Source organism: Gorilla gorilla, chromosome 2 (assembly GCF_029281585.2).
Source record: "Gorilla gorilla gorilla isolate KB3781 chromosome 2, NHGRI_mGorGor1-v2.1_pri, whole genome shotgun sequence".
Classification (NCBI taxonomy): Eukaryota; Metazoa; Chordata; class Mammalia; order Primates; family Hominidae; genus Gorilla; species Gorilla gorilla.
In genome coordinates, this window is record NC_086017.1 from 169,904,265 (window position 1) to 170,048,443 (window position 144,179).

Here is a 144,179-nt window from a genome sequence, read left to right on the forward strand (position 1 = left end):
TGGGGTCTCACTGTGTCGTCCTCCAGGCTGGAGTGCAGTGGTGTGATCTCAGCTCACCGCAAGCTCTGCCTCCCAGGTTCACGCCATTCTCCTACCTCAGCCTCCCAAGTAGCTGGTACTACAGGCACCCGCCACCACGCCTGGCTAATATTTTGTATTTTTAGTAGAGACGGGGCTTCACCATATTAGTCAGGTTGGTCTCGATCTCCTGATCTCATGATCCATCCGCCTCTGCCTCCCAAAGTGCTGGGATTACAGGCGTGAGCCACCACGCCCGGCCTACTCATTTCTTTCTTTTTTTTAAATTTTTCTCAACAGGTTTAATTTCATCAGGTCATTTAAAAAACGGATGCATATAAACACAAAAAGAGTTCAGATTTTGACTTCCTGCTGGCAGAAACATAAAAAGAAAAAAAAGAGTTCAAATTTGTATGTTTAAAAAATGGATCCATAATAGTTGAACATATTTATAGAGTACAAGTGATATTTTGATACATGCATACAATATGTATAGAGCTCAATTTTTCTTTTTAATTAAAAATTTTATTTTATTATTTACTCATTTATTTGTTGATGTATTAGCTAGGATATTTTCAGCTACATGTGACAAGAAATCCAACTACTAATGTAGCTTAAATAATGAGGACATTAGTAATCTCACATGACAAGAGTTCAGAGATAGGGCTGTTTGAAAACTGGTGAAGTGTTCAGTGATGATATTCAAGACCCAAGCTCTTTTCATCTTTTAACACAGCCATTCTTGGTATATTGGTTTTCATCCACAGCCTTATCTTCTCATGGTTGCAAGATGGCTGTCATAACTCCAGGCATCACACTTCACACAACTATGTTCAAGATGGAAAAAAAAAAAGTAGTTTTCTTCTCACATAGTTCTTTTCATTGGTAAGGAAAGCATTTCAAAACCTCCTTATCAAACTTCTATGAGGCCATTTCTCAGAATCAGGTCACATGTCCTGGCTGCAAGGACTGAGAAAATGAGTAGATGGTATTTTAATCCTCTATAGTAAGAGATGGTTTTGGTAGCAAGAAAGTGATATTTTGGAATGTTATACTTTGTGGTAAGAAACCAGTGATGTTTACCACAATTAACTCTTTAAATTTACCTTCTGGTCTTGAGCTCCAGACTCATATAACCAGTTGCTACTGGAAATTTCCACTAGGAAGACCCACTGATACCTTAAATTTAATGTATCTGCCCTTTCTCCCTGCCCCTGGCTCTTCTCCATACTCCATTTCAGGGAACAGCACCACCATCTATGCAGTGGTCAAGCCAAGAACGTCGGTGTCATCTTTGCCTCCTCTCTTTCTTATCCTTTTTCATCACCTTATATGATTGCCTCCATCACCTAAAGGCCCCTCACATCCGCCCATTTCTCTCCATCTTTATGTCCTCGTTGTCTCTATCCTGTGTTGTCCATTTCTGAACCACAAAACAGTGCTTAACTCAGAGCAGTAAGTCAATTTGTGGGATGAATGTTTCCAAATGGGAAACAAACATTTTAAGATAAACAATGACTACCATCTTGCCTTATCAATTAGCCTCTTTTCACCCATTTTTTGTTGGGTGGGTGGAAGGCCAGATGCAGCAGGATGGGTTATTGACGGAAGAGAATTATAAAGGATATAAAGTATTTTAACTCTCTGTCTGTCCTATACTAGCCTATGCCTCTCTCCCTGTGCTCTCCTCATATTAAGAAACAGAGGATGTTGTCCGGGAGGTCATAATAACCCAAGTGAGTAAAATTCTGAAAGCCAATTTTCGATTCCCAAGGGTATTGGCTATCTAGAATTTCCAAGGAACTTGATGGATCAGAGTAATGCAAAAAAGCAGGACCTCAAGCCCCAGGGTTTTATAGCACCTATAAAACATGTTTTACAGTTTCTGTTCAATTTTATGCTGTTAAGCTAAATATTTGACATCATATGGCACTTTAAGCACATTGATTTATGGTAAGTCAGCAACTGCATCTGTAATAAAAAGTCCAAAGTATGGGTTTTAAAAGTAATCTACTGTATTTATTATTGACATAAACAGTTACCTGCAGTCCATTTGAACATCATCTTAGATTTAACTCATGTATTAAAGATATTATGTTTTCCACTCAGCAGGGTCACCTTCAGGGTGAAAACTGTATGTGGTTGAAAATGAAAAAGATCAAGTGTATAAAGATAAATATTTTAAAAATAAATGATATATAGGATTTCATTTTTGTACACTCCCGATTAATAATCATATTCTGTTTATTTTTTACACCCACCTTCTTCTCCCAGTCTCCAACTCCAGAAACCACTAATCTGTTTTCCATCTCTATAATTTTGTTATTTCAAGAATGCTATGTAAATGGAATCACATAGTCTGTAACCTTTTGAGATTGACTCTTTTTTTTTTCACTCAGCATAATTCCCTTGAAGTCTGTTTACTTTTATGTGGATTGTCTGTCTCATGCTTGTTTCACCAGGGTAGTTACAACTAGGGTGGCATAATTTGACTAATTCAAGAACTACTTCAATATAAATCAAAATAAGAGAGTCTAAATTCTAAGTAATTTTTTAACAGGACAAGATTATTTATAATTATGAGTCCATGGTAATGAGTGAGGAATATTTATTTTTAGACAGTGTTAGAGCAAATATGGACAAAAATGCACCTAGTTCAACTATGACATAGTTGGCAGCATGATTAAAAGAACCACCAAATTTCCCTAATGCCAATTTGAGTGTTTTAGTAAACATTTGAGAAGAAAATGCGAAAAATGTTGGAAAATACATAATATTTATTTTGCACGTGCCAAATGTGTATTAATTTATGAGCATTTATTGTGTTTACCTTGTGTGTGCATGGTAAGCCCAGAAGTCATGGAAAAACAAAATCTGCATGGGCCAAAGGTATAAATTTGTATTGCCTTTCTTTGACTAGCTAATGTGTTTCTTGCTACTGTTCTTAAGATATTGTATGTGGGTTTATATTTGTTTTCAAAAATAAATGGAAAGTTTGACAAGAGCAATTTCTTTTTAAATACCTCTACAGAAGGAGGTCTGCTGTTTGGGGTTGGTTTATTTTAGGGAGCGTGTTACCAGGCTGTGACACAAGGTCTCCAAGGCCACTCCCAGGTTCAGTGATTCTCTAGGAGGACTCACAGGACTCCGCATAAGTCATACTCATGATTACGATTTATTACTGAGAAAGGATACACAGCCAAATCAGCAAAGGGAAAAGGCACATGGACTGAAGTCTGGAGGAAACAAGGTATAAGCTTCTAAGGGTCTTTTCCCAGTTGAGTCACACAGGACACCCTTAACTCCCCAAGCAACAAGCTGCGACAACATGTATGAAATGCTACCAACCAGTGAAGCTCATTAGAGACTCGTGCCCAGGGTTTTCATTGGGGGTGATGACATAGTACTTTCTATCTAGCACATACCCAAATTCCTGGCTCCCAGAAGGAAAGCAGGTGGTCAGCATAAACCATACTATTTGTACAAATGGTTCAGGCACAATGAGCCACTCTTATCTACCAATGGAGGGAATCCTCCCAAAATCTAAGTTCCCAGATGCCAGACAAGAGCCAGCCTTGGAAGCTGGTCTTTTCAAGAATAGCAGCTTAGGCCTGCTGTGTAAGTCTTTTCTGTACATAAGCATATTTAGTGTAATGCCTTAGCCTATCAATTTGATCTCCATCTCTCTGACTCCTTTGTCTTTGAACTCAAGTGAATAAGGGAAAAGTGTTATTTATTTATTTATTTTGTTGCCTAGGCTGGAGTGCAATGGTGTGATCTCAGCTCACTGTAATCTCCATTCCCCCGGGTTCAAAAGATTTTCCTGCCTCTACTTGCCAAGAAGCTGGGATTCCAGGCATGCACCACGATGCCTGGCTAATTTTTGTACTTTTAGTAGAAATGGGTTCTTGCCATGTTGACCAGGCTGGTCTTGAACTCCTGACCTCCAGTGATCTGCTTGCCTTGGCCTCCCAAAGTTCTGGGATTACAGGTATGAGCCACTGCACCCAACCACATGTTACTTATTGATCCTCAGCTAAATATTATGGCAGGGACAAATGAACAAGAGAGTGGTTAGGCAAGTAGGCCTCTTTCTCCAAGCATGAGAATAAAAGAAAACAGCAACAACCCAACAACAAACACCAACAAATTAAAACTTTATTATTAAGGATAGTGTCTGAAAAATGGATTTGCTTCACTATCCTTATTGACAAAGTCTATGTTGTGGCTTGAGATATTGATATTGCTGTATGGAATATCTCAATTAAGAAATGTATAATATTGTTTATTTCATTTAAGACTGCCATCTTTTATAATTTTCACATGTGTGTGAATAGGTGTGTATGTCTGCATGCCTGATCATTACTATAAGATACTGGTACTGTGGTAGATGTATACCTTTTGAAACTAAGTAAATATACATGTTTTAGAGTTGTGTGCTCAAAACTGCTTTACTAATAGGGGTTTAGCAACCATTGTCTTTGCATCATGTAATTTCAAAACTGGAAGGAATCTAGAGACCTAGTTAAACTCCTTCATTTTACAAATAAAGAAATTGATACCTAGGAAGGTGAAGCTGGTTTGTACAAGATGACACAGAAGTTAGTGATAGGGCCAGGCTAGAACTTGGATAATCCTTGAGCCAGGCAGGAATGTTTTAACAAAATCTGGTAGGCCTTGGGAGCCACAGTTCTTTTGGGAGAAGAAATGAATGAGTCACCTTTCTCCTTGCCTCTGTTCCTCCTGTGTCATCTTGCTTCTGACGTCTTCCTCCTCCTTTTCTTCTCTAGGAGGACTGGGCTCCCACAGTTTGCCTCACCTGGAGAGGGATGAGGGAGATTTATGCCCCATTCTGTCTCTGTGGGAGAATTTCACCTTGGAGTGTGCCTGAGACATTGCTAATTAAATATTGGCTGGGACAATGATTGCTCAAAACTGTGCCATGAGTGCATTGTTATACATTTTACTCTTTTTCAAGTATGTAGGCTGAAATTGGAGAGAGCTTAAATTAGTTTGGAGTCTCAGTGTTATAATAATCCCTCATGTTTTCACAGGGCTCACCCAGTTGTACAGTGCTTTTCCTTTACATAGTTTCAATTGGTATTATTTAAAAGCACTCAGTTTTGGGATCATTTGTAACCAGAAAACAATGAATAAAATAATGAATTATATTTTACAGCGGCAGAAATCAAGACTCAGGGACATTAAATGATGGTATGTCAGAACCAAGTGCCAAGCAAGGGCTTCAGATTTTTTCCCTCCACTATACCACAATACTATGATTCTGCATTGTTACTCAGTCCACATACCGTACAGAACCTTATGTAAATTATGGAGGCTTGATTCCAAGTTAATTATTTCAACTACCCCATCTGTAATTTTAGTTTGAATTTACATATGATATTAATATACTATAAACCTCCTCTGTAGAATTTAAAGAGCGTATTCTAAAAAAATTATATGACATGTCAAAGGACATAGAATAGTCAAAACAGTTTTTGAAGAAGGAGAACCAAGTGGGAGAATTTATATACCTAATTTTAAGATGGACAAAAAAGCTACATTAATCAAAACATGCGGAATTGGCATAAGGATAGACACAAAGACCAATGGAATACAATAGAGAGTCTAGAAGTAGAACCATAAATATATTTTCAATTAATTTTTTACATAAGGTAAATCAGAGGGGGAAAAGATTGTATCTCTAACAAATGATATAGGAGCAACTGGATGTCTAAAAAAGAAATTAAAGGACCTTGACCTTTAGTCACACCATATACAGAAGTTAACTGGATCACATAATTAAATATAGAAGCTAAAATCGTAAAACTTACAAAGCACAAGGGAAAAGTTTTGTGACCTTAAGTTAGGGAAGACTGTCTTAGATAAGACACAAGAACACAGAAATAATAAGAAAAAGGTTAATTGGAATTCATTGAAATTATGAACATCAAATCTTCAAGAATAGAAGATGAGGTTTCTGGAATGGTAGTATGAATCACTGACAGAAACGAAAGGAGAGATAAATAATTCAGCGATGTAATTGGACACTTCAATACCCTATTTGCAATAATGGATAGAAGAGCTAGGCATAAAATCAAGAAGGATAGGAAGACATGAAAACCTCGGAAAACTATAAATCAAAGACACCTAACAGATATCTATTCAATACTTTACCCAAAAACAGCAGAATACCCATTCTCAAGCACACACGGAACATTCTGTAGGACAGACCATATGGTAGGCCACAAGGAAAGCTTCAATGAATTGAAAAGGATTTAAATAATATAAAGTACGTCTTCTGATCAGAAATAACAGAAGAAAATTTAGGAAATTCATAAATATATGGAAATTAAAGAACACATTTCTAAATAACTAATGGGTCAAATAATAAATCACAAGGGAAATTAGGAAATGTTTTGAAATGAATAAACACAAAATACAGAATACTAACATTTATATGATACAACTAAAGCAATGTTTACAGGAAAATTTATAACTAAATGCCTATGTTTAAAAAGAAAAAAATACTATATCAATAACCTAATGTTATACCTCAGGAAATTAGAAAAAAGAAAAAGAAACTAGACACAAAGCAAGCAAGAAGGAGAGAAGTAATAAAAGTTAGCATGAAAATAAATGGAATAGGGAACAGAAAAACCATAGAGAAAATCTACAAAACCAAAAGTTGGTTCTTGAATCAACAAAATTGACAAAGTTTTATCCAGATTGACCACCACCACCAACAACAAAGAGAAGACTCAAATGACCAAAACTCAAGAATAAAAGAGGGGTTATAACTACCAATATTATTAGTCACTGGAGAAATACAAAGTAAAACTACCATGAGATACTACTATACGTCTATCAGAATGGCTAAAATCAAAATGTAAAAAACCTGACAATACAATGTTGATGAGGCTATAGAGCAACTGGTGGGAATGCAAAAAGCCAAAGCCAGTTTTCATGGCAGTTGGCAGTTTCTTAAGAAGTTAAACATGCACTTAACAGAAATTGACAAGTTGATCCTGAAGTTCATATGGAAATGTAAGGGACCTCAAATAGCTAAAACAATCCTGAGAAATAATCACACAACTCAGTAATCCTACTCACAGGTATTCACTCAAGAAAAATAAAAACATAAGTTCTCAAGAAGACTGTACATGAATGTCCTAGCAGCTGCAATAGTCTGAATGTTTGTATCCCTCCTCAGATTCATATGCTGAAACCTATTCCCCAATGCAATAGTACTAAGAAGTGTAGCTTTTAGGAGGTCATTAGGTCATGAGGGTGGAGCACTCATGAATGGGATTAGTGCCTTTATAAAAGAGGATGGAAGGAGCCTGTTCACCCGTTTTTCATGTGAGGACACAAGAAGGTGCCATCTATGAGGCAGACAAGGAGCCCCCACTAGATGTTGAATCTGCTGGTGCTTTGATTTTGAACTTCACAGTCCCCAGAACTCTGAGCAATAAGTTGCTGTTTATAAATTACAGAGTCTAAGGTATTTTATTATAGTAGCCTGAAAGGACTAAGACAGCAGTTTTATTCATAGTAGCCCAAACTGGAAGGGGACTCAAGTGTTCATCAACAGGTGAATGGACAAATTGCTCTGTACCCATTGAGTGGAATCCTACTCAACAATAAAAACAAACTACGGATGTACACAAGATTCATTATGAAATTCATTGATAAATTTCAAATGATTTATGCTAAGCGAAAGAAGACAAACACAAAAGACTACATACTCTGTGAATCCACTTATATGAAAATCTAGAGAGAGCAAAACTATAATGAAGAAAACCAGATCAGTAGATGACAATAGTGTTCACTACTACTACCTATGTGCAATTAGTATACAATTATATATATGAAATATATAAAAATATATGAAATATATATAATAATTGCAATGTGGCAGCAGACTATAATGGCAATGGGTCCTTTAGGAAATCTTAACTGATTTTCCATTTCAGCTTTTGAAAAATTATCAAAATTCTACGCAAAATACTATTCCTCTCAAATAACTATGAGTGATTTATCTGGGCAACTCCTACATTCAAGGTTGCTAGGAAGACTCAGTGAAATGGAAGGAAATGATGTGGTGACTCTTCCAAGCCTCTACTATCCATACAATTTATTCTTTCCTTTAAAAAAATAGTCTAATATTCACAGAGAAAACTTCAAAATCCCTCTCTCTATAACAGAAAAGACAAGGCCAGAAAATTTAAGATGCTCAAGTTAGAAACACACAATAGCTACAGGGCCTCACAAACTCAATGCCAAAGGCCAGTCCTATGGTTATAAGTGATTAGAAACAAACATTTAGCAATCACAGTGGAAGGAAGAGGGCACTTCCAGGAACTCCCTTGTGAGGACTGCCCTTCAGGTGACCTTGGAAGAAGAGCATAACCAAGAACTCAGGACCATCTTGCAACTGGAATAAGTGCTGTACAACCCAAGCAGGCCTGTGCCAATGGGTGATAACATGTGGCAGAACTTCCACAGCGCAGAGAGAAAAATATAGAATGGATATAATTTCTTAGCCACCCCTGGCTAAGGGTAACATAAGGATAAATTTAACTCTTGATATAATGACTCTATGTGTATCTTTTGTCATCAGTTTTATTAGTCATACTCATGTTTAATAAATATTGAACTTATTCCAGAATGGGGAGTTTGGTTATTTGCAATTAAACTTTTGTGGTTTTTGTTAAGGCTCTTAAAACTTTTTTTTGATGTATCCTAATGTTTTTCTGCTGAGACTCTACTGTTAAAACATCTATTTAAAAATATTATCTATATGATATTTAATTAATTTTAATAACAAATGAGTGATATTGATGACAAATAACACAGCTGTAATCTGTGAACTTAACCTTTTCTTTCTTTTTTATTTGAAAATTACCTGCTTTTTGAAACAAACTAATGAAAATTAAAGATGTACAGTTTAATACCTTAGATTTTCTGTCCTTTAATCCATGAAGTAATTAATTAAAGGATTCTCTGGCCCTCACATTTTTTCTCTTAATACATCAGTGCTTTCAGAATTCTTTTAAAGATCATTTTTTGGAAGGTAGTATTAGGAGAAGGACTGCAAGACCTTAGCTAAGACATTTGCATTTTGTGATTGGAGACTGTTCTAAGTGAAAAAGTCATTGCCCTCAGCTAGAGAGGGGTCTGTAGGAGCATAGGTAGAGCCTCTCTCTTGTTCTCTGGACCTGTGTAGGGCATTTCATCAAAACGTAAAAATGACAAGCTGTTAATATTTACATATATCAAAGAGCCACATGGTTATGGCTAGTTCTTATTGCCATGAATTTTGTTCCTAACTTAGATAATTTTAGTTATCAGATCAAAACCACCATACACTTTGTTTAAATCAGAACATGCTGAATTGGTTTTCTTTACCCCTTCAAAAAGCTCCCTCCTGTTAAGCATATTATTGATGGGCTTTCAAAAAATGACTTTTAGCTTTACAAAGTCATTTTTAGTGAAAAAATAAAAAAGACTCAACCCCAGGAATCTCCTGCCTCATTTATCTAATGAGCACATGGAGTGGATTTTAAAAGAGAGTTATTGTCCTAAAATATAGGAACAGAGATGTACTAGAATTTATCTCTTAAAGTAGCACTTGAGTGACATCCACTGGCCAGACAGCTTTATTGGCTGTGTGAGAGAGATGTTACCTCTGGTAAGTGTCAAATAACAGAACATTTGAAGACAGATACTCTTAATAGTTGTATATATCTGTCCAAAAAGCAAATGATTTCTACCTTTAAAAATTTATATCCACTACTGTAGACAGATCTTCATGCTATTTCTGGAAATCTATGCCACATGTCTCAGTTTAAATGGCAAAAAAATTCAAAAGCTTAACAATACAATTTCTTGGTCAGACTGGGGAAAATAGTTTTTTTTTTTTTTTTTTTTTTTTTTTTTTTGGCAGGGTGTCACTTTGTCATCCAGGCTAGAGTGAAGTGGTGTGATCATGGTTCACTGTAGCTCCAACCTCCCAGGCTCAAGTGATCCTCCTGCCTCAGCCTCCCAAGTAGTTGGGACTACAGGCTCGTACCACTATGCCTGGCGAATTTTAAAATTTTATGTAGAGAAGGGGTCTCACTATGTTGCTCAGGCTGGTCTGCAACTCCTGGACTCAAGTGATCCTTCAGCCTTGGCCTCCCAAAGTGCTGGGACTACAGGCATGCGCCACTGTGCCTGGCCAAAAATAGGTATTTTCATAATGTGAAATGCTACAACCCTTTAAAAGGAAATTTGGCAATACTTAACAAAACCATATATGCATTTATCCTTTGGTTCAGCAATTCCACTTTAGCCTGAAGACACACTTCCACCAACATAAAAATATATATTTACAAGATTGCTTATTGCAACATGAATTGGCAATCACAAAATATTGGTAACCTACTAAGTACGCAAATATAGAAGGGTGGTTGAAGAAACTATAGTATTAATACATACACACAATGCAGTACCATGCAGGTGTAAGAAAAAGAACAAGGAAAACCTGTATGAACTGATATGGTGAAATTCTCAGGACATATTGTTGGGCAGACAGAGAAATAACTTTTAACAGCTGACATCCATATCAGTGCTGTTTTTTGACCTAATCCAGTCATCATTTAAGTTTTTAGTACTAGAAATTTCAGGTGAATCAGGAATGGTAGAGGTGGGTGGGGAAGGTATTTTGAGCCAGGTACAACATCTATCTTTGGCTTCCACATGCCAGCCGTTCCTACATATTAATGTAGTCTATTTGGGGACTCGGGGGTCAGGTCACTTATCTGATGTGTATATAGATAAATGGATAGATAAGAGACCCAAAGCAGATAATAAATACATGTGTTTGGGTTTAAGGTATATGAATTGAACCAGACACGGACTCTGCCATCTTGCAATATTCACAGACAAGTCATGCTTGAGTCTGGTAATTTCATTCACTCCAAGATTTCACACTGATCTGTTCACATGGGTGTGTGTTGATTTACATTTCTGCCTTATTTTCAGTAGTCCCTCATTGGCCTGAAAGGCTGAGTTGGTATCATGTGGGAAAACCCTACTACTTTCCAAATTGTAAAATTTGTCCTGCTTCTGTAGAGTAATGCTCACGTTTCCCTTACCATTGCTTTTATCCCAGTGGGCTTATTTTTATTTTTTATTTTTCTTATCTTGTTCTCTTTCCTCTTCTCACTTTGAATTTCAAAGTTATCTTTGTTGCATTTATTTATTCTATTAAGATGTGGGGCTCGTAAAAATTTCCGTTAAAAAACAAAAAGCAAAAAACACAGTAGGCTGGCACAGAAGAAGCCACGTGTGCTGCATAACTGGAGGAAAAACCGTTTTTTCCTGAGATGTCTCTCTGACGCCATCTACTGACAAAGCTGAACATCCTGCCAGCTGGCAAAGGAAAAATATTTTAAACACTCAGTCTGTGAAAAGAATGAACTCGGACCCGAGACAGTAAATTCATAACCTGCAAGGGAAGTGCTCATATATACTTCACATAGCAATTCCTTCAGCAGGTTAATTTTTCATAAAATATGTTCTCACTTTTGTCTTTCTCCTTCTCAATATGTAATTCACAAGTATGTGCACATTATTTTTTATTATTTATTTATTTATTTGAGATGGATTTTCACTCTTGTTGCCCAGGCTGGAGTGCAATGGCACAATCTCAGCTCGTTGCAACCTCTGTCTCCTGGGTTCAAGAGATTCTCCTGCCTCAGCAACCCAAGTAGCTGGGATTACAGGCATGCACCACCACACCTGGCTAATTTTGTATTTTTTTAGTAGAAATGGGGTTTCGCCATGTTGGCCAGGCTAGTCTCAAACTGTTGACTTCAGGTGATCCACCTGCCTCAGCCTCCCAGAGTGCTGGGATTGCAGGCGTGAGGCACAGCGCCCAGCTGCACATTATTTTTTACTGCTTAATTTCTATATATTTTTTCTTGTACCAAGCTAGAGGGATGCTTTAACATTTTTTTCAGTTAGAAGAATATACTATCACCTGTTCTTTCCTGACTCCATTCACTTCTTGTGAGGAAGGAAAAATACGGCGAGTATGTTTTTACAATTGAAGACAGATAAATGTATAGATAGGTAGACGTATGGATGAATACATAGTTGGATACATACACAAAGAGAAAGAAAATAGATAGAAACAGATTAAGAGAAGAATGCATGAACAAACAAAACATAGACAGAGACATACATTTATCAGAAATTGAATACTGTAGGACATAAATGTATTCATTGGCATTCGAAATTTGGGGCATTTTAGGATCACATTTCATCCAAGGCGTGGTACCTGTCTTTGTTCCCAACCCGCGAGTCCCTCTCCTCTTGATCCTAACATACCAGTTTAGTATCTTTAGGGGTAGATCATTTATCTCTATTTAATTAGTTTTCAAAACAGATGATAAGAATGTGCCTGTCTGGAGGTCTGTATAAAAGGAACCTTTTTTTTACTGTCTAATCTTTGTTCAGCCGTTAATTTGTATTGAAATTCCAGGGAATTATTTATTCTGCTCCTTCAGAACTCAAGTTTGTATAAACAAATGAGGAAAACAGCAAATTATTTCCTTGGAACTGAATAAAAATAAATGTAAATGATTCCTACGCGTTTTGATGTACAAAAGTAGTCCTACCTTATCCATGGTTTTGGTTATCTGCAGTCAACCTCAGTTCAGAAGAATGAAATGGAAAATTCCAGAAGCAAATAATTCATATGTTTTAAATTACATGCCATACAGAGTATCATCATGATTTCCCAGTATGAAATCATCCCTTTGCCCAGTGCATCCACTGTGTCCACACTCCCCGCCAGTGAGTCACTTGGTAGCTGTCTCAGTTATCAGATCAACTGTTGCAGCACCATAGTGCTTGTGTTCAAGTAATCCTTATTTTACTAAAAATGCCTCCAAAGTGCAAGAGTAGAGATGATGGCAATTCGGATATGTGAAAAAGAAGCCATAAAGTGTTTCCTTTAAGTGAAAAGGTGAAAGTCTTCAACTTAATAAGGAAAGAAAAAAAAATCTATGATAAGAATGAATCTTCTATTTGTGAAATTGTGAAGAAGAAAAAAGAAATTCATGCTAGTTTTGCTGTTGCATCTCAAACTGCAAAAATTATGGCCATCGATTGTATGCCAAGTGCTTAGTTAAATGGAAAAGGTGTTACATTTATTGGTGGAAGACATGAAGAGAAAATGTGTTCTGATTGATGGCAATATGTTAGGCCAAAAAGCATTCAGTTACATGAAGACTTCAGCAAGGGATCCCCTAAAACTAGTGACATCAAGCCATTTACTGCAAGTAAGGGATGGTTAAACAGATTCAGGAGTACAGAAGGTCAATGGTAGCTTATCGCTGTCACAATGACTACATCATTCACCTCACTTCATCTCATCATGTAGGCAGTGTATCATCTTGCATCAACATAAGAAAATATGTACAATACAATATTTGGGAGAGAGGCCACATTCACATAACTCTTTTTACAGTGTATCATTACAGTTGTTCTATGTTATTATTAGTTATTATTGTTAATCTCCTACTATGTTTAATATATAAATTAAACTTTATTATAGGTATGTATGTATAGGAAAAAAAAACAGTTTACACAGGAGTTCAGTACACTCCATGGTTTCAGGCATCTACCTGGGGAGTCTTGGAAAGTATTCCCCCAGGATAAGGCGGGGGCTAGTGTACAATAAAAAGCAGTATTTATTAAGCACATAAACATTCTTTCAGATCTATTATTCATTTATTTAAATTTGTAAACATTTATAGAGTACAAGTGCAATTCTGTTAACATGCATAGATCATGCAGTGGTCAAGTCAGGGCTTTTAAGCGTATTCATCACCCAAATAATGTACATTGTACCCATTAAGTAATTTCTCAGTACAGAATTTCTCACATTCACCCTCCCAACCCTTCACCCTTCTGAGTCTCTACCATCTATCATTCCACTCTCTATGGCCATGTGTTCACATTTTTTAGCAGTCACTTAGGAGTGAGAACATGAACTCCCTAGACCTCTCAGTGGACACTTTCCTGCTATCTTGGCCACTAGTTTTGCCAGTTCAGCTCTAAAATATAAGGACAGCCTTAGACTCCTAGAGTACATATTTTTCTTTTAAAATTGGTACTTCATTTACATAATAATACAAAAACTTTTCATTCCTGTGATTACATAAGTCAGCATAAACTATTTTTCATGAGTCACTATATGGAAGTAAACCAATGTCTAATCCCATGATCCAAATCAACGCAGTTATTTTCACCAGACTTCAAAGGCTTTCTTTGCACATCTTCTATGTAGAGTTGGATGAAGCTAATATAGAAGTTGAGAGAGTCAGAATCTCTTTCTAAGGCCTTTGTATATGATGTTGTTTTTGCCTGAAATGCCCTTACTCTGCCCCTCCAACCCCCACTCCCAATCTTCTTCATTCTTCAAGATCAAGCTCATTTTTCACTGCTTCTGGGCTCCCAAGCAGAACCAGACACTCCTTCTCTCTTGTCCCATACTAGAAACCTTCACTGCTGGTGGGGAGAGGTGGGGGTGGGGGTAGACCGGGGAGACAAAAGAAGGCATTGAAGGGGTTTACATCTTGGCTTCCAATATGAAGGATGAAGATAAAGAGAATGTTTTGGCTCACACAGCACTCAGGAGTTGTAGGAAGTAAATGCACATGAAGACTGAATCCAGAACTTGGATTTTTAGGAGTTACCCTATTCTCTTTTCTGTCTGTGTGGCTAACTTTGCTCCAGAGGCTGCAACTACCCCCACACCTGTGAAACCAGGCTGGTCAATCTAGTGACCTTGTGTCCAAGATGATAAAGCCTATACTTACACCCCAAATTGCTTTCACTTTCCCATCACTTGATAATTATAAAATAAGTACAATTTGTTTGGCTAATAATAGGTCAACACAGTTAGAATGAGCAAGTTCATTGTGGACAGGAACAGGTTTTTCCACAGCAGTAAGCTTCCTTTGTTACACCACTAGGTGGTGCAACGTGCTCCTGATTTAAGGGATTCACTCATGAAGCAGTTTTCAAGCTGGGTCCTGTTCTAGATGTTTGAGATACAAAGATGCACAAGACTCTTAGGAGGTCAAAGTGTGGTGTATATAGTTTCAGATTTACAGAAAAGTTGTAAGGCTAGTAAAAAGAGTTCCCATATACCCTCTACCCAGACGCCTGAAATGGCAACATTTTACCATGTTTGTTTTATTCTCTCTCCATATACATATATATCTACTATATGTACATGTCCTTTGACTTCTAAATATCTCAGTATGTGTTTTCTAAAAACAAGTTCCTCCTCCTCCTCTTCTTCTTCTTCTTCTTCGTATTCGTCGTCTTCGTCTTCGTCTTCTTCTTTTCTGAATTTTGCTCTTGTTGCCCAGGCTGGGGTATAATGGCGTGATCTCAGCTCACGGCAACCTCCGCCTCCTGGGTTGAAGCGATTCTCCTGCCTCAGCCTCCCGAGTAGCTGGGATTACAGATATGCACCTCCACACCCGGCTAATTTTGTATTTTTGGTAGAGATGGGGTTTCTCCATGTTGGTCAGGCTGGTCTTGAACTGCTGACCTCAGGTGATCCGCCCTCCTCGGCCTCCCAAAGTGCTGGGATTACAGGAGTGAGCCACCATGCCCGGCCACAGGTACCTTCTTTCATAACCACAGTCCAGTAGTCAAAATCAGGAAATAAATGCTGACAGAATACAAATTACTTACAGAACTTAGATTTTGTCAACTGTCCCAATAATGTTCCCTATAGCCAAAGAAATCCTGGATCATGTGTTGCATTCAGCTGTTACGTCTCTGGAGTCTTCTTTAATCAGGGCAGTTCCTTAGTCTTTTATGACACTGAGAAATCAGGCCAGTTATTTTGTATAATATCCTTCAATTTGGGTTTGTTTGATCTTTCCTTATGCTGAGATTTAGGTATGATGAGCTTTTATTAGGTAAACCACAGAGTTTTGTGTTTTCAGTTTCAGTGCATATCTGGGGGCACATAATGTCACTTTGTTCCAATACTGGTAGTATTAACTATGATCACTTGGTTCATGTATGTGGGCCAGGCTTCTGCACTATTTTTTCCTTTGTCATTAATAAATCTCTGGTGAGGAGCTACTTTGAGATTATGCATATATCCTTTACACTTCAAACTTTTATCCACTAATTTTAGTAACTACTGATTCTTGCCTGTATCAGATATTATGATGATGCCTAGCAAACAGTGGTTTTATATTTCCATCATTCCTTCTACATGTATTGATTGGCTTTCTATTACAAGGAAGAGCATTCCTTTCTTTTCTGTTTGTTTAATATTTATCCCAGGTCTAAGGGAAGAATGTACACTATCTTCACTGCTATTTAACGTTGAACTGGAGATACTCACTACTGCAGTTGGAAAAGAGAAATCAATTGAAGGCAGGAGAACTAGAAAAGAGTGAGTAAAACTCTTTGTCTTTGCAGATGGTATGATAGTACACCTGGAATATCACAGAAAATTAACAGCAAAACTAAGTCAAACTAGAGAAGAATTCAGTAAGTTGGCAGGACATAAACTTAACATACATAATCAACACACCTTCACATACATAATCAGTAACATGACATAAAGGTAGAGAAAACTACATTTACAAAAGCAACAAAGAATAATAAATTTAACAAGAAATTTGTAAAATATATACGAAGAAAACTTTAAAACACTCTCAAAAGACACGAAATAGTTTGAAAAACTGGAACACCACTTTTTTTGTGTATGTGATGACTTAACATTAAAAACTGAAGTCTCCTTAAGTTAATTTTTAAAGTTCATTAAAAAAATACCAGTTTTCTTATGGAGCTAGGCAAGCTGATACTAATTTCAGGTGGAAAAATATGGAAGAATATCCAGGAAAACAAAAATAAAAGCTATGAAAGGGGACTACCTCTACCAGTCACTAAAACATATTCTAAGGCCTCTAAAATAAAAACAGTGGTCCTGGTGCATGACAAGAAAGAGCAGTACAATCGAAAAGAAAGTCCAGAAGTAAACCCAAATACATATGGGAATTTAGTATGCAATAAAGATGGCATCTGAAATCACTTGGACAAAGATGGACTTAACAATTGGTTAGCCATTTAGAAAAAGATAAAAAGTTTGACCCATACCTCATACTAGGCAAAAGAATAAACTCCAAATGGGTCAGGAATCTAAATCTAAATAATGAAACCATACAAGTACTAGAAAAAAAAATGGGTGAATTCTTCTTTAACCTGGGTACAAGGAAAGGATTTCTAATTATGTTTCAAAATCCAGATGCAATAAAAGAAAAAATTGATAAATTTGACTATATTCTAAAAAAAACCATTTTCATGACAAAACAAATAAGCCAAAAACTTCATAAAGACAAAAGACAACTGTGAAACTGGGAGAAAAAGGGTAATACCCAATTAATGTACTGTTAAAATTGAGACGAAAGACTTCTTTTGTGCTTAGGATATCAAAAGCTGCAATGAACATCTTTCCTTTCTCAATAATGAGAAAAACTCAGATGAACTACAGAGTCACAACCTTAACTGAAACCATCAGACGCAGCTGGGTTGCAAGGTAACCAGGTAGCCTGAACTCCTGGGAAGCGCAAGCCCCCAAGGAGAAGTTCTCAGGCATGCACAGGGGAGTTGGCACTGACTAAAAAGCTCTTTCCTGTGTCCTTCTCTGGGTGCTCAGTTTGGTGGGTACATTACCTTTTTACCTTTTTTTTTCTGTAGGTTTCACATTTCTGTAATAATTTTTTGAAGCCCTGAGAATTAAAGCAAGTTTCCACACTCCTAGAACCAGTTTTAAACCCATTAAATTAATCAACTGCCTCAGTAAAACTTGTTTGAAAAACCCCTCCTTTCTCAAAGTCAGCCAATGACAGATTCACTCCAATAAATTCAGTGGAGAATTAATAACAGTCTTACCAGAATATCTACTCTTCTACAGGTGATGGCAAACCCTTTTGCCTCTGAAATGCACCTGTTCCTGAACTCTGTATTCCCCAAAGCTCCATAGAGCATCAGCAGCCGGCTCTGCTTGGGGAGACTGTGCCTACCCAGCATAGCTTTTCCTTATTAGAGTACACAGTAAATCCAGTTTTGCTGCTTTTTTTAATTTTTATTTTTTTTTGAGGCAGGGTCTTGCTATGTCACACAGGCTGGAGTGCAGTGGTGCAATCACGGCTGACTGCAGCTTCTATTTCCTGGGCTCAAGTGATCCTCCCACCTCAGCTGGGGCTACAGGCGCATGTCACCGCACCTGGCTAAGATTTGTACTTTTGGAGAGATGAGGTTTCGCCATGTTGCCCAGGCTGGTCTCCAATTCCTGAGTATAAGCAATATCCCCACCTCAGCCTCCCAGAGTGTTGGGTTTCCAGGCGTGAACCACGGTGCCTGGCCCAGTTTTGTTTCTTTTAGTTCAGATATTGATGGTTGACTCACAATTCCTTAACAAACCAAAGCTCCAAACTAACTAAAAAGATCATTTTGATTGTTGTGCGGGCAACATATCATAGAAATGCAACAACGGAAGTAGAGAGACCAATTGAGGCTGTTGAAAATCTTGCGTGAGAAGCAAACCCCTGGAGTTATAAAATAAAAAGAGAGTTTGGCATTAGAAACTATATGGAAACATTACCATAAACAGAGTCAAAATAAATATATGCAGCTCCTATCAGCAACAAAGAGCCTATTTAATCAATAAGAAAAAGCCTCAATAATTCATCTGGAAAAATAAGCAAAGGATATGAAGATTATTCCTAGAACAAATATAAGTGGCTGTTAATCACATAAAAGAGGTTCAATATTCCTCAATATAATAGAAATATAAATTGAGACTACACTATGATAGCAAATTTTCACTGATCATATTTGCAAAGACCAAAAATCTGGTAACAAGCTTGATTAGGATGGTGTGGCAAACAGGTTGTTTCCAAGATCGTCCTCAAGAATAAGAACAATTTCTAGGCCACACTGCTGGGCTGAAAGGAAGAAAAACAACTGTGTGTAGTAACTCTGGAAGGATGCAAAATAATCTGATAATGATGATTACTTCCCAAGAGTACTGGGTATAGGGAGGCAGGAAAGACTCGCTTTGAACTTTATTCTCTTTGGTACTGTTTGAATGATATACACCAGATGTATCTCTCATCAAAAATAAGCAAAATAAAAAAATTTAAAGAGTCTGTTGTGATTGTCTGGGAGAGATCATTCTGGTAAGAGGAGTAGTGATGGAGAACATGCACAATGAGGGTATATTTTGGAAGAGAGTTGACAAGACATGCTGAGGGAGTAGATGTAGGAGATGAAGTAGGCCATCAAGGATGACTGCTAGACTTGTGGATAGCAAATGGTAGAGAGATGTCCCATTTACTTTGCTAAGGAACACTTACGGAGGAACAGGTATAGCATGGGTGAGAGAACTCAAGGATTCTGTTTTAAATGTGATAAGTTTGAGATGCCTATTAGTCATCCACATCATCCACGTGATATCAAATAAACAGTTGGAATGGTAGTCTTAGGCTGAAGAAAGGAGTCTGGAATGAAGGTATTTTAGAGGCAACAGCATATAAATCCGCACTGATAAACAGAAATACAATGTAAGCCACATAGGTAATTTTACATTTTCTAGCAGCCACATAAAAAGTAAAAATGGGTGGAATTAGTTTACACACACACATATATATATAAACTAAAATAAAATTATATATATATATAATTTTTTTTTTTTTGAGATGGAGTCTCCCTCTGTCACCAGGCTGGAGTGCAGTGGCGCGATCTCGGCTCACTGCAACCTCTGCCTCCCGGGTTCAAGCGATTATCCAGTCTCAGCCTCCTGAGTAGCTGGGACTACAGGCGGGTGCCACTACGCCCAGCTAAATTTTGTATTTTTAGTTGAGATGGGGTTTCACCATGTTGGCCAGGATGGTCTCGATCTCTTGACCTCAGGTGATCCACCCACCTCGGCCTCCCAAAGTGCTGGGATTACAGGCGTGAGTCACTGTGCCCGGCCAGTTTTAATATATACATTTTTAACCTCATATCTGCAAAATATTATTTCAACATGTAATCAGTATTCAAATTAGGAGGTTATTCTATTTTTCATACAAGTCTTTGAAATCTGGTGTGTATTTTATACGTATTGCATATCTCCTTTCCAACTATCCACATTACAAATGATCAACAGCCACACATGGCTACCTACTGGACAGCAGTGGGAGGGTATTTAAAGTTATGGGAATGGATGAGTAGAAGAGAGCCCAGGAATGGGTCTTGCATCATTGAACATCTAGATTTTGAATAGAAGAGAAGGAGCTGACAAATGAGACAGCAAATGAGATAGGCCAGCAAAGTGGGAGGAACACAAGGCAAGTATGGTGCCAAGGAGGCTAAAAAGGAGGGGCTGTCAATTCCATCAACTGATAGAAGTTGAGTAAGATGACAGAGAAGTGACTAATGTATTTGGAAAGATGGAGTTATTACTCCTCTCGGAGTAATAACAAGACAGTTTTATTAGATCGGGAGCTCCTCCACTGGAGCTAAAGAGAGAATGGACGGTGAAAGTGGAGATATGTATAGACATCTCAAAGGCAGCACCTGATCCTTGACACTCTCTCCTACCTCCTTCTCTCCCTAAATTTTGATCTCTATTGGCGGCCCAAGCTAGAAATCTGGGAGACACTCTGAAGTCTTTCCTCTCTTTCAGATCGCATAGGCTATTATTTACAGTTATTCCCATTTTACCTCCTAAATAATTACTGATTTTCTTCTGTGCCATTCCTGCTTTTTATTGCTAACAGGCCCTCGTCATCTCTAATCGTTACGACTGCAGCATCTTCCTAATAATCCTCACAGTTTTCAGCCTCTAGCTTTGACGCCCTCAAAATTCTGTTAGTAAAGCCTGAGGGTCCCCAGAAAGCGACGATGGTGCTGTGCTGGCAGACCGAATGTTTTTTAAAACACAAAGCTTGCAGTCCTGCTGCTGTGCTCAAAATCCTTGCATGGCTCTTCTTGAAACAGGTTTAGTGTTTCTACTCGAGTTCCTTCTCTGTCGTTCAACACAAACACATACACACCCAGTTCTGTTTCACGCTTTTGTCTTTATTATCCCTCGTAACTGCCCGCCCTGCAACCAACCCGCTCAAACAAGCACCCTTACTGGCGCATTCTTACTCATTCTAGCCTGGGTTTCAACCTCAAGGAGCTTCAGCGCCCCTCACTCCCTTGCCCTGAAAGCTGGCTAAACTATGCACCTTTTCTCCCTTTTTGAAATGCCCTTTCCAGATATTTCTATGGAATTCAGTGCCATTTTCTGCCGCTGTTCTCACCACATTCATTCATCATGCTGAGTTTTAAAAGTACCAGATTCTGTCGATTTCTCCAACTGAACTCTGAAATCTTTGAGGTCAGGGAGCTTGCCTCATTCCATTTTGTATTCCCAGTACGTGACACATGGCTGGACACACCAGAAGTTGTCCGACCAAGTTTGTGGGTATTAAGAGTGGTCAAAGACGCTGGAGAGGGCAGTGCTGGGAGAAGGGCAGAGCGCGTCTTGGCGACCCCAGCGCAGGTCGAACTACTCCGGAGTCTGGTGTGGAGCCGAGAGGGAGGCCCGCACTTTTCTCCCCGCGGAGCTGCGCTGAGCCTGAAATAGGTGTACGCGTCAGCGGGGCAGGAAACGAAAAGACAGTGCAGTAATTGGTGGAAAGCTGGAAGTGGGCACCTCGAGAGCCTCAGCCCCACGAACACAGTCACCCGGGAAAAGCGAACCGCGCCAGGCCCTCTCATCGCCCGCTGGGTCCGTCCTCCCAGCGCCGGCGGCCGCTCACATGGGCGTGGCCCTGCGTGACCTGCCGGGGCGTCACGTGAGCGCCCGGAGTCATGTGACCGCCGTCTTGACAGTGCTCGACGGGCGCTTCCTGCCGGGGTTTGGAGTTGTCACCACTTTCCCCTCTCCGTCTCCTGCGGGCGCAATGGAGGAGGAGGATGAGGAAGCGCGGGCGCTCCTGGCAGGCGGCCCTGACGAGGCCGACAGAGGTGCCCCGGCCGCCCCCGGAGCCCTGCCGGCCCTCTGCGACCCCAGTCGCCTGGCGCACCGGCTTTTGGTGCTGTTACTGATGTGCTTCCTTGGCTTTGGTGAGCCGGCCGGGTGGGTTGGGGCTGATCTTTAAGGAATTCCCGACTTTCTCTTCGAGGTAGATCGTCATCGTGGTCACTGGTGCCACGGGGCCTCAGCGCAGCTTCTGTCTTAAGCTCCAGGGCCTCTTTATTTTCCCCTTTGCGATCGATTCCAGCCACACCTGTGGATGTTGCTGGTTACTCCGCGTCCGGAACGTGGAGGTCGAGGGGCTGAGCTGGGCGAGTTTTGTCGCACTCCTTTGCTCTTCAGTAAGTCCCAGGGGCTAGCGACTCGCCCTAGAGGCGATAGATATGAAGGTAACTCCAGATTTTCAAGGTTCCTCTCTTGGCACACGTGGTCGGAGGAAATTCAGAAAGCTTTAACTGTTCCTAAACGACTTTTGTTTGTTTGGTTTTAGGTGAGACAGGGGCTTGCTCTGTCACCCAGCCCGGAGTGCAGTGCTGTGAACGTGGCTTACTGCAGCCTCCACCTCCTGGGTTCAAGCAATCCTCCCGCCTCAGCCTCCTGAGTAGCTGGGACCACAGATGGGGCACCACCACACCCGACTTTATTATTATTATTATTTTTAGACACAGGGTCTTACAATGTTGTCCAGCTTTTAAAAAACGTGAATGATTTCGTCAGCAGTCTTTTATATATTTTTCACCCTCTTTGAGAAAATGAGTGTGTCTTGCTGATAGCTTCAGTGAATAGATATTGTTCTCTTAATCTTCCACTCTGCCACTGTGAAGCAATCATATTGGACTGGACTTGTGGTAGTCTTAACAGTGGTTGGTTTCACTTATGAAATCTGATGTCTCCGAAAACAGTTTCTTGATAATTAGAAAAAAATTTTCCTTCCTATGTTACAGTTTTTAATTTATTAAGCAAAATTCTAATATTAATTTGGTATGAATGTGTTTTTCAGGAGGCTAGCTGGAGCCCGTGTAATCAGCAGGTTTAAGAACATTATGGTGGATAACTATGCTAGCGCTGAACATATAAGTAGACATGAAGGATGCTTTGGGCTTTGGTTTCCTTGCAACTCCTTTTTCCCCCCTCCCCTGTTTTTTAAAAGATGATGCCCATCCATTAGCTTTAAAGCAGGACGTTGAATCCTTAAAAGCGATTAAAGCAGGGTTTAGAAACAACAACCACCACAACAAAGAAAGAACAACAATAAAACATTAAAAAAAATGGTCCCCACTCAAGCAGACAGACAGTTTTTGGTAAATTCTGGTTATCTGCCTAGAATTCAGAAGCCAGATTCATTCCTTTCTAATGACAGTTTTTATTGTCATTAGAACCAATAGCCTCGTGTACTTGTAGAGTTAGTAGAGCTATGGAGGCAATATTTTCTTGTAGCCTACGAAGGAATCTCAATTATTTTATCTTTAAAATAAATCCGAGTGCATGGTCAGATCTCTCCCTACTTCTCTCTTTCCAGTTCCCCCAAAGACATGTTTTAATTTAATCCTTTAGAATTCTCAGTTTCATTTTTTTTTTCATTCGTGGCCCTGTATTCACTAAATTATTTGATTTTGGGTAGTTTGTAGAATTAGAGAACTTGTTTCAAATATTGGTTTTGTCAGAATGATTACACTCCATTCCTTTGTCCTTAAGCTAACATTATTAGGAAACTGATGAGGTTGTAAAGTTTTTAGTGTATGTGTGTTTGTAGATAAGGAAATAAATAAAATATAGATGCTTCATGAAGATATTAATAAAATAGTATATGTGTGAAGCATGATGAAAGTAAAATAGAAAAATATTTAATTGTTGGTTGTTGACATTTTAATTCAGGTTCCCAATATTTGCTGTGTATGAACACTACCAATTTATGGAGGTTATTTGATATAACTTAGAAAATACTGGTGGATAAGGAAGTGGTTCAGAAATATTTCTGTAGTGTCAACCCGTAGTATCACCATTTAAAATTGTAATTTCAGTAGCAACTGCAACTTGAAACTTTTATATGGGAAGTATTATTACTTATAAAGTATTTGCTCTTTTCTAGGCAGCTATTTTTGCTATGATAATCCTGCTGCCCTTCAGACTCAAGTTAAACGAGTAAGTTGATTTTTCACCCTTGTTTCTTTTGTTTTCTTTAGAGCAAGTGTAGCGGTGGAGGCATTATCAACCCTCAGGTGCCCTAGTCTCACGTGTCCGCTGAATCTATTTTGACATCTGTAGTCACCAAATCCACAAGTTGCAAGGGGTGTTCTTAAGTTGAAATGAGTTACCACAAATAATTCATTTATAGCACATATGTGACTTGAAATTGTTTCAGACCTTAGATAAATAATTATGTGGTATTTCCACAGTATTGTCAAAAATATGAGCAGGTTTTTGTTTGCATTTCACTCTCCCAGCGCTTAGTCACCCGAATGACAAATGATTTGTTAAGATAGCTTTTTGCCTTCTTAAATAGGTTTTAGTTGTTATTTTGTTTTTTAAATGTGGATACTGATTGCAGAGGATTGTCCATGTCAGGATTTTTAGTCTGGTTTTGTATTGTAAAAACATACTTGATATTTACAGTTTTTTGGGTATTTAGTCTCTTTTCTTTGTAGGTTCTTTTTAACCTTTGGACAGGGAAAATGCATAGGTTGGCCCTTTTCATTCTAGAATGAAAGAGAAAGGAAGTAGGAGGAGCATGCTTGAGGGGATGGAGAGGGTAGGGTAGGTAGGGATAGGCTAAGATTATCCTTGTATATGTGGGCAGAGTCTCCAATGCAGGTAGTATATAGAAGTTATAGTCAGACAGAAGTGGTCCCTGTAGCAGGGTGTCTGATCCTCGAATCCAGGAAGCCCCTGAAATGGCATGTGAACTCAAGAAGTTCCCAGGGTTCCCAGGTGTGACCATTTTTCTGGGCCAGGGGCCATAGCTTTCATGAGATTCTCAAGGAAGTTAGTGAGACTTACAAATGGTTAAAAAAAACTTGCCCTTTACAGAAAGAAGAATGTAACTACTTTCCACTTTAGATTGTCATATTTTGATTTGTTAGTTGCTAAACTTAACTGTTTGGAAAAAAATAGTTTTATTTTCTTTTCATATAGGATATGCAAGTGAATACCACGAAATTCATGCTGCTGTATGCCTGGTATTCTTGGCCCAATGTAGTTTTGTGTTTCTTTGGTGGCTTTTTGATAGACCGAGTATTTGGAATACGGTAAGCTTGAAAAGAAACTATGGGTAAATCTTACCTGATTGTTAGAAAAATACAGAGCTAGATTAAGGTATTTCTAGAAAGAGCTGAATAAACTTCTGTATTAACTAATAATTTGCTTGAGTTTTTTAAAAAATGATTTTTATATCTCTGGAGTTGGTTTTTGAAATGTGGTGTTTCAGTTAAGGTCAGGACTAGTAAATGCTGATGGTATAAGGTAACTCAGTTATCCATAGGAAAATTCTACTCACCCTTGGGATCAGGTAAACCAGGTTCTGAATCTCATCATTGCCACTTTCTAATCTTCCTGGCTGTTCTGAGCTGTTTGCAGCTTTCTGAGCTTCAGTTCTCTCATTGCCAAAATATAGATTATTGCTACCTTGCAAGGTGGTTATGAGGATTAAGTGAGAGATGGATGTACAGTATTTGGCACATAGGTAGTATGTGCTTCCTCCAGCCCCAGTGAGATTTTCTATTTCTGCTTTTCTTGGGGTGTAAAACATTTTGTGACCACTTCTGTTAGAGGCTGAGCAGGGAATAACACTATAAGGTTTGCCACTGTTCATCCTTGTTATTGTGTGTATGTTGTTAGTGGAACTGAAGAGGAATATAGACTGGGAATATTTTCAGAAGGCAGAGACCAAGATGATGAAAGGTCTTCAAACCATGTCTGGTGGATAAAGATTAAAGAAACTTTAAGAGTTTACACCTGGGGACTAACCTTTAAAATTTTTGAAGAGTTAGAATATGAAGGAAGAATTAAATTTATTTTGTTTGGTCTCAAGAGAGAGAATTAGCTTGAAACTTCTGGGGAACAGATTCCTTTTAATATGAGGAGTTTGCTTGGTCAGATTGGCAGGAGATGACAAGAATTGTCTTGGAACCATAGTAAGTTTTCCAGTGCTAGAGAACATTCAGTAGAACATGGCATGGTCATTTCACAAGAATCTTGAGAGAGATTTAAGTTTAAGAAGTATGGTTTACCCTGATGGCCTTTAAGGACTCTTCTAATACTGGCATTTTATTATTCTAGGGCAACATTAATCAGATGTCCAGATTGTAGGATGTTAGATTTGTATAACATGGTTGGTATTTGTCCTTTTAAAAATTGGTTTTAGTTATCAAGAATTATAACCACTTAAAATTACTTACTGTAAAATTCCTTGGAATCAATCCTAAACTCTTAATAGAAATTTTATAAAGAATTTACATTTTTAAATAGTTTTGACCTTGGGAACTTCTTGAAGATTAGTTGATTAGTTTTATTTAAGAGATGATAATGATTTAAACTAATATATGCCATTGCTAAAGCCTCCGGAATCCCCTTAGAAGTCTAGACTTCTGTAGATTCATATTTAGCCTGAGAGTTGCTGGCTTCAGAGGGAGATGAGCCCTTTATTTTTCTTTCTTTGGAGGGAATACAGAGGGAGGCAAAGAAAACCAAAGTGAATTATTACTAAAGGACTTTGTGATTACTAATACTAATGTAAACAGAAATTAAGATGTTTTTTTTCTTTTTCTTTTTCTCATTCTCATTCTTTCTTTCCCAAACAGATGGGGCACAATCATTTTTAGCTGCTTTGTTTGCATTGGACAGGTAAGGAAGGCCAAAACATTCATTGATTATTGACAGTGACTTCTAAATTCTTATCTAATTAATTCCATTGGCAAAGCTGTGTTTAATTAATGCCTAGCTTGATTAAGCAGAACCCATAAATGCCCATGTGATATAATCCATAGTCTATTTTAAGCCTTGAAATAAATGAACATTAATATTTTAACTTCACAGATTTATTAAGGAGAAATATTAAAACTATTGTAGAAGTTGAGATTTATCATGTTCCTTTTGCTTCTCTTTAATACCTTGAATTTACTTTTTCATTGATTTGACATGAACTTCTACATTATAGGTTGTTTTTGCCCTGGGTGGAATATTTAATGCTTTTTGGCTGATGGAATTTGGAAGATTTGTATTTGGGTAAGTTATGCATAATTTAATTTATCCTAATGTATTATTGTTTTAGTGTTCATCTATGAAAGATCTTTAAAAAACCTCATCTCTTCTGGGGAATTACTTCAAATCCTTGAAACCTAGCTTCATATGCATAAGAGTATTTCTTAGTTGTCTTAGTTTTCCTTTAAAATAAGCAACAATTTTGAATGGTCCTAATCAACTCTGTGTGGGGTTTGAGTATTAAATAGTTCTCTAGAAATGATATTTTTCCCAGGCATTTTGCCTGTTCTGTTGTATTAAAGACTATGATTTGAACCACATTTAGAAAAGTATAGACCATCGATTTCTAGGTTGGTGACTGATGGACATTTCACTCTTTCTTAGCAAGTGATGTGAGGGTCCTTTCAACCCTGTCCAAGAGCTTTGCTTGAATGAGCACAATATGTGTAAGCTGACTATTCTGTGTGAATTCTTATAGACCAGTTGTTCTACCTGAATTGCATTGTCTGTTCAGTAAGCCTATTCTGAGACCAGCCTTGGGCTTGCTGCCCTGAGGGACCCAGATGACAGAACTGACTCAGTTTTAAAATCATAACTTATTCAAGCTTTGCACAGGTGTCAGGAGCACGTAGACATAGGTGACATACCCCAAAAAGTACCGTCAGTGAGAGAGAAGAAAGAAGAATGTATGTAAAGTTATGACAGGGATTCAGAAACAGAAATGTGGTCAGAAATGGCCTTACAGATGAAGTAGGCCTTGACAGAAGTACAGGATTTGGATTATTAGAAGAGAGGGAAAATATTTTTGGGCTAGGACAGAGTCACAAGAAATAAGACTACTTCTTATTTGTCTTAAGACTGTTTCTTAGTCCTTAATACTGAGGTGGCCTTGGTGTAAGGATATGGAGGAAGGAAGCTCCTGACTGAAGGCCCTTGGAGGAGAATCGTAAATATTGAAACTTACTGAAGGAAAATTAAAACCCAGGAAGTAGGAGAGTGTTGAATATGGAAAGTGAATGTGGGGATTGATTGATGGAGAGCTTTGCATGTTGTTCTGAAAAATGTGAGTTTTTATGTTTTCACAAAGCATGGACCACTTTTCCCACATCTGCATTTTATATAATATCGATGGTAATGTAGTAACCAAGACGACTCCTTTTGTTGCCTATCATGGTTATTATTGCAGTATATCATGTGACTCCCACACTTAGCAGTATAAAACTACCATTTCATTATGCTCATGGACTTTATGGGCAGGAATTCGGACAAAGTGTAGCAAGGACAGCTTGTCTTTGCCTCTAGTGTCTGGGGCCTCAGCTGGTAAGATTCATGGAAGGATGGGGGCTGGAATCATCCGAAAGCTTATTGACTCACATGTTTGGCACCTGGACTGGGATGCCTCAAAGACTGGGACTGCTGACTGGGGCACTTACATGTGGCCTCTCTTTGTGGGTTGCTGTCTCATAGCATGGGGGTAGTGGTTCAGGGCTCCAAGTGCGAGTGTCGGAGTGAAAAGGTGATGTCACCTTTTATAACTGAGCCTTGGGATCACACTGTCTCATTTCCACCATATTCTATTGGTTGAAGTAGTCACAAGCCCACCTGGATTCAAGGGGAGGGGACAGAGGCCCCATCTCTTGACAGGAGAAGTGCCAACATTTTAAACCTGCTGCATTGCTAACTATAGTATTTCTTTAAAGTTGTGACTTCCGGTTGTTTTTTTTTTTTCTATTTTTAGGATTGGTGGAGAGTCCTTAGCAGTTGCCCAGAATACATATGCTGTGAGCTGGTTTAAAGGCAAAGAATTAAACCTGGTGTTTGGACTTCAACTTAGCATGGCTAGAATTGTAAGTATAATGAAAAGCCTGATGAAGCCAAATGGGAAGCAAAAGATTAAATCTTATAGTTCTCTTAAAAATCACAGGATGAAATGTATTTGTGTATGGTAAATTAGATATTAACTTTTATGGATTTCTCTAGAACACAGCATGGCATTTACCTTGAGTAAAGCATTTCTAACCTTATTTCATCTAGTAAACAGTCTAAAATGGTTGTGTACATTCATTAGTTCAAAGAATCTGAGCATAGGGAGAGATCCTGTAAGTTTTGTTGTCTAATTTCTTACCCGTTTTTGGCATCCCTGCTAGAACCTCTCCACATACGGCTGTCCAGGTTCTGTTTGCAATATTTCCAGGGATTGCAAGCTTGCTCTGTGATGAAGCAGCCCACCTACCTCAATGAACTTTATGAAGTGTAACCTCACATAGCGATGAAACCTCCATTTACAAGCAGCTTTTACTGATGGCTCTGACTTTTGCTGTCTGTAGATAAAGTTTACTTCCTCTGCTGTGCATCAGCGCTTTGCTCCTTTGTAGACAGCTCTTAAGTTCTTGGTTATGTGTGCTCATTTCCTGTTGTTGCCTGAGCCATATGACATGGATCTCAGCTCCCTTACCGTGGTGTTCATGCCTCTCTGAACTTATCTCAGTTAGCCAGTACTCCTGTTGGCATTTGGAACTTAGAAATGATCATGGTGTTTCAGGTTTGGTCTTAGAGGCTACCTAGGGGGAACAACATTATGGGTTTTGTTTGTTTGTTTGTTTGAGACAGGGTCTCACTTTGTTGCCCAAGCTGGAGTGCAACAGTGCAATCTTGGCTCATTGGAGCCTCGACCTCCCAGGTTTAAGTGATTTTCCCACCTCAGCCTATAGAATAGTGGGACTACAGATGTGTACCACCATGCTCAGCTAATTTTGTGTATTTTTTGTAGAGACAACAGTATGTTTTTATTAATGCAAACTATAAGGTGTGTTGGCATTCCCAAATCCCATTAGGTTTTTTCTCTCATGAATTCCCATGAATAGAGTATTAAAAAAAAATTTTTTTTTGCCACTAAAAATCAAGCTTTCAAGCTTTGATTTTTAGTATATGTGCTGCCAAGGTGAGCAGAAGCTTTGACTTTTAATAAGTGTCGTGAAAATACAACATAGTCTCAGAGAATAAGAAATTCAATATAAAAATATTTTCATATAATACTTCATCATATGAGTATTTCTGTATTTTTATACATGTAAGTTCTTTCTGATTTTTCACTATTATAAATAGTGCTATAGTCTGACACTCTTGCTATGAAAGTTCTGTGCATCTCTTTTAGTCTCCGTAGGCTAAGTGGCTAGGAATGGAATTATTAAGTCAAGGTATTTGTTAGGTCATCTGAGGACTATTGAGAGATATTTCCGCATTATCATTCCAGAGACGTTTACATCCCCACCTGTGGGATATGAGAGGATCCCTTTTATTGTAGCATTGATAGTACAGGCTATTATTACTTTTAGAAAATTACTTTATCACTTTGATAGGAAACAGCTAAATATTTGAATTTGTAATTTTTTGGTAAATAGTGTGGTTTTCCATATTTTCTAAATTTTGCCTATAAGGATATTCCCAAAGCCTTCATTACGAGTCTTGTGCAAGTCCAGATGTGTTTGTGGCAATTTGTGAATCTAGTTGTCTAACAACTTTTTAAAGAAGGAAGTGAAATCAGTTGAGCAAAACTCAACTGACTTCATTCTGGTTACCAGGACATCAGGTTCTTTTCTGTGTCATTTTAAGTTAGCTATAATTCATTAAGCTGCATTCTGGGGAGCCCTACGTTTCTCTCTTTCTCTGTGTATGTATTTTCTTTTGATGACAGAGCTGATAGGATTGCTAACGGAAAATATGTAGAGTGTGGGGGAAAAACAACGGAGGCGCTCAGGATGACAGCACAGTTTTTGCCTAAGCAACTGTGAGCGCTGTAACCTAGCTCTTGATACTCTGCCCACCATCCCCTAAACCAGCTCCTGCTGTACTTTTCACATCCTTAGTTAAAGGCAACTGGGTTTTGGTCATGTTAGGTTAGACATACCTGCCATTCATCCAAGTGGAAATGTTGAGTAGGCAGTTGCATATACAGGTGTAGAATTCAGGGGAAAAATCTGGGCAAGTGATGTAAGTTCAGGAGCAAGGAAAATGCTACTTAAAATGGCAAAACTTGGTAAGATCACCAAGACTGTGGATGTTGAAAGAAAAGAGATGATGTCAATTGACCAAGCCCTGGGGCACTTCCCACATTTGCAGGTTGAGAAGATCGAGATGGAGCCAACAAAAGGGCTCCATTGGGGTGGGCAGAAAGGCAAGGGGGAAACTATAGGCTGTGATATCCTGAAACCCAAGAAAAGAAATCAAGGTGGAGAGGATGTCAACTGCGTGAAATGCTATTGATAGGTCAGACACTACTGAAGACTGAGAAGTGTACATGCCTTCAACAATGTTCTCACAGCAAATACAGTAGCAAATTTCACATGGCTGTTTCTTATAAAATACTAGCTAATGGCATTACTCAAATAAGCAACAAGGTAAACAGAGACCTACTGGAAGCTTTCTCTAATACCATCAAAAATATAAATTCCTCAAAGATAGGATATTGCCTTAATAATCCTTTCATTCCAAAATACCTATTAAATAACTATTTAAAATCTCTTTTAACTATTTAAAATATCTATTAAATAAAATAACATGACCTGGCTTAGCAAGTACTCAATAAATGTTTGTTGAAATAATGAGTTTTCAAGTAACAATAGTGAAGGAAAATTGAAAGGGTGCTGGATCTCCAGTCCCGAGCTAAGACATGAATACTAAGAAAAATGAGAAGTGCACTGAAGGTATATGGTATATGCTAATAGTTCAAGTGTCTAAACACAATCAAACTCAAAAACTCAGGCAATAGAAAAATCATGGAGAGGTAAACCCAGGACCTCTGTGGTCATTCTGGAGGCTGCACAGGGAACAAGAGAAGCGCAAAAAAGACGGAATCTATGTCACCTCCAGCAGCCCTATAATGGAATAGCTCTTGGCCGTTTTGATCATAAAATCATCTTACATGGATGCTAAATACATAAATCAGATAAAAGTTGAGCAGCGTTAGCTGAAACTGAGGTGGCTGCCTGCGATCTGGCTCATTTCACCTCCTCAAGATCTCCCTACCACTCTCATAATCCCTAAACTATCTCTAAGAAGCCCCTGAGATTCTCTTCTAGAAACTCAGGGCAACTTATATGCAAATATATCTATGCTCTGACCACTTCCCACCATGCCCACTGCTAACCACCTAGGGCTAGGCCCAATCATCTCTGTTCTGGATTATTGCTATAGCTCCCTAACTGGTGCCTTTGCTTTTGCCTTGTGGTCTCTTTTGAATATAGAGTGAGTCTGCCAGTATGAGTCTGTCAAAGTATCATGCCACTTTTATACTCAAACCCCAATGGCTTCCCATCTCACACAGAATAAAAACTGAAAGTCCTCCTGTAGCTTCCCTTCCCACCATTTCCTCACTGGGACCTCATCTCATCCTCTCCGTTCTGTTTGCACTGTTCCAGCCTCTGCTCTCCTTGCCATTCTTTGAACTCTCCAGGCAAGCTCCTCTTGGGGCCTGTGCAGTGGCTGTTCCTTCTGCCTGGAGTGCTCCTCCCTCAGGTATCCCCACAGTTCATTTCCTGCAAGTTTATACGCCAAAGTTGCTTTCAGTTGGGAGGCCTCCACTCCCAATTTTATATTCTCCTTTCCAGCTTTATTCTTTCTTATTTTTTAAAAGTACTTGTCAATATTTAATATACTAGATATTTTACTTTTTTTTTTTTTAACCAAAGTAAGTTGGATATTTTTATGCTTTCTTCTTTTTTTTTTTATTTTTGAGACGGAGTCTTGCTCTGTTGCCCAGGCTGGAGTGCAGTGGCATGATATCAGCTCACCGCAACCTCTACCGCCTGGGTTCAAGCTATTCTCCTGCCTCAGCCTCCTGAGTAGCTGGGATTACAGGTGCCCATCACCATGCCTGGCTAATTTTTGTATTTTTAGTAGAGACAGGGTTTCACCATGTTGGCCAGGCTGGTCTCAAACTCCTGACCCTTGTGATCCACCCATCTCAGCCTCCCAATATGCTGGGATTACAGGCATGAGCCACTGTGCCCGGCCACTTTATTATATTCCCAGTACCTGAAACAGTGACTGGCATGTAATAGGGGCTCAGTAATTGCTGAGTGAATGAATAAATGAATGAAGAATCATCTATTATAACTTTTACTGTCCTCTTTATGGACATTCAGAGGAAGATGTTTTTCCCTCAGATTTCAGTGCCAGGAAAAGTTGTGCTTTTTCTGTTACTGGTATATTTTTGTCTTAGATACTCTGGATTTTATAACTCATGTTTCACTTTTGCTTTGGCTGGTAGGAAATTCTACATGTATTATGTTTTTTTTTATACTAGCAGTTTCAAATAAATTGGCTTTTTTTTTTCTGCTGTCGTAACTATCTGTGGCTTTATCTTGGTTTGTCAATTTTTTCTTGTAGTGTCTTTTAAGGAAAGTACCTCCTGTTCAATTTGGATCCTACTTCTGAGCCACCTCAAATCCCTTTTTTTGAACAAAGCAGAGATATATATGATTGAAAATGCTGTTGTTTTTTTTTCCCTTCTCATTTAGGGAAGTACAGTAAACATGAACCTCATGGGATGGCTGTATTCTAAGATTGAAGCTTTGTTAGGTTCTGCTGGACACACAACCCTCGGGATCACACTTATGATTGGTGAGTGAATCCCATGTCCCACATCTCTCCTCTTCTGAAAGCTTGTCATAGGAAGTATCATAGCAGGGAGGAAGGAACACTGGAATTTGTATCTACTTTGGTTATAGTGTTGTCTCCATGGTTCTAATGAACTCTTTGACACAACTAGAAATAGGCTATCATTTACCCTGTTTGTATATTAATTTCCACTTTCTGAAAATGGATTTAAAATTTCTTAAAATGGATAGCCTTATTCCTTGTTGTCTTCTTTATTTTATTTTTATTTGTTTTTGAGACAGAGTCTTGCTCTGTCGCTCAGGCTGGAGTTCAGTGGCGCGATCTCGGCTCACTGCAACCTCTGCCTCCCAGGGTCAAGCAATTCTCCTGCCTCAGCCTCCCGAGTAGCTGGAATTACAGGCTCCTGCCACCATACATGGCTAATTTTTGTATTTTTAGTAGAGATGGAGTTTCACCATGTTGGCCAGGCTGGTCTCGAACTCCTGACCTCAGGGGATCCGCTCACTTCCGCCTCCCAGAGTGCTGGGATTACAGGCGTGAGCCACTGCACCCGGCCTGTTGTCTACTTTAATATTGTCATTTGCATCTCATACATACAAAGAGATCATGTATATAAAAACTTTTTGAGAACAACCTGAGAATTTATTCATACATACAAAGAGATTATGTATGTAAAAACTCTTTGAGAACAACCTGAGAATTTATTCAGGTAAGATATTAATTAAAAGTTTATAGCAGCCAGGCATGGTGGCTCACACCTATAATCCCAGCACTTTGGGAGGCCGAGGTGGGCGGATCACCTGAGGTCGGGAGTTCTAGACAAGCCTGACCAACATGGAGAAACCTGTGTCTACTAAAAATACAAAAATTAGCTGGGCGTGGTGGCACATGCCTGTAATCCCAGCTACTCGGGAGGCTGAGGCAGGAGAATCGCTTGAACGTGAGAGGTGGAGGTTGAGGTGAACTGAGATCACGCCGTTGCACTCCAGCCTGGACAACAAGAGCAAAACTCTGTCTCAAAACAAACAAACAAACAAAAAAACAACCAACCAACCAAACAAATAAAACGTACATAGCATAAGGGAGAATTGCTTCCTTTTAATCAAATACTGACTTTTTCCGTCAGTGTGCCTGGAAAGCTTAGATTTTATGGAAGTTTGATGTGATATGATATGGTTGAAAAACCACTAAGTTGGGAGTCAGGAGTCCTGGCTCTAATGCTAGCTCTAACTAGTTCTGTCATCTTGGATAAGAAAGTTAACCTTCTGTGTCTCAGTTTTCTTTTCTTGTAGTGTCTTTTTTTTTTTTTTTCAAGTTTGAGCCACTATTATATTTCAAGTATCTACAACAAGAGCTCAATACAATTCCTAGCATTTATTACCCTTCCTAAAATAGGCGTATAAAATTGTATCTTTCTTTCCCATAATCAGAAAATAGCAATAACATACATATATACACATGCATATAAAAATGTGTATTTAAAAATGTTTGGTAGAAAAGGTACCATAATTACCAAAATACAGATATTATTTATATCATTTTCTGTTTCTATTTCCTTGTACTTTTCAAGTAGACTTTTTTTTTTTTATAATTATTATTATTATACTTTAAGTTTTAGGGTACATGTGCACAATGTGCAGGTTAGTTACATATGTATACATGTGCCATGCTGGTGTGCTGCACCCATTAACTCGTCATTTAGCATTAGGTATATCTCCTAATGCTATCCCTCCCCCCTCCCCCCACCCCACAACAGTCCCCAGAGTGTGATGTTCCCCTTCCTGTGTCCAAGTGTTCTCATTGTTCAATTCCCATCTATGAGTGAGAACATGCGGTGTTTGGTTTTTTGTCCTTGTGATAGTTTACTGAGAATGATGATTTCCAATTTCATCCATGTCCCTACAAAGGACATGAACTCATCATTTTTTATGGCTGCATAGTATTCCATGGTGTATATGTGCCACATTTTCTTAATCCAGTCTATCACTGTTGGACATTTGAGTTGGTTCCAAGTCTTTGCTATTGTGAATAATGCCGCAATAAACATACGTGTGCATGTGTCTTTATAGCAGCATGATTTATAGTCCTTTGGGTATATACCCAGTAATGGGATGACTGGGTCAAATGGTATTTCTAGTTCTAGATCCCTGAGGAATCGCCACACTGACTTCCACGGTGGTTGAACTAGTTTACAGACCCACCAACAGTGTAAAAGTGTTCCTATTTCTCCACATCCTCTCTAGCATCTGTTGTTTCCTGACTTTTTAATGATCGCCATTCTAGCTGGTGTGAGATGGTATCTCATTGTGGTTTTGATTTGCATTTCTCTAATGGCCAGTGATCATGAGCATTTTTTCATGTGTCTTTTGGCTGCATAAATGTCTTCTTTTGGGAAGTGTCTGTTCATATCCTTTGCCCACTTTTTGATGGGGTTCTTTGTTTTTTTCTTGTAAATTTGTTTGAGTTCATTGTAGATTCTGGATATTAGCTCTTTGTCAGATGAGTAGGTTGCAAAAATTTTCTCCCATTTTATAGGTTGCCTGTTCACTCTGATGGTAGTTTCTTTTGCTGTGCAGAAGCTCTTTAGTTTAATTAGATCCCATTTGTCAATTTTGGCTTTTGTTGCCATTGCTTTTGGTGTTTTAGACATGAAGTCCTTGCCCATGCCTATGTCCTGAATGGTAATGCCTAGGTTTTCTTCTGGGGTTTTTATGGTTTTAGGTCTAACGTTTAAGTCTTTAACCCATCTTGAATTAATTTTTGTATAAGGTGTAAGGAAGGGATCCAGTTTCAGCTTTCTACATATGGCTAGCCAGTTTTCCCAGCACCATTTATTAAATAGGGAATCCTTTCCCCATTGCTTGTTTTTGTCAGGTTTGTCAAAGATCAGATAGTTGTAGATATGCGGCATTATTTCTGAGGGCTCTGTTCTGTTCCATTGATCTATATCTCTGTTTTGGTACCAGTACCATGCTGTTTTGGGTACTGTAGCCTTGTAGTATAGTTTGAAGTCAGGTAGCATGATGGGACGTATCTCAAAATAATAAGAGCTATCTATAGCAAACCCACAGCCAATATCATACTGAATGGGCAAAAACTGGAAGCATTCCCTTTGAAAACTGGCACAAGACAGGGATGCCCTCTCTCACCACTCCTATTCAACATAGTGTTGGAAGTGCTGGCCAGGGCAATTAGGCAAGAGAAGGAAATAAAGGGTATTCAATTAGGAAAAGAGGAAGTCAAATTGTCCCTGTTTGCAGACAACATGATTGTATATCTAGAAAACCCCATTGTCTCAGCCCAAAATCTCCTTAAGCTGACAAGCAACTTCAGCAAAGTCTCAGGATACAAAATCAATGTACAAAAATCTCAAGCATTCTTATACACCAATAACAGACAAGCAGAGAGCCAAATCATGAGTGAACTCCCATTCACAATTGCTTCAAAGAGAATAAAATACTTAGGAATCCAACTTACAAGGGACGTGAAGAACCTCTTCAAGGAGAGCTACAAACCACTGCTCAATAAAATAAAAGAGGATACAAACAAATGAAAGAACATTCCATGCTCATGGGTAGGAAGAATCAATATCGTGAAAATGGCCATACTGCCCAAGGGAATTTATAGATTCAATGCCATCCCCATCAAGCTACCAATGACTTTCTTCACAGAATTGGAAAAAACCACTTTAAAGTTCGTATGGAACGAAAAAAGAGCCCGCATCGCCAAGTCAATCCTAAGCCAAAAGAACAAAGCTGGAGGCATCACGCTACCTGTCGTCTTGTAGTGTCTTTTAAGGAAATTACCTCCTGTTCAATTTCTTTTTCTTGTAGTGTCTTTTAAGGAAATTATCTCCTGTTCAATTTGGATCCTATTATAATATAATTACAATTGTTTCAACAAGACTATATAGGTCACTACTGTCCCTAAGTTCTCTTAGCTATTGCTCCATGGTGCTAGTTGCTGGATGGGTCACTGGGAAGGGCACGAAGCCTTCTGGGTTTACCACTTTTGCTTTTTCTCTGGGCAGGCAGTTTGTCTAACTGAACCCTGTGGTGTGCATTTGGCTGTTTGCAGGGCTGTAGAGAGACCTGTGTGATGATAGGGTGAAAGTTCTGTGCCCAAGATGTGCACATCTTTTATTCCCTTTTTCCCTAATTTTTAAATCGACACATAATTATACATATTTATGGGTACAATTTGATGTTTCCATACACAGATACATTGTGTAACAATCAAATCAGAGTATGTAGCATATCCATCACCTCATGCATCTATCACTTTTTTGCAGTGACAACACTCAAAACCCTCTCTTCTAGCTATTTTTCAATGTATAATCCCTTACTGTTAACCATGGTCATCCTGCTGTGCAATAGAACACCAGAATTTACTCCTCCTAATTGTAACTTTGTACCCTTTGATTAATCTCTCCCTGTCCTCCTTTCTCCAGTCTCCTCCCCAGTCTCTAGTTAAACCACTGATCTACTCACTACTTCTATAAGATCAGGTTTTTAAAAAATATATATATATTTTATTCCACATATGCATAGTATTTGTCTTTCTGTGTTTTATTCCTTATAATTCCTTGGTCCATACGCCTGGTAAAAGAAGACAGTGGAGTGGTAATCCTAAGCAGGAAAGCATATTTAAAGATTCTTTCAAACTCTCCCTCTCAAATCATTTGCCTTACTTAAAACCTCCTTTTTACTCTTAAAGGCTTCTTAGTATTCCATCTAATTTCCTCCACAATGGGAAATTTTAGAGTAAGACTTTTAGAGCCAGAAAAGACCTGTGCCATCATCAGGTCAAATCCTCTTATTTAAAACTGGGGAAATTGAATCCAAGAGAGCTTGTGTTCCATGTCCAAGGTGATTCAGCTCGTTAGAGCTCATGTCTACTGATTCTCATTTCAGCGAATTTTCAACCGGGCTGTAGTAGGGCAGTGAATTAAAGATTCATTTATTTTATTAAGCTTCTTTTGGAAATTCTTCCTGAGAAGTGTATCGTTATTCACTCTTTATCCTGATTTTCTGTAGTGATGTGAGATTGGTATTAGAGAGAAATGTTGTTCTCACAGGAAAGAGCTTGAGAGTACTGTGCTTTGGGAGGATGGGGCACTTGGGCTGCCAGAGGGCAGGAGCAAAGGCCGTGGACTCTGGGAAAACATCGGAAGGAAGAGAGATAAAGAGCCTAACTTGGCTTCATCATTTTTTCCCTGGTGTCCATTGAGAATTGGTGCTTAGACTGAATGAAGAAATGAGGACTAAAGCAGTAGCTGCTCATCAGTTTTCTTCAGTCTGTATTCTGCATTACAGGACTAGACTAGTTTTTTCTAGTTTTTTCCTTTTAATCTTTAACTTTGAACTGTGAAATAATGCAGTAAAAGCTACTACTGTTTGCTGAGTATTTGAATGTACTCTTCCTCTTTTGTCCCAATTTAGTAATTGCAGATTTTTCTCGTGTCTTTATGTGACATCCCTTTCGGTTGCTGTTTTTGCTGTTTATGTAATGTACTTCTCTTTAGGAACCTTCTGTTTGGTTCTCTTTTCAAAGTCTGTTTTTCTTTTTTTTTATTTAGGGGGTATAACGTGTATTCTTTCACTAATCTGTGCCTTGGCTCTTGCCTACTTGGATCAGAGAGCAGAGAGAATCCTTCATAAAGAACAAGGAAAAACAGGTAAGTCTAAATGAAAGAATGGGACTTAGGGGAATTATGGCCTTTGTGAGATTTTACAATGAGATCTAAGTTCCTAATGAAGTGTTGTAAAACCAGGTGGAGCTTAAGACATGATTTTTATTTTTTATTTCCAAATTGATTTCCACTGTTCTAAATTTTTAGATGTATTTTCTTTTCCCCTTAAATCGTTTGGCAGAATTTACATTCTCGATTGTATATTTGCAAAATGATTATTCTTGGAAAGGAGCAGGAAAGGTAGATGCCAGTCTTAGTCTTAGGTTTTGCTTTTTCTTATGTCTTTGTAAGTTATCCCAGAAATGATGTTTGTGTAATTTACTAGAAAAGTATTTTTTTAAGTTGAATTGCAAAGATTAATCACAAGATTTTAAAAAATAATCTTGACTATAGATGAAAGCTCCTTAGGTATGCAAAATTATGCTGATAGTGTCTTCCCTTTCTTCTCTAAGGTGAAGTTATTAAATTAACTGATGTAAAGGACTTCTCCTTACCCCTGTGGCTCATATTTATCATCTGTGTCTGCTATTATGTTGCTGTGTTCCCTTTTATTGGACTTGGGAAGTGAGTATTCTCTGTTTCCATTATTTCTTGTCTAAATTATCATGGGTGAGTTCAATCACATAAATGTAGTTTTTAAAGCAGTAAATCTTGCTTCTCTGGTTATAGTTTATATTTTCACAGGAATTACTTTAGATCCTGGGATATACATTTTCTTTTAGCTTAAGGTTTAGTATTGGTTTTATACTTTTATTATTCTTTTGAAGAAATACCTGTATTACTCCACTCTCATGCTGCTAATAAAAAACTGCCCCAGATTGGGTAATTTATAAAGGAAAAAGATTTAATTGACTCACAGTTCCATAGGGCTGGGAAGGCCTCAGGAAACTTATAACCATGGCAGAAAGGGAAGCAAACATTCTTCATTCACATGGTGGCAGGAGAGAGAAATGAGTGCCAGCAGGGGAAATGCCAGCTGCTTATAAAATCATCAAATCTCGTGAGAACTCACTCACTATCACGAGAACAGCTTGGGGGAAACCACTCCCATGATTCAATTACCTTCTACAGGGTCATTTCCATGACAGGTGGGGATTATGGGGATTACAATTCAAGATGAGCTTTGGATGGGGACACAGCCAAACCATGTCAGTACCTAAAAATTTTTGATTCGTAATATTGATTTAATAGTTGATTTTAGACTAGTATTCTTTTTCATTCCCTCTTTATTCCTTGGTTAGAAAGGCTCTTACTGAGAATGGAGACTGTTTTTTGGTGCACTGTGCCTGGGAACATCTCCATTGATTAGGACTGTAATTCTGCCAGACTTAAATTCTGGGTTCAAAGCAAATTCTTCTTTGCTTTATCTTCTACTTCTCTCTCCTTTTTCATTGGCAGCTGCTTAAGCAGCGCAATGTAAGTGTGTTTGTGTAAGGGTATGGTTTATACCCTTTAAGTTCAGGCTGTCCTTTTAAATAGTTGGAGACAAGAACCCTGTTTATTATTTAGCAAAGAACCCATTCAGTACTGCTTTTAAGGAAAAGAAGCAGCCTTAAGTCCCTGTGGTAGTATATTTGATTTTCTGAAAATTTGTGTGTATTCCTTGCTGCATACCAGAAAAGGGAAAAAATATGCATCATATTTCATTTAGTCAGTAAACATTAATATAAATACTGAAGCTTTAGCAGATTGCCTGAAGGTGAATATAAATAAGGTGGGAGAATAATATCAAGAAAGAAGCTAATTAAACTTGAGTTATTTTTATTCAACTTTATTTTTTGAAAACAGAGTCGTTCTCTCTAATGTGCTAATTTCTCTGTCTTTTTAATTTTAGAGTTTTCTTTACAGAGAAATTTGGATTTTCTTCCCAGGCAGCAAGTGCAATTAACAGGTATTTTAAAATTAATTTTGTAAGTGCCTATTGCATGTGAAGTGTGGGTCTTTATAATCAAATGTTAAAAGAAGCAAAAAAGATGTATGTGACCTAATATTTTTTAAGTGCGAAACTGGGACTACATTGGGACTTGAATCCTGAGTGGCTGTGTTTAAATTAGTGGAAAACCAAAGAAGTCTTGGACTGCTTTTTATATTTTTTGATGAGCATTTCATAAGAATGTTAAATGAGTTAGGATTTGCTTTGCCTGATATTTTCAAGACTTTCTTGAAACTGATGTTTGACTGTGTTGCATTTCATGAAATGTCTTATGTGTTCTCTGGGCAGTGTTGTATATGTCATATCAGCTCCCATGTCCCCGGTGTTTGGGCTCCTGGTGGATAAAACAGGGAAGAACATCATCTGGGTTCTTTGCGCCGTAGCAGCCACTCTTGTGTCCCACATGATGCTGGCCTTTACGATGTGGAACCCTTGGATTGCTATGGTAACGTCTGTGTTAGCACATGGTCGGGTCAGGGCTTCAGCAAGGAGTCTGTCATGTTCATCTAAGTAGGCACGCTCAGCAAATTCAGATGACAAGGCCTATGATAGTGGGGAGACGACAACTTGATTCCAATTTCTACAAAATAATTTTTTTTAAAGTATAATTATGAATTATTAACATATAAGGTATCTTTTAATTTCATTTGGTTTATTTAACCAGTTAACTTCAGTGCTGAAAGAGAATTTGAAATAAAGTAGCCTTATAAAAGCCAGAATGCTTATTAGTCCCATTTGTTTTTCTAAAACAAGTGACTTAAAAGAAGGCATTCCATCATAGATGGCAAAAAACCAAAAATCTGTTGGACCAGTAACTCTTCTTTTTCTTTGACTTGCTTAGTAGGTTAAAAAGTGATAATGAATTCAAGTTTTTGTTATTGTTCTTCAAAACATCATTTTTAAGACCCGAGGCTCTAGTGCTGCATTTCCTACCTGTTAATAAAGGAATATCTGGAACATAAATATTTGTGCAGTGAGTGGGCATTTCTCTAGAAGTGTTTCAACAGATACAGTACAGACTCCTAGAAGTAGAGATGCTACAGCAGTGGGTTTGCATATTTAACATCTTGGTTGAGATTGTGAAACTTTCTCCGATAACTTTCTACCCATTTATAACTTTAGTAATATACAATGTGACTTTTTTTAGTATGCTTGCTAGTATTGGGCATTGTCATTGTTTTAATCTTTGCCAATCTGATAGTTATAAGTGATACTCATTTAAATTTAAATCACAATATTTCTTTTTTAATTGAAGAAAAAAATCAGCATTAGGTGAGGTTTACCAAGCATTGGTGGTGATTACTGGGTATTGGTGACTCAGACGCAGGATGATGGACTGTTGGCATGATATTGCCTTGATTGCCTAATCTGTAACTCCTAATAAATACTGGAAAATTAGCTTGCCTGAAACATTGGTAAGAACTTTTTAAAAATTACCTTTATTTTCTTACTTGGTCCTTGACTGCATCTTGGGCCCCAGCCAGTTATATATGCATATAATATGATGACAAATGAAAATGGTTAAGACAGTGTGTATCTTGTCGCTAGAAGGATACTCTTAGGGCAGAGACTTTTTTGTATATTTTGAATATGAATTTTAGCCTAATAACAACAAAATTTGCTTGAATATATATATACTAACTACTCTGTCACTTTTGCCAATCTGCATTAAAGGAAAATCACCTTTAGTTAATGTAAGACTGTGACCTTTTTCTGTGTTGCTTTCTGTAGTGTCTTCTGGGACTCTCCTACTCATTGCTTGCCTGTGCATTGTGGCCAATGGTGGCATTTGTAGTTCCTGAACATCAGCTGGGAACTGCATATGGCTTGTAAGTATTTACGCTGTGGATCGTATATGTCTGTCTCTGCTATGTCAATTTAATTATCATATAAAACTCCAGATCTGAATCTAGTCGTCATCCAGCCTCTGGGGTAGCGCTGAACCTGGAGATAACTGGAAAAGTCAGTAAATCTATTTAAGATACTGTTGTGGCCACAAAAGAGCCTCCAGCAAGAGGGCTGGAGTAAGCTAACCCAGAAGAAGTCCTTGCTGACATTATAATCTCCCTGCCTGTTTATGTGAGGCTTCTTAGTGAGAAGCTGAGTCCAGTCCCTGGCACAGAAAGGCAGGGGGGGAAACTGCACCTGTGGTTGATATTCACATGGCCCTTCTTTCATTCAGCACAAAGGTATTGAATCCACATTGCGCTTAATGAGACAAGCTCCCTTACCTTTGAGCAGTCTAGTAGTGGAAATAGTTAATGGGATAAAAACCAATCCAAAATCTAATCAAGTCATCCCTGGTGGAAAACATCTCTGAACACAAATAGTATATGGTTCACAGATACTAATATTTATAGTGAAGTGTTAGCCTATGTGTGAAGACTTTTGAAAATGAAATGTGTCTTTATATTTCTTCCATTGTAGCATGCAGTCCATTCAGAATCTTGGGTTGGCCATCATTTCCATCATTGCTGGTATGATACTGGATTCTCGGGGGTATTTGTTTTTGGAAGTGTTCTTCATTGCCTGTGTTTCTTGTGAGTATTCCGTATGACAACATTTTGTTTCTTTTACTACATAACAGAATGTTCTTATTTTTACTGAGGCATAGCTCCCAGATTTGCCTAATTCTCGCCTGTGTATTAGAATTTCATAGCTGGTGACTTTCTAGCCCTCTGAAGATTCACAGGCATTTTTTAGGAGATTCCTATCCTTAAAGGCAGTGATTGAGTTGGTTTCATATTGTGTTTTAACTATTTACAGTTTAAAAAAAAAAAAGCATTTTCCCACTTAAAGTGGAACAATTTGAAGAGTCCTGAGTATATCCTTAATGTGACTATGTGGAAACGTTGGTGTGATTTAGGTGTGAGTACTCATGGTTATTCATTAGGCAGTTTTAACTGATTTTTATTTTTAGTCTGTAATTTAGTTTTTACCTGTAATTTCATTGGTTTGAAATAGGAAGCATTAGGAAACTTGAAAAATACATAAAAATAATAGCATTTGTCCGTAGGTAATCTTTACCATACATATAAATTGTGTTTATCTGAAAAGAAAATTCTCCTTAACACATCAAGATGTCTTTTATACTTCAATATTGTGCTTAAAATGACAAACCACAGTGATGATTTTATCAAACTCTGTTTTCATTTATAGGGAATAAAGACCATCCATACCTGAAGTGTGGTATTTGCAGATAATTGCTTATGAGTTGCCTTGAGTGCATTTTATTATCTCATAAATAAACGTGCTTGTTTTAGAAACAAGGACGTCAAGTTTTAAAAATAAATGTTTAAAAAAGTGGGTCATATAAGAATTTCAAACATTAAATCATAAAATGTTTTTTGTCTATTTTTGTTGTTGCAGCATATGGTTAAATGTCAGCCCACAGTTCAACACATATTTGGGTCTCAAAGCAAACAGTGTGCCATTTGAATATGTTTTTCTGTTATTTTATTTTATTATTATTACTTTTTTAGAGACAGGATTTGTCTCTGTCACCCAGACTGGAATGCAGTGGAGCAGTCACAGCTCAATGTAACTTTGAGCTGCAGAGTTCAGGTGATCCTCCCACCTCAGCCTCCGTGGTAGCTAAGACTACAGGTGTGCACCACCATACTTGGCTGGTTTTTAAATTTTTTTGTGAAGATGCTGTCTCACTGTGTTGCCCAGGCTGGACTTGAACTCCTGGCCTCAAGCGCTCCTCCTGCCTTTGGGATTACAGGCATGAATCAAAATAATAAGATAATAGGCCTGCCCTATTATTTTAAAGTAAATTAAACAGTGTTCTTCACTTATTAAAGGAAAAAGCCAAGGGAAAACTTGAATTTTGAGGTCTTGATTGATTTGAGTCTAATGACCACATTTTAATGTTTGGTTACTTGAAATTTGTAAAATGGACATGGCATTTTCAGACTTAAAGCCCCCAAAAGACTACTGTTTGGCTTCCTCTGAAATGATAAACAATCGGGGGCTGGCAGGAGTTTTTGGTAAGTCCTGCAAAGGACCAGCACTGGGAAAGGGAGAGGAAAGAGGGGCAAGGCTGGGCTATGGCTGGGTCGGCTCCCTTTTTTCTAGGGGCCTCAACTTCTTTGTTTCTGGCCCTGCCACCCCTGGGCTGAGTAGCCTTGGAGAAAATAGTGTGTAACTTATTTTTAGTGCTTTTGGAAAATAAAATAATGGGAATGATATTTTTATTTAAAATAGCAATTAATAAAGGTTTGATTGTGTCTAAGCTTTGCTTTGTGATTATGATTACATAGGAATCATTGGGAAGAAATACATATTTTAAGGGCCCTATGTTTTTTCACTCCTAGTGTCACTTTTATCTGTGGTCTTACTCTATTTGGTGAATCGTGCCCAGGGTAAGTAGAAGATCTGATATTTGCTTCTTAAACCGCAGTGGATCATCTTGTGGGGTGTCTGGGTCTGCCTCTTTGGGGGCCAGTGCTTTAGTCCATGCAGTAGTGACTTTCTGTTCATAATGATGGAAACACATTTGATTATGTAATATATAATTATGTTTTCTGGGCCTTCATATTTATTAAAATTGCTGTCATTTTTTTAAATCTTCTAGCCAGATGAGTTTCTTATAATATAAAATCTTAGATGTTATTTTTATATTAACATAAAGAAATATAGCATTTAAAAAGTAACCTAAAGCCCCTCTGTGTTATTGTCCTACATTAAAAAAAATCAGAACTAAGCAAATTTATAGCTATAATTTACATTTTAAGGTTCAAGATGTTTGGTTTAGAATTAGAAATTACAGATTTTTTTTCTTTTGCTAATTCATACTGTATGCATTAGTGCATTTTTGTTGTCGTTGTTCTTGATAAGATTTTGATGTTGTCCTTAGTAATTTTTCTAACTGCTTGCTCCTAAAGAGTTTTATATATTTAGTAGAATATAATATATATGCTATGTAAATAATTTTAGGTCATTTCCTTTTTTTTTATTTAAATAGTTTTTTTTTTCTTTTCTTTTTTTCTTTGACAGAGTCTCACTCTGTCACCCAGGCTGGAGTGCAGTGGTGCGATCCTAGCTCACTGCAGCCTCAACCTCCCAGGCGCAAGTGATCCTCCCACTTTAGCCTTCCAAACAGCTGGGACTATAGGTGTATGCCACCACAGCCAGCTAATTTTAAAATTTTTTCTAGATATGGGGTCCCCCTATGTTGCCCAGGCTGGTTTCAAACTCCTGAGCTCAAGCAATCCTCCCGCCTTAGCCTGGGATTTACAGGCGTGAGCTACCACACCTGTTCATTTCCTTTAATTTCTCTTAATTTTCACTATTATTGAATATTAATACAGTGTCCTAAGTAACAACACTTGAAGCAATACATAAGTCCAAACTTGAAAAAATGCTTAAATTAAGGGGTGATTATTTATATCACACAAGAATTTCATTTTTTCCCTTTGGGAAGGTTCCAGTAGATAAACCATTACTTTTTCATCGTCGATAGCTTTTTCTATTACTTAAAATACAGTATATCTATGCAAATGGTTGCATGTATGTGTGTATGGTTGAAATTTACTTACTGATAATACTTATATGGAAAAGATCTATGTTTATTTGTGTTTTAGGTGGGAACCTAAATTATTCTGCAAGACAAAGGGAAGAAATAAAATTTTCCCATACTGAGTAAGTATTAAAAGGGTGAAAAGTTGTCTTTATTTTTGAAATCTTAAATATGAGCATTTCATTTCAAGGTTTGGGCTTTGAAGTTTTTTTTTTTTTTTTTTTTTTTGATTCCCATGCTTGTCGTCTAGGCTGGAGTGTAGTGGCATGGTCACAGCTCACTGAAGCCTCAACTTCCTCAGCTCAGGCAATCCTCCCATCTCAGCCTCCCAAGTAGCTGGGACTACAGTTGTGTGCCACCATGTCTGGCTAATTTTTTGTATTTTTAGTAGAGATGGGGTTTTGCCATGTTGCCCAGGCTGGTCTAGAACTCCTGGGCTCAAGCGATCTGCCTGCATCTGCCTCCCAAAGTGCTGGGATTACGGATGTGAGCCACTGCGCCTGGCCTGGGCTTTGAACTTCTAAGAGAGTCTTCCTTGAGTTTTGAGAGCTAGCTATTATGTGTGTGAAACTATTATAACAACATTCTTGTTTGCTTCAGAAAATTTAAAAATGGATATTAAGGCTTGAAACGAAGGAAAAAAAATAATTCAATTTAAGTTGCTCTCTGTGAGATAGAGAGAGACACACGGGGGGGGGGGAGAGAGAGAGAGAGAGATCGATCTGTATTACTTGTAATTTATTGGAGGAAAGGCCTTTGTCCTGAGGTCCTGGATTGGACTTACCCTTCCATTCTCTCAGATATTTTCTTTTTCTTAAGTAGTTGATAATTTTTCATCTTCTTCTGGTACCAATATGTGGTTCTGTGTTCTCTGATTCATTTGGAAGAGATTTAAGTATATAGCGTGGTGATTAAGTTAACTTATTTCTTTTTCTAAAAGTATGTACTGAAACATAATAGTGATTCCGTTTCCTGTTATTTCTAATATTTTTAGACTTTGAAGTTTTTATGATTTTAAACATTTATTTGTAAATATATATACCATGTGATTGTAATTGTTGTGACTTTTGACTAGGTTAAAATCTGGTAGAACAGTCTGTTTTTTTGAGATGGGGTGGTTTTGGTCATATTAAATTCACTTTTAACAAATACATCTTAAAATAATCAGAAGTATGAGTTTTGAATATCTTTATGATAGTCATATGATGTTAAAAGTTTGGAAACAACATAAATGTCTTAGAGTAGGGAAAATGGTTAAATATACCATGACATATCCATGTGATATGTTGTTAAAACCATGTTTTAGAAGGATTTTTAATGTCATAGATGCTTAACATGCCATATGCTAAGTAAACAAAAGATAAAAATGCAAATATAATATCCTAATTTTATTCAAGAAAAAGTATGCTGTCACATGCTTGTTTTAAACCCAATTACTTATGTATAATAGAAAATATACCACTAGAAATAACCTCATATTAATTGAAACCTCAGAATATTAATTAAAAACTCAGAATATTTTTCAAATTTTCTACATTGATCTTTTGTGACTTTTAGGATCAAGAAGAATTAAAAAATTACTCAGAAAAAAATATGTAGCTTAGTATTTGCTATTACATGTCTTGTAATGCTTGGTTTTCATTTTATAAGGCAGGTGAACTTCATGTTTTTTTCTTTCTCTTTGATAATTTATTGCATTATGTTTTGCAGATGAGAAGTTAAAATGAATGTGTCATGAGAATGGGCTTAACACATCGTTGGTTTGAAAACTTCCATTTTTAAAAATTTAGAGTTTAGTCATTAGGAAAAATAATGGACTGGAAAGTTATATTTATATCCAAATATACCTATTTCAAAGTGTATTTGTGAGGCCTGTTTTAGCCTGTGTCTTTTGTATTGTGTGTTGCTAAAGAATTCTACTTTTAGTAGGCTAATCAACAATGAAAGGGTTAGAAAATTGCTGTGGAACATCCAGGTGAACTTCAGGAAAGATAGTGAAAAATGGAAAACATTGGAGCTTCTGTTGAGATAATCTTCATTAGGTATATATCTTAGAGATACAGCCTTTTCTTTATCTTATAGCAGGAAAAAAAAATTTTTTGAGGGAAATAGAAGGGCTGTGTTACACAAAATAAACAATGGCATTGTCATAGGCCTTCCTTTTAGTAGTAGGGCATAATGCTAGGGAATATATGAAGATGTTTTTATGAAGTCTCTTTCTGATCATGAACAATAGCTTGCGCTCTACTCTGTAGTTATGTGGATTGCTGAGCAATGACCCTTTTCAATTTCTTATTTCTGTGTTACTGAGGACCCTAATCACTTAGGGATGTAATTTTATAGTATAAACTTTCTGTACTGTTTTTCTTATAGTCTAATAAGTAAAAAGTGTCCTTCAAATTATGATAATTGCCTATGTACACGGATAAATTAAAACACTGCACACGGAGTACTTGATGTCTTCTTTTGATTTTAAAAAATACAAAAACACTGATTTTAACTTTTATTCATGCAGAAGATTATCTAGAAGAAAATCCAAGTTAGAATAAAGAGAACTTGCCCAATTACAGTCACTGAAAGATTATGGGGGCAGCTTTTTCTCCAGAGTAGAACTTTAAGTAACATATGTGGTTTTTTTATATTAAATAAAATATGAGTATGAAGCTTCTCTGACAAACTTTAAATACTTTTTAATATTTTTCAGCCTTAACATATTATTTGTTAAAGTCAAGGAATGCAGATATTTTAGACAAGATATTAAACCAATGTATTTAGCTGATTATATTGTTTAAAGCACATGGCATGATATTGTAAGTGTAAATGTTTGGGAACAGATTGAAAGTACGTTCCTTATGCAAGGTAGCTTGGCAGCTTTATTTACATCTGTTTTTCTGACTTACAGTTTATTGTGTTGATATGACTTGTCTCTGTGTCCCTACCCAAATCTCATCTCGAATTGTAATCCCTATGTGTTTGAGGGAGGGACCTGGTGGGAGGTGATTGGATCATGGGGGCAGTTTCTCCCATGCTGTTCTTGTGATAGTGAGGGAATTCTCATGAGATCTCATGGTTTAAAAGTGTGGCACTTCCCCTTCACGCTCTCTCTCTCTCTCCTACCACCATGTAAGATGTGCCTTGCTTCCCCTTTGCCTTATTCCATGATTTTAAGTTTCCTGAGGCCTCCCAGCCATATGGAAGCGTGAGTCAGTTAAACCCCTCTAATTTACAAATTACCCAGTCTCAGGTAGTATCTTTATGGCAGTGTGAGAACTGACTAATACATGTGTCATTATTGAGTTGTTAGTTCTTTAGGCTCTGACTGCCATATGACTGTTTCAGCACATGGGTGTTGAATATTGACCTCACAAGTGGGGGAGAGTGCAGGAAGTCCACACTACTTCTGCTGGAAGGCCCATGTGGCCTGGCCTCTTGCCTTCTCTCTCCACCGCCTCTGTGCCCCAGCCACAGTGAGCTGCTTACATGTTTTGAAATGGGTTGTGTTCCTTTCCCTCCCAGCGGCTTTGTCCACACTGTTCCCTTTGCTTAGAATGTTTTCTCCAAGGCTCTCTAGAACCTGTTTTTACCTGATTTATACCAGAAAACCTTAGCCCCCAGCCCAGAACCATTCTTCCTCATGGAAGCTCTTCCAGATCCTTCAGGGTGTATTGGGTTCTTCTAAGTTGCTGTGATCTTGCAGTTTTCCTTTTTAGCTTACCTCAACTTAAAATAATGAAGAATCTCTGATAATGTGGGTGTGGGTGTCTCTCTTTTCCTTAGATTGGAAGCTCCTTGAGGGCAGGGACTGCGTCCGTTTTGTTATCGATGATTATATTGGTAGTGCCTAGCAAAAGTAGGCACAAAATAAATATTTTTTTGAATGATATATAAAAGGAGTAAATTAGAATAACCCTTTTGGAGGATGAATTGGCAATATGAATAAAAAGACCTAAAAGGGGGATGATGGTGGGCTAAATGCCTTTTGGCTTAGCAATTCCATTTCTAATAACTTGTCCTAAAGAAACCATCAGACAAATATACATGTAAATATATTTTAAGAAAGTGTCTTCACTGCCAGATTTTATAATAGCCTAAAGTATAATAGAAAGCCACTCTAATTTACAATAATAGGGGATTTGTTAAGTACATCATATTACATACCTAAAGTGAAATATTAAGTAGTCATTAAATGGTTTTGTTAGAGAACATATTGACATGGAATAATGTTGATGGCATTTTCACACGGAAGATTCATAGTGGTGCCATTTTTATAAAAACATATATATCTGCATGATATGTACACCAGTGTCTCTGAATGATGAATTTCTATTGGCTTATTTATGTTTTCTGATTTTTTTTCACAATAGCTCTTTAATGTGTAATGAAGGTTTTAAAAACCCCACAAAGACTATAATTCAATGCAAGTTTGAGTCCTGCTGTTTTAAAAAAGTGATAATGTTCAGAAGGGAGGAAAGGAACAGGTAGTGTTTTTCAAAGAACTCTGGGGGTGAAGATGGGAGTTCAACGGTGCCATGAGTTAGAAATCAAATTTGCATTGCCAGGAATAAAATTGCACGTAAAGGGAATTTTCAGAGACAAAATGGAAAAGAATGGCGTCAAGGATAAATGAAACAATGCCTTTATTTTTTAGTCCTAGTATTCACTGGTAGCAAACAACAGCTCCAACTTGTGTGCATGCTGCTCATGATATCTGGAAGGCCTCAACTCCAGCCTCATATCCTTTGCCCTCTTCCATTTGAGTGTTCCTGAGTGCCCCAGTGGGGATTTGGTTGTAAGCCTTCAGCAGTGATTTGCTGCCAAAAAGTTCATGGAAGAAAGCTTTGAGTTTTTGTAAGAAATACTAAAAAGCCCTGATATCGTGTAGGCCAGATAGCCAAACTTAGTGTAACTTATTAATATTTATTTCTCTCAAGTATATTAGTATATATGGTCATGTTTTCCTGTGCACATATCTTTTCTTCAGTGGATCTTTATCAGTTCCAGGTTTTGGCAGCTGCCTGCTACAGTAGTCTACTGTATTCCCAAAACTGATCTTCCCCTTGTAGATTTGGCAGATTTATTGTGTAATGAAAATCGGTGGACCTACAGGGCATTTCATTTCAGATTATCATGTACTTGCAGGCATTTGCCATTTTGTCTTTTTGAAGAGGATCACCTTCCGTGTGTGTCTTCCAAGTTTTACCATGTAGTAGCTTTTATGTTTCCATTTTCTTATTAGCAAAATAGAAGATCACTAGAGTTCCTTCTATAGCACTCTCATTCTTAATTTATGAGACATAAGGATATGGCTAATATATGTTAGATGTGTATTGGTGGATGACCTAAAACATCTACAAATTTATCTCTCCATACCTTGTGTAGTTGATGGGTTGGGCAAGCTGGGCCTTCCTGGATTGCATTCACATTACTGTGGTAAGTAAATGAAGCACCCTGGAGGGGCAACAGAATGCCCTCTGGAATTTCTAAAAGTCAATGAGTTATCCCAAACAGCTGAAAGTGTGGGCTAACTTCTTGCAAGTCTTGCTCCCTCCCGCCAATATTGAGGCTTGTTCAGTTTTCCAAGGAAAATCTGATTATTGTGGGGGTTCTATGTGTTACCATGTTCAGATAGTTTTTAACCTTTGGAAGCCAACCCTGTCTGCCCTGGGGAAGAGGTAAAGAAAAATTTCACGACAAAAGGGAAACCCCCGCCTCCAGCCCAGTAGAGCCCAGATTTCACAGGGTAAAGTGAACAAGAGATGGACAGTGGATAGAGTGGGTGGGAGGAGGATGAGAGAGAGGCTGGGCTGGAGCTGGAAGCAACAGGGTTCAAGAACTGGGAAGAGAAAATGGCTGGAGGTAGTAGGAAGGTGGGCCTGGCAGCAGGTCATCCCAGGATTTTAGAGTCATGCCTATGAGGTGGAGTGAGTGTTAGAGGGAAGGTAAGAGTCCTCTTCCGGCTCTGGCAGGGTCCATGGAGGTAGAGGCCAGGCTTAGTGGATGGGAAGGTACAGGGAATGGGCCTGAGGACAATCATATTATCTCTTAAAATGTTTTCCATGACTTCTATTTTTTTTTAGAATTCTGTGAATTTTAATAGAGATTTGTGCTATGACACCACAATTAGGATGCAGAACAAATAGTTCCTTAATGTTTCAAAGGAAAAATATTATAATTGCCTTTTAAGATAACGTATGTATTCTTTTCATGTGGAAATATTTGAATTATCTTAGAAAGTTCTAGTTTATTTGTCAGCACTTAGATTTTTAAAATGCTTTTCGAGTCTAATGACTAAGTACGTAAGGTTTTATGATCATGCTACCTAGTATATTTCGTAGACAATTTTTCACCTTTTAACATTTCTGAAATTGGGATGTGTCTTATCTTTGTTAGCATTTCATGATTCAAAGAAGTACAGTAGTGGGGAAAACCAAGCATGATGCTTGTGGCGATGTCATGTTGCTTCCTGAGTAAGATGTTCATGGGCTTCTGGGTCTTCGTGTCTGGCATCATTGACTCCGAGGCTCTTTGCTAGACCTGGCAACTCAGAGATGTGGAAAGTGTGGACCACCTTGCTCAAGGGTCTCATGAATGAGTGGGGAAATACACAGAGGATCAGTGATTCAGTGACTCTGATACAGCGTGATGAGGGCTGTCAGAGCAATGACAAGACTTAATAAGGTTCAGAGAACCTAGGACACCTGCATGATTTGAAGAGGAGGTGATCTTTGAGCTGCATTGTAAAGGGTGAGTAGGATAGCTCATCTAAAGCTGAGAAGGTGCAGGATGGGAGGGAGGAGGAGAAGACGTCCCAGAGCTAATCCTGAGAGAGGCTGCTGGTGAATGGAAATGAAATGAAAGTGGCATGTGGGGAATTTAGTTGTGCAAGGCAGATCACTGAAGTCTGTTTCTTCGATGTTCAGGATTGTGATCATAATCTTTTGAGCTTCTGGAAGATATTAATGCTGGTGATTCTCAAGGTAGGATTTGAATTTTAGAAAGATGACCCTTTAAGCAGTAGGAATGGAATGGATTGGGGGTTGAGGGGAACAAATTTGGAGGTAGGAGAATGGTTAATAGGTTGGAGCATTGAAGCTGGAGACATGATGGGCCTTGAATTAAGGCAGCGGTAGTGAAGATGGAAAGGAGGGACAGGTGCTTATGGTGCTTGGGAGGTTGAACTGACAGGTGGTCATTTGCTGGATGTGAGGTGGGGGAGAGGCCAGAGTTAAGGACGACTCCCAGACTCCTGCCTAGGGTGGACAGTGGTGCCATTCGGCCATCAAGACCACAGGTGAGAAGGTGCAGGGTTGGGAGGAAAATGAGTTTAGTTTTGGCATTGCGGAGCTTGCGGTGCCCGAGATTTGTATGAACAGGAACATGGGTTCAAAATGTGAGAGAGGATTGCTCTGGGGTGTGATTTGGGAGCCATCGGGGAGTGAGTGAGATTCCTCAGAAAGAATGTGGGATAAGATAAGAGGGCCAAGGACAGAGTCCTGGGTCACATCCACTCACCCCCTGGGAGCAGGGAGTGATGCAGTCTATGGAAGCTAAAGAGGTTTTAAGAGGGAGTGAGTGGGCCAGGCGTGGTGGCTCATGCCTGTAAACCCAGCACTTTGGGAGGCTGAGGCGGGTGGATCACCTGAGGTCAGGAGTTTGAGACCAGCCTGGCCAATATGGTGAAACCCCATCTCTACTAAAAATACAAAAATTAGCTGGGCGTGGTAGCGAGTGCCTGTCATCCCAGCTACTCGGGAGGCTGAGGCAGGAGAATTGCTTGAACCCGGGAGGTGGAGGTTGCAGTGAGCCAAGATTGTGCCATTGCACTCCAGCCTGGGTGACAAGAGTGAAACTCCGTCTCAAAAAAAAAAAAAACAAAAAAAAAAAAAAACAAAAAAAGGAGTGAGTGACAGTGTCAAATGCCAAGAAAGGTAGAGAGGATAGGGGCTGACAGTGTCTGTTTAACTTGTAACTGGGAAGTCATTAGTTTGTTTTTGAGAGGAATTTCAGTGGACTGAGGTGGTGGGGTAGGCAGCAGCCAGGGTATAATGATTTGGAGTATGAATTCAAGGTAGAAATTACAGTAAAAATTGTAGCCTGCCCTTGCAAGAAACTAGGCTATAAAAGAAGAGAGTGTAAGACGGTCTTCAGAGGCTGCTGCTTTGATTGTTGGGTTAATGCTTTATAAAGTCCTCTTTATTAATGTGTTTTTCTACTTGCAGAGTAGAACATTCTCAGACTCTGCGATTCTTTAATTTTCCTGAAGTGGCACTCTTTGCTTTTTGTTCATGATTTAACCACTATAAAAATGCCCAGCTATAGCTTGCCGCAAGAACATAAGTTTGGCTTCTTATCATGGAATTCTTTTTGAGGCCATTACCTTTGAAGTTGTTTGATACGTTAAAAAAAAATCCTCAACAAAACAAAAAGTTGGGAAGTACAAATACTAAAGAGATTTAGCTTGTTTATAGGAAAGTAAAAGATAATGAGAATACGTAACTTTATAAGCTCAGGTTATGCTTAATTGCAAGCAATTAAAAACTTTCCCCTTTTTATTGCCTTTGAAATATGGGATAAAAGGAAAAAGTGAGAATGCTTGCAGGTTGTGTGTCCTGGGACTGCTTTGAATTGAAGTTGGTGGGTGTTAGAACAAATAAGTCCCAAAGAACTTGTGATTTAGTTTTATAGGCACACATTCATAAATTGGATTTTTCAGTAATTCCAGAAAAGCACACACGGGAGAAGCATTTGTTATGTATTCATTTATTCCTCAGTGTTTTAGTGAGCACCCATATGCTCAAGCCTCTGCTAGATCTGGGGGTGAGGGAGATAAGAGGATTTAAATAATGCCTCTCATACTTTGCAGAAGGGGAGATGTGCTAAGAGAGGTGTGGAGGTTGTTCAGAGAAGAGAGGGCCTTCTGATGAGTGATCCAGGGAGGCTTCTCGGAAGAGGTGGCATTTGAGCTGTTTGCTGAGAGACAGACAACTGTTACAACTCTTCATTCTCTTTGACTAGTTTGTTTCATGTTAACACCCTTGACTTCTCTGTGTCTTGACCCTGTTTACTTACTTGATTTTCTGATGCTCTGTTATCCGAGAGCAACTCCTGTCCTCCGCTCTGTCATGCTTTCTATGATTCCTGTGTATCCTAGGTCCTCTGTTCTTTTTCTTCACTTCTCTCTCAGAGATACCATTTTCTGATTCAGCTCTGAATATTTGCCCACCCAGTTGGCCCCAAACCCAGAGCTTGAGATTCAGTTGTCTCTCAACCTCCACCCTGCATTTCCAACTTGAGGTCTCACTAGCAGCTAACAGTAGATTGTCTAAATCTGAGCTCTCCCTAACAGCACACAGTCCCCTCCCTCCCTTCCTCCCTTGCCCACCCACTGAGTGCTAGGTGCTCGTTGATCATTCTTCTGATTCCCGTGGCTCAGAGTCTCAGAGTAGTTTTTGTTATGTCTCCCTACCAGCCGTGTTTAATCCTTTTATTTCTGTTTTTTTCCAATACGTTTAAAAATTTTAGTTCTCCTTATGCCACCTTAGCCTGCCTGTTAAATGCATTCTTGGATCCCTGCAGTGGTCTTCTAAATATTGATCATCTTTCTTTTCATGATTGACATCACCCGTGCCCAACGCCTACCACACTTGCAATGTTGCTGGGATACCATGTTCTATGGGTTGAAAAATGGAGTTGTGAGGGAGATAAAACAGACCTGAAATGATAAAGGAGCCCATGTCAACTTCAAGGCAATAAGCCCCATGGGAGAGTCAGCAGTGCAGAGGTCTGAGGCAATTGGAGGATGCCAAGCCCATGGCCTGTGGAAGGTGGGAATGTAGGCATTTGGAGAAGGCTTTGTCAGGGATTGTAAAGAGGTAGATGACAGGCCCGTGGCAAATGTGAGAGAGGTGGGAAGCCACAGGGTGTGGTGAGAGAGCCATGAGTTGAAGAGTTCAGCTGAGACTAGACTGTGACACGGCTAGCATGTCAGTGTGAGGGAGCTGGGCTTTATTCTGTGGAAGTGAAGATACAGGGGAGAGTGGACAACTGGGGAGGATGGGATGTATGGAAAATACTGTTCTAAAGAAAATCTGGAGATGCTGTGAAGGGAAGGGAGGTCAATATGGAGACTTTGAAGGAGTCTAAGTTGTGACGTTTTCTTTAATTCATTCAAAACATGGGGGGGCTGCCAGATTAAGTTTCTAAATCATGACTTTGCTCATACTACACTTCTGCTGAAATGCCGTTGGTGATTCCTCCTGGCATGAGAAGTGGTTCTTTCACTGGCATTAGGGGGGCTTCATCATCACATGTCAGCCCGCCCTTCCAGCATTGTCTCCAACTCCTCGCCTTCAGGAACCAACCAATGACTTTCACACAAATTAAATTTGCTCACAGTGATCTCTCTTTCCATTTTCTCAACTGCTTGGGACATTCTCCTGGTTGAAATTTCTCCCAGTCTTCAGTGTACTCATAGGCTCTTCATGGCTCTCTCAGCCTGAGTGCTCTCAGTCCTCTTTGAAACTCCTCTAACACTTACTGCCTGTATTATTCATTTTGATAATCAACAACTGACATAATTTCTTCTGTAGCTGCTTAAGCTGTTAATTAGTACCCATATTGTTGTTTGTATGTTTTTATATTTTGCTTCTCCAACAGTCTATAACTTCCTTAAGGGTTGGGATTGTGTTTGACACTTTTGTAGCTTGCTATAGCCATCATATTTTCATCCAATATGAAAATACTAGCTCCAGTGACTGTATTTTGAACATCATACTATTTGCTGACCTTCGGTTTTGTTTTAACCTGTCCAAACAATCAGGAAGATTATGGAAGATTCTGAGGGCCCCGGGGGGATAACGGATTTGAGGATCCCAGCTTTCCCCAGGGTGGAGGGCATTGAATGGGTAAATTCAGGAAGGACATTTTTTTTTTTTCTGGTTTTCTTATCCCCTTCTATAGGTGAGTTTTCTCTAATCACAAAGGAAGTGATGAATATCGTCTTGCCTCAGGTTCGACAGTGGATTCCTAGTTCTACTTACAATGGGGTCCTTTTCCCGAAGGGAATAGCCTAGTTTGATCCTAGTCTCTTGAGATAATTGTCCCTGAAAACCCAGGATATGATATCAACTCAGTTAAACTTTTTTGATCCTAACTGTCCAGAAATAAGTTAAAAATGGATGTTTATACTTTGCTGTTAAGTAGGTCAAAAAACTGCAGAGCAATTTAGCCTTATATGGATCAGAGAAATAATTGCAAGCACATAGGTTAACAAGAAATTAAAGGCAGGAAATCTTTGGCTAGGGGTGTAATGTACTTTCTTTTTAGAAAAGACAGTGCATCCTGAGGATTCTGCATTAGTTTTCTTTCCACTTCCAGGGTTGAAAGGCTGATGGGCATAGAGCTAGTGGCTTTATGGCATATGGGCTGGCTCCAAGCCTTTCTTGGGGGAGCCTGGTGCACCGGTTTCTCCAGTAACGTGAAATCTTATTAATTTGTAAGGGGTGATAATCAAAACTGTAACTCAGCTGAAACTTGCCTATGTGTTATGCAAAGAAAGGGCCAGAAATTAATGATATGAGCCAGAGAGCTGAGAGAATGTTCAAAAGAGCAAACATTTTAAGCTCTCTCAGCTCCTATAGAAACATTTATTTATGTGGAAACAGCTGACCTGCTAATTAGAAAACATCCTTGCCTATTCATTAAACCAATTATCCTGAGGAATTCTGCTAAGCAACACTTAGTCCAGTTCTAATTATTGTGTGTCCTTGAAAGCAATAAACTGTACTTTTAGAATAAAATGTTGTAGGCATATACATGGTTTACTCAGACATTTCCCATAATTGGAGTGAGATAGTAATGAGGGGTTATGCTTGTTTCTTATAAAAAGAATTTAACCACCTTCTCTTCATAGGGAGATTAGTGAATTATTAGATAATTTTTTTTTGAAGAGTTTCGCTCTTGTTGCCCAGGCTGGAGTGCAGTGGCGTAGTTTCAGCTCACTGCAACCTCCGCCTCCCGGGTTCAAGCGATTCTCCTTTCTCAGCCTCCCAAGTAGCTGGGATTATAGGCACCCGCCACCACGCCCAGCTAATTTTTGTATTTTTAGTAGAGATGGGGTTTCACCATGTTGGCCAGATTGGTCTCGAACTCCTGACCTCAGGTGATCTGCCCTCCTTGGCCTCCCAAAGTGCTGGGATTACAGGTATGAGCCACTGTGCCCAGCCTAGATAATGTTATGTATAGACCTGAGAAATCCTTGGAAATCATTATTGTTACAAATGAGAGGTTTTTTTTAAGGTTATCTTTTTGGATTACCTTGAGTCTTAACTAAAAAAAGTCTTTTTAGGGAATAAACATCATTATGACTTAAGACATTGATGAAGATTTTTTTTCATAATCTCCAACATCATGTTTAAATTTAAATAGAAATGAAGCGAATCAGTTTTCTTGAAGCCATTTTACTCTGTATCTCCCATTTTATCCTGCAGAGCTTTTACTAACAAAAACACTGGTTAAGAAATGTAGTAAAAGACCACACAAGGTCTCCTCAGTGTTCTGCAGATAACAGCAACTGTGTCAACAAGCGAGCTGGCCTAAAATGACAAGCTGATATTGTCAAGGAGAACTTGCTCTAGCTGGTGTTTGGATGGGGGCATAGCTTTCACGCTTAGGAGCATGTGCTTCAGAGGCCACTGCCTGGCTTTGAAAGCTCCATTCAACCCTATGATCTGGGCATTCTCCCACTGGGTAAGCCTAAACAAGTTACTTCGAGCTGTGCGTGTCAGTTTCCTTCTCTGTAAATGGAGGAAGCAATGGCCTCCACCACAAAGGATTATTGTGAGGGTTAAATGAGTTCCTGCATGCAAAGGTGCTCTTTCATAGTAAGGGTTTCATTTACAGGTCCATTTGCTCACTCATTCGTTCAGCCCCTATCTGTTGTGCCCTTACTATGTGCCAGGCCCTGCTATGGAGGCTGGTATTGAGGGGTCAGCCATCAGAGGAGATCTCTGTCCTATTGGAGCGTATACTTCAGTGGAAAGAGATCATAAATAAGTAAATGAATCAACAAGTCCAGGTAGTAATAAATGTTGCAAAGACAATATATAAGGGAATACAGTGATTGGGTTATGAGGAGAGAGGTCAACATTAGCTAGGGTGGGCAGGAGTGGCCTCTGAGAAGGTGACATTTGAGCTGAGACCTGAATGACAAGAGACCAATGTCAGCTCTCTTTAAGAAAGTTTTCGTTTGTTTTGGTGCCTCTCTCCATACTCTTATTTTAAACTCACTTAACATCAATATAAAAGTGTGCTTTGCAGCAGGACACTTTTAGGAGGTCTTGAGCCCCTCTCCCACCAGCACTCATCTGTGTACAAACAAGTTGTTGCTAGTGGTGTTGGAGCTCGTTTTCCCCAAGCTTCACCTTGGCATTACCCGGATCTGTTCACCCCTGGGCATCTCTTCCTTCCTCCCAGCTGGATGCTCACCCAACTTGTTCTGCCTGTTTCTGGAGGAGCCTGACTCTTATTTTTGCCCCCCCGAAAGAAAGTACAGGACTGGGTTGAGGCAGCTGCTCACACTCACTAGAGGCCTCCATATCTTGTAGGCCACACTGGCTGCCATCAAGAGCTGGCAGTCCTGAGAAAGCAGAAAGCGGATGGTGAGGTAGAAGGAGCGAGTGATATGGAAGGGCACAAAACAGAGGGTGAAGAGGCCACACACCAGTAGGATGGTCCAGATGGACCTGGCTCGGGCTGTGTTGCCTGTCCTCATGAGATTCTCCTCTGGCTTGATCAGGCTCCTGACCATCAGTGAATAGCACACCAAAATGACCAAGGAGGGAAAGAAAGCCAGACAATGTCAGAACTATGCCGTAGGCAAAAAGCCGATCAAAATTCTCTTGGTTGGTCATGTCATACCAGATCATCTGGCCATTGATGTAGTCCGTGTGGGAGAAGGCCAGTGTGGGCAGCAGCTGGGGGACCACCAGGGCCCAGGTGGTGCTGGTGCCCAGCCAGGCATGCCTGCGGGTCCGGTAGGGCAGCGAATGCCGTGGGTGGCACACACCTAGGAAGTGGTGCACAGAGATGCAGGTCAGCAGCAGGATGCTGCCGTAAAGGTTGGTGTAGAGCAGGAAGTGCACCAGCTTGCAGAGCAGCTCCCCGAAGGGCCACCTGTCATCTAGTGAGTAGGTGATGATGAGGAAGGGCAATGTCAGCACATAAAGCAGGTCGGCCACCATCAGGTTCACCACATAGATGGTGGCACAGCTCCAGCGCTTGGTTTGGCACCAGGAGTGCCACAAGACAGTGCCATTTAGTGGCAGCCCTAGGATAAAGATGATACTGTAGGCCGGGGAGAGGTAGACTTGCTTATACTTCTCTGAGAACTGGCAGAGACCTTGTTCCTGTGATGTATTTGTGTCTAGCTTCTCCATGTCCCGGGAGGCTGCCTCCAGGAGCAGAGCTCCACAATGGCTCCCGCTTCTGCTTCCCCTGGAAGGAAGCAAAATGGACAGCATAGCATCATGACCTCAGCATGGCATCAGCCTCTGCCCCAACCCGGCATTCAACTTTGTCTCCCAAAATCTAGTCAGAGGCCTTGTTTAAAAGAGACCAACCCCAGGAAAATAGAGTATTCAACAAGGGCCAAATAATCTTCCAAAGCTGGGCGTCTAGACTTACCAGGTCCAAAGGGTTGGCCTTACATTGACTTGTATGCTGTCTACTCTAGGCTGGGTTGTGACAGAAATAGTGGTGGGATGACACTGTCATTTAAACAGGGTACTCAGAACCTCCAGCTCTGTGTCTCCTCCTGCTAGAATCCATTGCATAGAGTCAGAAAATCTCCAAGGGGAGGTATTCTAGCCAGAAAAGCAGGTATATTCCCAGGGGCCGAAACTGCCCACAATTTGGTCCTAACCACACAGGCCATAGTAGAGTAGCAAGTGACCCTTGGGGATTAGAGAGGATTAGGGAAAGCCCAGGTTTTGCCTACAGGCTCTGCTGGAGGATTTTGATTTGTATCTCTTTCAGGATTTCTTAACTGAGTATTTGAATACTGGGGCTGATTTGCTTATTAACCATCTTAGCATCTGAGCATCCAAGAAAACAAATCTGAGCCATGAAGCCAGGTGCAGCTTCTTCCTTATTCCTTCCTTGCTGACAAAGTAGATGCAGTAGGTGGGCCCAAGTAGCTAAGGAAGCCGTGTGCAGAGCATGAAGGGGAGCCAGCGTGTGGGCCAGCCAATCAGCATGGAGCCCACGGGAACTGAAAGATGTTTAATTCTGGGGCTTCATACTAGAAGCTTAATATTTAGAAAGACAGGTTAAAACAAGGGAAGAGAGAAAAGCATAAGTTAGGTAATTTTGGGGATAAGTTGAGTGTTGCCTATGAACTATGGTATAGACAGAACCAAAGAAACAGAGACTTCATTCACTGTGTCAACCAACAAACATTTATTGAGCATTTGTTGAGTCAGGCACTGGGAACATAAAGATGAATAAGACACAGCTCTTGCTTTCCAGGAACTCACAGTCTGGTGGGGGAAGACATAAATGGATACAGCTGATTGTAAAATGATGTGAAAAATGGTCAACAAAGTGCTGTGAAAATCAGCAGGATACAGCCAATTCTCCCCTGAGGGAATTGAGGGCAGGCTTCTTAGAACAGGCAGCATTTGAACTGCTTGGGAGAAGAAACATGAGCTTGCTAGCAGAGATGGGTGAGAGGCATTGGGTAGAGGGACTGCACACCCAAGGGAATGGAAGCCGAAAGGGCACAGTGTGTCCAGGGAGGGCAGGAGAGTCAGCCGCTGTAAGGAGGATGTCTTAGCAGGACAGTGATGGGATATGGCTACTGTGATGGTTAGTTTCAGGTATCAACTTGACCGGGTTAAGGGATATCCAGGTAGCTGGTAAAGTGTTATTTCTGGGTATGCCATTGAAGGTGTTTCTGACAGAGATTAGCGTGTGAGTCAGTGGACCGAGTAAGGAAGAGCCACCCTCACCCAGTGTGAGAGGGCACCATCCAATCAGGTTGAGGGCCTGGATAGAAAAAAAAGGCAGAGGAAAAGCATATTCACTGTTTCTGCTGGAGCTGGGACACTCTTCTCCTGCCCTTGGACATCAGAACTCCAGGTTCACTGGCATTTGGACTCTGGGACCTGCACCATCTGCCCTCTGGGTTCTCAGGCCTTCAGCCTGACAGTTACACCATTGGCTCCCCCGATTCTGAGGCCTTTTGACTCAGAATGTGCCACACCGCCGGCATCCCTGCTTCCCCCGCTGGCAGACGGCATATCGTCGGACTTCTCGGCCCCATAACTGCTCAAGCCAACTCCCATAGCAAATCCCCTCTCCTGTATCTGTATAGGAAGTATAGATGGCAACATGGTCCTGGGCCTGGAACAGAGAGAGTGACTGGTCAGACCAGTGCGGGGCTGTTGAAGTGCACGCAGGTGACAGATGACCAGCATCCCAAGCAAGCCCATGCAGGGTGGATGCAGAGCAGGAGATGCTGCTGAGGCAGGAGTGACGGGCCTCATTGGATGTAAGGCATGAGCCAGATGAGTTGAGGGTGTGTCTGAGCTCTACAATGTTGAGGACTGTGTGGGTGGTGAGGGTCTGAGGTGAGCACCAGGCTGAGGACTGGCGTTCTGAGGTTGGTGCGGGGGACAGTGGCTCTCCATGCCTCAGCCTGCTGAGGGGCTCACCACCCTGCTCCCTGGCTTTAAAATCTGGAGAGCAAAGCTTTTATGGCTGGGCGAGTAAAAAAGCCGTTTTCATTCATTGTGTACCCTATAATTTGTTCATCTGGGGGGCTGGAAAATGCTTAGTAATTTCTGGTGAAGCTGCCTTCCCATCTCCGTGTTGGCTCTTGGAGGGAAGCCGAGGCGGGAATCCACCACGATTTAGCACTGGCTTGGGTCTGGCAGTCCACCCACATGATCTTACTTAATCCTCAGAACAACCTTGTGAGCAAAACATTACCCCTGTTTTATGATGAGGAAATTGAGGGTCAGAGAATCCTCTAGGGCCTATTAGGACCCCTAGTCTAGTAGGCAGTACTCTGATCTGGCCCATGGGCTAATGCCCTTCAAAGGACTGTTTTGGGGTAGTGAGAAGTGCTCAAATCCCACCTCTGCCAGGAACAAGTATGCCTTCTAAAGCACTCACTGTATCTCTGAGCCATGATTTCCTCAGCTGTTGTAAAATGAGACAATCCCTTTCTGGGGAGACTGCTGTGAGAATTACCTAGAAGAGAGGCAAGTGCCCCACAGGGCTGACACGAGGGAGAGAACCCACACATTTTCTCTTCCCCTCTCTTCCCTCTGCCTCTTTTAGAGACAGTGGTACCCTGGAGACCTGAGCTCTTTGGTTTATGTGGCTGGGTGGGAGGGCAGGTGTGGCTTTGCTACCCCAGGATGGACAGGGTCACTTTATCCCTGTCTGTTACTGTCTGTGGACCCAATTTTATCCACCACTGATTCATATGTTGAAGCCCTAACCCCAGTGTGACTGTATTTGGAGTAAGAAAGTAATTGTGGTTAAATGAGGTCATAAGGATGGGGCCTAATCTGATATGATTGGTGTTCTTATTAAAAGGAACACTGGCTGGGCACGGTGGCTCACGCCTGTAATCCCAGCTCTTTGGGAAGTAGAGGTGGGAGGATCATTTCAGGTCTGGAGTTCGAGACCAGCCTGGCCAACATGATGAAACCCCATCATTACTAGAAATACAAAAATTAGCAGGGCGTGTTGGCGAGCGCCTGTAATCCCAGCTACTCGGGAGGTTGAGGCAGGAGAATTGCTTGAACCTGGGAGGCAGAGGTTGCAGTGAGCCAAGATTGTGCCACTGGACTCCAGCCTGGGAGACAGAGTGAGACTCCATCTCAGGGAAAACAACAACAACAACAACAACAACAACAACAACAACAACAACAACAACAACAACAAAAACAGAAACAAAGGGACACCAAAAAGCTTGCTCTCTCTGCCATGTGAACACATGGATTTAAATCTGTGAATTGACTTTAGCATTTAATATTTTATCTCCATCTGGAGAATATCTTGAACAAATGAAACCATTTGATGGAGTCTCATAAATGCCTTCAGACAGTAAAAGTTTGTTTTTACAAGTTTTTAAAAATAATAACTTGATTCATATGTACAATTCTTAATTTGCAAAGATGAACTAGGGACTTATTTACATCACAGCATAATTACTTGATTTTTAACAGGTTTATATAAGGGGGGCCCCCTGTGTACAATTAATTAGGTGGTGGATTAAAGTAGCAGGTGGTTTATTTGGAATTAATTTTCTAATGTGCTTCAAATCCACTGGATAACTTGATGTTATTTGGCCACCTGACCACTAGGTGGCAATAAAGACCAACAGGTTACAATCCCTCCCCCTACCTGCTGCACCGCCTCAACCCCAAAAATGGAAGCCAGAATTAGGGTCTTGTCCAGGTATAGCAGCTGTGAAAGAGATATAATTCATTGAAGACATGTAAAAAAATCCCACCTATCAAAGAATCTCCTATTGGTCTGTTGTCTGCAGTTACTATGTTAGGTTCACACAAAGGAATAGAGTGTAGCCAGTTGAAAGCTGCCTGTTGGGATGATTCTTCAGACTATCCCGTGAGATAGGCATGGCAGGCACCTTTCCCCCATTTTACAGCTGAGGAAACTGAGGTTCAGAGAGGTTAAGTAGAAGTCATGTCTGTGGTGATTTGGGGAAAGCCTGGACTTTTTACAAAGCAGAGATTCAGCAAGTTCCCAGATTTCCGGGGAATGTTTTCTTACCTACTTGTCCCTCCAGTGCCTGTCACCACCACCTGGAAGAAGAAAGACGTGGAAATAAAATAGCAAGTCATCTCTCAAGTCACTAGATGTAGCACCTCTGTCATAGATGACAGAACCCTAGCTCAAAAAGCATGATCTGGAGATAATGAAAAGAAAGATAATATATAATATTAAAATAAAAACTGACAAGAGTGCGACCCCTCTCCCATCCAAGTACTAACCAGGCCCAACCCTGCTGGCCTTCTGAGATCAGGCGCATTTAAGGTGGCATGGCTGTAGACACATAGCAACCCTATACTCAGTTTAAGATATACCTTGAGTCTGATCATAAACGGCACTGATGTTAGCTTTTTAATGATTTTGTATTATATTTTTACAATGTAGGCTTACATTTTCTCTGTACCTGGGCCCCTCTTCCGTGTTTGAATTGTCCTGAAATATGGGAATCCAAGGGCTTTTATTTTTTCACAATCAAAGCAAATTGGGTTCTTTAAATAATTTAGAAGACTTTCTAGAGACAGTGAGTACTTAATTTCAATACTTAATTTGTACAGCAGCTTGCACATTTTTGTTTTCTGTTTACAAGGATCTGACACAAGTTCAACTTTGTGTAAACAGGGGGAGTGATTGGGAAACTTGTATTGTCACAGCAGAGAAGGTGACTGCTCTGAAATCAATGTGACTCTGGAAAAATAATTACTACCCTTCTCTTTTTAATCCATATGTACATTTGTGTGATACCCCAAATTGACTCTGAAATCAGAATTTTTAACCTCAATTAATGATGTGGTAAAAATAGCTGTAGCTATATTGTCCTGTAGTTGTGAAAGCCCATCACTGTCTCTAGGCTCAGGACTCTGAAAGGGGATTTTGAAAAAATCTTTTTCCTTTTACTTTCATTTAGCATCAAAGATCTTTAAATGCATCATGACTGAGTCTTTCCTGTGTGCTGTGTATGAAGAAATGTAAAAGGCTGGTTTGGTTTGGGGCAAGATAAGATATCAGTTGCAGAGCCTGGGGCTCCAGGAGTCGTGGCAAAGTTGCCTAAGGCATCTGCAGAGTAGGGGCTGTATCCCAGGACCCCTCCTTTGATCTGGTCTTACCCTCAGGCAGCATGTTCCCCTGACAGCCTGCCCGGAAAGTGCTACTTACAGTGCTAACACCCTGGTGTGCTGCCCACCATCAGAGCTTTCTTGTTGCTATAGGATTTCTGGGGTGGGAGGGTGGTGCTGGCGGGGGAAGAATCTACAGCAGCTCTGGACACTCAACATGTTGGGGAGGAGGGAGAACGATGCTGTCTTAGCCTGCGTCACCCAGAAAAGCAGAGCCAAGGCTGAATGGGCTACCGTTTTATTGGAGAGAGTAATCCGAGGGAGCAGGAGTGAGGGGCAGGGGAATGACCTGTTGAAGGAGGGAGAACCAAATGTGAGGATTTGAAGATGCATTATTGAGTTGGCCCACACCCAAGGCAACTGAGTGCTCAATCCCAAGGGACGGTCCTCTGAGAATCTGAAACCTGAATCTCCTGTGTCTCAGGAATCGATTGTGCCTCATATCCTCAGGCACAGGAGAGGGAAGCATTTATCCAGCAGCTCCTGTCTCCTTCTGGCCAGGCCCACACTCCCTGGATGAGCTTCAGGGCTGCTCTTCCTGCAGGGGCTTTGAGAAAGTTCTCCTCCAAAGGGGGCTGTGACAGCGGGTGCATGGCACATCCTGTGAGAACAGAAGAGGATCAGAAAGAGAAGACACACTTAAAGAGAGAGGATTTCCTTTGTCACGGAACCCTATTTTACTTTTGCCCTTTGAAGTATTAATCCCTCCCTCCCCACATACTCCTGGGTGCCTCTTCATGGGAGATGAAGGGTTCATGCTGTATCTGGCCCTGGATAGTTTCATGGGAAGTGATTTTTCCAGTTTCTTTTTACTATTTTTTTTTCTATTGACTTGTCTATCTTTTGGTTATTGATTTCTAGGAGTTTTAAAAATATATTTTGGGTAAAAGTCTTTTCATTACACATTACAATAATTTTTTTTCCTACTCTGTGCCTTACCTTTTCTCTGGCATAATGGTATATATGTATTTTTTTTTTGAGGATTGGAAGTTCTTAATTTTAATATAGTCCAAATTATCAATTTTTCTTTTATGGTCCTACTTTTTGTATCTGGTTTAAGAATCTTTCTCTCCCTTGGGGTCATAAAGATATTCTGTGTTACCATAGGAAAGCCTTTCCCCTTTAGATCAAATTGATTTGGACCAGTGAAGTGTTTAGTGTTTGTGTGTGTGTCACCAGCTCTGTGTGTGTGTGTAAGAAAAACAGAGAAACCTGCTCAAATTTGCATATTGAAAAAATATCACTCTGCTGTTTGGAGAGCAAGGAACACTGGGAGATGAATTAGGAGGCTATTGCTCTAGTCTGGAAGATAGATGAGGAATAGGTGGGTATGTAGGGGGCTAATGAATATGACTTGGTGATGAATGAAATGTGTGGGTGAGGGAGGGCTTAAAGACTACCCCTAGCAACTCTTCTGCTGCTACCAACCAATGCCTTCGTCTTTCTTCTATTATTTCATTGCTTTCTTCTAAACACTTCCTGTTTCTTCATTGCCTCTCCTGACTCTACCTTCTCTCTGAGCATCCTTTGTCTTCTGCTCCTGTTGCAAATTACTAACTGCAGGCAGAGCCAAAGAAATTTTCCCAAGACACTGATTGGCCCATGTAGTCAGCATTATTTCTGTTTGGGTAGGACAGCACAGCCAGACCTCTCACAGGTAGTAGGTCAGCACACATAATAACTGGCTGGGTGGCCCCTTCACTATGACCAGAGGCTGGTGTCATGGGGCTCACGGAGTTAATAAGCATTGCATACTTGACGGAGATGAACATTCAGGGTTGCTTGTCTTTAGGGTCTTTCAGAAACAGTTCCCCTCAGAAGGGGGCTGTGAGTAACAGGTGCATGGCATGTCCTGTGAGTATGGAAGAGCAGCAGAAAGAGAAGATACACTCAAGAGGGCAAATTTTCTTTTTCACTTTATGTTTTTAAATACTGTCTAAATTATGAACTTGCTTTCTGAAACACATACTTAGAAATTTCTCATGACTCTAAAACAAATGTGAATAGCAAATATAATATTTGAAGCTGGCCTCCAACACAGAGAGTTTCATTTATTAATAGTATGCCAGTCAGAGCTTTGGCTCTGAGATATTTTGTTCATGCATAAACCATATATTTGAATTGACAGTACTATTAATGATGGAATGCAGTTATGTATGTTATGGTAAAAGAGCAAAGTGTGTATTTTTGAATCCGATTATATACGAGACAGATTAAAAACAGTACTTTTAGAAAATGAATATAACCCTTGATTACCCATTCAGTAAAACATGTCAATGGGGAGGTCTCTGAAAGCCTTACAGTGAAATATGAGGGGAAGGTGTGGAGTTGCAAGGGGCTTCATTTAAACACAAGGCTCATGTATTAATATTTTCATTGATTTATTTTCCTGCCACTATGTTCTGACGTAAATATGGTGATCTATAATGTATCGACCATAAAAGTCAACATTATTTTTAAAGCTGACTCAGGGAAATAAAACCTCATTGTTAGTGCTAATATATAAGATATGTTATCCTGTTGAAAAATTAACCCCTCTTGTCCTGCTCCCAACTGAACTAAATAAGAGGTAAGCACTTTGACAGCTGCTGACCTTTTGTGCATGTTTTGCCCTATGGCCAGTGTCTGGTTTGCAATGGGATTGGCCCATGATGTGAAGTAAAGGGCAGCACATATTCAACACTCTTCAGAGAAGACTCTGCCAAGAATGACAAGTTATCAGCAAAAATCTTTGCATTTTAGAGGATTAAAAGGCCCGTGAAACTTTTCTGGACACATACCACGGAGCCCATAACCTGTATCGTTGTTGAACAGTGAGAGCAATGACAAGAGGAGACGTGGCACAGAGGCCCCAGCTCAGAGGGGAGATGTGGAAAGCATCAGCCATGGATGCTCACAGAGAAAAGCCTGAGTCTGGGATGCCAGAAGCAAGGGCTGCACACCCTGTCTTCTGCACAAACCAACCGCAACAGTGATTTGGGCTTCAATAAAATAATCACTACGAAATGAAAATCGAACCAAGGAGAATTTAATTTAGTGGCATAGGAAAGAATGCTAATGAGACCTGGGGGGATCTGGATGACCTCTCCTCTTACTTGGTTTCAGGACAGTATAAGTTTGGTAAAAATAGCAAAATACTGAGAATTTTAAAGCAAAAGGGGCCCCCAGGTGCCAGGCAGGTGTAGTCACTTGATAGATGAAGAAACTGTTAAACCCAACAGGTTAAGTAAGTGATTTATCCATGGTCAAATAGCTGGTTAGTGGCTGAGCTGTGTCTGGAATCCAGAGTTCTGGTTCTCTGTCTAGGGCTCTTTCTACTCCACGTTATCACTTAGAAGCCATGACTGTACAGCCATGACTGTACACATACGTGGAGGATATCCACAGGACCACTTGAATCTGGTTTCTAATCCACCCCTGCACTGCAACTGATCTTGTCAAGGCTCCCCATCCATGTTGTCAAATTCTGTGGAAACTTTCCTGACTCATTTAAACCTCTAATCAGTGTATTCTGCAGTTGAGCACTCCTTGAAGCAGCCTCTTTTCTTGCTTTCTCCATTAGTTAGGACTTTCTTGCTGATGAGAAAAACCCAGGCCAAATGCAGCCAGGCAAAATGATAATCCATTGGCTCATATACTCAAATTTTCCTGGTGAGGGTGGCTTTAGGTATGGTCTCATGCCAGAGCTCAGATGGTGCAGCTAGGACTGCTTTTTGTCTATTTCTTGGCTCCATTTTCTCCAGGTTGATTCCATTCTCATACGTGCTTTACTCTCCCCTCATGGTCACAAGATGGCTGCTATGGATTCTGCTCTCATTTACTTATGTGCCAACCCAGCAAGAAAAATTACACCTCAGCCAGCAAGTCCTGGGATTAGTACAGACTGGGTCTTTTATCTTGTCTTAAGCTCCGTGTTCATCACTGAAGCAACTGCTGTGGCCAGAGTGATGGAATACATTGATTGGCAAAGTCCTTAGTCAAATTCTTCAACCCTAGACCTATGGGAGAATTAGTCTCACCCAAATCTCATGTATTTAGAGTGAGAGAAAGGCAGTTCCCCTAAAGAGTATTTGGGTTTCTGTTACCACAAGAAAGGGACTGAATACTGGGAAGCAAAAACAACAAATGCCCATAACTTCTCTTATGTCACACTTTCCTATTATACCTCCTACCTCACTCTCTCAGTCCTGCTCATGGTGTCACCCTCCTCAACTGGCCTCTGATGTTGCAATTCCTCCGGGTTCAATTTCAAGCCTTCTTCCCTCCCATGTCTATACTTGCCCCCAAGGCGATTTCATCCAGTGCATTGTGAGAGGAGAAGATTATTGTAGCCCAAGGCACTTTGAGTCAACCTTGGCTAAGGTTGTAGTTGAAATTGTAGGCCATATAATTTAATGATAAATAATTTAATGGGAAATCGTGAGAGGAAGAAAGACTGTTGACACAAGTGTATTTGAGAATGTGAAGCACTGAGCTACTACTTATCCTTTGCTCAAAAGATAAGGAACGAAGTTGAGGGATATTTACAAATAGTTACCATAAAGGCACAAAGAATAAAGTATATTAGCTAGATAGGCTAAAAGTCCTGTTAAGGTTAGATCTCTATATACTTGCTCTTCTCATTGTAAAATTGAATTTCTGGCTGATTTATTTGCTGGAAAGGTAAAGGGATTTCCTGGGATGTTTCCCTTCTTTCTTACAGAGGTTTATTGTAATAATCTATGGAATATAATCTTTGACCATGAGGCTATGGTTACTGCAAAGTTTCTTTTAAATATTCGTTGTGGGGAATTGCATTTATTCACTTTGTGTGTGTTATAAGACATTGTATATATTAGAGTATGTCTAGGGTAGGAGATTGCATTCATGTACTTAGGCTGCCATGTGCCCACCAACACTGCAAACGACATCACTGACTTTATTCCTTAACTCCTTTTCCACATAAATTCATAAATCCAATTTCTAGTCAGAAACCATCAAACCACTTTGTCTTGGTTTTCTCATTATAGGTTTATTTGAGGAAAATAAGCTTGTGATTCTAGCAAGACAATTTCTAAATAGTATAGGAAACTTCCTTTCTTCACACCATTTATGTCTTGACAAACCCTGAATTCATATCCATAGCTCTGTTCTGTCCTCTGAGCTCCTGATTCTTATATAAAATTGCCTGCTTAGCACCACCTGGATACTTTACAGATTTCACTGACTTAATATGGTCACAAGTGAACTCCTAATTTCCTCTATTTTTCCTCCCACTAAATTTGCCACTCTACTCAGCATTGTTTGTCATTTCAGTAAATGGCATTCTTATGTATCCAGTCATTCAAGCAAAAATCCTAGAAATCATTGTCTATTTTTCTCTTTTTCCTGCTCTCACATCAGTCCATCACAAAGTCCTTTCAAATATCTGTTAAACCGTCCACTTCTGTTCACTCACTGCATCACCTTGGTCTTTGCCACTGTGACCTCTTGCATGGCCCTCTTCAATGGTACTCCTCACTGGTCACCATGCCCCCTTCTATCATACTTCCGCACAGCAGCGATGTTCATAGAAATGAAGCACAAGTCAGACCATGTGCCCTTCTAAGCTCCCTATTGTTCTTTGGAATAAAATGCAAATGTCTTCCCGTGGACTACAAGGTTCTGTGTCATCTTGTTCTTGCCATATTCCAACCTTGTCTTGTCTACTCTACTTTTCAGTTGTGGGGACACACCCACACCGGCTGCCTGCAGTATATGAGGTGAGGTATGATTTGGAAACTGAACACATAGACACACAGACACACAGACACGTACACACACAAACCCCACCCTTATTGGTATAGTCAAGGCCCAGAAACTTCTGAGAAAAAGGATGGCCACAGAGGATGGGAGCAGATGCAGCATATTTTCATAGTGCTTTTTTTCTCATTGCTAATTCCTCATTGAGATGTCTGTGCTGAGCAGAATAGGGTCTTGCTGGTTCTAAGAAACAGCCAGATTTTTGCTGTACCCCAAGTATTTTATATGTAAGACACACATCAAGACTTAGCTTAATGTTCTATGTACTGTCTCCTTACACTTACCTGATTTGAACCAAATTCAGCATCAGCCAAGCCACATCCTTGTTGGAGGAGAGTCAGTATTCAATTATGTAGGAAAAATATTTCTGCCTCTAGCTTTCCAGAATTTATTTTATTTTATTTTTATTAATTTTAAAAAATTTTAGTAGCTTTTGTGGGTCCAAGTGGTTGTTGGCTACATGGATGAATTGTATAGTGGTGAAGTCTGAGATTTTAGTGACCCCATCACCTGAGTAGTGTACAATGTACCCAATATGTAGTTTTTTATCTCTCCCCCTCCCATCTTCCTTCTGAGTTTCCAAAGTCCCTTGTCACTCTGTATGCCTTTGTGTACCCATAGCTTAGCTCTTACTTATAAGTGAGAGCATACAGTACTTAGTTTTCCATTCCTGAGTTATTTAACTTAAAATAATGCCTCCAGCTCCATCCAAGTTGCTGCAAAAGATATTATTTCATTCCTTTTTATGGCTTAGTAGTATTCCATGGTGTATATATATCACATTTTCTTTATCCACTCATTGGTCGATGGGCACTTAGGTTGGTTCCATATCTTTGCTGTTATGAATTGTGCTGCAATAAATACACATGTGCAGGTATCCTTTTGATATATTTGCTGCTTTTCCTTTGGGTAGATACCCAGTAGTGGGATTGCTGGATCAAAAGGTAAACTTACTTTTAGTTCTTTAGGAAATCTCCATACTGTTTTTCATAGAGGTTGTACTAATTTACACTCCCACTAGCAGCGTATAAGTGTTCCTTTTTACCACATCCATGCCCACATCTACTATTTTTTGACTTTTTAATAATTTTTTGACTTTTTACTCTTCCAGGAGTAAAGTGGTTTTAATTTACATTTCCCTGATGAATAGTGATGTTGAACATTTTTTCATGCATTTGTTGACCATTTGTACATATATCTTCTTTTGAGAAATGTCTATTCATGCCCGTTGTCCACTTTTTTGGTGGGATTATTTATTTATTTTTTGCTGATTTGTTTGTGTTTCTTGTAGCTTCTGGATACTAGTCCTTTGTCAGATACAGTTTGCAAATATTTTCTCCCATTCTGTGGGTTGTCTGTTTGCTCTCATGATTATTTCTTTTGCTGTACTGAGGCTTTTTAGTTTAATCAGTTCCCATTTACATATTTTTGTTTTTGTTGCATTTGCTTTTGGGGTCTTAGTTATGACTTCTTTGCCTAGGCCAATGTCCAGAAGAGTTTCTCCTACATTATTTTCTAGAATTTTTATAGCTTTTGTTCTTAGATTTAAGTCTTTGATCCATCTTGAGATGATTTTTGTATAGGTGAGAAATAGGGATCCAGCTTTATTCTTCTACATGTGGCTAGCCAGTTTTCCAAGCACCATTTATTAAATAGGGTGTCCTTTCCCCAATTTATATTTCTGCATGCTTTGTTGAAGAAGTATTTGGTTTAATTCCAGGTTCTCAGTTATGGTTTATTGGTCTATGTGTCTACTTTTATACCAGTACCATGCTGTTTGGGTGTTTATAGCCTTGTAGTATAATTTGAAGTCTGATAATGTGATGAATCCAGATTTATTTTTTTTCTTAGGATTGCCTTGGCTACTTGGGCTCCTTTTTGGTTTCATATGAATTTAAGGATTTTTTTTCCCTAATTCTGTGAAAAATGATATTGGTAGTTTAATAGGAATTGCATTAAATCTGTAGATTGGTTTGGGCAGTATGGTCATTTTTACAATATTGATTCTTCTAATCCATGAGCATGGAATGTATTTCCATTTGTTTGTGTCATCTATGATTTCTTTCAGCAGTGTTTTGTAGGTTCTCCTTGTAGATATCTTTCACCTCGTTGGTTAAGTATATTCCTAGGTACTTTATTTTATTGTTTGCATATGTTGTAAAAGGGATTGAGTTCTTGATTTGATTCTCAGCTTGGTCATTGTTGGTGTATAGCAGTGATACTGATTTGTGTACATGGATTTTCTAACCTGAGACTTTACTGAATTTGTTTATCAAATCTAGGAGTCTTTTGGAGGAGACTTTAGGGTTTTCTAGGTATACAATCATATTATCAGTGAACAGCGATAGTTTGACTTCCTGTTTTCCAATTTGGATGCCCTTTATTTCCTTCTCTTGCCTAATTGCTCTGGTTAGGTCTTCCAGTACTATGTTGAATACAAACGGTGAAAGTGGGCATCCTTGTCTTGTTCCAGTTCTTAAGGGGAATTCTTTCAACTTTTCCCCATTCCATATGGTGTTGGCTGTGGATTTGTCATATATGACTTGTATTATTTTGAGGTAAGTCCCTTCTACGCCTAGTTTGTTGAGGGTTTTTATCATAAAGGAAAGCTGGAGTTTAATGAATGCTTTCTCTGCATCTGTTGAGATGATCACATGGTTTTGGTTTTTAATTCTGTTTATGTGATGTATCACATCACATAATGTATACACATTGACTTGTGTATATTAAACTATGCCTGCATCCCTGGGATGAAACTCACTGGATCATGGTATATTATCATTTTGATGTGCTGTTGGATTTGGTTAGCTAGTATTTTGTTGAGGGTTTTTGCATCTATATTCATCAGGGATATTGGTCTGTAGTTTTCTTTTTTGTTATGTCCTTTTCTGGTTTTGGTATTGGGATGATACTAGCTTCATATAATGAATTAGGGAGGATTCCCTCTTTCTCAATCTTTTGGAATAGTTTTAGTAGGATTGGTAACAGTTCTTCTTTGAATGTTTGGTAGAATTCAGGTATGAATCTATCTGGTCCTGGACTTTTTTTTTGTTTGCAGTTTTTTATATATTATTATTACCAGTTCAATCCTACAAGTTGTTATTCATCTGTTCAGGGTTACTATTTCTTCCTGATTTATTCTAGGAGGGTTGTATGTTTTCAGGATTTATCCATTTCCTTTAGATTTTCTAGTTTGTGTGCATAAAACTATACATAGTAGTCTCAAATGATCTTTTGTATTTCTGTGGCATCAGTTGTAATGTCTGCAGTTTTATTTCTGATTGATCTTATTTGAATCATCCCTCTTCTTTTCTTGGTTAATCTAGCTAATGGTCTATCAATTTTGTTTATTCTTTCAAATAACTAACTTTTTGTTTCATTGATCTTTTGTATTTTCCTTGTTTCAAGTTCATTTATTTCTGCATTTCCTGTAGGGCTGATCTGGTAGTGACAAATTCCCTCAGCATTTGTTTGTTTGAAAATGCCTTTATTTCTCCTTCATCTATGAAACTTATTTTTGCTGGATGCAAAATTTGTGGCTGACAGTTATTCTGTGTAAGGAGGCTAAAGATGGGATCTCACTCCCTTCTGGCTTGTAAGATTTCTGCTAAGAAGTTTGCTGTTATTCTAATAGGTTTTTCTTTATAGGTTACCTGATTATTTTTGTCTCACTGCTCTTAGAACTCTTTTCTTCACGTTACTTTAGATAGCTTGATGATTATATGCCTTTGTGATGTCCTTTTTGCAATTAATCTCCCCGTTCTTTGGGCTTCTTGTATTTGGATATCTGAATTTCTAACTAGCAAGACCAGGAAAGTTTTTTTCAGTTATTCTTTCAAATAAATTTTCCAAACTTTTTTCTTTCTCTTCTCCCTCAGGAACACCAATTATTCTTAGGTCTGGCCTTTTTACAAAGTCCCGTATTTCTTGGAGACTTCATTCATGTCTTTTGTCTTTATTTTCATCTGATTGGGTTAATTTGAAGGCCTTGTCTTTGAGCTCTGACATTCTTTCCTCTACTTGTTCTAGTCTGCTGTTAACACTTTCCGCTGCATTTTGTAATTCCCTAAATATGTTTTTCATTTCCAGAAGTTCTGATTGATTTATCTGTAAAATGTCTGTCCTTTTAGAAAATTTTTCATTCGTATCTTGAATTGTTTTAAAAATTTCTTTAGGTTGGTTTTCACATTTCTCTGATAACTCCTTGAGTAGCTTAATAATTAACCTTTTGAATTCTTCATCTGGTATTTCAAAGACTTCGTTTTGTTTTGGATCCATTGCTGGAGAGCTGGTGTGATCTTCTGTGGGTGTTATAGAACACTGTTTTGTCATCGTAACAGAATCATTGTTCTAGTTCCTTCTCATTTGGGTAGACTATTTCTTCTAATTATTATAAATTTATTTTTGATTTTACTTTTTTTAAAATTTCCTTTTTTCCCTCTTAAGGATGCGACTTTAATGTTTATAGTTTATTGGAGCCTAATTTGGCTCTTGGTGCTTTCATTGGTGAAGACTTTGTATGCATTCCTTGATTATAGACATATTCTGGCTTTCTCAGATGCCGGTTGTAGTAGCAATGTGCTTGGTGTGTGAGCAAGTTCATTGTCTCCTATGTGGTTGGAATGGCAGAGGTCTCTTGAAGCTTATCTTATCCTTCTGTGGTGGGCACGTATTTATGTTTTTTTCCCAGTATTTTATTTACTGTTTTTATTTACTGGGTTGAATAGTTCAGGCTTCAGACCAGTAGGGGAGGTGTTCCTGGGTAGAAACCTGTTGTGGCTAAAGTAGGTGAGTGAATGCAATACTCAATGGTGGGCAGAGGTCCTAGCCTTGACACAGGTGACTGGGGGAGCTCTTAGTGAAACACACTGAGGTCTTATCATGGGGAAGGGTGGGAAACACCTCAGATCCCCTGCCAGTCCAGTAGGAAAGCAATCTACCTTTCAGACACACTCCTGTCCCAGTGTTTTTGCTATTCAGAGCAAACAGACACCTCTTTTCATTTGTGGTAATGTTGATGTTCCAAGTAGAGAGAAGTTGTGACTCTAACTCTCATGCAAGCTCCACCTGTGGAACACCCTGAAGTGTTCCAGAAAGGCTGTCTATAGCCACACCCACACCAAACTCCCATGGGAGAAGCCCCAGCTGTGTCTGCAGCAGTGGATGAGGGGGAAAGAAGTCCCCTTCTCCAAGACCCTTCATGAGCCCCAGGGTTGCCTGACTGTTGGGGTAGAGCTGTAGACTTTCTCCACTGAGCCCAGCACTGCAACTGTGCCTCTGATGAAAGAAACTTCCCAGTAGCAGACAGATCTGAGACTCAAGGCCTGCTGTCCAGATTTTTTTGTCCCATGGGGTGTTCCCTTGTTGTGGCACACTCCCTCTTCTCCTAGGAGTAGGAGTCCCTGAGAGTCACATTACTGTGAATGCTGCTGCTCCTCTGGGTCTAGCCGCCCAGTGGGGCTGCCTCATTCCAGGCTGGTGCTGGGTAATGCAAGGGATCTTGTGATGTGACCTGCCCTCAAGTCTCCCAGTAGTGGGTACCAGCACCAGGTCTGATGGGGGTGGCAGGGGAGTGACATAGACTCTGTGAGAGTCCTTGGTTATAAATAGCCTCAGTGCATTGGTTTTCTCAAGTGCCAGTTGTAGCAGTAATGAACGGATCATCTGAGCAGACTCAGGACCTCCTGATTATCCAGGGTGTTGCAGGCAGTGGTCATAGCTGAGGTCACACACAAGTTTTCTCCTTCCTGGGTGCAGGGTTATTCTACCTGCAGATACTCTCATGAACTGTGTCTGTTAGCCTCCAGCCAGGAGGTGGCACTTGCAAAAGAGCACCAGCTGTGGTAGTAGCAGTAGGATTTGTGTTTGCCTTATGTTACCCAGGGGAGGTATTCTAGTGTCTCAGGTGATGGATGGGGCTATAATGCTCCCAAAAGTTTTTGTCCTTTGTATTAAGCTACTAGGATGGGTGGAAGGGCAAAGCCAGGGGGGGACTGGGTCAGGCAGGTCTGTCCTCTGGTTCCCCATGTGCAGGTCAAGCAGCAGCCCATGGCAGGGTTAGGAGGGTGGTTCTCTGGTCACTAGGGGTAATGTTACAGGAAGGAGCATAGTTGCCTCTGCTGCACAGAAGAGCTTGTGCAGGGAGTGGGGAGTAGCAGCAGCAGTAAGCTCATCCAACTCCACGCACTTGGGAAGGCAGGTCTCTCACTTGTAGTGTTCCACTAGTAGCAGATAGCTAAGTTCCAAGTAGTCTACACTCAAAACTCGAAAGTGCCCCAGGGCATAAGCCTTCCAGGGGAGATAGCAACTGAAAGTTTCAGGCCATGCCCATGCCCCTCCCAGTCTGTCTGCAAAGCTGGGGCACCCAGCTCCTGCACTCATGGCTGTAGCACACTTCCCACTTGCCCCCTGGTTCTGGCCAAGGGAGTTTGTCCCCACTTGAGATTATATTGTGAATTTTAATTGGGAGCTTCTCTCAACCTGTGACTGCCGCCTGAGTTAGCTAGCAGACTTCTGTGAGGTCCTCTGTGTTTAGAATCAGAAATGGCTTCCCCCAGTCCATGCTGGAGACTGGAGATACCCACAAGGCTCTTCCCACTGCTGTTCCTACTTTTATATTATCTACTGCTCCCTAAATCAGTACTGGGTAGGCTTAAGGCCTTCTTCCCCTGTGGATTGCATTGCCAGGTTCCTCAGTGGGGGTGTGTATCCTGTAGGCAGTTTTCCCCTTTTTCACACTCTGGGGACTTATAGCTTTGCCTGAAGCCTGCCATGTGTTTCAAAGGGTCTGTGTTTTTTTTCAGTTTTCCTGTTAAGTTCCTTCATTGCTTCTTTGAATAAAGTTCACAATGTGAATCCCTACACACTATTTTGTCTTTCCAAGTGGGAAAGGCATGCTAACACTTAGTTCTAGGTTTGGACAACTCCTTTGGGGGTTGAGACGTCTCTGAGGCCCTACATGTAGGACACCAATTATTTTTGATGAAAAGAGTCAGACGCTGCCGCTCTCTGTACCACTTGCTGCTCCATGCCCAAGGACTCTGAGGTGGCATTGTCTACAATGACCCCACAGAGCATGAGGGCACAGGCCTGGGCATTCTTGATGGTGGTGACAACCTTGGCATCTCCAGGCTCCCCATGGGAGTGTGACCCCCACATCCAGCTTGGGCACCAGTGGGAGGAAGGCATGCCTCTTGAGTCTGTGGGAGGTGGTGGGCACTTTACTTAGGCTGACAGGCATGCAAGTGGAAGTGGCATGGCTACTGCTCCTCTACTTCTCTGACTTCCAGCTGCCCCCACCTCTCCACCCAGGGCTTTCTGCATGCCTGACACCACCGCCTCCTTCCAACCATGGTCCTGGTCCCTCTTCCCTCCCTGGCTGCTGTAGAGCCCTCCAGGCAGTGGTGGCAAACTTTACATAGCAGGAAGCTGCTAGCAGCCTGCTGCAGGGAACACTCCAAGCCTGCTGGGTGCCCCAGCCCCTCCACAGCCTGCCCTGTGTGCCACCTACCCAGTCCTTGCATCCTGATGCCCACGAGTGTACCTGTGCAACCCAGCAGAACTGCACAGTGACAGCTAGCTTTCCAGCATTTTAGACAGTCTGTTTCCCTATAGTTTACTCCCTGGCTCTGATTCAGTCTTGGTTATTCTGATGCTGAGTTTGGTCTTACGACCCCAATCACAAGTTCATTTTCCTAAAAGCCTATCTGCTCCCTAAATATGTAATGCTCTTTCATGCCCAGAGTCTATGCAATTTCTGTCCCCACTGCTTGGAACATACTTTTTCCAGCTCTTTCTCTGCATGGCAGAATTCTTCTTATCCTTCAGATCTTAGCTAAAATGTCATGTTCTGAGAGAGCTTTTTACTATCTAAAAAACAATTTGTGCTATAATTTCTTACTAATGAAACTTCTTCACTTTACATTTTTCACAAAATCTATGTTTATCTATTATTTTGCTTGATTTTTATCTGTCTCACCCACTAAAATATAAATCGAGGTCAGGGACCCTATCTGTCTTATTCTGTATGTCCTTGGGCCTAATGGTACCTTGCACATGTAGGCACTTAGCTGAATGAGAGATTGTCCTGTTTACCATCTAGGAAGGGAGGGAGACAAGTGGCTTGCTCTGCTGAGAGTACTTCTATCTCTCCCACCCAGCAGGATGGACTTTATTGCTGGATTTATGCAGACAATGACCACTGGCCTCTGAGGCAGTGATTGTTGGTGACTACCATCATGGATGGGCATAGAGAGAAATAGCTTGAGCCTTCAGCCCTCAAGGTCTTGGCTTTTGGTGTGTTCGGCTTCTCTATTGCTCCAACTCTCTAGCTTCCTTTCAAGAAGCAAGGTATATCTATGACAGATGTTGAGACAGAACATCTCAGTTTCATGTTCACAGATCTTGATTTGTTTGAAATGAGATGTGTGTTCTTGAGGAGGATAAGGGAAAAGCATCTATTAATGATCTTGCAGCCAAGTTTTCACACAATGGTTAGAAGGAAAGTTCTGTATGATGTGGAAGTTAAGACATCAAATAAAAAAATGAGTGAATTATGGCTTGTCTTTGTCTTAAAAAACACTGCGTTGGATTGGTCTCTTTACTCACAATTTTATAGGAGTTGTTTTGTGATGACTGATCAAGTATTTTTGTTGTTATTGCAGTTCATTGGGAATTGTAGCAGTCAGCTTTTACTAGGTATTGCTGTAATAACAAAGAACCCTAAAATCTTAATGGCTCACAACAGCAAAGGTTTCTTTCTCTTTTACAATATGTCACCTGTGAGTCAGTCTCAGCTCTTTTCCATCTTTATCCTGGGATCTAGGCTGAAGGAACAGTCCCTATTTGGGACATACTAATTTTATAGCAGAGGGAGAAAAGAGAGATAAAGGAAACATAAATGACTTTAAAAGCTTTTGCTTAAAAGTGACATGCTTCAACTCCACTCACATCATTGGCCAAAGCAAGTCACATCATCAAACCTGACATCAATGGGGCAGTGTAATCTTCTCACACAGAGGCAGAGCACATGATTGAGAATGTTAACATAATCTTCCACAGGACCTTTCTAATGAAGACCCAAGGTACAGCTGCTGAAAAATTTTGGCAACTTTTTTTTTTTTTTGAGATGGAATTTCACTCTTGTTGCCCAGGCTGGAGTGCAATGGCATGATCTTGGCTCACCGCAACCTCCACCTCCTGGGTTCAAGCCATTCTCCTGCCTCAGCCTCCCGAGTAGCTGGGGTTACAGGCATGCGCCACCACACCCGGCTAAGTTTGTATTTTTAGTAGAGATGGGGTTTCTCTATGTTGGTCAGGCTGGTCTTGTACTCCTGACCTCAGGTGATCCATCCACCTCGGCCTCCCAAAGTGCTGGGATTACAAGCATGAGCCACCACGCCCGGCCTGGCAACTTCTAATGCATAAAAATTAAAGAAATAAAGAATGAATATCTTTAATTATGATGTATTGGCTTTATGCATAAGCCACATAATGCAGGACAAAGAGCATGAAATGGAGAATTTGGAGTCTTCGTATGCCAAAATAGCTCACTGTGTGAGCTGGGTCAAGACATTTATTATAGCTAGGCTCCCATTTCTGCAAAACAAGTAGCTTAAATGAGATGATCTCCAAGTTGCTTACAAATAGAAGATGTCTTTGTTCCTCTGATTCTAAGTGCTTGCTGTGCTGGTGAGTCTGAGTGACAGTAGTGACAATGTTGAGGGCTCAATTTGCAGAGCCTCTTAGGGCTGTTAGAAGGTTTGTAGGCAGGCAGTGAGATCTAAGACTTTTACCCTTAGTTGACATTGGATGGGATGGATCCTGTACTTAATTTCTTCCCACTGAAGCCTTGCCACTTGCTCAAGTGGGGCTGCTGTTCAGTTTAGAAGGGTGTTTCATTCTCAGTTCTCTTAGCCAAAGGGCAGGTTCTGACAAGGTAGCTGTTTGAGTGTTGTCAATCAGTAATAATTTTAAAAAGCAGCAGTAAGATGTGAATGAAAACCTTGACTTCAGCCTGGCCCTAAATTGTTAGTTTTTGAAAATATATATATTTTTTAAATTAGACTTTGAAAATCTCATCCATCTGCAGCTAATTCTGTATAACTCTTGATGCTGGATGAGCCTCAGGGGTTTGGGAAACTTGTTCAGTGAGATGCTAACCTGAACCTGTCAAGATTTTCTTTTCTCAGTACATCTATTCTCATTTTCCCTTGCTATTTAGGTCTACTTGACATGTATCTTAAATTAGAAACACTCAGCTCTTTCAACCAGATTTTCAGCTTACATCAGACCCTGCAGAACTTCAGCCACTAAATAAAAAACTGGACCAACTTCTGGTAGACTTCTACACGCCCATTTTTCTTCATCTCAACTTAAATGATTTCATATACAATCAAGTACTGAATAATGATGTTTCAATTAATGACAGACGGCATCTGTGACAGTGGTGCCGTAAGATTACAATGGAGCTGAAAAATCACTGTCTCCTAGTGATGTCTTGATGATCCTAATCCTGTGTAGGCCTAGGCTAATGTGTGTGTTTTTGCTGTAGCTTTTAACAAAAATGTTTTAAAAATTAAAAAACAAACAAAAAAATGGGCCAGGCATGGTGGCCCATGACTGTAATCCCAGCACTTTGGGAGGCTGAGACAGGTGGATCTCTTGAGTCCAGGAGTTCAAGACCAGCCTGGGCAACATGGTGAAACCCTGTCTCTACAAAAAATAAAAAAATTATCCAGGCATGGTGGTGTGCATCTGTAGTCCCAGCTACTCAGGAGACTGAGGTGTGAGGATTGCTTGAGCCTGGGAGGCAGAGGTTGCAGTGAGCCGAGATCATGCCACTGTATACCAGCCTGGGCCACAGAGCAAGATTCTGTCTCAAAAAAAAAAAAAAAAAAAAAAGAGACACTTATAGAATGATGACATGAAGGAAGAAAATGGTTTTGCACAGCTGAAGAGTGTTGTTTGTGTTTTAAGCTGTGTTATGAAAGTCACAAAATTTAAAAAATTTAAAAGTTTATAAAGTAAAAAGTTACAGTAAAGCTAAGGTTAATTTATCATTACAGAAAAAAATTTAAAAATGAATATAAAAATAAATAAATAAATACATAGTGTAGCCTAAGTGTATGGTATTTATAAAGTCTACAATAGTGTACAGTTATGTCCTGGGTTTTTATATTCACTCACCACTCACTCACTGACCCACCCAGAGCAACTTCCAGTCCTGCAAGCTCCAGTCGTAGTAACAGCCCTAAACAGGTGTACCATATTTTATCTTTTATTCTGTATTTTTAATAGACCTTTTTAATGTTTAGATATGGTTAGACACACAAACTTACCACTGTGTTACAATTGTCTACAGTATTTGGTACAGTAACATGCTGTACAGGTTTTCAGCTCAGGAACAATAGGATATTACGTGTAGCTTAGATTTGGAGTAGGCTACATGGAATACCGTTTGAGTTTGTGTAAGTATACTCTATGATGTTTGCACAATGACACAATCACCTAACGATGTGTTTCTTAGAACATATTCCTGTCATTAAGTGACATATGTCTGTATTCTCAAATATGTGTCCTGAAAGTGCTGCTATTCTCTGTGATGTGAAAATATCATTGTCATTGTTATCATGATTAGCAATTAGAATATTAATTTAATTTAATAGACTACTTTCCTCCAATGTGTTAAAACATTTTACATAAATATTATCCCTTGGGGAAGCTCTCACACTTGTGCATCAGGAGATAGGTGAACACAAGGGTATTTATTGCAGTATTGTTTGTAATCAGAGAAAAGGTGGGGGATACCTTAATATTCACCAATAGGAGACTTGATAAATATATTGTGCTATAACCATACAATATTGATACAGCATTTAAATGAAATGAAATAGAACTACATATATTAATATGAATATATCTCAAAAACAGGTTGAGTGAAAAAAGCAAGTTGCAGAATTATACATACAATATGAAACCAATGACATACCACATAAAAACATAGAGACTATGTGTTAACATATAGATACACCCATTTATAATAAAAGTAAAAATAAAATATGCAAGAAGGATACACAAGAATTTTGGTATAATGGTTACCTCTAGGAAAGGAGGGGAAAAATGCACAGGAAATCAATTGATGTCTGTAATGTTTTATTTCTCAAAAAAAGAAGAGAAAGGAAAAAGAAATATGGTAAATGTTAATCTTGGCTAAATCTTGGTGGTGGGCATGAGGGTATTTGTTATTGTTGCTTCATGATTTTTGGCATATGGGAAATCTTTAATAATGAAACAGTCAATTTCTCTTCCCCATTACCCCACTTTTTCTCATAACCTCAGAGAGATAAAGTAGTATTGCATGTGAAAAACAACCTATCAGACTGGTTTTCTTCATGTGGTTTTGAGGTGACCTCTTCTTTCTTTTTAATTAAAAAACATCACCTCAAATTCAGATTTGAGTAGGTTTCAAAAAACAGCTGGACTCTAAGGGCCTTTCATTTATAATGACTTTTTTTCAGAATTTCTGAGTCCCTTTCCCTGCTCCAGCCACCTCCATTCTTAAAACCCTCTGCGGGCTTCCTGTTCTTGTCAGGATAAAAACCCCAGGCTGCTCTGAGGCCTGCAGCCCTGAAGCATCCAGCCCCAGCCTCCTCCTCTGACTGTTGGACTTTTTCTACCACATTCATAGTTCTTTCCATGGAGGCAGGAAGGAGGGGAGTTAGGGTCTTCACAGGTTGGTGGCCTCTGCCAGGCTTGCTGTCACCCCTAGTCCCTCTTCAGCTCTAAGCTCTAGGTGACTCTTCCAGGACGTCTGTGTTGGTCCGACTCTCTGCTGGCTCCCAGTGTCAGGCATGGTTCCTAGGACATATGATCAATATGTATTTGTTAACTCTCACTAACTAACCTGAAATTAGAATTATACAGATTAAATAGAACCAGATGACACTTTAACACCCACTATCCCTTTTATGAATGGTGATATGTTTATTTATCCTTGCTCTATTTTTGCTATACATGACAATGATAGGTATAAAGTTAACTACCTTATCCGATTCGTAGAAATTTCTACTATGTGTCTTTGGACATATCTAAATTTAATATTACTTCATTTCAGTGGATCCTAATGTAAAGAGCCTATTGCCTCATGAATTAAGTAGTATTAGTTATTTTTAAGTAAGTTATCTGTAAAATAGATGTTCTGTTCTCCAGGTCAGGAGCATGCATTGATAACAGAAATTCCCAAGAATTTTCACCAAGTTTAATGTCAGTATTGGCAAGCACTGCATGGGAAGGAAATCACAGCAACACATTCTGATAAAGTAGAAGCCTGTCTGAAGCAGGCTTGTATTAAACCAAGGAGTTTAAAATTAAGTATAATTTTTTGATAGTTTCATTGTACCAGGCAGCTTCTTGGAATGGATTCATAGGGTGGCATTAGAATCAGAATCTTCTGGCCGGGCATGGTAGCTCATGCCTGTAATCCCAACATTTTGGGAGGCTGAGGCGGGAGAATCACCTGAGGTCAGGAGTTCGAGACCAGCCTGGCCAACATGGTGAAACCCCGTCTCTACCAAAAATATAAAAATTAGCTGGGTATAGTGGTGCATGCCTGTAGTCCCAGCTACTCAGGAGGCTGAGGCATGAGTATCACTTGAACCCAGGAGGTGTAGGTTGCAGCGAGCCAAGATCGCACCACCACACTTTAGCCTGGGTTTAGGAGTGAGGCTCTGTCTCAAAAAAAAAAAAAAAAAAAAAGGGAAAAAAGAAAGAAAAGAATCAGAATCTTCTGAGCTTAATAATGCAAGTGAAAATTTATGTAGTGTCTCTCTTGCTTTTTGTATGAGAGGTTCAAAGTCTGCACATCTTAATAAGGTATACCTAATAACATGTTAATAACTCACATATTGTCCGCTTTGGACTACAGACCTTAAATGAAAGGGCCTTCATAAATTATACATGTCTGACAAATAGGTGATACATTTTTCGGATCACATAAGCTCTTCAGAATCAAGTCTGCTTTGTGGAGATAATTAAAGAAAATCAATGCGTTTTGGTTGATAGATATTTGACTAGAAAACACATTCTCCCCTCAACTCAGACAATGGGGCGCCTAAGCTTCAAGACCAGTGTTCTCTGAAGACAGGGTGAGGGATGGGATTGGAAGGCTTGAGTGTTCTGGGTGCAGGACTTATGACTCCAGACACCAGGTTCTCCCTGTGGTGCTGGTCCTGACCCCAACTTCCCACTGAGCTGAGGGCAATTGAGTTGAACTCCTGATCTCTGTCTCTTTCCCTGGGTCAAGGAGTATGATTCTTTTTTTCTCACTGGGACCACGGTAGGCTTAATTCATCAATGTTGGTAAAGTGCTAGGAAGATGAGAAGTGCTGTGCCCATTCTAAGCAGCACTATTGATTCAATTTTTCCTTGTGGTTAATATGAAATTCTCCACATATCAGATAATGGCTCAGCATTGCATAAACAGCCAAGAATCGCTAGCGGGAGAGATGTGGCCTGTGTTTTCTCTTAGGAATATTGATGTCTGTAAAATGCCTTCAGTTTCTCTGAAAAAACATTATTACATGATTTAAGCTGATTATATTATTGTTGTATTTTTATCTGCATATCAGAGTCTTTTTTTATTTGTTTGTATTGTTTTGTTTTTCAGTAATGATCTGAAATAATGTTGAGCCCAGTAAATATTTTATGTTAAGGAAGGCCTAGATTGGTAAAAATTTTGCTTATCTATTTTGGGTTACCCTGTCCACTAAATAATAGGGGGATACACACACACACACACACACACACACACACACACAGAAAACTCTGTGTGTATTTAGCATATGTATATAGTGTGTATGTATATATATACATAATGCTAATGTGCATTACCCATAATTCATAATCTTGTTCATTAAATCACAGGATGTGTGTGTATTGCATATATATGTGCACATAGATACACACATGTATAAAAACATATATCATATTAATATGCTTACTTATGTATTTACCATTATTCTGAAATAACATGATAAGTAACTATTAATTATGGCATTTAGCCAATTCACCATTCTTGGAAAGATTTTAGGAATTGCATTCCTGAAATTGCTTTCAACAGGAATTTTATAAGCATATATAGAACCTCGACCAGTTACTTTATTGTTATACTTGAAAAAAACTTGAATTGGAATAATACAGCTTGATCATCTACCTTATAGTTCATCAGACTTGGTTCTGGATCACTTCTTCCTGTTTCCAAATTCTAAACACATCCTCAGGAAATGGAGAATTCAACACCACTAGTTATTGTAAAAATGGATGTTCAGCGGACTGTCGCAATGAAGGTGAAAATTCCCTTTTGAGTATGTAAAGGTCTAGTTTGTTAAAATGAGCAAACAAACCTGTTTCTAACAGTATTATGGTGATGACTTTTTTAAAGTTCTTATCTTCCCATGGTACCTATTGGAAAAATAAGTCAGTTCCATTATCCTTTGGTTTCCATGTTTCTGCTAGATGGGATTGCTATGCCAACATGCCCCATGTGTGGAACTGTGTCTCAGTTCCCCCTCTCAGCTCTGCTCAGGTGTCCTCCTTGCACTTTCCTCCCTCCAGTCCCTTGGGCCAGTGGCTCTGTCACTCAGGTGTACAGGCAGCTGACATGGGTGGTAGAAGCAGGGATTATTCTGTAGAGTCACACTATTTTTGTGTAGCTTAGCCATGAAAATAGTCCACATATACATTACCAAGTTTTTAAGAATTTGCTTGTTTCATTTGTTATTCATTCACTCTTTTCCTATATCATCTATTGGATGCTTAGTGTTTACTAGATAACATGAAACACATTAAAGAGAGGAAGATAGCTCTTTAGGAAGTTATAATCTAGTTGAGTCAAAGCAAATGCTCTATAGAGAAATGATTAATTAAATTATTATGGGCAGAGGCTGGTAGTTGTTCCTCAACATCTGTTCTCCTCATTTTCCTCAGTAACAGAATCCCCAGTTTTCAGCTGGTCACCTGGCAGCCCAGAATAAAACCACATCTCTCAGCCTCCCTTGCAGCTTGGTGTGCCAGTGCCGAAGCTTGGATGATGCTGTGGAAGAGTAAGTGTTCTGGGGCAGCTTCTGAGAACCTCCTTTAAGTGTCAGCTGCATCTCCTTTGGCCCTCCTTTTTCATCTTCTTCTTGATCATGGGATATGTGGATGCAACTGCTGGAGTTCCTGTGACCATGTTGGACCATGCAGATGAGGGCCTTGCTTAGGAGTGGGGAGTGGAGTCTGGCGGGAGCTGGGACCCTGTGTTCACAGGGCTGCGTGTTGCCCTGGACTTTTACATGAGAGAACTGATGAACTGTGATCTGTCTCTTATTTTGGGTATCGGACACTTCCAGCCAAATGTGATCCTGATAGGAACATCCTACAAAGTGAGCACTTTAAGTATGGAGGGGACAATATACAGAGCAATGATGAGAATGGAGAATGGCAATGAGGGAAGGCTTCCTGGAAGAATCTGCTATCCCAGCCCAAGCTCTTCTCTTATCTCTCATTATTTCTTCTGTCTTACTGTTTTGTGAACATGACGCTTTCTCTCTTCCTGACCTTTGCTCATGCCGTTCCTTCTGCAATGCTTTCTCTGGTTATCTTCCTGCTTGTCTGGTTAATTTTATAATTATATTAAATTATACAGTCCACATAAGTACTTAACACGGCTAGTAAATCTGTGTAAACACCACGTACATTTTGCTGTTATCCTCCTTATCATGATTACTAGCCAGGTCAAATTTTGCCTCTTTTCCAAAACCTCTCTTGAACACTCTTCCTCTTTGGTACTGCAGTAGTACTGCTGCTCAGTACCCTAACACCTGACACTTAAAATGTATTTCACTCACATCAGAACCCTGATATCTGGCACCTAGTGGTGCTCAGGAAATGTTTGCTGAATGCAACTGTATTATACCAGTTCTGTTTAGGGGGAGTAACTCTGTGTTCTGTTTAGGGGAAGTAACTCTGGCTAGTTATTTGTGTAGCTACTACTCAAGAGGAATGGAGGGACAAGATCAGTGTGGCCCCCCAGCTTCCGTCTTCTTTGTCTCCTGGCTTCTTTGCCATTGTGTCACCTCCCCATCCTCAGGCTGTTATTCTTATGGCCACTTCTGTAAAGGAAGGTCATAGCAAAACAGCTTCAGCCTTGCCTTAGCTTGCCTCCTGAATCCTCAGCTTTGCCGACCTGAATTCTAACCACTGCTTTTTAGGGGTCAGAGGAATGGAGGCAAACAAACAGATCAGTGTGGGGTTGGGAGGAGTCAAAGCTGTATTTGCAAGGTTACTCCATTTTGACAGCAACAGGACTGGTATTTGAAGGCAGTTTTTTTTTTTTTTTTGAGACGGAGTCTTGCTCTGTTGCCCAGGCTGGAGTGCAGTGGTGCAATCTTGGCTCACTGCAAGCTCCGCCTCCCAGGTTCATGCCATTCTTCTGCCTCAGCCTCCCGAGTAGCTGGGACTACAGGCGTGTGCCACCAGGCCGGCTAATTTTTGTATTTTTTTTTTTTAGTAGAGACGGGGTTTCACCTTGTTAGGATGGTCTCGATCTCCTGACCTTGTGATCCGCCCACCTCGGCCTCCCGAAGTGCTGGGATTACAGGCGTGAGCCACCACGCCCAGCCTGAAGGCAACTTTTATACAGTATTATGCTATCCTTTGGTTTCCATGTTTCTGCTAGATGGGATTGCTATGCCAACACACCCCATGTGTGGAACTGTGTCTCAGTTCCCACCCTCAGCTCTACTAAGGTGTCCTTGCACTTTCCTCCCTCCAGTCCCTTGGGCTATTGGCACTGTCACTCAGGTGTCCAGGCAGCTGACATGGGTGGTAGAAGCAGGCATTATCCCGTTGTCTCAGTTGGGCTTATACAGGGACTCCTGCTTGGTCTTTGGGAGTTCAGACGCTAAAAAGTCCCCTGTCAAGAATAATGAGGGCCTTGACACTGAAGGGATGAGGCAGATTTTGCTCCAGATGGTCTTTGGAAAAAGGAATTAGTACAGCCAGATTGGAAAGTTTTAGTGATTGAGAAAGAAGTACTGATTTTGATGAATCATTTCCACAGTCCCTGCCCTATTTCTTGGTCTTGTCTCTGTTTGGAGGACTGAGTGAAAGTGTCCATCCAGCTTCCTCCCATTGGTGCTAACAAACTGCACTGGCTGGATTTTGGTACCACATTCCCACGGTGGTATGTCTTAGGTCTCAGGCCAGCGTCCAAAGAGACCATATATTATTGTAATTGACTATTTCATTGAGACCCTTATAATCATACCTACTTTACCCAGTAAAGCAATTCTTACTTTCTTATTCACAAGCTTTTTCCGGATAGTAGGTGATTACAATATGGTCCCTCATCTAAGCCTCCACCTATGATTTCCAAAGAGTAAAGTTCCTCAGCTGAATATTAGTTATCCCTCTTGTTTTTTTTAAAAGTGACATTAGAAAATGGCTAAAAATTTTATTGCCTTCTTATTGTGATCTGCTTTTTCTCCACCCACCTCCTGGGTAGGTACAACAGAGCTTGCAAGATGGCAGTGGTAGAATGGCATGTGGGCCATAGACTTGTTTCATTTGGCTTGTAGAGAACTTAACATTTTGAGGGGGGATTATTTCCTAGTTAATAAGTGGGAGATTTCAACTCACATAAAAACCTAGATTCCCAACTTTTAAAAAGTCAGTTTCCACTTGATGACAGTCAGCTACTACTGGGCAATGGTTGCCTCTCTTAACCAAGGCATTTTCTCACCAGTTCACCATCACTGGCCCACATTTGTCTAGCTTTTCCATTATCTGCTTAGCCCAGAGGGCATTTGGTTTGAGACCCTTGACACAGCCCCCTTCTCCAGCTCCCACACTTTTCAGTGTCTGCTTTGCTACTCCTGCTGTCTCAGATATTCCCTCCAATGGGCCTTTTCCTCACCAATCCCAGCTGTAACAAATCCTATACAGCAGCCCTATGCACTCTTCCTGGGGAAGAGCTCTATGCTTTATTTCCCCACAGACTTAGTTGCAGTTGGGAAGCTGAGTGCTGACCTCCAGGTAAATATTGGAGATCTATGGGCAGATCCCAGCCTGTTGGCTGGAGGTGCTAGTTCTGGTGCCATGGACATATGGGTCTGACCCTGCAGTCTTTTGCCCTGCTCCTGAACTCCCAGTTTTGAGCTTGATTGCAGCCTACAATTAGGGGCAGAGCAGTATGGGGAGTTGTTTTTATCCTTTTGGAGAACTGTGGGCTTTCCCCATAATAAGTGCTGTAATATAATGATAACCGCACAGTTGCTTTACAGTTTTTTCATTAAGTTCCTTCTTATAAATCATTCCTTTACATGTCTCAATGACCTGATGAAGTAGGTGTTATTATGGCCCCTGTTTTGCAGATGAGCCCTAGAGGAGGCTCAGAGCACCTGCCCAAGATCTCATGGTCACAGCCCATCAGGCGCCCATGGTTTTTTATTTAAAAAATTTTTTTTTAAACTATCATACTGCTCACTGTGTGGCCCCAATTTTAGGCTTGAATGTTTCTCCAAATCTGTAAATGCCTATAGACACAACTTAGCACACAGGAGCATCAGGGTTACTAGTTACATTCACCCTAGTTACATTCACCCTATCACTGAATAGGCCATCAACAGAACCCAAAGAGAAAAAAATCCCCAGTACTGTTTATTTGCCAGTGAATTTCTCAACCTAAACTCTCTGAATCCTGAGCTATAAATGTTAGAAATATACACATTTTTAGTAACAAAAATGGCTTTGGCATTTCTAAATATTCAGAAATTTGCAACCATTACCTTCTTTATTATATCTACACACCTTTATATTCTTAATTGTTTAAAATTCAAAATTGACAGATGTTAAAAAAGTTGGTTACATTTTAACTAATAATAATCATATGGGTTTGATATGCTGGTTATGTTTCTTAATGTCCATGGAAATAAATATATAAGTACGAATTTTGTTTTAAAGTTTTTCCATGTATTATCTAAAATTATGGTACATTTGTCACCCCTTGGGGAAATCCTGCTTCTGATGGAAAAAACCATGCAAATTGCAGCTCTTTATTTTTGTGTCACTGGTGAGCTTCCCTGGCTCAGTGTTGTAAGTGCATGATGTATAATATGACAGGCATGGAACTGTAAATGAAAATAAAATTTCAGGGCCCTCTAAATTTATTATTCCAAGGGAAGTTAAGCCCTGGAGACTGAACCACATAGTATACTTTCAATTCTGCTTCTTAGATTATAGATTAGCTCTCTTCTTTATTGTTCTTGTTCTAAAATGACTAGGAGAGACCAGAGACCAGGCCTTCTACCCCTTCTAATCACTGATCTTTGTTCTAGGTTAATTGCCTCTTTTATTGTCCTGTACCTAACTCAGACCATATGGTGCCCAAGAACCCATGATTGTACCCATCTTCATATAGAATGTTTAATATACCTCTCCTGAAAGAAAAAAAGACCACTTTGACTAATCAGATCATTGAAACTATGCATTAAGCCTAACATAGAAGGGTGTCGAAATTCTGTTAAGCTTCCCTATACTTTCTGTAAGCAATTGCAAACTTCTACACTTCACGACACTGACTTCCATTCTTTGGGATCTGTGCCTCCCAGGAGGCTCATCCTCAAACTTTGCATTTGAGTAAACTCTTTTAAAACTAGATTCTGACAATTTTGATCATTTTAGGTTGACAGAACAGATTCACTGGGGGGACCTGGCAATAGTGTGTTGCTGTCACTATCTATCTGTTGCACCTTCCTAGGGTTTTGTGTGGTCATGAGCAGAGCTGGTGTTTTGGAAGATACTGAGTGTGCTGAGCACATGTGATGACCCATGTTCTTTGAGAGACAGTCCCTTATGGTGGTTCTTTCTCAAGGCTGGGGACTTGCATTCTTCACCAGGCTTTGTGGAGAATCTAAATTTATCCCTTGTTGAAAACCTCCACCTGTAAGAGCTTACAGTGGGAACTTTGAGCCTTTTGAACTCAATTAAGCAAATTTATGCACATCATAAGCTAGTTATTAATTTGAACAAAAGGTCCTGATCCTTTTTTAAAAAGATGGATTTCTACTACTAAAGAAAAAATTAGAAAATTTATATACATTTATTTTTAAAAATCACTACACTGAAAGCAACATTAAGGCCAACAGGAATTCTTTTGGTTTATGTGCTAGGAATTGTTGCCTGGATCCCAGTTTCTTCCCAGGCACTGAGTTTATTGATGATTGAGTTATCCATGTGGTTCATATTGGTAGAGTAGGGCATAACCAGCTTATAAGATTCAGATCTGGGGAAATAAGAACTTGGCAGATGCCCACTGGACTAGCTGGAGAGAAAAAGAATCTGATAGCTCAATCTGTTCTATGTATCAACTTGGCCCACTGACCCACAGAACAATCACTGTATAACATTTCTTTATACATTTTTAAAAAGCATATATTGTTGTTTAGAAATGTTTATCCATTCTAATAGCTGTAGTGTTCTTCTGAAAAATAATTTGTAATTTGGAAGGGATTATGCTTTTTAAAATGTATGCATTTGGTCTGGAATAGCCCTCAGAGGATATCCACACATATAAGTAGCAGGCTACAAACAGGACTTGGATTAATAGACCACAGGGGGCTATTTATATGGAGAGTTTAAGTGCATGTTTTTGTTATTTCTAAATTGTATTAATAATAATACCCTACACCTGTCCAGCATGTGTATGAGATTTTACTGTTCTACGGAGTGCTGTTGTATACATCATCACATTTGTTCCCCACAACAACCGTGGGAGGGAAGTTGGGATATTTTTAAGTGTTGACACTGAAGTCCTTTGCTTGAGATAAAAAGTCGCAGTAATGTGTGGGAAGGAAAAGATGCGAAGGAGACACAAGCATTATTTTCACTGTATTTTTGACTAGTGTCATTGCAAGTGTTCAGATTGGTTTTGGACATTTTAGTCCCCTGGGAGAGACCGTATCTCATTATTTCTTCCACCTGGTAGGTGGAGTACTCTCTCAGAGGAAAAGCTGCAAAATTAAAGGAGAATGCTATCTTGCACTTCACAATGCTTAATAGCAAACTTTTGGATTCCTCACTGAACACTTTTCTATATCCTTTTTGTTTCAATATGTGCCATTTCTGGTAAGATCTGGAAAATCAAATAAGCATGTAGAGATTGTCAGAGGAAACACAAGATTCTGTTATTATAGGCAGTAGAGATCAAATTGTGACTTACATATTATAGGTGGAATATTTTGGTCTTTCCTGAAACGTGGGAAACCAGAGACAAGCTGCATAGTATGTTGATAGCCAAGCTGGAATAGTGAAACTAGGACTCTGGAATCCTGGAACCTGTACTGAGAAATATTTAAATAATTTATTATGATTATTTCCACAGAATACAATTCTAGGATGAAATGCTAATTTTATTTGACTTACATAAAGGGAAATTATTACTGCAGTTACTTTTAAAGAGCTCCCTGGGTTTTCTGGGAGTATCTGAATTAACAGTAAATTGAGCTCCATTACATATTAATGGGTCCAGCTGATTTATTGGTGGTATATCTGGCAATTAGCCATTCTGCATAGTGTCTTCTGTTTGGCCATTACTTTTCACTGTTGAGTGCAAGCTCAGGGATGAGCACCTTGAAGCAATGGGGAAGTCTGCCTGTCAACCTAATAGGGCGTTGCATCATTTTAATGGTGAGTTATGATCTGTCTTGAAGGCTATTTGGACACAATATCTTTTGGATGACAACCATTGGAGGCATAAATGAAAGTACATGTTGTCATTGAACCACTAAAAATCTTCACTCAGTCACCAGATAGCCATTATGTTATATTAATCTCTTTGGATATTTCCTTTATTTTAAAAAATTATACAATTTCTTCTAGCTTCTGTGGCACTTACAGAATGAATTGCTGTGAGTTCAGTGTAGCACAGCAAGTTATGGCCAACAGTGTTTATTTGCAAGAGTTACTTTGGGGTTCCTAATTTGTCCTCAAGAGAAATATTTTTTGCTCAGCCTGCAAAATGTTGTCATAAAAATTGGTGATTGATTTTGATTATAAGATTAAATGGCTAGGCTACAGTGGCCAATGTTGTAAATCAAAGCAGCCCAAAGTTGTGATTGGCCACTGGAGAAGGTTGTAACTGTGTTTTCTTGAGTTGATATATTTCAAGTCTTTATAGTATTGACTCCTAAAGTTTACTGAAACAGTATTTAAAGCATCTTTCTACAGTGTTTTAAATTAGTTTCTAGTACAATTTAGCTTTGCCTATCTAAACATGCAGTAGTAGAAGAACGTACATGAAAATTCTCTTCTTAGAGGGAAAGCAGTTTAAGAGTTGGTGAGGGCATGGAATTTGTGAAACCTAAGTTAATTGTCTGAGTTTTTATTGGATATTTTTTGTACTTGGCTATTCAGAATTAATTTCTCCTTCCTAAAAATTTCTTTGCGGGAGGGACCCTTTCCCCATTGTTTATAGTTTGGTGCCATCCCTCTTTTTCCGAGGGGCTAGCCCCTGATCCAACATAGCCAAAGGGATGTCCCTTTCTGAAGTTTGACTGTTGAGTAGAAGAACAAACACTGAAAAAGTTTGGAGTTCCTAATTTCCAGTCTGATCAGATTGTTCCTATCACTTTCATAGTCTGGCCATCTGAGTGACAACTGTTTTTCAAGTCTGTTTCTCCTACATTTGACAATTCCGGGAGCCCCATGGTAACATCCTAATAAATTCTACTTTGCTAACCAAGCCCGAGGTGGTTTCTCTTACTTGAAACAAAAGACCTGAATATATAAATTGGGCATTTGTTAACCCACAAGAAACTGAGGCTTCCTGATTGGACTGTGAATATTTATTCATTAATTTATTCACCAAATGTTTATTGAGCACCTACCGTGTGTTAGGTACTCTTCTCTGTTAGGGAAACGGAAGCGAATAAAACAAACAAAAAGATGCGCCTTCATGAAAGTTGCATTCTAATTAAGGGGGATAGATGATAAGCGAGATAAATATATGTCTTTATTTTATATATAAATATATGATATCCAAGTTAAGGAGTGATAAGTGCTATACATATTCATGTAAAATATTTTTCATATTGGTTCTTTCGTTTTAAAGTCCCATGGATCAGATAAGCCTGTTGGGGGTGGGTGATGAGATGGAATGACTGGGACTGAGGCTCTGCCACTCTCTTGTACCTTGCTCCATCTGCATATCTCCCAAAGGGCTCCTAGTCAGGATCTAAGCCAAGGGAGAACTATTCAGATGAGTAAGGATGAGTGTCTGCTGAAAGCAGAGACCTGGAGAATAGAGGACTTGGGTCAGACATGGAAGTGGCAGGAGTTGAGCAAGGGTTATAGTCTTGGAGAGGGGGAGATTTTTCCCTTGGTGGCCCTGCCTTCAACGGGCCCCAAAGGGCTCCGGTAGGTAGAAAGATGACAATAATATTGACTCAGGAAAGTCAGACTGGGACTTGGGCAAGTGATCAAGGATACCAACTGATCTGTAGTAGGGAAGGGGAGTCCAGGTCAGAAAGGGAAGGAAGCATCATGGGATTGTGTGAGACAGAGCTAGGTAGCAGCTCTCAGAATTGGTCAGGGATCGTTGAAGGGAAGAGAGCTTGCCACCACTAACCAAGGGGATCCCATGAGGGATGAAAACTTAGAAAAGGGCTCAGACTCCCTCAAGAAGAATAGAGGTTGAGGGGAGCAAAAGGAGTATTTGTCTTCTTGCTTGCAATGAAATCTAGTATTGAGGACACTCCCTAACCTGATGTGTACTTGAGGTCAAAATGAAGAGGTTTGGTGAGAAGTGCTAGGATGTGGTTATGCTAAGGTGGGAAGGTTCCACACCAGCCCCGTCAGTCTGGAAACAGAGGATGTGACAGAGAAGATAACTTTCTACCACTCCTGGAGACTCCTGATTGGTGTGTTGGTCACCCACAGAGAGGGGCTGGGTATATGGAAGAAAAGCACATGCCAACAAGGAAGAATCCCAGTCATTTGTCAGCTACCTGCTACTGGCCTGGAATGAAAAGAAAAGTTATGATACTTATTGATTTCCTGGTAATGTGGACAGACAGGAACAGAGTAGGCTGAACAAATACTTGACAGGTTCACCTGGGAAATGAGCACCAAATTTTCTGGAACATATTCGTTCCTGATGATTTTCTATAGGAATAAATGACACTTTCAGAAGAGAACCTTGAAATGAACCTTGAAATGCCTTTAAGGTTTATGGAAACTTGGGCATCTAATTTAAGTACATGAAACATTGCTTTTGTTATATATTGCTGCACAAGGCACCCCAAAAACTTAGTAGCTTAAAACAACAGTTTTTTATGGTATGATACAGTTCTAGATTCAGCTTGTGGTCCTTACTTGCAGTCAGACTGTGGTTGGGGCGGTAGCCATCTGGAGACTCATCAGGGCTAGAAGATCTACCTCCAAGAGGGCTTATTTTCTCATACATCTGGCATATGGGCTGGGGTATCTGGAATAGCTTCAGCCTGGCCAGGTTCCATCTTTTTTCCACGCAGTCTCTCTGCATCATTATCTTGATATTCCTCATAGAATGAGGGTCTTGGTATAATTGGATTTTTTTTACATTGTGACTGATTTTTCTCAGAGCAAGTGTTCTATGAGAGCAAGGCAGAAGCAGTGAGCCTTCTTATGACCTAGCCTCGGAAGGCATCATGAATTATTTCTATCTCATTCTATTGGTTATAAAGACTAGTCCAAAATCATCTTGGGAATGGACTACACAAGAATGTGTATAACTAAAGGCCTGTTCACTGTGCGTGTGTGTGTGTGCACATGCATGCATGCATATATATTGGAGACTTCTACCACAAGCATGGTGTTTTCTTCTCCTTGGCATATATTATGACTTTAGAAGAGAAAGGAGATCTTTGATGAATCATTGGCCTTGAATTTCTACAATAGGATTTAAGATGCCTTAGTGGCAGGCTCTTGCAAAACTATCAAGGTCACCACTAAAGGAAGAACCTGTTTTTCCCAGAAGTATTCCAAAGACTTACTGAAACAGAACTCAATTTTAGGACGTAGGGGAAAAGTGAATCACCTTTATGCTGTTCAGAGGAGAGTTTGAATAATATCAATAAGTTTTATATCTATATAGATATTAATATACTTAAAGTTAGATGATGTTTTTAAGAAAGCAAATGAATGAGCATAAATTTTTTTTAGACTTCATAACAAAAAACATTTAAGTAGCCACAACCTAACAAGCCCTGCTCACCTGCCTCTTCCCCTTCCTGCCTGGGAGGGGGCTCCTTGGTGTGCAGAGCCACAAAGTGGGGGTCCAAATTGGGGAGCTCCCAGGTCCTCCGCATAGGCCTTGTTGTCAGCCATGGGTCCAATGATGAAGGTGATGAAGACAATGATGAAGAAGAAGAAGAACTAGAAGTTTGTCTTGGACCCTGATGGAGCATGGAGAATGCACTCTTGAGGGAGCTCAGAGCTGGCTGCCCTGATGCCTAGCACAGTGTCTGACAGGTTTAGTTGAAAAATATGCTATTCTGGAGTGTGCAACAGATTGCTTTATAAAACATGCTCGTGATGTTCACCCACTTCTCATGATTTTTTGTCAGGGCTAGTTTAGACATGGATACTTTTACAAGGGGATATTCCTTTAAGGTTATAAAAAAATCTTGGTCATTATCATAGCCCAAGGAATAGTTGTAAGGGGATCATTGACTCTCTGGGTGTCTTCTAAAGCTACTTTTGGCTAAAAGCAGAGCATCTTCGACATTTTTAATGTGATATTTTTTCTCTACTGAAGAGATGAGAAAGTCAAAAGGAAACTGCCACTGGTTCTAATTCTAACCATGAAGGGTGTATTGGTTAATGCTACAGGAAGAATAGAGAAGAGCAGGAGGAACAGGCTTCCACTGGGAAAGAGTTCATGATTGCCAGTGAGGGAAAGCACAATCAGACTGTGCTAAAGATGTCAAAAAGTTGAGAAATGAAAGATGTGTTATTTCCATGGCACGATATCAAGGGAGGGAAGATGACCCAGGTGGTGGGGGAAGCTCACAAAAATTCAATTTTAACTCTGAAAAGGTGGTGCTAAGGGGTGGCTTGGAAAGCTTTAGCTTTCTCTCCTCACTAGTCGTCATTAGCCCTCTACCAAGCCCTAATAATGAGAATAATAAAAATGTTTTTTTATTGATATGAATAATAGGTATCTTATTAATTTCATTTAAAGTATGAAAGCAAACTTATTCACCTGACTATTTTAATTTGTCTGTAATATACATACAATATAGGCAAAAGATACTTGCTTAACATTATTACCACCTCAAAGCAAGACCTAGCTCTTGTTTCAGTCAGATTTCCACCATCCCTAAGGTCCTTCTATAATTCTGGAGCCAATACTGTGACTGTCCTATTGCAACCATCTGAATAAGCAAATGGAGAGACCTAAAGAAACAAAGAGTTCAGATTCTTTCTTTCTTTCTTTCTTTCTTTTTTTTTTTTTTTTTGAGATGGAGTCTCTCTCTGTTGCCCAGGCTGGAATGCAGTGGTGTGATCTCGGCTCACTGCCTCCTGGGTTTAAGCGATTCTGCTGCCTCAGCCTCCCAAGTAGCTGGGACTACAGGTGCGTGCCACCATGCCCAGATAAGTTTTTTTGTATTTTTAGTAGAGACGGAGTTTCCCTCTGTTAGCCAGGATGGTCTCGATCTCCTGACCTTGTGATGTGCCCACCTCGGCCTCCCAAGTTCAGATTCTTAAAAATGTATTATGTAATAAAAAAGAAGGAAAGAAAGGTATCTACAAGTATAACGATAAAGACCAGTATGCACCAGTAAAGTGGTATCATGAATGCTAAAATCCCGAGTTGAAGCTTGGAAAAATGGCAAGGATGACAATAGATTTTTTTTTTTTTTTTGAGATGGCATCTTGCTCTGTTGCCCAGGCTGGAGTGCAATGGTGTGATCTCGGCTCACTGTGACCTCTGCCTCCCGTGTTCAAGCAATTCCCCTGCCCCAGTCTCCTAAGCAGCTGGGATTACAGGCACCTGCCACCACGCTTGGCTAAGTTTTTTGTATTTTTAGTAGAGACGGGGTTTTACCATGTTGGCCAGGCTGGTTTTGAACTACAGACCTCAAGTGATCCACCTTCCTTGGCCTCCCAAAGTGCTAGGATTACAGGCATGAGCCACCGCACCCAGTGACAGTAGATTTTTTAAAAGCCATGTTCAGAGCAAATAAAAGTTAGCATAATGTTGACTATTCAGCAAAAAAGTTTGATCTTTTCAATCCATATTTTGTGTGTGTGTGTGTGATGCAGAATGTTTTTTGTGTCAAAAGGTGAAATAGACAGTGGTAATGAGTATTGGGGACCGGGGCCAGGAGGTGGTATTACAAGAGGATTTCTGGCTTTTTTTTTTTTTTTCTCTATCAACCAACCTGGAGTGCAGTGGCTTGATCATAGCTTACTGCAGCCTCAACCTCCTGGTCTCAAGTGATCCTCCCACCTCAGTGTTCTGAGTAGCTGGGACTACAGGTGTGTACCTCCATGTTCAGCTAATTTTTAATTTTTTTGGTAAAGACATGGTCTCACTATGTTGCCCAGGCAACTCCTGGCCTCAAGGAATCCTTGTCTCAGCCTCCCAGATTGCTGGGATTATAGGCATGAGCCACTGAGACTGGCTTGACTGCTGGCTTTTTGAAGTGGCTGTTAAGCTCAGGGCTTAGAAGAACTTCCCTATGAGTTTCCTGAGCTGATGCTCATAATTGATCAGGAATTATGAAAAAGGAAGAAGTACCAGAAAACTAGAGGTGGGAAAATGTACACATTTTTCAACAGTCAAATGGAGGGGTGGGGTAGAAGGTGGAGCCCACAATATCCATGCCAGTGATCTTGGTGTTGATTTCAAGTAGGATTGTGAAGTTAGTTCAGAAGTTAAAGTAGGGATCACCAGGATCCAGTAAGAGTTCATGGCAAGTGAATCTTGTCTTCTTTTTGATAAGATCTCTGACTATAGAGGAGAGATATATGGTAGTAATAGTCAACCTGGACTCCAGCAAGGCACAGGACAATGTTCCTTCAGATAGTGGCTGACAATTTATATATTCTACAAACATCTATCAATCCCTTACTAAGTGTGAATTGCAGAGGATCCAAAGATGAATGTGATGTGCTGTTAAAGGACTCACAGGCTTGGTGGGAGATAACACATAAATAAATAATCATTATATAAAATAGGGGTTGGCAAACTATGATCCATGAACCAAATCTAGCCTGCCACCTGTTTTTGTAAGTAAAGTGTTACTGGAACATAACCATGTCCATTGATTTGTATATTACATATGGATACTTTCATGCTAAAATGGAAGAGTTGACTAGTTGCAGCAGAGGCTACATGTTCTGCAAAGCCTGACATACTTATTATCTGGCTCTTTCCTGCAAGTTTGCTGACCCTTGATATAAAGCAAAAATTACTATTAGGAGTATAATCAAAATGCCACGGAAACATTGAGGAGAAATCAATTAATTACGGTGATGGGGGTGCATTTGGGAAGGCTTCAAGAGGTAGGAGCAGTTGAGTTGTACCTTAATAATATGATGGGGCCAGGTGTGGTGGCTCACGCCTGTAATCCCAGCACTTTGGGAGGCCGAGGCAGGCGAATCACCTGAGGTCAGGAGTTTGAGACCAGCCTGACCAACATGGAGAAACCCCGTCTCTAGTAAAAATACAAAATTAGCCAGGTGTGGTGGCACATGCCTGTAATCCCAGCTACTCGGGAGGCTGAGGCAGGAGACTCGCTTGAACCTGGGAGGCAGAGGTTGCAGTGAGCCAAGATCGCACCAGTGCACTCCAGTCTGGGCAACAAGAGTGAAACTCCATCTCAATAATAATAATAATCATCAGATGGAAATTTTTAACAAAAGAAGATCATAACTCTCTCCTTTTCTTTTCTCTCTCTTTATACTCCAGGCTCTTTATTGTTCTTTCTCTCTCATTTGGTTAAAATTTTCTTTTCAGTATTTCATAAAGGTTTGACTGTATGTGCTCCATGTTCAAAGTCAACTCGGATATAGAGGTCAACAAAGGGCCAGTCTGTGAAGCGTAAGGACAAGAAGTGATATTGCATGGCAAAATGGTGACAAGCAAGTCTTTATTTTAGCAGACATATGTCCAAAAAGGGGCCAAAATGGTGTCTGGAATAATGACCTGAGGATGGGGAGGTATGTGGTGGTATTGTGTTGAAGAGTTTTACAATGCATATGTCTCTTCTCACATGAGGTAGGGAACCAGACAAGGCATCCAGCCCAACATTATCAAAAGGCAAGTGGAGGAGACCTGTGTGTCAGGTTTGTCCCTTAACTATGAGGAGTATGAAGAATTAGATATCATTCTTTCTCTTGCCAGAAATAAAAGTCTGCAGGCCCAGCAGATCTGCTGGGTGACATAGGGCTACAGAAGATCTTGGGAGGCTAGAAGGATGGTCTGGATTTAACAGGGAAATTTAATAAGGACGAGTGGAAGGTCGCATTCTGGGTTTGGAGAACCAAGTGCATGACACAGATAAGGGAGAGGTGGCCTCGCCACAAGGCAAGTCAAGAAGTCAGTGTGCTTGTCCTGAGCTTTGGCCTGTGTTTGTGGTAGAATAATAGGAGGAAGATAATCATTTTTCTCTACTTTTGACTGAAGACAGAGCACCTGCACCAAACGTTCTAGTGCAACACTATGAAAGAATTAGACAGAGTGGAACTCACTCAGGGCTGGATCACTGAGAGGATGAAAAGACCAGAAGCCATTTTATATGTGAGGTTGTAGAAGGAACTTAATTTAGCCTGGAGAACAGAAGGCTCAGTGGGCACACCACAGCTGTTTTCAAATATTTCAAATATTTGTCTTATGGAAATAGTTTTGGACTTGTGTTTGCTTCAGAAGAACTGGGACCAATTAATGTCGGGGGGATAGATGTTTCTGACAACAGAGGATCTAGAGATTGAGTAGCCTCAGAAAGGTCTCAGTCTTGGCTAAGTGGTCACATGATGGTGCTCAACCAGATAAGGGTGGAGGAGGAGAGAGGACATAAAATGGCTATCAACCCTTCTATGTTTCGACCCTGTTAATTAGCAACAAGCTTGATAAAATTATAGAAGTTGCACAGGGCTTAAGGAATCAAACCGCAGATCCAGTTAAGAAGTTTCCTTTCCTTATTTTTTGCCTAATATTTCTTAGTCCCTGTTGAATATATCTCTGGTTTTAAAACCCCTTCTTTGAGGTCATAGCCACTCCTCAAATCCACTCTTGGTGCAGAGTCACATGTTCTTCTTGGCCATGGTTTTTCAGATCAGTGTGGCTCCAAAATCTTTTGAACTTTTATGTTGCAGCACCTATAGCTATTTTAACTTAGTGACTTGTTTCATTAACTGTATTTTTATACAGCCCACTGTATTTTATACAGCCATTGTCTCATAATTCTAACTTAATTCTCTTTAGAGCTTACTTTCTGTTTCCAACAGAAGCCAAATGGAAAGGTGACATGGCAGGAGTGGCTTCCTGGTCCATATCTTTCCTGGGTACCATATTTCCCAATCAGTGGGATAATTTTCTAATCTCTTTTAGCATCTGAGAGAGTGTCTCCTAATCTTTTCCACTTTGCCAATTTGCAGATAATTTAAGTATAATTGTTAAACGTACTCATTAACCACTTCACTGAAGTGCAAACCCATAAACTTGGTTCAGAACACAAACAACTTTCCGTTACAGGGGCCATATCTCTTTGCTGGTAACAAATCCAAACTTACCCAGCATGTATATTTCCAAAATACATCAAAATGGAATTTAAAGGGTTATAAGAACACAGCTATGAAGCAGTTTTATCCCACTATGTTATTTCTCCCAGATTATACTATGGCCTTTTTTTTCCTCCCAGGGGTCCCCAGGGATTGAGCCTAAAGCAATAACCAATGAGGTGGTTTTCTGGATCTGGAAAAGAGATCCAGAAAGAGTGGCATTTGTTGGCCTTCAAATGCCACTTTGGGGTTGTCTGCTGTGTCTATGTCTGGGTCTTATTTACAAACTCAAATGTTAACAGGAAAAATCCACTGCACATATTCTTAAATCAAATAAAAGAAAGCCACCAGAAAAATCCTAATGGCACTGTGGCTCTGAGAAAATAGAAGTTATATGAGTTGAGGAAACCTGAAGAACAAAGCTTTCTTCTCTTAGATCTAAACCCCCAGAAAGTCTGACAATAGCATATTCCACCTAGAAATAAAAACATTTATCTTTTTATGGTTGAGAACAAAAAAGAGACGCAGACTGCTGAAAAGAGCTTTTCTCCCCCACCAAATGGGCATGCCACGTAGGTTAATCTGCCCGTTGTTTATGAGTACTAGCTTTGTGCAAGGGCTTCCCTGGACAATGTGAGATATGAAGGTGATTCATGGCAATCCAGGTTGGCCCTGAAGCAGTTTTGTTCCTCCAGAACCTGGTCATAGTGAGAAGAAGGTGTTGGCAGTAGACCTTATCTCTGCACAAGAAGAGCAGGACAATGTAATTTGGTGGCTTTGGAATTAATGGAATGGAACTGTCAGGATCATCACAGCATTGGCTCAAGCAACAAACTGAACTAGGCTTCCATTCAGCCTCACACATGGTTTCTTCCAACGCACTAATTGTTCACTGTGATTCATACATCGTTCTTTCAAGATGGCAAATGGAAAATGCAGAAAGTAATTAAAATAAGTGTGTGGTTTCAATTATCATAAAATGCAGCCCTGAGCTGAATGTCATTATCAGGGAGAACCTGGAGAAGGGCTGCATTTGAGCATGGAGGACAAATAATTTCTTGGTTTGTCTTTTATTACAAAAATTTAACTCAGAGAAATAGACTGAAGAAAGAAAGGCTTCAGGCTTAAGCTGATAGTTCTTTTCCAAAACTTAAAAATGGGAATTCTTTGTCACTGGTTATGATCAAATTTTCTAGGGCCTTATGAATATATATACACTGATCAGGAGGGCTATAAATGAATTTATACGTGGGTTGCATATGACCATGTAAGTTTTGTCTCTTATTGAAACAAAATAACATTGGAATTATAGTTGGTCTTATGAATATTTCTTATAATTATAGGTATACATTTCTGAAATCATTTTCCACAGACCAATCATTGGGAAATCAAATATTTGCCCATTTTGAAAGTCTGAAAAGTACTTTATAACTTATGTTTATTATTATTATATAGTGATGCTTATTGCATATATTGTAGAGAACAGATAAAACTATAAAGAGGAAACTTTTTTTTGCATTCTAATGAGGCTGAGCTAATCTCTGTACATCTTGTGCTCTTAAAAAAATGTGTATATATGTGTCTATATGTTAACTAGTTTTATACTCTATAATGTTTTCTATCATGATTTTTCTCACTTTCCATTTTATTGAAATATCTATGAAAGTTTGTTTTTAATGACTGCATAATATTTTATTTTGTGTCTGTGCTATAACATTCAACCTATATGTAGACATTTGGGGTTATTGCCCACATCTTTGGTGCATAAAAATTTGTCTGCAACCTTAATGGTTTTCTTTAGATGTTCAATTTCTTTAGAAAAGGTATAATGCCATCTTTAAAGGTTGCTCTGGTACAAACGGACAAATGTTGAACAGTTGAATTCAAGAAGATCTAATTTTTCAAGTCAGGAAATTATTTCTGGACTGATACCTCTACTCTGATTTGGTTTTCATGATGCCAGGGTTATTCAGACTTTAGATCCATGCAGACTTGGATTCAGATCCTAGCTCTGCTGCTTACTAACTACTTGATGTTGGTCAAATAACTCAACTCCCCTATCTAATGTTCTCATCTATAAAATGAAAGCAGTAGGACAGGTGCAGTGACTCACACCTGCAATCCTAGCAATTTGGAAGGCTGAGGCAGGTGGATTCCTTGAGTCCAAGTGTTCAAGACCAGCCTGGCCATCATGGTGAAACCCTATCTCTACCAAAAAACAAAACAAACAAACAAACAAACAAAAAGGTAAAATTAGCTGGGTGTAGTGGCACATGCCTGTAGTCTCAGCTACTCGGGGGCTGAGGTGAGAGAATTGCTTGAGCCCAGGAATCAGAGGTTGCAGTAAGCTGAGATGGTGCCACTTCAGTCCAGCCTGGGTGACGGAGCAAAACCCTGTCTCAATAAAGTAAAATAAAATGGGATAAATAGTAGGTTTTCTGTGAGGATTCAGTGCCTGACTCTTGCTAGGGGCTCACAGAATATTTGTTTGTTTTTCAAGGAGTATGCAAACTGATGGAGATGTGGAGGTCGGTTGGATGATGAGGGGACAGAAATGCATAATCACACTTGGAGACATCTGCTTCACTCCATTTAAAATTTATTCTAATATAAAAATTCACAATGAACAGGGATTGATATCATTGGATGTTTGTCCTTTCCAAATCTTGTATTGAAATGTGATCCCCAGTGTTGGAGGTGGGGCCTAGTGGGAGGTGTTCGGCTCATGGGGATGAATCCCTCATGAATTTCCTGGTGCTGTTCTCATGGTAATGAGTGAGTTTTTATGAAATATCGTTGTTTAAAAAGAGCTTGGCACTTCTGCCTCTCTCTCTTGCTCCTGACTTGCCATGTGATGTGCCTGATCTTTCTTTGTCTTCCACCATTATTGTAAACTTCCTGAGGCCCTCACCAGGAACAGACGCTGGCACCATGCTCCTTGAACAGCCTGAATAACTATGAGTCAATTAAATCTCTTTTCTATATAACTTACCCAGTCTTAGGTATTTCTTTGCAATGCAAATGGACTAATATAAAATTGGTAGGAGGAGTGAGATGTTGCTATAAAGACACCTGAAGATGTGGAACAAGCTTTGGAACTGGATATCGGGCGGAGGTTGGAAATTTGGAGGGCTCAGAAGAAGAAAGGAAGAAAAAGGAGAGTTTGGAACTTCATAGAGACTTGTTAAGTGGTTGTGACCAAAATGTTGATAATAAATATTTACAATGAAAGGCCAGGCTGACAAGGCCTCAGAGGGAAATGGGGAAGTTGTTAGGAACTGGAATAAATGTCACTTTTATTATGTCCTAGCAAAGAACTTGACTGCATTTTGTCCATGTCCCAGGAATCTGTGGAAGTTTGAACTTAAGAGTGATGACTTAGGATATCTGGTGGAAGAAATTTCTCAGCAGCAAAACATTCAAGATGTAGTCTGGCTGCTTCTAACAGCCTAGATCAGATACAGGAGGAAAGAAATGACTTAAAGTTGGAACTTACATTTAAAAGGAAAACATTAACATTTGGAAAATTTGCAGCCTAGCACTGTGGTAGAGAAGGAAAGAGAATTTTCAGGAGAGACATTCAAGCAGGCTACAGAGCAACCACTTGGTAGAGAGATTTGTATGACTAAATAGGAGCCAAGTGCTAATAACATCCAAGATAATAGGAAAAAGACCTTGAAGGCATTTCAGAAATCTTTGAGGCAGCACCTCCCAACACAGGCCCACAGGAGGAAAGAATGGTTTCAGGGCCCAAGCCCAGGGCCGCATTGCCCTGTTCATCCTTGGGATGCTGCTGCCCATACTGGCTGCTCCAGCTCCAGCTGCAGCTCAAAGGGCCACAGGTACAGCTTGGGCTGCCACTCTGGAGGATGCAAGCTATAAACCTTGACAGCTTCCATGTGGTGGTAAGCCTGCAAACACACAGAATACAAGAATAAAGGAGGCTTGGCAGCTTCTCCCTAGATCTCAGAGGACATAGGGGAAAGCCTGAGTGCCCAGGCAGAAGCCTGCCACAGGGTTGGAGCCCCCACAGAGAGCCTCTACTAGGGACAGTGCCAAGGAAGAAATGTGGAGTTGAAGCCCCCATACAGAATCCCCACTCGGGGTACCGCTTAGTGGAGCTGTGGGAAGGGGCCTGCCACTCTCCAGACCCCAGAATGGTAGAACCAGTGGCAGCTAACACTGTGGGCCTGGAAAAGCCACAGGAACTCAACACTTACCTGTGTGAGCAGCCATGGAGGCAGAGCTGCCCAAGGCCCTGGGAGCTGGCCCCTTGCACTGGTGTGCTCAGAATGCAGCATATGAAGTCAGGGATTATGTTGGAGCTTTAAGATTTAATGTCTGCCCTTCTGGGTTTCAGACTGGTGTGGGCCTGCTGCCCCTTTCTTTTGACTGATTTCTCCCTTTTGGCATGGGAATATTTACCCAATACTTGTACCATTATTGTATCTTGGAAGTAAATAACTTGTTTTTAATTTTACAGGCTCAGAGGTAGAAGGAGCGTGCCTTGAGTCTCAAATGAGACTTGGGACTTTTGAATTAATTCTTAACTTTTAGTTAAGATTTTGAGGGACTATTGGGAAGGGATTATGTTATTTTGTAATGTGAGAAGGACATGAGATTTGGGGGGCCAGAGGTTGAATGATATAGTTTGGATGTTTTTCCCCTCCAGATTTTCTGTTGAAATGTGATCACCAGTGTTGGTGATGGGGTCTGGTGGGAGGTGTTTGGGTCATGTGGGCAGATCCCTCATGAATGGCTCATGCTGTCCTCATGGTAATGAGTGAGTTCTTGCTCTGAGTTCATAGGAGGTCTGGTTGTTTAAAAAGATCCTGGCCACTCTTCCCTCTCTTTTTCCAACTCTTGCCATGTGATGCACCTGATTCCCCTTTGCCTTCTGCCATGATTGTAAGCTTCTTGAGGCCCTCACCAGCAGTAGTGGCTGGCACCATGCTTCCTGTAGAGTCTGAAAAACTATGAGCCAGTTAAACCACTTTTCTTGATAAATTACCCAGTCTCAGGTGTTCCTTTATAGTGATGCAAACAGACTAACACAGGGATAAAAGCCATATGTTATTCAGTTATTTGCCAAAAGTGGCAAAGAATTAAGGAACAAAAAAGTGTACCTACTGGCAAACTCACCGGTTTACCACACACTGGCTGGTTTCTTTCAGAGGACAATCAGGCCTCTGCAAGCCATGAGAAGCAAAATTGTATGAGGAGCTAACCAGAATCCCATCCTTTGAGCTTTGAGGCCACCTTAGTGACAAGGCTTACTTTAATGAATTAAAATATAAAATTATAACAATTGTGCAAATGCATTAACAAAAAGAAAAGTGATAACTCTGACTTCTGAATAATCTCATACTTTCATAAGAGACACTCAATGTTTGGGGGTTAGAAGTTACAAGCTTATTAACTGTCTTTAGGATTGATTGAGAAAGTCTTACAAATCTGCTTAAAATGCATAAAAATAAGTAAAATGCACAATATTGCAAATATTTTTCATGGTAATTCTGTAATAAACTCTAATCTAGGCAATGAAACACTTTTTGTTTTCTTTCCCTGAAACAATTTCTAGTAGACCTAAGAAATGAGATAGACAGCAACATAATAATAGTGGGGGCTTCAATGCTCCACTGACAGCACTAGACAGGTCATCAAGACAGAAAGTCAACAAAGAAACAATGGATTTAGGCCAGGCATGGTGGCTCACACCTGTAATCCCAGCACTTTGGAAGGCTGAGGTGGGCGGATCACCTGAGGTCTGGAGTTTGAGACCAGCCTGGTCAACAAGGTGAAACCCTATCTCTACTACAAACACAAAAATTAGCCAGGCGTGGTGGCAGGCACCTGTAATCTCAGCTACTTGGGAGGCTGAGGCAGGAGAATTGCTTGAACCTGGGAGGTGGAGGTTGCAGTGAGCTGAGATTGTGCTACTGCACTCCAGCCTGGGCAACAGAGCATGACTCCGTCTCAAAAAAACCCAAAAAAACAAAAAAACAAAAAAACAAAAAAAAAAGAAAGAAACAATGGATTTAAACTATACCTTGGAACAAGTGGACTTAACAGATATATACAGAACATTTCATCCAACCAGTGCAGAATACACATTCTATTCAACAGCACATGGACCTTTCTCAAAGATAGACCATATGATAGGCCATAAAATGAACCTCAATAAACTTTAGAAAACTGAAATTATATCAAGCACTCTCTCAGACCACAGTGGAATAAAACTGTAAATCAACTCCAAAAGGATCCTTCCGAACCATGCAAATACACGGAAATTAAATAACTTGCTCCTGAATGAGCGTTGGGTCAAAAACAAAATTAAGATGGAAAATAAAAATTCTTCAATTTGCATTTCTCTAATGACCAGTGATGATGAGCTTTTTTTTTCATGTTTGTTGGCTGCATAAATGTCTTTTTTTTTTTTTTTTGAGACAGAGTGTCACTCTGTCGCCCAGGCCAGAGTGCAGTGGCGCAATCTTGGCTCACTGCAAGCTCTGCCTCCTGGGTTCACACCATTCTCCTGCCTCAGCCTCCCGAGTAGCTGGGACTACAGGCGCCTGCCACCACGCCTGGCTAATTTTTTGTATTTTTAGTAGAGACGGGGTTCCACCATGTTAGTCAGGATGGTCTTGATCTTCTGACCTTGTGATCCATCTGCCTCAACCTCCCAAAGTGCTGGGATTACAGGTGCGAGCCACCGCACCCGGCCTATAAATGTCTTTTTTAAGAAGTGTCTGTTCATATCCATTGCCCACTTTTTGACGGGGTTGTTTGTTTTTTTCTTGTAAATTTGTTTAAGTTCCTTGTAGATTCTGGATATTAGCCCTTTGTCAGATGCATAGATTGCAAGAATTTTCTCCCATTCTGTAGGTTTCCTGTTCACTCTGATAATAATTTATTTTGCTTTGCAGAAGCTCTTTAGTTTAATTGGATTGCATTTATCAATTTTGGCTTTTGTTGCAATTGCTTTTGATGTTTTAGTCATGAAGTCTGCCCATGCCTATGCCCTGAATGGTATTGCCTAGGTTTTCTTCTAGGGTTTTTATGGTTTTAGGTCTTATGGTTAAGTGTTTAATCCATCTTGAGTTAATTTTTGTGTAAGGTGTAAGGAAGTGGTCCAGTTTCAGTTTTCTGCATATGGCTAGCCAGTTTTCCCAGCACCATTTATTAAATAGGGAATCCTTTTTACATTGCTTGTTTTTGTTAGGTTTGTCAAAGATCAGATGGTTGTAGATATATGGTGTTATTTCTGAAGCCTCTGTTTTGTTCCATTGGTCTATATATCTGTTTTGGTACCAGTACCATGCTGTTTTGGTTATTGTAGCCTTGTAGTATAGTTTAAGTCAGATAGAGTGATGCCTCCAGCTTTGTTCTTTTTGATTAGGATTGTCTTGGCTATATGGGCTCTTCTTTGGTTCCATATGAAATTTAAAGTAGTTTTTATCTAATTCTGTGAAGAAAGTCAATGGTAGCTTGATGGGAATAGCATTGAATCTATAAATTACTTTGGGCTGTATGGCCATTTTCACAATATTGATTCTCCCTATCCATGAGCATGGAATGTTTTTCCATTTGTTTGTGTCCTCTCTTATTTCCTTGAGCAGTGGTTTGCAGTTCTCCTTGAAGACGTCCTTCACATCCCTTATAAGTTGGATTCCTAGGTATTTTATTCTTTTTGTAGTAATTGTGAATGGGAGTTCACTCATGATTTGGCTCTCTGTTTGTCTATTATTGGTATATAGGAATGCTTGTGATTTTTGTACATTGATTTTGTATCCTGAGACTTTGCTGAAGTTGCTTCTCAGCTTAAGGAGATTTTGGCCTGAGACGATGGGTTTTTCTAAATAGACAATCATGTCATCTGCAAACAGAGACAATTTGACTTCCTCTCTTCCTATTTGAATATGCTTTATTTCTTTCTCTTGCTTGATTGCCCTGGCCATAACTTCCAATGCTATGTTGAACAGGAGTGGTAAGAGACGGCATCCTGTCTTGTGCTGGTTTTCAAAGGGAATGCTTCCAGCTTTTGCCCATTCAGTGTGGTATTGGCTGTGGGTTTGTCATAAATAGCTCTTATTATTTTGAGATATGTTCTATCAATACCTAGTTTATTGAATGTTTTTAGCATGAAGGGGTGTTGAATATTATCGAAGGCCTTTTCTGTATTGCTTAAGATAATCATGTGGTTTTTGCCATTGGTTCTGTTTATGTGATGGATTATGTTTATTGATTTGAGTATGTTGTACCAGCCTTGCATCCCAGGGATGAGACTGACTTGATTGTGTTGGATAAGCTTTTTGATGTGCTGCTGGATTTGGTTTGCCAGTATTTTATTGAGGATTTTTGCATCGATGTTCATCAGGGAATATCCAATATGGCCTGAAATTTTCTTTTTTTGTTGTGTCTCTGCCAGGCTTTGGTATCAGGCCTCATAAAATGAGTTAGGGAGGAGTCCCTCTTTTTCTCAGCCACAATGAGATACCATATCATGCCAGTTAGAATGGCCATCATTAAAAAGTCAGGAAACAACAGATGCTAGAGAGGATGTGGAGAAATAGCGGCACAATTCACAATAGCAAATTCATGGAACCAACCTAAAGAATTGTAGTTAGTATTTCTTTTCTCATTCGTAGTTATTTCTCTTTCTTAAGTGTAAAAATAATACACTTCTTTTAATTTTACTTTTTAAAATATTTTTCCATAAGTTATTGGGGTACAGATAATATTTGGTTACATGAGTAAGTTCTTTAGTGGTGATTGGTGAGATTTTGGTGCACCCATCAGCCGAGCAGTATACACTGCACCATATATATACACACAGATATATATACACACAGATATATATATATATATACAGATATATATATATACACACACATATATATACACACACACTATATATACACACACATACTATATATATATATATAGTGGGCAAAAGCTGGAAGCGTTCCCTTTGAAAACCAGCACAAGACAGGGATGCCCTCTCTTACCACTCCTGTTCAACATAGTATTGGAAGTTATGGCCAGGGCAATCAGGCAAGAGAAAGAAATAAAGCATATTCAAATAGGAAGAGAGGAAGTCAAATATACATCTATATATCTATATATATATGATGGAATACTATGCAGCCATAAAAGGAATGAATTAACAGCATTTGCTGTGACGTGGATTAGACTGGACACTATTATTCTAAGTGAAGTAACTCAGGAATGGAAAATCAAACATCATATGTTCTCACTGATATGTGGGAGGTAAGCTATGAGGACACAAAGGCATAATAATGACACAAAGAATGACACAATGGACTTTGGGGACTTTGGGGGAAAAGGGAGACGGGGGGTGAGAGATAAAAGATTACAAATATGGTATAGTGTGTACTGCTTGGGTGATGGGTGCGCCAAAATCTTACAGATCACCACTAATTTACAGTTCTTTAGTTTTCAATGTGTAGCTTTCCAAATCACTTCATAGTAGATTGTTTTTTAAAAGATAGTTTGAATTAAATGTTATAAATACTAAATTCCAATATGCAGAATCAAGTAGCTTAGAAACATGTAAATAATATCTCTTGTCATTTAGGGCTGCTATAATAAAAAATAATAGAATAGATTGAGTGGCTGAAATGACAGAACTTTATTTCTCATAGTTCTGGAGGCTGGAAAGTCCAAACTCAAGGTGCTGGCTGATTCCTTCCTGGTTTGTAGACCAACATCTTCTTCTTGTATCCTCACATGGCAAAGAGAGGGCTTTGATTCCTTTATCTACTTACAGGACACTAATTCTGTCATGGGGGCTGCATCCTTATGACCTTATTGAAACCTAATTACCTCCCAAAGACCCCACCTCCAAATACTGTCACATTGGGGATTAGGACTTCAACCTGTAAATTTTAGGGGGACACAGTCAGCAGTCTACAGCAGATTAGTGTGTATATATTTATATGTGTATATATATATATATAGTCTGAAAGTCTGTTTTATTTTTTAAATATACTGAGAAGTATAATGAACACTTTCTCCAAAAGACATGTGTTTTTGCCTGTCTAAATCAATGATGGTCTGACAAGGAGACAGAAGCCACACAGTAATTTGAATAGGGCAAGTTTAATATCAAGAGTTATTAACTGTAACAGGGGATTAACTGTAACTCTGGGGCCAGGGGAAGCATCCACAGGAAGTGCCACACCTGGGAACATGCCTTGAAGCTTCCCAACAGGGGACTAGGGCAAGTAGTTCACTAGGACATGCCTTGCCAGTGGCACTCCACTGTGAAGTTGCCTTAGGGATGCTGGGGGAAGCTGCTGACCACTGGGTACTGCCAGATCCTGCACACTGCGGGAGCTGGGTGCTGGAGAAGTTGTTCATACTGCAAGAGCTGGGAGCAGGAGAAACCACCTGCATTGTAGGGACAGGTGCTAGTGAAGCCATGTGTGCTGTGGGACTCTCAAGAGAGGAGCACACCAGAACCAGGAAGAGAAATCCCTTTTTTCTCCAGTGCACCTCCTGCCCCATCCCTCCAGTGCACCTCCTGCCACCATGAGTGGCAAAGCCTATCACGCCCACTGGAAATGAAGAAATATTTACAGCTCAGTACCATAGAGAAGGCAAGAAAAGGTGGATCTGGAGCTCAGGGATAATTACAATTACATTGGTAATTGCTGCAGTCTCTCTGGCTACTCAGTTTCCATACACACTCTTCCACACACATTTGAACTTCAGTACAACAATGAAACAACTCTATATTTCTCCCAAACAAGATACAGCTGTTCTTTTTACAAGTAAAATTGTTAGCCTCTTCCCAAAATGAAGGGATACACAGTCCCAACAATCATTGTATCCATCACTGGCTATATTTATTATTCATCAAATTCTGTCAAAGGCCCACAGAATATTTTGTTACCTGCAAACTAAGTTATAAAGTTAACCTCCAACAACTTATATATAAAACCAAAAAATAAAGAGATAGAAGCAAATTGTTAACATATACAAATAAACGCATACACATAGCAAGCAAGAAGAAAATATGCAAAGCTACTATAGACATTGTTTCTCTAATTGGTCATGAGGCTGTAATTGATGCCAATGGCTTCCTTCTTCTACCACCTTTATAATATTTCCTCTGCCTTCCACCTGGAATCTCAGTTAGCTGGAGTTTTTTTTACCTGGTAGAGTAAGCCAAACCTTCGGGAACAGTCTGAGTCCTCAATTGTCCTGTCTTTTGTCGGTTGCTATGATTTTCCACTAACCTTCACTACTGTGCTTGGGAGTACTGAGAATCCCAAAGAATCCTCTGTGTTACAGAAATAGTTACTCTTCTCCTCATTTTTGTAACCTAATTTATCCTTGGTAATTAGATAAATTTCTCCAGCCAAAAGAATAATCATTTTTTTTCTGTCTTTTATTCAGTGGTATAGGCCTAAAATGGCCAAGTTGCAATATCATCTTCCAATTTAATGGAACCATTTTTGTGCCCCCAGACTGAAGCATTCCTTCCATGGGAACAAAGACCTACAAACTAGCACAGCTCAAGGTTGCTGGTAAAGGAAGCATCAACTCTGAGAGTGAGGTATTAGACATAATAATGAGAAGAGGCATTCCCACTTCTACTTCTCAACTCACAAATCTGTGTATTCTGCTGGGAGGGAGATAACACCATGTAATTGCCTGTGACTCAAAGCATATATTGCATCCTGTAAGACACAACCCCTTTTCAGGGTGCAGGGTCTCAAGTAGTATCATAGCTGAGTCACAGAAAGCCATTCCCCTTTTCAATTAGCTAGCCAGTTTATTTCATATGTTTGAGACCATTGCTGTACTTCCTTCTCTGTGAAATGGAGTTTGTTGATCAGAAGCAATGCTATGGAGCATGCCATGATGATGGTAAAGCATTCTGTGGGTCTATCAATGGCAATACTCAACTACCATCTTCCCTGTTACCAAGGAAGGCAAATACTTATTCAGAATATGTGCTTGTTGCAGTGAGGACAAAATCTATACCCCATCTATTTTGGAAGGAGTATAGTACAATTTAATCAACTTGCTACCAGGTGGTGGTCTGTACCCCTGGGAAATAATGCCATATCTGGGGATCAGTGTTGGTCTTAGCTATTGACAGATTAGTCACACTTGGGTCATTTCTAAGGGCAGTCCATGTTGTTGAGCCCATACATAGTCTCCTTATTAGTCCATTTTCATGCTGCTGATAAAGACATACCCAAGACTGGGCAATTTACAAAAGAAAGAGGTTTAATGACTTACAGTTCCACATGGCTGGGGAGGCCTCACAATTGTGGCAGAAGGCAAGGAGGAGCAATTCACTTCTTACGTGGATGGTGGCAGGCAAAAAAAAAAAAAATGTGCAGCGAACTCCTGTTTTTTAAAATCATCAGATCTTGTGAGACCCATTCCCTATCAGAAGAACAGCACAGGAAAGACCTACCCCCATGATTCAATCATCTCCCCTCAAGTCCCTCCCACAACACATGGGAATTATGTAGGAGCTACAAGATGAGATTTGGGTGTGGACACACAGCCAAACCATGTCATTCTCCATCCCTGTCTCCTTGGCCACTTGTTAATTACCTATTAAGAAAGCACTGGGGTGACTTGGGAAAGAGACTTACTAACATTCACAGAGTGCATCATTTTGTCCATTTGATTATTAAAAGCCTATTCTGCAGTAGATAAATATGGAAATTCATATGGCGCACAAATATCTTCCTCATTCAAGTGATCATAAGGAAGCCATAGGCATGGATTGAAAGAGACAGGAGGCAATGCAACAAGAATTGCGTGGAAATTTGAGCGACCTGCTTTGCAACTTTCTCATACCTTTCAAACTCATTTGATCTTAGTCTTTCATCCGGTTTATGATAGAATGCAGGTGTGCACTCCCAGCTTATGGCTGGGCAACACTCAGTTCATGACGGGAAGTTCAGGTTTCATGGTCACCTGATGTCCCATGGTTAGGTGTTCAGTCTCTATCAAGGACCAGTAGCTGTTTCCCGAAAAGAAAATAGTTATCTGCAAAAAAGGACGTAAATTGTCTTCACCATTCCAGAGGTTTGCATTATGAGTATTCTTTCGTACCCACCAGAGATTCCAGACAGCATCCTATTTGCCACAGAGATTTCAGATATCACTGAATCTGTTGGATAATAAGGATGAAGTGGTAGAGAGGCTTGTAACTATATTGTTTCCAAAATTCAAAAAGGCCTCCCAAGCATTGTGCCTTTTATTTGGGTGTAGGTGATATGAAGTGCAGCAATTTATATTTAACTTTGCAGGGGATATCTTGACTTGTTCCAGACCTTTAAGCCCTTAGAAACTTCACTGAGGTGGCTGGGGTCCCCTGAAATTTAGTTGGGTTTGTCTTTTATATATCTTACTAAGATGTTAAGTACTTGCTCCATCCTGCTCATTAGAGCCCATCAGCGTAATGTTGTCAATGTAGCATAAAGACAATCAAGGTCTCTGCAGATTATATATGGCAGAGAGCAGGAGAATTGATATAGCCCTGAAGGAAGACTATTTCCCCTGTAAGGTACAAACAAACTACTTCTGGGGGTCTTTGCAAATTAGTATGACGCAAAAGGCATTAGTTACATGTCATGTGCCCATGGCCATGTTTGCTTGCTCTAGCAAAGATACTACATGTAGGTCAGTAGCTGCAGTTGTCACTACCTAAGACTGTGATAATCCACAGTCATTCTCTATAATCCATCCATGTCTGCATAGGTTAAATTGGTGAGTTAAATGAGTGTGTGATAGGTACCATCTTTGCTTCTTTCAAGACTGTTATGGTGGTATTAGTCTCTGAAGTCCCCCAGATTTACTACCTTGGTAGAAAAGGGAAGTTCCAGTGGCCCTCATCCCATAGGAATTCTTCCAGTTGCTAAGTGTGTCTATTTCAATTATACATTCAGAACCTGGGGAATAACTGCAAAGTAGGTCCATGGACCAGCTGGGTCCACTGTAATTTGGAATTGATGTATGACTCCATCTATTACCTGACCACTGTGAGCTCTACAGAGTTCCTGGTGGCATTTTCAGTCTCTAGAAATTAGTGTCAATTCATGGCCAGTGTTTAGTAATCTCTGAAAACTTTGGGTGTTTCTTTTGTACAATGTGTAGACACTCTAGTACGTGGTTGCAGGTCCTTTGGGGAGATTTGTAGGAGTATTTGCAGTGTGAACTTATGGATCCTTTTGAGGCAAATTCCATCACAAATTAAAATAGCTAGGAAATATACAAGGATTAACATATATTTATCTGAAAATATATTTTATTGGTTAATTTATTGAATGGCATAGTGAATATTTCTTGTAAAAGATAGGGCACAGGGGAAAACATCTTGCTTTTGCCTGATTTTCCAGCTAAAACTAAGGTCTGGGGCATTTCAAGGGCATCATCACTCAAACCCTGGCTCCCTACAGACTTGCAATAATATTTATAATGACGTGCTGATATTAGAAACAATAAATGAAAGCCGAGAGAATCTTTCTCTTATAGACCAGAAAGCAGCTGATTATTATGACAAAGGTCTTTGCAGCCAGTAAAGGTCAACTTGTCACCTTTGCTCTAGCTGCAAATCCTTTTCCTCGACTTGCCTTTGAAAAGTGACTTAGGGCAGTAGACCAAACATGTGCTTCTTGACTATCTGAAAATATAAAGTAATAGAGAGCCTAGAAATTTTAAACACAAAAGTAAACCAATTTAATGTGAACAAAATGCTTCAGAATGTTGCCAAGTTAAGGAAAAACTAAAATCCATACTTGGTCCCCAAACCCTGTTGAAAACTGTAGATTCAGTTGTTCACTCCATTGCATATTTTATTAGTCCTGCAAATAACAACTAGATAGCTTGGCTTGAGGGTCATTCTTCCCTTCCTGAATGTACACAGTTACTGCTAATGAGCAGGTGCGTTGTTCGAAGTGGGCAAGAAGCAAAGTGCTTTGGAGAAACCGCAAACTAGAAAACCTGATGAATAATTGACAGTTTAATAGTCAAATAAACACAGTCCAGAAGCTTGATTTGGCAAGTACAGAGGGGACAGCATTACTTTCTGGGAGGAAAAGCAACCTTTGAATTTTGTGCTAGAAGCCATCATAGTTCAGGTTGCTGGCCACTAGAGAAAATAATTTATTTAAAAGAGCTGATTTGATATCTTTGTTGCCAAGGTTCATTTGCCCAAGGTGTCTCGTAAAAATAATGTGGTTTTTAGTTTTAGATAATTTTAAAGTCATACATTTTCCTCATTCTCTAATTTAAAGATAGATATTAATACTTATTAGACATTTTATCTGATTAAATATTAAGTCTGGTTTGCTTTTTAAGGTTGTTTCTATGTATTTTAAAATGGTAAACACATTAATGACGTTCAATTACTGAAATGTTATTTCTCCCACTTTTCACTTCTGACCACTATTAATATACAAATTGCAAAATAACAAATGAACAAAAAACAAAACTGAAAAATTAATTCTATAACATACCATGCACAAGATATTACACTTTGAAACTCTTTTATATTTGTAAGAACTAGGATTATGTTTGAATATTATGACATATGGCTTTAGTTACTAGCTTTATTGTTTTTGAAAATTATAACCATCCAGAGACAACTTTCTATATATTTTTTCTAATCTCTCCTAGGTAAATGTTTATATAATCTCTGCCTATAGTGTATAGTATAACTTTTAAATTATTCCATGTGTTGGTGTATTCATTCAAATTCATATATTCAACAGCTCTGAACCTACTTCAGTAATATTTTTCACTGATCCTTTAAAATTCACATTTATTGCCTGAAGGTTACACACATATAAACCTGCCTTATGCAATTTCTTCTTTTTGGTTTACCGTATTATTAGTTGTATGGTCAGTTGTCACTTTTGGGGTGGGAGAAGGCCTTGCCATGCCATCTACTGTTTAGTTTTTTTTGAGATGGAGTCTCACTGTCTCACCAGGCTGGAGTGCACTGGTGCAATCTCGGCTCACTGCAACCTCTGCCTCCTGGGTTCCAGTGATTCTCCTGCCTCAGCCTCCCGAATAGCTGGGACTACAGGTGTGTGCCACCATGCCCAGCTAATTTTTTTTTTTTTTTTGTATTTTTAGTAGAGATGAGGTTTCACCGTGTTGGCCAGGATGGTCTCGATCTCTTGATCTTGTGATCTGCCTGCCTTGGCCTCCCAAAGTGCTGGAATTACAGGTGTGAGCCACTGTGCCCAGCAGCCATCTACTTTTTAAAATGCCTAACTTTTACATTTACTGAAGCACTTTAAATGCCAATTACTCAGCTTCAAGAGAAGTAGGGTTTTATTTTGAGAACTCTTATGCGTGTATAAAAGTCTTTGTAAGGAGAATAGTCTTCAGGCCATAAATAATAAGACACAGTTTAGTGGAAGAAGAGTCCAAGATACACATTGGCATTTGCAGGAGACCATCCCTCAGTGACATTGAATGAGTCTTGGTCTCCAGATTCAAGCGAATGGCAGCGTCCTAAATGAAGAAGAAATCTGTACAGGTGAGCACCGCTAGTTGGAGAAGGGCAAATACCTTGATTTTCAGAGGTGGAAGATGGCAGATGCTGGACATGGCAGAACAGAACCAGTATAGATTCTTTAAGGAAAGTCCAGAAAAATTAACAAACAAAACATTGGCTAACTATTAGTGGGTGCTTTTAATGAGGTTGAACCACATGAAATTGCTGCTGTTGAACCTTGACCTAGAAAAAATAATTTCATAAGACTTGACCTACTGCATCTGTGTTTTGACTTCAACAAAGCTTTAGAAAGCCTTGCCAGAGTGAGATGATGAAAGCTAAGGTGGGTTTGCTGCTCAGTCCCAGAGTATGACTAATGACTCAATGTCACCTTGACCAAGGTCTCTTGTTGAGTCCTAAAGGGTTCCAACTTTGGCTCCAGCCTCTCCAATGTTTTCATCAATGTCTTAGGGAAGGCTGCACAAGGCAGACTTATTAAATTTAGAGGGAACATGAATTAAGAAATATAACTAATACTGAGTTTAGACGGCAAATTACCTCAACTAACTAAATATCAAGGTTGAAATTCAAAAATTAAGTAAACAGGAGGTTCTTGTATTTATAGTCATTGAGTTAATCAGCCCTCATTGAATCCCTACCATGTGCCAGACACTGTTCTGGGTAGTGGTCGTACCATGATGAACAAACCAGCTGGGATCCTAGCTTGAAGCTTGTGTTAAAAAAACAAACCCCTCTACCTCTACCTCTACCACCTCTACCTCTACCACCTCTACCTCTACCACCTCCACCTCCACCTCCACCTCCACCTCCACCTCCACCTCCACCTCTACCCCTACCTCTACCTCTACCTCTACGGTCTCCCTCTGATGCCGAGCCAAAACTGGACGGTACTGCTGCCATCTCAGCTCACTGCAACCTCCCTGCCTGATCCTCCTGCCTCAGCCTGCTGAGTGCCTGCGATTGCAGGCGCGCGCCGCCACACCTGACTGGTTTTCGTATTTTTTTGGTGGAGACGGGGTTTCGCTGTGTCGGCCGGGCTGGTCTCCAGCTCCTAACCGCGAGTGATCTGCCAGCCTCGGCCTCCCGAGGTGCCAGGATTGCAGACGGAGTCTCATTAACTCGGTGCTCAATGGCGCCCATGCTGGAGTGCAGTGGCGTGATCTCGGCTCGCTACAACCACCTCCCTGCCGCCTGCCTTGGCCCCCCAAAGTGCCAAGATTGCAGCCTCTGCCCGGCCGCCACCCCGTCTGGGAAGTGAGGAGCATCTCCGCCTGGACGCCCATCGTCTGGGATGTGAGGAGCCCCTCTGCCTGGCTGCCCAGTCTGGAAAGTGAGGAGCGTCTCTGCCCGGCCACCATCCCATCTAGGAAGTGAGGAGCGCCTCTTCCCGGCCGCCATCACATCTGGGAAGTGAGGAGCGTCTCTGCCCGGCCGCCCATCGTCTGAGATGAGGGGAGCACCTCTGCCCTGCCGCCCCGTCCGGGATGTGAGGAGCGTCTCTGCCCCGCTGCCCCGTCTGAGAAGTGAGGAGACCCTCTGCCTGGCAACCGCCCCATCTGAGAAGTGAGGAGCCCCTCCGCCCAGCAGCCACCCCCGTCTGGGAAGTGAGGAGCGTCTCCGCCCGGCAGCCACCTCGTCCGGGAGGGAGGTGGGGGGATCAGCCCCCCACCCGGCCAGCCGCCCCGTCCGGGAGGGAGGTGGGGGGGTCAGCCCCCCGCCCGGCCAGCCGCCCCGTCCGGGAGGGAGGTGAGGGGGTTAGCCCCCTGCCAGGCCAGCTGCCCTGTCCGGGAGGTGAGGGGCGCCTCTGCCCGGCCGCCCCTACTGGGAAGTGAGGAGCCCCTCTGCCCGGCCAGCCGCCCCGTCCGGAAGGGAGGTGGGGGGGTTAGCCCCTACCCGGCCAGCCGCCCCGTCCGGGAGGGAGGTGGGGGGGTCAGCCCCTACCCGGCCAGCCGCCCCGTCCGGGAGGGAGGTGGGGGGGTCAGCCCCTACCCGGCCAGCCGCCCCGTCCGGGAGGGAGGTGGGGGGGTCAGCCCACCGCCCAGCCTGCCGCCCCGTCCGGGAGGGAGGTGGGGGGTTAGCCCCTACCCGGCCAGCCGCCCCGTCCGGGAGGGAGGTGGGGGGGGTCAGCCCCCCGCCTGGCCAGCTGCCCCGTCCGGGAGGTGAGGGGCGCCTCTGCCCGGCCGCCCCTACTGGGAAGTGAGGAGCCCCTCTGCCCGGCCAGCCGCCCAGTCCAGGAGGGAGGTGGGGGGGGGGTCAGCCCCCGCCCGGCCAGCCGCCCTGTCCGGGAGGTGAGGGGCGCCTCTGCCCGGCCGCCCCTACTGGGAGGTGAGGAGCCCCTCTGCCCGGCCACCACCCCGGCTTGGAGGTGTACCCAACAGCTCATTGAGAACGGGCCATGATGACAGTGGCGGTTTTGTGGAATGGGGGGGGAAAGGTGGGGAAAAGATTGAGAAAACGGATGGTTGCCGTGTCTGTGTAGAAAGAGGTAGACATGGGAGACTTTTCGTTTTGTTCTGTACTAAGAAAAATTCTTCTGCCTTGGGATCCTGTTGATCTGTGACCTTACCCCCAACCCTGTGCTCTCTGAAACATGTGCTGTATCCACTCAGGGTTGAATGGATTAAGGGCGGTGCAAGATGTGCTTTGTTAAACAGATGCTTGAAGGCAGCATGCTCGTTAAGAGTCATCACCACTCCCTAATCTCAAGTACTCAGGGACACAAACACTGCGGAAGGCCGCAGGGTCCTCTGCCTAGGAAAACCAGAGAACTTTGTTCACTTGTTTATCTGCTGACCTTCCCTCCACTGTTGTCCTGTGACCCTGCCAAGTCCCCCTCTGCGAGAAACACCCAAGAATGATCAATAGAAAAAAAAAAAAAAACAAAAAACTATCCATTTTCCAAGGTAGGAAAGGAAAAGAGGGACCGTCAATGCAGTAGGTTCTTGTAAACAAACTCTGGAGGTTTTGGATCACCTGGAGCTTCAGTGCCACATTCTGGAAGCCTACTATGTGTCAAGAATTGTACTAAAACTATCAATCAACCATGTGGTGTGTTTGCTAAAAGAAAAAGAGCCAATAACATCTTAGGATTTGTCATCATAAATTCAATGTTTAGCCCATTGAAAGTGACCTGCACACAGTCCTCTGGGCTTTTCAGATCACCCCAAAGGTGAGTTCAGGGATGGGGTGGATGGGAGGAATAACATATTTTAAAAGAGATGTTGACAAGTCAGAGTATATTTAGACTAAGAGAACTGGGATGTTAAAGGATCTGGAAGTTACATATTTCAAGGAATAGCTGAATGAACTGTAGAAAAATACACACTAAAAGCAGACATACTAATTGTCCTCAAGTATTTGAAGGGCTGACAAGTAGACAATGAAGGAAGCTGACTCTTTGTTGCTCTATTTAACAGAAATAGCATAAAGCAATGGAAATTTCGAGAGAATAACTTTTATTTTGGTATAATAATGACACATCTCATATATAGAAGTTGTCCATCAATAGAACAGGATGGCTTCTGAGGTAGTGAGCTTTCTGTCTCTGGAGGCATTTAACCAGAGGATGGATGGTCATAGACAATGAGACAGCATTTCTGCATTGGATATGATGTAGGAGGAGGTGCCCTGGTGGGGTACCTCCAGCTCCACATCTGATTCTAGTGATGTATTTGCATGTATTTATGTGAGGATATTCACGCTGTTCAGTTTTCTTTCTCCTCAAAGGAAAAAAGGCCGGTCTATGTTGAAGTTGGAGAACAGGTTTCTTCCAAGATTTTGGGACCAGTCTAAGTTAGATTTGGAGAGTCACTCCAAATTAAGTATGGAAATGCTAGAAAGGATGAGGAATGGACCACAAGGCTGCTAGAACTGGCTTAGGGATAGGACCATAACTGGAAGCAGGCAAGGCGGACAGTACAAGGAGGTGAGGCTTTAGTCCAGTTGCCACAGTTAGACCCTGGGGATGATGGTGGGATCTTAGTTAGGACTCTGGGTTGCAAGTGGCAGAAACTAACTCAAAATATCTTAAACTAAAAGGAGATTTGTTGATTCATGCAGTTAAAAAGTCCAGGGGTTAATCTAACTTGAGGTATAGTTGAATCCAGATGCTCCAATCGTCTGTTTCTTTCCCTCCAACTCTTTTGTTTTCCTTTATGTGGCTTCTATCTGCCACCTAGAAGGGTGCCTGACAGGATAGATATTTACAAAAGATTAGTTAAATGCATAAATGAATGAGCCCTTCAGTTTGGCAACCCCAGCTGAAATCCACGTAGCCAGAGTCCTAGATGAACTCCAGTTTAGTCCAACTTGATCATGTGCTTAAATTGAAACCAATTACTGGTGATGGAGAGGATGGAACAAACTGATTAGGCTGGACTGGCTGGGCCTAGAAATAAGCAATACTTTGTTCAGTTTTATCTCTCTATCCTTTCTTGTATGCTCCTTTAGGGAATGGCCTCTTACCTTTCTTTTGTATCCTCTGCAGAGATTGGCATAGTACTAACGCATAGTTTTTAGCGAACAAACGTTTGTTTTTTTCCTCTGACCAGAGTGACTCTTAATAAACAAAGGTGCTAAAATAACTGGTTTTAACATCTCCTTTGAAAACTATGCAGCAGAAGATGTGAGTGAATTCAGAACTTCATATATTGCTTCCAAATAATTTTCATGTGCATAAATACAAGTGGCAAGTAGGAATATTGAATTCATTCTAGTCACCACAGAAAGTTATCCTTTCCACATTTTTAATGCAATTAAAAGAGTAAAATTTAATGAATATATTATTTAACAGGAATAATTTTCACAGAAAAGCTTATCTTTTCATTGGCATATTAGTGGTGGGGAAAAAAAATCTAACTTCTATCCCTGGAGCAGAATTAAGAAATGGTTAATTTTAAATATATTTTCACCCAATTTTTACCTCCTCTATAATCAGCACCTGACTCCAAGTGTTGCACTGCCCTCTTCATCAGGAATAGGACTGTGTTATATGAATACTAGAAAATGGTACTGAAAATGAATTCAAGCAAATAAAAGGAACTTTACAAGTAGGCTCTTCTTTCTAAGTCCATGGGGAGCTGACTTTTCTGAAATGCTGGAATGTTTCAATGATTTGGGCTAGCAAGAATAGGATAAAAAACAATTACAGGCTGCAGAGGACTGTGTTTTTCTAACAGAAAAGGGAAGAGATTCTTTTTCCTTGGAGAATCCTTCCATTTTATTAGGTTGGTGCAAAGATAATTTCGGTTTTTGTCTAATTTTAATGGCAAAAACTGCAATTACTTTTGCACCGACCTAATATATTTGAAATGGCCTTGCAATGATATAACAGAACAGCAATCTGTGTGGATCACCTTTTCCTTCCAACTCTAACTTAACGGAAATGGAGATATACCCATGTTCAATGTAAAATTAAATATACTTGCAGTATATTTATCCTACCTGATCACTATTTAGCTCTTTAACCATGTTCTTCCTACATCATTATTATAGCATTATCTCCTGAGAGATACTGTGTGTAAGACATATAATGATTAAAAAAAACCTATGTGACTGATACCTCAAATAAAAGCAGGCCTTTCATTATTTTATAGGCAGACCTGGTATTAAAGTGTCTGAAAATCAATACAGACTACCTTGATAAAGATAACTCTAGCATTCAGAATGAATAAGACATTAAACATCATTTTACGTGTGTGTATATTTATCTTTTGTTAAATCTTATCTTTCTCGGTCAGCTTCTCAGAATTGAGATTAGATAAACTGTTGGAGGGAATGAAAATGATGATGATGCTGTACTGCGGTGTAACCAGAACATGTTGGGAGGATTTTGTGAGTGGTGTTTTATTTATATTCTGTATTTACATAATGGCCACAGATGTTACTGTTTTTCTTACTTATTATGGTAGATGACATTTGTGGTGGAGGACATGTATATAATTAACTCCTTGCAAATACTGTATTTTGCAAATAGATGGAAAATCTACTTAACAGGTCTAGATATCTTATAATGTTCTATTCAGAAAGTCTAATCATCCAAAAGACATCAGAACCACTACTACCAAATGCAACGAACAGGTTAAAAGGCATGACTAGTGATATCCTATTGGTTTGACAATCAATCTTACCTTAAGGTGGAGAAAAATCTGTCTAGGAGATGGATTAAAGGGATTACTTGTTCAAACCTTCCACTTTTCTTTTTGTAGCATTTTCTAAGTGCTGTCAAATGACACTTACTACTTGAGGAAATCGTAGCTTAGTGCCTTCAGAATCTCTACAAAAAACTACTAGGGTATTCAAATACTTTTGCTAGCTTAGAATTTACGCTATAAATGCAATGGGTGGAAAGGGCAAATAGAACATTTTCTAAGTGTGAACTTTTGAAAAAATTGGCCTTTCTCTAAGAGTTTTTATTGTTTTTCAAAATATTAGCTGCACCATGGAGAATTTTAGTAAATACAAAACACTATTTTGAATCACAGTTAAATTTTGAATCATTCACATACTCACTTTTCTCGTATAGGCAATAACCAATATGTTACCATCTGAAGCTTCAGTGACCTTCTACTTAATTGTGCTAGACAATGAAAATTTAGTCAATATTCTTTAGCATTCCTTTTGCTTAGTAACTTGTATTCATTTGTAGCTTTCTGATGTCAGCCTGATTGATTTTGCATATCTGGGTGCCGGCGCATCTTTTGGAAGGAAGACTTGCTTTCCAGAATGTATTAATATTGATTGTCACCATATTGCAACCAGAGAGATGTCAGTGTGCACTTAGAATTTCATCTAGTTTAGTTAGGGTTCTGGTTGACAGAGTTTAATTCATATATAGATATTCTGAATGGCCCCTTGCAGATATTACATGAGGGCAGTAGAAAAGCCCTGCCCAGAAATCTCTCCCATTTCTAGGGTGCCTGAAATTCCACTTAATAATATTTACTACTTTGAGTTAAACATTTTTTTGGTTAATCTTAAGACTATAAACCTTAGTAGGAAGTAGTTTCTCCTAATTGTATTTACTTTGTGTTATGGAAATACATATTTTCTTGGTGGGAAGATAGTGTTAAATGAGAAAAAGCCCTGTATATAAAAAGATATTTTGGTGGTAAATTCAAGTTTCTTCAAAAGTTTTGCTAATGGCCAATCTTGATGGGTGAAAAAGATCTTTTTCAGAAACCCTGGCTTTTAAAAAAGATCTTTTTCAGAAACCCTGGCTTTTAAAAAAATTGGTTAATAATTGTACATATTTATGGGGCACATAGTAATATTTTGATACATAGTATGTGTAGTGATGCAGTCAGGGTAATTAGGATATCTATCACCTCAAAGAATTACTGTTTGTTTGTGTTGGGAACATTCAAAACCCTCTCTCCTAACTATTTGAAAATATATAATTTTTTTTTGCATCTACACAATGCAGCTTGCCTTTTTTTATTTTTTATTTTATTATTATTATACTTTAAGTTTTAGGGTACATGTGCACAATGTGCAGGTTAGTTACATATGTATACATGTGCCATGCTGGTGTGCTGCACCCATTAACTCGTCATTTAGCATTAGGTATATCTCCTAAAGATATCCCTCCCCCCTCCCCCCACCCCACAAGAGTCCCCAGAGTGTGATGTTCCCCTTCCTGTGTCCATGTGTTCGCATTGTTCAGTTCCCACCTATGAGTGAGAATATGTGGTGTTTGGTTTTTTGTTCTTGCGATAGTTTACTGAGAATGATGATTTCCAATTTCATCCATGTCCCTACAAAGGACATGAACTCATCATTTTTTATGGCTGCATAGTATTCCATGGTGTATATGTGCCACATTTTCTTAATCCAGTCTATCGTTGTTGGACATTTGGGTTGGTTCCAAGTCTTTGCTATTGTGAATAGTGCCGCAATAAACATACATGTGCATGTGTCTTTATAGCAGCATGATTTATAGTCCTTTGGGTATAAACCCAGTAATGGGATGGCTGGGTCAAATGGTATTTCTAGTTCTAGATCCCTGAGGAATTGCCACACTGACTTCCACAATAGTTGAACTAGTTTACAGTCCCACCAACAGTGTAAAAGTGTTCCTATTTCTCCACATCCTCTCCAGCACCTGTTGTTTCCTGACTTTTTAATGATTGCCATTGTAACTGGTGTGAGATGGTATCTCATTGTGGTTTTGATTTGCATTTCTCTGATGGCCAGTGATGGTAAGCATTTTTTCATGTGCTTTTTGGCTGCATAAATGTCTTCTTTTGAGAAGTGTCTGTTCATATCCTTCACCCACTTTTTGATGGGATTGTTTGTTTTTTTCTTGTAAATTTGTTTGAGTTCGTTGTAGATTCTGGATATTAGCCCTTTGTCAGATGAGTAGGTTGCGAAATTTTTCTCCCATTTTGTAGGTTGCCTGTTCACTCTGATGGTAGTTTCTTTTGCTGTGCAGAAGCTCTTGAGTTTAATGAGATCCCATTTGTCAATTTTGGCTTTTGTTGCCATTGCTTTTGGTGTTTTAGACATGAAGTCCTTGCCCATGCCTATGTCCTGAATGGTAATGCCTAGGTTTTCTTCTGGGGTTTTTATGGTTTTAGGTCTAACGTTTAAGTCTTTAATCCATCTTGAATTAATTTTTGTATAAGGTGTAAGGAAGGGATCCAGTTTCAGCTTTCTACATATGGCTAGCCAGTTTTCCCAGCACCATTTATTAAATAGGGAATGCTTTCCCCATTGCTTGTTTTTCTCAGGTTTGTCAAAGATCAGATAGTTGTAGATATGTGGCGTTATTTCTGAGGGCTTTGTTCTGTTCCATTGATCTATATCTCTGTTTTGGTACCAGTACCATGCTGTTTTGGTTACTGTAGTCTTGTAGTATAGTTTGAAGTCAGGTAGCATGATGCCTCCAGCTTTGTTCTTTTGGCTTAGGATTGACTTGGCGATGCAGGCTCTTTTTTCGTTCCATATGAACTTTAAAGTAGTTTTTTCCAATTCTGTGAAGAAAGTCATTGGTAGCTTGATGGGGATGGCATTGAATCTATAAATTCCCTTGGGCAGTATGGCCATTTTCATGATATTGATTCTTCCTACCCATGAGTATGGAATGTTCTTCTATTTGTTTGTATCCTCTTTTATTTCATTGAGCAGTGGTTTGTAGTTCTCCTTGAAGAGGTCCTTCACGTCCCTTGTAAGTTGGATTCCTAGGTATTTTATTCTCTTTGAAGCAATTGTGAATGGGAGTTCACTCATGATTTGGTTCTCTGTTTGTCTGTTATTGGTGTGTAAGAATGCTTGTGATTTTTGCACATTGATTTTGTATCCTGAGACTTTGCTGAAGTTGCTTATCAGCTTAAGGAGATTTTGGGCTGAGACAGTGGGGTTTTCTAGATATACAATCATGCCATCTGCAAACAGGGACAATTTGACTTCCTCTTTTCCTAATTGAATACCCTTTATTTCCTTCTCCTGCCTAATTGCCCTGGCCAGAACTTCCAACACTATGTTGAATAGGAGTGGTGAGAGAGGGCATTCCCATCTTGTGCCAGTTTTCAAAGGGAATGCTTCCAGGTTTTGCCCATTCAGTAGATATTGGCTGTGGGTTTCTCATAGATAGCTCTTATTATTTTGAGATATGTCCCATCAATACCTAATTTATTGAGAGTTTTTAGCATGAAGGGTTGTTGAATTTTGTCAAAGGCCTTTTCTGCATCTATTGAGATAATCATGTGGTTTTTGTCTTTGGTTATGTTTATATGCTGGATTACATTTCTTGATTTGCGTATGTTGAACCAGCCTTGCATCCCAGGGATGAAGCTCACATGATCATGGTGGATAAGCTTTTTGATGTGCTGCTGGATTCGGTTTGCCAGTATTTTATTGAGGATTTTTGCATCAATGTTCATCAAGGATATTGGTCTAAAATTCTCTTTTTCGGTTGTGTCTCTGCCTGGCTTTGGTATCAGGGTGATGCTGGCCTCATAAAGTGAGTTAGGGAGGATTCCCTCTTTTTCTATTGATTGGAATAGTTTCAGAAGGAATGGTACCAGTTCCTCCTATTACCTCTGGTAGAAATCGGCTGTGAATCCATCTGGTCCTGGACTGTTTTTGGTTGTTAAGCTATTGATTATTGCCACAATTTCAGATCCTGTTATTGGTCTATTCAGAGAATCAACGTCTTCCTGGTTTAGTCTTGAGAGGGTGTATGTGTCGAGGAATTTATCCATTTCTTCTAGATTTTCTAGTTTATTTGCATAGAGGTGTTTGTAGTATTCTCCGATGGTAGTTTGTATTTCTGTAGGATCGGTGGTGATATCCCCTTTATCATTTTTTATTGCGTCTATTTGATTCTTCTCTCTTTTTTTCTTTATTAGTCTTGCTAGTGGTCTATCAACTTTGTTGATCCTTTGAAAAAACCAGCTCCTGGATTCATTAATTTTTTGAAGGGTTTTTTGTGTCTCTATCTCCTTCAGTTCTGCTCTGATTTTAGTTATTTCTTGCCTTCTGCTAGCTTTTGAATGTGCTTGCTCTTGCTTTTCTAGTTCTTTTAATTGTGATGTTAGGGTGTCAATTCTGGATCTTTCCTGCTTTCTCTTGTGGGCATTTAGTGCTATAAATTTCCCTCTACACACTGCTTTGAATGTGTCCCAGAGATTCTGGTATGTTGTGTCTTTGTTCTCATTGGTTTCAAAGAACATCTTTATTTCTGCCTTCATTTCGTTATGTACCCAGTAGTCATTCAGGAGCAGGTTGTTCAGTTTCCATGTAGCTGAGCGGTTTTGAGTGAGTTTCTTAATCCTGAGTTCTAGTTTGATTTCACTGTGGTCTGAGAGACAGTTTTTATTCTTAACTATAGTCACCCTACAGAACTATAGAACACTAGAACTTATTCCTCCTATCTACCTGTAATTCTTTATCCAACCAACCTCTTCCTGTTTCCCCCTTCCACCTACTCTTAGCCTCTAACAACCAGTGTTCCACTTTCTACTGTATCAGGTCAACTTCTTTAGTGTCTGCATATGAGTGAGAACATGTGGTTATCTTTTCTAGTTACTTCTAATTCTGGTTAACCAAGACTGTAGGTTACAAAACAGTAAACACAAAACCAGAATGATCCAATTTTTTGCAAAAAAAAAAAAAAAGAATAAAACAGGTTACAAATGCTGTACGCTAAAACAGATTGATCCTTTTTGTTTCTTTTTGCAGATTGATCCTTTTTTTCTTTTTTGCAAATAAAATAAAGCCTGTTAATTATCTGGGATAGAGTAATTGGAATTTGGATTAACAGTGGTAGAAATAATAATGAACAATACAATTAGTTAAAAAGTAACATTTGTAAAATAACTGAAAACGTGTATATATTAGAGACCTCTGTCTTTTGGAACTACATAGCTGCCCAACCAGTCACTCTATGATAGGAAATCACTTTTCTGGTAGAGTACAGTTGTTGAAAATAACATTAATTAGTGGCTTGACAGAGATGTCTGTGAATTGAGGTGTGAGGCACTGAGGGATAACAATGCTGTTATCCCTGTCACCTGCTGGAGTAGATTCTGGCCCAGAGTGAATGGAGGAGACTCACAACATAGTGGACCCTTGAACGGGGTTGAGATGAGGGCAGAGTTCACGGGGTTTGAGGACTGGAGGCCATTGAGCAGGGACAGAGCCATACCTAGTGCTGGCGTTTATTATCTGTACTGTCTTGCTGGGTCCTTTAGAAAGGTTACAGGATAATTTACTCACCGATAAACTAATGATGGTGCATAAGCTTCATTTGAAATAAGGAAAGATTAGTTATAAAACTGAATAACAATGCAAATTGACATAAAAGCAACCACAGAATGGTAAATGTTAAAAAAGTTTGCATTATTAAATGAATGCTGTGCCTCCTGTTGACTGGTTCTGTTTTCACTGTGATTTGGGATTAGCCATGACTTCCTTCTCTTCAAACTCCTGTTATTGTTGATTGCATGCTTAGAATAGGCATTAGAGGCAAATGCACCATGTTTGTAGTAGTTATCTCTGGATAGAGGTATGACGGGTGATTTTTATTGTCTCTTCCCCTCCATTTTCTAAATTTCTGTCATGAACATTAATTACTTTTGTTGTATGAAAAATAAAACATAAATATATATATACACATACATATATATGAATAAAAAATATAACAATAATAGGGTATTTTGATCTCTGGACATGATGAACACATTGAACCTAATTCTGCCAGCTGGGGAAGCTGTTTCCTTTGCACAAACTGGACTAGTTGGAAGCCAGAGTTACATTCTTCATAAATGTGTCAAATATATCTCTTCTCCACTATTCAAATTGCCCCCCTAAAAGGCTGAAACTGTTAAATTATCCAACGCTTAATTTACTGCAGGGAATAATTTACGTACCGTGTAGGATTATATCAAACAAACGTGTCTTAATTTGAATTAGAAAGCTGACCTGTTTGTAAAAGGCCACCCCACTGATACTTTGATTTAGGACTTTGAAACAAACAATTTGAAAAAGGGAGGGGTTTCCCTTATGTTAAGAAATATTGCTTTGGAAACAAATTAATAGAATTACCTTAGTTTTTAAGTCTGTTTTAAAAGATTGCTTTTAGCTCACTCTTAGTATAAATGCTAGTGTAGTCTCTGAATTTTTAAAAACAGATCAAAGTCTTTTGCTTAGGCAAAATTCTACTAAATTATATATATACACACACACATACATGCACGCACATATATCCATATATAGATATATACAATAATCTCTCTTATTTTATTCATAATTTATTCATATATTGCTTAATTTTAGAAAAGAACTTGATGTAGCTTACATCCAGTTTCTATGGAAAGAAATATAGTTGTTTTGCTTCTTCGAACAAAGCTGCATTAGCATATTCTCATTCATATATCAGAGCTTTACTATTTTTCAGCATAAATAGCCAGAAGTAGGATTACTAAGTGAAACATAGGTTTATTGGGTTACAGTTGTGCTTATTCCAGTCCTCATGAGCAGAATTAGAGTCTATTTCTCCAAAGCTGGCCATTCTGGGTTTTATGGCTTTTATAAATTTGTACCAATCTGATCACTGAACAAAGGCATCCCACTTTTACTTCAATTGCATTTGCCTGACTACTACTGGTGAGGGTGAACATGTCTTCTGTGTCAACTGGTCATTTATATTTGTTCTGCCACTTGCTTTACATAGCTTTTGCCCAATTTTTGATTGGATTGCTTTTTATATCAATATATAAGGGCCTTAAGTATTTTATGAATAATAACCTTTTGTTGGCTATCTGGTGTGCAATCTTTTTTCACTCATATCATTTGAGATTTTTAATGATAACTTTTGCTAAGCCAAACTGTTTAATTTTTATGTTATCAAATATTTTGATCTTTTCCTATATGGCTTTTAGATTTCCTGTCTAGCATAGAAAGATCTCCTCTCTCAGCTTATGAAATATTTTCCTATTTATTTTTAAAATTTTTGATTAATCCATTAATTTTACACATAAGCATTTAATTCATTTGGAATTTAGTTTTTAAAGGAGGGTGAGGTAAAAGTTTATCTTTTTGTCTTTCACTTGCATAAGCGATTGTTCAAGCACCATTTATAAACAAATCACCTTTCCCATTTAAATTTAAATACTACCTTCATTCTATTTTAGGTGTTCATGCATACTGAAAGAGATAATTAAAACACAAGCCTTGAAGTACAGACTTTATCAGTCCAGTTGACTAATGCAATTTAATGGTAAATAAAATATGCTTTTTAAACAATGTGCATGAGTCTGCACAGACATACCTTTCTGATATGATACCAGTACCTCCTTTTACTAACTGCCCTTGAAATTCATATAATGCATGTGGCTCATAATGAACCTTGTTTGGTAGTTTTCATGCTTGTACTTTCTGAGTTGTAGCTGGTCTAGGGAAGATATTTTTTACCACTGGATATTTTTGGGTATAGTAGCCCATGTCACATTTTAATAATAAATTTTTGTTGACACTATGAATTGTAAACCACAAAATTCATCATCTAAACACATTAAGGAAGAGAGTTGGTGTACATTTATTGTTTATGTATTTCTTTAATTTAGCCTTATCGAAGTTCATCAGATATATTGTACATAATCAATTTGTTTTTTATTTAATACTATTTCATGATATATATTTATGGCGGTACAAGTAAATGAACTTGTATTGGCAATTTTTCTAGACATAAATATAACCAAAAATCATGAGGTTTTATACACTGATAAAGGTTTTTAAGTGGCAGAACTCTTATTTAATGGAATATTCTTGATCTCATTTAAGAAGGTAAATTGATTTGAGATTATTATTTATACCACAGTAGTAGTTGATTTAATGGACAAATGTATATAATTTGTATATAATATACATACAAATTAAACTTTGCTTATTTTAATGCCCAATGACCCAAGAATAAGTGAGATGAAAATAAATAAATGGGGGGCTCACAGTGAATGTAAAGGGAAGTAGCTGGCTTTTAGCTTTTCATGGCATGACGGTCAGTGGTATTTCCGAATAGGAAAGATGTTTTCTTACCCAGGCATCCTTGTCACGCATGAGGCCTGCGGTGAACATCACTGCTGCTCCCAGATAGTCCAGCTGTCCCTCTGCTGGACATATCCCAGGTCACTCTCCCTGTCCCTGTGAATTAGATGTTGCCATGTTACTTGTTTAGCTAGTGAAATATGAATGGAAGTGCCATGTTTACTTCCAGCCTCAGTATGAGAGCTGTGTGCCTGTCCTCTTTCATTTGATCAAAGGCATTTCTGACGCTGGAAGTGCTGTTAGCCTGTTTGCCAGAGTGAGGACAACACGAAGAGTACCCTTTTGTGCTGCAGTGGATAGGGAGTGTGAATGGGAACTAAACCTTTGCTGTTTGAGGATTTGTGTGATTTGGAGGTTGGTGGTTGTTACAGCATAGCCTAGCTTATCTTTTAAGATAGAAGCCTCTTAATGCTGGGAAGCACTATCAAAGCAATTCTGAAAAGCAATAGGCATACAGTTAGTTTTCTTTCAAGCTTATTATGAACTTTGGGAATAGTTGATTGATTGCCTCACCCAAAGCTGGGCCAGTCAAATTGTCTTTCACAGGAATTTGGATTAGGCACTGAGAGAAATGTAGTCTTAAGTTTGTCTGGATAGAGTGACAAGTGATATTGACCTGGAGGCTGTTGGGCCCCTGTATGCACAGAGAAGCGGAGGAGAGCAGTCGCAGAGAAGACATAATGAAGCATGCATGTAGAGGGCCAGGACACTGTGGGTGGGGAGAGGAAAAAAGAGAGAGAGCAAGAGTGAGAGCGAGAGAGAGAGAGAAGCTCTTGGTTCGGCTGCTTTGGTTCCTGATGACTGTCTAGTTTCTGGTCTTGCTCCTTTCCAGGGATGCTGTGAGAAACATTTTGTTGTAGTAAATCCTCCTCTCCTCACCTTTTTCCCCTAAAATGGTTCAAGATGGGTTTCTGTGATTTAACACCCCAAATCACTGGTTAAGGCTGTACCCATTGCAGGTACTGCACCCAGCCCTCTGACAATATTTGTAGGAAGATTCAAAACAGCAATTTCCATTTCCATTTGTAGGTCTGCTTGGCCATGGAGTGAGGGTATGCATCTGCCACAGGGTGACCTGGCAGAATGCCCTAATAATAATATCTGTTAATTATGAAAACAAAACTAAAATACTTATCATCCAGATGGTAAAGAAAATAGGGTGTGGCCGGTGCAATACAGTGGAGAGTCTGTTGAGTTTTGCTAACTTTCTCAACCCATGGTATATGAGAAAATCTGAGTCTAAGATGCCAAAAACCCACAGGACATTATTATAACACCAATTTTGGAAGCCTTCCACTGGATATAGGGTTTCTCATTAAAGGGAAATACATGTATACAACATCTAATATAGAACCATATGGAAGCGGAGCTCCTTTCTGATACTTCAGAAAAGTTTCGTGATCAGGTAGAAAGGGCATTGCTACCCCCTGAGGGTAATTTATGGTAAGAAAGCCTAGAGAGAAATAGAGGAGAGTATGCAGCATCCAAATTGTGAAATAAATGAGAATCTTTCTCATTCAGTGATGACCCACTCAAGTCCCAGTTGCATCCTTGATGCCTTCCCAGAGCAAGGAAAAACATGAAGGTTTTCCAGCAGGGTGGCAATAAAACTAAAAATGTGTTTACGTTAAGGTCTCTAATTGCCCAATAGTGTCTTGGGGCCAATTTTAACAATTGCTGATTTAAATTCTGGAGTAAAGGTGTACAACCTGGGCAGGAGAGTGGGGGTTGGTTGACTGTGAATGAACAGGGCAGGGTAAGAATCACAATTAGGCTTGATAGAGTTTTGTTTAAAAAAAAAAAAAAGAGAGAGACAGAAATAATTGAAGTTGGGAGGATTCCATCTAGATCTTATACACTTTTTATGACTGTTCCAACTGAAATAACATTTTATAGTTTAATTAATTACATTTTTGTCCATGCATTTAACAAGTTTTTATTAACCACATAGTTTATGCCAGCCAATATATAGATTGTAGGACTACAGCAGTTCTGTCTTCTTAGATCTCTTTGTCTCATTTGAATATGACAGCTATAAAACTATACTTTGCTAATAAAGAGTTTACTTCATTTATTTGGACCCTACACATTTCCAAAAGGGATTTAAGGAGGTTCAAAAATTATTTTAAATAACTCCATATGGGAGTTGTATTTGAATTATTTAAGCCTTATTCATGGGAAGTAGTGCAAACTGCTGTTCTAAACTTCCAGGCGCATATGCTTGTCATCCAGAGGTGATGAATAATGAAAATAGAAACAGGATCCTGAAAATTCACAAAAGAAAAAAAAAGTCTGTGTTTTGACAGTATATCTCCCAGTGACAGATGATATTATATGTCTATAGTGTGAAGACTCTGTATTGTTATAAGATGTATTTTTAAAAATCTACTGTTGAATAGGTAATGTCAATGCATGCCATGTAATTCTAAATATGTAAATGACATACAAAAAAAGTGAGTTTCCTGCCTGCCCCTCTACCCCAGTTACCTAGCTCTTTTTAAGGCAATCACTTTTTTGTTTATTCTTCCTGAGACAATTTACACAATTTGCAAACATGTGGGTGTGTGTGTATTAATTCCTACATTAATAATACCATACCATACATTGCTTTGCTCCTTACTCTTTGTTTGTTTAATATATCTTGGAGACCATTTCTTATCTGTACATGTAATGCTATTTCATTTTTTAACGGCTTCATATTATTTCATTATATGAATAAACTGGAATTTATTTACTAGTTATCTATTTGTGGACATTTAGATTGTTTGTAATCTTTTGCTCCTATAAAATGTTTCAGTAAATATCCATATACAGGCCAGGCACAGTGGCTCACACCTGTAATCCCAGCACTTTGGGAGGTCAAGGTGGGTGGATCACCTGAGGTCAGGAATTCGAGAGCAGCCTGGCCAACATGGTGAAACCCCATCTCTACAAAAATACAAAAATTAGCTGGGCATGGTGGCGGGTGCCTGTAATCCCAGCTACTTGGGAGGCTTAGGCGGGAGAATCGCTTGAACCTGGGAGGCGGAGGTTGCAGTGAGCCGAGACCGTGCCACTGCACTCCAGCCTGGGCAACAGAGTGAGACTCCGCCTTAAAAAAAAAAAAAAAGATCTTTATACAAATATCTTACATATAAAGTGAAACTGCAGAGTCAAAGGGTATGCACACTTTACATTTTGATAACAATTGTCTTTCATTTATGTTGCATCAATTTATAATCTTGTTATGTATAAAATTCCTTTCTTTTTATACTGTCTTCAAAACTCTGTGTTTTAAAATATTTTGATCTTTGCCTATGTAACAGGTTAAATGGCATCTCATTAGAGTTTTAATTGGTGTTTCTCTGAATGTAAATGAGGTTGCACATCTTTCTGTGTTCAAGAGAAATTCGTTATTTTTTAGTAAGAAACCTGTTCATCTTCTTTGCTCCTTTTTCTATTGGTTTGTTGGCTTTTTTTCTTATTGTTTGTAGGACTTCTTTATTTATTAAATAAATCAATTATTTGTCTGGAATATGAGTTGCAAATATGATTTTGTAATTTGTTTATTTTTTTCTACTCAGAAATTTTAAATATTGGTGAAATTTATTGCTCTTTTCTTGTTTTTCCTGGATTTTGTGTCATACTTAGACCATTCTGACTCAGATTAAAAACAAGATTAATCTTGTTTTCTTCTATGCTTTTATGGTTTGATATTTCAGACTTTTATCTTTAATCCAGTTGGAAGTATAATAAAAAAAAGAAAATCTCAGAAACAACTAAGTAATACAAATTCAGCATTAATAGTACTATTTCTATAGTATAAGTTAATCACTATCAATAAATTAATATGGAAAAGTTAAAAAAAAAGTGTGAAGTAATGACCCTACGTTCTTGTTTTTCCCACTGGCTGGCCAATCGGTAGTCTCACCATGCAGTACTTTTAAAGATGGATTTAGAGTAGTCTGAGAAGTTTTATAGCAGTGAGATCAGGCAGAAAGGAGCTCTCAGGGATCCCAGTGATAAATTCCAACACTTTCCTTTGCCTATACTGCTTTTATCTCTCTCCCTGCTCCCACCTGGGTTGCTCTTGATTTTTGTTGTTTTATCTAATCCCTGGGTGTTCCCAGAATGGTCTCCCACCTCCCAGGGGAATTGGATTAGCCTTTCTGCTTCCTGTTGGAAGAAAGGAATAAGCAGGTACATAGCATGCATATGTCTATGTGATGAGACCCTTGACAAGCTGGACTAAGCTGTGAGGTACATATGAGGCCAGGTGGTCTGCATTATCCGACATTCAAGCTCCTTGGGCTTTTGAAGAGTGGTTAACTTGCCGATGAGGTCACAGAGATTCTCATTAAGATTGTGGACTCCATGTATTTTTAAAATAATTCTGCTGTTTACCTAAACAGCTATTTATTGGAGGATATTGTTTAGAAGTTGGCGTAAAATATACTTAATGAATATGCTTATATCTCTGTGGGTAAGCATGTTAATTGTTGATATAATTTGGCTGTGTCCCAACCCAAATCTCACCTTGAATTGTAATAATCTCCACATGTCAAGGGAAGGGCCAGGTGGAGATAATTGAATCATGGGGGCAGTTTCCCCCATACTGTTCTCATGGTAGTGAATAAGTCTCACGAGATCTGATGGCTTTATAAATGGGAGTTCCTCTGCACAAGCTTTCTTGCCTGCCTGCCGCCAGGTAAGACGTGTCTTTGCTCTTCTGTTGTCTTCTGCCATGATTGTGAGGCATCCCCAGCCATGTGGAACGGTGAGTCAATTAAGCATCTTTCTTTTATAAATTACCCTATCTCAGGTATGTCTTTATTAGCAGTGTGAGAATGGACTAATACATTTGTCAATACATATAACTTATTTATGGATTTCCTATTCTTTGCGTAGTCTTTAGTCAATAGGGACTCTGAAGGCTGACCTCATTTCTCCAGTGGCCGCAGCTTTTCTAGAAAGGCAAAAATGATTTATTTGGAAAAAAGCTTGGCAAAAAGCATGGTATTGAGAAAGCTAATGCCAGCACCAGGCTTAGTTTCCTCTTCTTTTCTCTTGACCACACTCCCTCCCACCTCCTTCAGCATTCCCTCAGTCTCTCATTTCCCTACACCTGGGGCCCTCAAACCTCCTCCCCTTCATAGCTTCTGTCAAGAATTCAGTGAATAAACACACTCAGGTCCCCCATATTTACAAAATGAGCCAACACCTCTCAGCCATTTCAATCTCCCTTTGAACTGATATCTAAATCTTTCATCCCTCTTCTTCCTGAAATTCTTGAAAGAATACTTTATTCTTTCACTTGCTCATTCCTCAACCTTCTGATGTCTGGGCTCACCCCTATCATACCATTAATGTGACTATTGTTTGGGGGCAGCAATGCCACCCTTTAGTTGCCAGAGCCAGTGAAGATTGTCTAGATGCTATATTCATGATAGAGCACTCTCCACTGGACTTGTGCATTAGGTACTGCTCATCACCTTCCTTCCAATTATGACAATATCCTCCTTTCCTCTAGTCTATCTCCCTCTCAAAGGTGAGCTACTCTTCCCACTACTTAAGCATCAAGCAGTCCCCAGGGTTCTGGCTTCAGGCCTTGTTTTGATTGCTTCACATGATATCCACACATGATATGATGTGGATGACATCATGCACCTGTTGGGTACCAACTGTCATATCTATCATTATATCCCAGTAGACTTTACCCTGAACCCTAGATTTGAAAATCCAGCCAACTGATGGTGGTCCCAAAGGCCTTCAAACACAGATGAGGACTGGGCTCAGCATCTATATATTCTATATTGCCCCCTCCTCTTCTTCCTCCATTCTGCATCTAATTCAACAGCATCACCTTTCACTCAGTTGCCCAGAAAGGACACCAAATGGGTTGTTACTGCCTGTTCTTTCTTTTACCCTTAATTCAATGAAGTACCAGCTTCTGGAAATTTTGCCTCCCATGTCTTTAATTTCTTCTCTCCTCTGCCTTATTCAGGACTTCAGCCATTCTCATCTGGACTACTTTTAATTGGACACTTTGATTCTGGTTAGACCCATTTTTCATACAGTTAACAAAGGGATCGCTTAAAAATCTTACTACGCCACTTCTTTCCTATTGCTCCGTGTTGCTTGTGGGATAAAGCCAACCTTTTTTGGGTTGCATTACAATACCCTCTGATCTGCTCTGCCTGCTTCTCTGCCCATTTCTTGCTATTCCTTGCCTGGTTCTTCTTTCACATTCCACAATGCAAAACAGCTGTAGTTCTCATCTGACCTCTTTGTTCAGTCTGTGCCCTCAGTCCATCCCCCCTTTATCTTTCATGAAGTGATGATTACTCTCCTGTAATACAGCTCAGGCATCATCCCCTAGGGAAAGTCTCCCCTGAGGGCTCCCCATTCTATTTAGGTAGCCTTCTTGAGAGATTCAAGATACTCAGTGCCTATCTCTGTCATTTCTCTTATCCTACTCTTTATTTCTTCTAAATAATTAATATTTAAGCATCTTACCCCCTACTCTGGGCTTAGGGCAAGGATAAATACTGTGTTCTTATATTTCCTATGCTGGACTCAGAGCTTAGCACATGTTCTAACTCAGGGCTTGTTGAATTAATCTTGAATGACTGGTTGAAATTTAATGACTATTTATACATAGATAAGTATGGCATTGTTGACTCAGAAAACATCTCAGGAAACACTTTTTATTAAACCAGATATAAATACAAATTCACATTTTTTTCTCAGGTTTATCAAGAATCTAGAGTAGAGATCCTAAGAAAACTACACTTCTCTGCCTTTCCAGTTTTCCTTTGGTCAGATTTTTTTTTTTAACTTGGTGTCTCTTGGGTATTGTTGAACATACTTGTATTCTCTTATTGTGATGCCACTGAAAGATATAGATTGAGGAGGATGGCAATTTTAGTATATGTAGGAGTAAATATTGAAATGATTTCTTTAAAATCTGCTTTCAAGGCTATTTGAAGCCATTTTTATAAAAAAGTTAGCCAGTTAAAAAAAATACTCAGAAGACATAGCTTACTCCAGTACCAGATGGTATTAATTGAAGGGACATTTCAATTGTGGTACCTTGCCATGAATTTCTCCGTGGAGCAATTATTCTACAGACCAGCTCAGCTCTTGAATTAGTGTTACTAGTAGAGTCTTTTAAAAAACTGTTTACTGACTGACACCATAATAACAGCACTGCATGCCTGATGTGATATACAGTTTTGATTGTTGTTCCATATTACTGGAAGACTTCATCCACAATCAATCATCAAAGCAGTCAACTGCATTAGGAAATGAGGGTAAGCTTTTGTTCAGTAATGCATTTGATAAGTTTAATCTTCTAAACCTGGAACTAGGTAATGATATGGATAGTCTGTGTTCAAATGGAAAATAATTTATTGAGATTTTTGGCATGCAATTTCACCCCTGCTGGTCCAGAAACTCATTACAAGGTGAAAAGTGATTGCTAATCAAGATTTCCAGGCTATATTCCTTCCCTGGTAAGTCTTATCCCTCTGACTCCTGACATTTTATCCTAATTTTCAGCTGATATCAGCATGTAGCATGTCTTACCATAAGTAATAAAATATTAGGGAGGGTTATGTGACATTTTAAAATATTAGGGAATAGTCATAAATTATGTAAAATGATTTTCCTTTATTTGGATTTTCTAATCATGATGTGTCTGAAATGGGGAATGTTTGAATCTGAGGCATTACACCGTTAAAATGGCCCATTATCTGGAATCTCATCTTCTCACTGGTCTATAAAAGCTTGAAAGGTGCCTTATGCCTATTCCCTAGTCCTCCATTCCTGGATCTCTGCAGGATTAGAGCTAGTTGGGATGGCATTGTGGTTGGGGCCAATGGGGCATTCATAACTGGTATGAAGTATTTCTAGGGCATTGAGAAATATGGGGGAGGGGGAATGGCCGAAATGGGATTTAGAGTGGAACCATATGGGAAAAATGTTACATGTGTTTTCACTCTTAATTATTTCACAACCACAATTAAACAAAAATTGCAATGTGCTGTTTGGTTTTGATACTTAAGTCCATTAAAATGAAATTAATAATAGTTAATCCATATTCCGAGAAAATAATGGCATTTATACTTCTGTGTAGTTTGCAAAAATACAACTTTTATTAATATCTTAAACATGCAGATTATAGAATGTGCATAGAAGTTAAGATATAGAATATCTTAAACTTTGCAGATTATAAAATGTGAGTATTCATTATATTTGGAGGTTTTTTTGGTTTTGTGTTTATAACTAGGTATTAGTAAAATCTTAAGAAACAATATTAAACTAAATATTGGGTGGGTGGTGTACTTTCCTAATACATTAACTGTGTACCAAAATGTGTATAAATCATCTTTTTGTGCCATCAGAGACAGTTGCTATTTAAAGGAGTTTTTGGTGAAGGCTTTCGTAAAACAAATTCTCATCCCCTAATCAGAATGTTTATGTGCTGAGTTTGGTTAAAGAAATGCATGCGGTTATATGTAAAGTTTAAATGGAATTTTAG

The 144,179-nt window shown here is 39.8% G+C and overlaps 1 protein-coding gene across 6 annotated transcripts; it reads left to right on the forward strand.

The window, feature by feature from the left end:
* The first annotated feature begins 16,394 nt into the window (after positions 1–16,394).
* On the forward strand, positions 16,395–89,521 carry MFSD1 (major facilitator superfamily domain containing 1). Of its 6 annotated transcripts, none has more exons than XM_055381904.2 (17): positions 21,927–22,212; positions 24,213–24,265; positions 25,256–25,368; positions 26,920–26,962; positions 27,276–27,343; positions 29,058–29,166; positions 33,838–33,940; positions 39,516–39,614; positions 40,082–40,193; positions 41,464–41,520; positions 41,851–42,007; positions 43,294–43,391; positions 43,990–44,102; positions 45,882–45,929; positions 47,151–47,208; positions 88,005–88,130; positions 88,771–89,521. In XM_055381904.2, the coding sequence occupies exons 1-16, from the start codon at positions 22,050–22,052 to the stop codon at positions 88,087–88,089; spliced, it is 1,479 nt and encodes a 492-aa protein (XP_055237879.2). In that variant the 5' UTR covers positions 21,927–22,049; the 3' UTR covers positions 88,090–88,130; positions 88,771–89,521. The 6 variants fall into 6 exon arrangements, with proteins under 6 accessions (XP_063560395.1, XP_030865135.1, XP_055237879.2 ...); XM_055381905.2 differs by having other exon boundaries at positions 88,777–89,521; XM_063704325.1 differs by lacking the exons at positions 21,927–22,212; positions 88,005–88,130; positions 88,771–89,521 and adding exons at positions 16,395–16,501; positions 48,797–49,535.
* The last annotated feature ends 54,658 nt before the right edge of the window (positions 89,522–144,179 follow it).

Bases quoted from the DNA above. Each gene is read 5' to 3' on its own strand.
- MFSD1 (XM_031009275.3), top strand. From the start codon at position 21,906: ATGGGCGTGGCCCTGCGTGACCTGCCGGGGCGTCACGTGAGCGCCCGG. The intron at 24,266-25,255 runs GTAAGTTGATTT...CTTTTCATATAG, and splicing joins TTCAGACTCAAGTTAAACGA to GATATGCAAGTGAATACCAC. The intron at 42,008-43,293 runs GTAACGTCTGTG...TGCTTTCTGTAG, and splicing joins GGAACCCTTGGATTGCTATG to TGTCTTCTGGGACTCTCCTA.